General features: G+C 36.8%; 7 protein-coding genes and 1 long non-coding RNA gene across 12 annotated transcripts; 5 read left to right on the forward strand and 3 right to left on the reverse strand.

Annotated features, from left to right (window-relative positions):
- Positions 1-23589: 23589 nt before the first annotated feature.
- On the reverse strand, positions 23590-24573 carry LOC113325095. Its single transcript, XM_026573328.1, has one exon. It carries the CDS (start codon positions 24571-24573, stop codon positions 23590-23592), a length of 984 nt encoding a protein of 327 aa, XP_026429113.1.
- Positions 24574-25230: 657 nt separating this feature from the next.
- On the forward strand, positions 25231-36570 carry LOC113323082. 2 transcript variants are annotated; one of them, XR_003347421.1, is made up of 16 exons: positions 25231-25722; positions 25910-28342; positions 28711-29155; positions 29327-29555; positions 29746-29910; positions 30107-30379; positions 30481-30726; positions 31288-31659; positions 31843-33282; positions 33690-34118; positions 34263-34486; positions 34716-34849; positions 34974-35222; positions 35306-35484; positions 35655-35891; positions 35973-36570. XR_003347421.1 is itself a non-coding variant. In XM_026571328.1 (16 exons), exons 1-15 carry the CDS (start codon positions 25296-25298, stop codon positions 35757-35759), a joined length of 7350 nt encoding a protein of 2449 aa, XP_026427113.1. In that variant the 5' UTR covers positions 25231-25295; the 3' UTR covers positions 35760-35808; positions 35973-36570. The 2 variants fall into 2 exon arrangements, 1 of the variants encoding a protein (XP_026427113.1); XM_026571328.1 differs by having other exon boundaries at positions 35655-35808.
- Positions 36571-36911: 341 nt separating this feature from the next.
- Positions 36912-39394, forward strand: LOC113322256. 3 transcript variants are annotated; one of them, XM_026570314.1, is made up of 5 exons: positions 36913-37055; positions 37172-37212; positions 37942-38097; positions 38224-38654; positions 38759-39394. In XM_026570314.1, exons 3-5 carry the CDS (start codon positions 37969-37971, stop codon positions 39207-39209), a joined length of 1011 nt encoding a protein of 336 aa, XP_026426099.1. In that variant the 5' UTR covers positions 36913-37055; positions 37172-37212; positions 37942-37968; the 3' UTR covers positions 39210-39394. The 3 variants fall into 3 exon arrangements, with proteins under 3 accessions (XP_026426097.1, XP_026426099.1, XP_026426098.1); XM_026570312.1 differs by having other exon boundaries at positions 36912-37055; positions 37942-38654; XM_026570313.1 differs by lacking the exon at positions 36913-37055 and having other exon boundaries at positions 37062-37212; positions 37942-38654.
- Positions 39395-58898: 19504 nt separating this feature from the next.
- LOC113320647 (protein LNK3-like) lies at positions 58899-61688 on the forward strand. Its single transcript, XM_026568545.1, has 6 exons — positions 58899-59017; positions 59546-59820; positions 59912-60173; positions 60604-60696; positions 60790-60935; positions 61142-61688. The coding sequence occupies exons 2-6, from the start codon at positions 59546-59548 to the stop codon at positions 61341-61343; spliced, it is 978 nt and encodes a 325-aa protein (XP_026424330.1). The 5' UTR covers positions 58899-59017; the 3' UTR covers positions 61344-61688.
- A 1931-nt stretch (positions 61689-63619) lies between these two features.
- On the forward strand, positions 63620-67013 carry LOC113322852 (putative aminoacrylate hydrolase RutD). Of its 2 annotated transcripts, none has more exons than XM_026571020.1 (11): positions 63620-63863; positions 63961-64180; positions 64300-64382; positions 64509-64609; positions 65145-65240; positions 65337-65390; positions 65498-65646; positions 65731-65848; positions 66085-66169; positions 66301-66504; positions 66596-67013. In XM_026571020.1, exons 1-10 carry the CDS (start codon positions 63767-63769, stop codon positions 66501-66503), a joined length of 1206 nt encoding a protein of 401 aa, XP_026426805.1. In that variant the 5' UTR covers positions 63620-63766; the 3' UTR covers position 66504; positions 66596-67013. The 2 variants fall into 2 exon arrangements, with proteins under 2 accessions (XP_026426805.1, XP_026426806.1); XM_026571021.1 differs by having other exon boundaries at positions 66421-66504.
- On the reverse strand, positions 64616-67822 carry LOC113322853. The gene is made up of 3 exons (XR_003347310.1): positions 67664-67822; positions 66102-66269; positions 64616-64937 (listed from the first exon to the last, which is right to left on the reverse strand). It is a non-coding gene; the product is annotated as an uncharacterized LOC113322853 (long non-coding RNA).
- Positions 67823-108859: 41037 nt separating this feature from the next.
- On the forward strand, positions 108860-111398 carry LOC113323449. Its single transcript, XM_026571767.1, has 4 exons — positions 108860-109163; positions 110534-110606; positions 110742-110797; positions 111073-111398. Exons 1-4 carry the CDS (start codon positions 109090-109092, stop codon positions 111185-111187), a joined length of 318 nt encoding a protein of 105 aa, XP_026427552.1. The 5' UTR covers positions 108860-109089; the 3' UTR covers positions 111188-111398.
- Positions 111399-111523: 125 nt separating this feature from the next.
- Positions 111524-115161, reverse strand: LOC113323448 (protein ABIL3-like). Its single transcript, XM_026571766.1, has 10 exons — positions 114839-115161; positions 114586-114724; positions 114376-114458; positions 114110-114260; positions 113123-113222; positions 112895-112987; positions 112720-112762; positions 112332-112618; positions 112077-112243; positions 111524-111877 (listed from the first exon to the last, which is right to left on the reverse strand). The coding sequence occupies exons 2-10, from the start codon at positions 114691-114693 to the stop codon at positions 111707-111709; spliced, it is 1203 nt and encodes a 400-aa protein (XP_026427551.1). The 5' UTR covers positions 114694-114724; positions 114839-115161; the 3' UTR covers positions 111524-111706.
- Between the last annotated feature and the right edge of the window lie 7131 nt (positions 115162-122292).

A 122292-nucleotide genomic window follows, 5' to 3' on the forward strand; every position in this document is an offset into this window, starting at 1 on the left:
TTGGGTATACAGATGCTGATTTGAATCAATACAAATGTTGAAAAATATTCACAAAGTATATAATCTTCACTGATTCAATTAGAAGGAAATATATATCTTGACGACGATTGTTTGGAAAGTAAGAGAAGGTGAAAGAAATGGAATAAGGTCAATATTGGATGGTTACTTTGTGAAGATTAGTACAGTGCAAAGAACCTTATAAATTTAAATTACCCAAAGAAACAAATCGAGTTATCTGTGCGTGAAGGGAGATACAGATTGAATATCAAGTAAGTATAGAAGAAAAAAAACAGTTCTCTAATCTCAGTCGTTAATCACTTAGATGAGCGGAGATCTAATGTGGACCGTCTATATATTTGATGGGTTAAGGATATAGCTAGTCATTGTTTGAAAAGACAAATATATTTTAGTAATTGATTATTTACTTGACTGAAAATGTGACATGTCATGATTTAACTGAGTCAACGCGAGTCAACATCTTTTCCAAGTATCAAAAGCTAAACTGGACAAATGTTAGACCATACTCAAAAGTTGGACAAAACTTGAGTACCAAAAACAAAATGGCCCAAAAAATTTAAATCGTGTAAAACAACTAGTTTTTCTCACTCTATCTAGTTCAAAAATTAATTACCTAAAAAATAATGTTCAACCTAATTACTTTCAACATTTTGTTAAACACTAGCCCTACCCTGTTGACCCTTTTAGTCTAACCTCACAGTCTAATATTTTAGTTTTTCTTACTTATTCAAGAGAAGGAAGTGTCCATCGCGATTGTCTACTAGCTTCTCTTTCATGGGGAATTCAATCTCTGCTTCTTTTCCGAATCCCTTTAACGTTTTCCAAAAAAAAAAAAAATATCAGAGTAAACTAAACCCCCACTTCTCCGCCACTAAGATTGAGTTCTTGTTAATATCAGTGTTTAACTTGAGTCTCTTGACTTTATGGGGTTATATTTAGTTATTTTTACTGAAAAGTATGAAAAACATTTTAACCAGATTTTTGGTTGTATTTAATCAAAGTGGGGGTTGTATTTAGTCACTTGACATTTTTTTATTGTTTTCCTTTTGTTCAACCGCGTTTTGTATATTTGCAGGGTTTGAATCTAGATCAGAAACTCAAAATGTTTGAAACTGATTTTGATTTGAGATCAAATTAGATAGATATTTTGTATTATTTATGACTGTTCTTAACCTTAAAATATAGTTTTTTTATTTAATTATTTTGATGTATTTGGATACCGAAGAAAAATGTGAAAAATACAAATTTCATCCTTGTTTTTTTTGTGAAATTCTGTTTTGTATTTGTGTTTTTAGTGAAAAGTTGTTTTTTATCATTATTTCGAGCGAACAATTGTCTTATCATTTGTGTAAGTTTCAAATGAAAATTTTATTTTCACTCTTTATGTTTCTTTTTCATTTCTATTTGTGTTTTTTCCTTTGTTTGGAGAGAGAAATTGGGTTTTCAACTGTGATTGAGATTAAGATTAAAATTAAGATTAAGGAGGAGATATTTTTCCAGTAAAAATAAGTTCTCGGGGAAGAGAAATATCCTTTAAAGAGGGAAGAAGAGCGATTTTAGGGGAACGTTTTGAAAGTCAAGAAATAATTTTGGATAGTAAACTAAAAAACTTTGCAATCACTATGTCCCGTCCAGAGAATTAAGAAAAGGAGATCCTCTATCCCAATATATCTTTATTCTCTGTATAGAAGCATTATCTAGAATCCTGATCCAAGCTGAAACACAAGGAAAATTAGTGGTATTAAAGTAATGCCAAATGCGTCGTTTTTCACTCACTTATTGTTTGCTGACGACTGTTTAGTATTCTGCAAAGCTGTCTGAAAAAGCGGGGGTCTAACAACACCACCCAATATTTCGCTTAGCAATCTGTATGGACTAACTCCGAAATACTTTGCTAGAGAATCAACTAAACAGTCAGACTCAATCTAAATAAAAGTATCTCAAGGAGTTAATATCTCTCTCTTGATTTGATTTTTACTCAAGCTAAATACAATAGTGAGTCTTTATCAAATACAAGGAATACTTGGACGGTACCAAAGACCAATGTCCAAGGATCAATCAATATCAATCAAAAACCAAAGGTTGGTTTTCCAATTGATGATCACGAACGCATAACCTGTATTATTTCAATTATATAAAATATAATGCGGAAAAGAAATAACACAGACACCAGAAATTTGTTAACGAGGAAACCACAAATGCAGAAAAACCCCGGGAGCTAGTCCAGATTGAATGCACATTGTATTATGCCGCTACAGACACTAGCCTACTGCAAACTAACTTCAGACTAGATTATAGTTGAACCTTAATCAGTCTCTGACCGATCCAAGGTATAGTTGTACTCCTACGCCTCTGATTCCAGCAGGATACTGCGCACTTGATTCCCTTAGCTGATCTCACCCACAACCAAGAGTTGTTGCAACCCAAAATCACAGACTTGATAATAAACAGATTTGTCTAACACAGAAAAGTCTATCAAAGAATAAATCTGTCTCCCACAGATAAACCCTAGGTTTTGTTCTGTATTTAGATATAAAATCAAGGTGAACAGGAACCAATTGATAATCCGGTCTTATATTCCCGAAGAACGCCTAGATTAATCAATCACCTCTCTACAATCCTTCCTGACTACACAGGCGGATTGTCGAGGAATCACAAACAGTGAGACGAAGATGTTTGTGACTTCTTTATCTTGCCTATCGGAGAACTCTCACGATATCAAGTCAATCAATCGACTGTACTCGTACGATAGGAGATGCAATATTAGATCACACAACTACGATAAAGTAGTATCGGTCTGGATTCACAATCCCAATGAAGTTTGTAAGTCGTTAACCTGATTTTAGAGAAGAAAATCAAAGGCTAATGGAGATCGACTCTAGCAGGCGCACTAGTAGCACACAGACGTGTGGGGATTAGTTTTGCACAATTCTAGATGTCTCCTTTATATAGTCTTCAAATCAGGGTTTTTCCTTAGTTACAAAGCAATCCTTATTCACCGTCAGATGAAAATCTGATTTAGATTCAAGCTAATATTTTTCAACCGTTATATCAAAAAACCTAGCTTGTCACACACATTTTGGTAAATGTTTACCGGTTTCGTGAAAAACATACCCAAACGTGTACGTGTATGTTGGTTCAACATAGTAACCCAAAAATGTCAACCATATGAGCATTTCATATTAACCTTGTTCTTCTCCACCATAACTAGTTCAATTGACTCAAATGAACTAGTTAAAGAGTTGTTCAATTGCTATGAGATCTTATGTAACTACACAAGACACAATTGAAACAAAGATGATTCGATTCGATTGAATTGACTCATGAACTTTATAGTCACGGTTTGCATAAAGCATTCCTTAGTAATTTAAGTTTCATGTTCAGAGCACATATTTAGATCATAATCTCTTAATGTTCACAAAGAAGTTCGCGGAATTAAGTTAATCAGTTGAGTTTTCCAAACTCAGCAGAAATTCTCGGAAAGAGAACTTCCGCAGTTCGCGGATTGAGTTCGCGGACTTAGCACACAAACGAGTTTTGGAAAATCCAGCAGAAATTCTCGGTCGAGAACTTCTGTCAGTTCGCGGACTGAGTCTACGGACTGGGTTCGCGGACTTGGCAAGACAATTCCACAATCCTCCTGATTTCTCTTGATCAACAAAGTTCGAAAATTTCGATTCAAGGAATACATGGTTATGTAATCTAAACTCTAATTTCAATCATTGAGACATTCTCAGAGGACGCTATGTAGCCGTTATTCACAGACCGATTCACGTCAGAGCAATTCTCAAAGTGATTGAAACTTTTCATGACTTTCGTCACTAGGTGAAGATAAACTTGATCAAAGCGAAACGCTTTACCAACACATGATTTCGAGATATAGATAGGCGAGATATACTCGGCTCGAAATATCAAATGTGTATGATCTAGTCTATGTAGCATACGACTTTTGTCTCATAAGAAGTAGGAGATATAAGAGATAGACTTTTGAGTGATAGATAAGTTCAAGTCTCCACATACCTTTTTGTTGATGAAGTACACGGTTCCTTGTATAGATCTTCGTCGTTGTATGATGAATCGCAATGAAGTCCTTGAGCTCAACTATACTTTTATATCCTAGTCCGAGACTTAGCTATGTAGGATAGAAATCAAGACTTATAGTTTTGATCACTAACATTGACAAACATGCTTGAGATAGCAACGCATGCGATTTCGACCGAGCAGTGCTCTAACAATCTCCCCCTTTGTCAATTTTAGTGAAAAAACTATCAATACATATGGATTACAAAATAGATAAAAGGTGTAGCTTCTCATCCAAATGCTTGATCTCCTTGGCATCTTCAACACGACTCAAAATCTTTGTCACTACCAAGTACTCCATGATCCTAAAGTTTGTAAGTTCAGCATCATAGTTTTTGAAGATCTTTAGCGATAACAATGAGAAAAAAAAATTCTCTCATTCATTGTTATACAGTGTCATAGTATTATTACACAGCATCAAAGTTCAATTGTATCACAAATTTGACAACAACACTATGGTGATATGTATCACTCCCCCTTAGTCAATACTTCATCTCAACATGAAAACCACTCCCCCTTACATAATGATCCGTAAACCATATGTATTTGTAGTATCACACTACACATTAACTCTCTCCCTTTTTGTCAATATAAATTGGCAAAGGTACGAAAACTAGTGGGATCCTCATGAAATTTTCATAGAGATACTTCATGACCAAAATAGAATACCATATCAACTTATTTAGATGCCATCATAAAGCCGAAGCTAAATGCATTCATCAAGGAGTTTATAAAGATACAAGATAACCCCTATAATATTCCACAGCCGCACTCCGCACAAAGATTTGGAAATTAAGCACAAGTTCGAAAAAAACTCTCCCTCATAAAATGTCATTCCTGAAAGAACAACAAACGCGACCTTACTTTCACAAGAAAAGAAGGATTTATAACAAACACTAGGATACTTGACAGAAACACATCTACTAGAAACAAATGCAAACAAGACTCAACACTATTCTGGAATTCCAAACTCAATTGCCCAAAAGATCGAGATAAAAGCAGGGGCAAGAGTTATGAGGATCTAATGAACTAGAACAACACCAATAGACTGCAGTAGATGCTGAAACGTGGCAGTGTCTAATGGTTTGGTGAGAATATCAGCCAACTGTTGTTCGGAAGGTACAAATTCCATAGTGATAATACTATCTTCATAAAGATCTCGAATAAAATGGTACCTGATATCTATGTGCTTAGTTCTTGAGTTCTCAACAGGATTCTCAGTGATGCGAATCGCACTTGAGATATCACAAAAGATCTTAATTATTACAGAATCAACTCCATAATCAGCAAGCATTTGTTTCATCCATAGGAGTTGAGTACATCATGAACCAACATCAATATATTCTGCTTCACATGTTGAAAGAGATTGTGAATTTTGTTTCTTGCTATGCCAAGCTACAAGATTCATCCCTACATGGTAGAATCCCCCTGATGTACTCATTTTGTCTTCCACACACCTGCCCTATCGGCATCTGAATAGGCAGTAAGATCAGTGTTAGTATCAAAAGTGTAAGAAAGACCATACCCGGCACTGTGATTGATATAGCGTATGATCCTCTTTGTGGCGGCAAGATGAGATTCCTTTAGATTTGCCTGAAACCTAGCACATCAACCAACACTAAAAGCCATGTCAAGTCTCGTGGAAGTGAGATACAAAAGACTTCCAATAATAGATCGATAAATTTTTTGATCCACATTTACACCTTTCTCATCTCTATGTAGTTTACCCGTGGTAGGCATAGGAGTAAGTTTTGGAGTTGACTTATCATGACCGAATCTTGAAACAAGATTTTTTACATATTTTTCTTGAGATAAGTAAATTCCATCCTTGTGTTGTTGAATTTGTAAACCCAAAAAGAGTATTAATTCACCAACGTTGCTCATTTCAAACTCCTTACCAAGAGAGACTTGAAAATATTTTGCAAGTTTCTCCGTTGTTGATCCATAGATGATACCATCCACATAAACTTGAGAAATTACATCATCTTTCCCATTTCATTTGGTAAACAATGTTTTATCAGGTCCACCTCTTGAAAAACCTTTCCTGAGAAGAGAAGTAGTTAGTTTTTCAAACCAGGCACGAGGTGCTTGTTTTAACCCGTACAAGAACATGATCGGGAAAATCAGGATTTTCAAAACCCTTAGGTTGAGTGACATAGACTTCTTCCTTTAAGTTTCCATTTAGGAAGGCAGATTTAATGTCCATCTGAAACAGCTTAACCTCAAGAAAACAAGCATGAGCTAATATTAATCGAATGGACTCAAGACGTGCCACAAGAGCAAAGGTTTCGTCAAAGTCGATCCCTTCAATCTGTGAATATCCTTGAGCGACAAGTCTAGCTTTGTTTCTGACAATGGTGCCAAATTCATCAGACTTGTTTTTAAATATCCATTTGGTACCAACAATATTTATATTGGGGGACAAGGTACGAGTTTCCATACATCTTGTCTTTGAAACTAATTTAACTCTTCATGCATTGCATTTACCCAAAAAGGATCACTAAGAGCTTCATCAATATTCCTAGGCTCTACTTGAGATAGATAACAACCAAAATTGCAAATATTTTGAAGTTGACCTCTCGTTTTAGCAGTAGAATCCCTACCCCCAATAATATTATTAGTATCATGATTCCTTTGAACCCAAAGATGTCGTATGGTGACACGTTCTTTCTCAAGAGGAACATCCTGACTAGAGATTTTCTCCTTATCACTAGTGACATCAGGATCAACAACCGTTGGAATAACTTCTTCTGATTCTGACGTTTCTTTGATTTTCTCAATTGTCTCGGTTGGAGGAAATTCAGCAGGAGAGTCATCATGATGAAAATTACTTAGATCATCAATGATAAATTAGATGATTCCATCATGACTTGGGTTCTGAGACTAAATACTCGAAAACTACGACCGTCAGATGCATAGCCGAGAAAAATACCCTCATCGCTTTTTGAATCAAACTTCCCTTTCTTAGCAATTATTGCCGAACACTCTGAGATAGTGTAAGTTGGGTTTCTTACCGTATCACAACTCATAGGGAGTGTTTAAGGTCTTTGACCGTAAGTAAACACGATTGATCAAATAGCAAGCCGTAAAAACAGCCTCACCCCAAAACCTTAACGGTATGTTGTTATTATGGAGCATTACCCTAGCCATTTCCTGAATATTTATATTCTTCTTTTCTGAAACTCTATTTGCTTGCGGAGTGATAGGTGGTGAGTATTGTTGAATAATTACCAGAGAGTCACAGTATTCAAATACCTTGGTGTCTTTGAATTATGTGCCACGTTCGCTTCTAAATTTCTTTAGTTTGCGACCTTGTTCATTCTAGATTCTATTAACAATAATCTTGAACTCACTGAGAGTTTCATTCTTGTGAGCCAAAAATTCCACCCAGGTGAATCTAGTATAATCATCTACCATAACCAAAGAATACTTCTTCCCAACCACTGTATATTGTTGAATTGGGCCGAAAAGATCCATATGAATTAAATCAAGTGGAGATTTGGTGAGAATATTCTGGGATGATTTGTGTGGAACTTTCGTTTGTTTACCCTTTTGACAGGCACCACATACACCTTCAACCTTAGCATTAATTTTGGGAACGCCTCTAACAAGTTCCTTGTTAATGATCTTAATTAGAAGACGATAATTGATGTGACCAAAACGCTCATGCCAAAGGTGTGTAGATTATAACTTAGTCAAATTGCAACAATTACTGAAATGAGTATCTAGAAGATAACAATTATTTTTGCCACGTGATCCTTGAAAAATCACTTTTCCAGACTTGTCGACAATGTCACATCCTTTATCATTGAACACAACCTTATGGCCCTTGTCACATATTTGCCTAATAGAAAGAAGATTAGCAGTCATACCTTTAATGTATACAACATCATGAATTTCAGGAACGCCAGGCAATTTGATCGTCCCTTTCTTGCTTATGTAACATCATCTTCCATCTCCAAAAGTTACAGGTCCACCATCAAAATCGCTTGAGTTGATAAACCATGAGAGATCTCTAGTCATGTGCCTGCTACACCCACTATCAAGGAACCATTGAAAGGGTGATGTTGATTTCAGACAAAAGCTCCCATACTAGCACTACTAACCAATTTAGGCTTTCTTGTTAGTATTGAATGTCTTTTAAGAGATGACAAAAGTTGAATAGCTTTCTTATGAAAATCACTAGCGACCTTTAGTCTTCTCTTGAAGGACAAACACACATGTTGAAAGTTATTGTGAGAACCACAAAACAAACATGTACCAACATCATAAACCTTGTTCGAAGAGTTCAGAGCACTGTCAGGTTTCACAAAGCCTAGACCTTGCTTATCACCTGACATTCGGCAATTCTTCAAAGAAGAATTAAAGTTGTCATTTAAAATCTTTGAAAAAGACTTTACAGACTTCAAATCCTTAAGCTTTGCAATTTCTGCAGCAAGATCAGAATTGATCTGGATTTGTTTGTCTAACTTTTTCTGAAGATTAACAACCTCATCAGAGCAATCTCGAGGATTAGGTTCTTTTATATAACCTTCACTATGAGATCCATCAATTTCCCTTATCCATCAAATTTTTCGAGACACAAGGACTTGATGAGTTTTTTTAAATCAGGATTCTCAACCTTTTCGATGGTTTCTAGAACACACTCGATGTTGAGTTTATCCATTTCTGGTGAAGCGTTTTCAGAGACAATATTGTCCATCATCAGATCCCTACAACACACAGACTTGTAAGGTCTTTAACGTGTTTGCCTGCTCGGATACCAATTGAAAATGCGGGGGTCTAACAACCACACCCAATAATTCGTTTGGAAATCTGAGAGGACTTACTCCAATACACTTTCTAGAGAATCAACTAGACAGTCAGACTCAATCTAGAATAAAGTATATCAAAGAGTTTAATATCTCTAACTCTTAATTCAATCCGGAATCAGCAAATAGAAATCTGCGAGCCCGATTGAATATAAGAGGAATTACTTGAACGGTACAAAAGACCAATATTCAAGTGTCAATCAATGTAAACCAACAACCAAAGGTTGGATATTCTAATTGATTGATCTTAACGCACAACCTATGATATTCAATTATATAACAAAATATAATGCGGAAAAGAAATAACACATACACCAGAATTTTGTTAACGAGGAAACCACAAATGAAGAAAAACCCCCGGACCTAGTCCAGTTTGAACACCACACTGTATTAAGCCGCTACAGACACTAGCCTACTACCAATTAACTTCGGAATAGACTGTAGTGGAACCCTAATCAATCTCATACTGATTCAAGGTACAGTTGCGCTCCTTACGTCTCTGATCCCATCAGGATACTACGCACTTGATTCCCTTAGCTGATCTCACCCACAACTAAGAGTTGCTACGACCCAAAGTCGAAGACTTGATAAACAAATCTGTCTCACACAGAAAATTCTATAAGATTGAATAAACCTTTCTCCCACAGAAATACCCAAGAGTTTTTGTTCTGTCTTTTCATAAATCAAGGTGAACATGAACTAATTGATAAAACAAACTTATATTCCCGAAGAACAGCCTGGTATTATCAATCACCTCACAATAAACTTAATCGACTAGCGAAACAAGTTATTGTGGAACCACAAACGATGAGACGAAGGTGTTTGTGACTACTTTTCTATCTTACCTATCAGAGATATAAATGTCAAGACAATTTTACAATTGCACTCAATCATGATAGAAACAGCAAGATCAGATCACGCAACTAGAAAGATAATACTTGGGTCTGGCTTCACAATCCCAATGAAGTCTTCAAGTCGTTAACCTACAGGGTCTCGAGAAGAAACCTAAGGTTAAAGGAGAATCGACTGTAGTAATGCAACTAGTAACACATACGAGGTGTGGGGATTAGGTTTCCCAGTTACTAGAGTTCTCATTTATATAGTTTTCAAATCAGGGTTTGCAATCCAAGTTACCTTGGTAACAAAGCATTCAATAATAACTGTTAGATGAAAAACCTGATTCAACCAAGCTAATATCTTTCAACCGTTAGATCGAACTTAGCTTGTTACACACAAATGAAATGTACCCTCATTTAGGTTTATGTAACCGTACCCAAACATGTACACCATGTCGGTTCACAAATAGTTAACCGAGGTTAGCCATATGATTACTCTCATATCAACCTTATTCATCTTAACCATAACTAGTTGAAATGACTCAAATGAAACTAGTTAAAGAGTTATTCAATTGTTATATTCTCATGGATTTATACAAGAACACAATTGAAGCAAAATCGGATTGATTCACTCGAATTAATACATGAACATTATAGCCACGGTTTGCAAAGATTGCATTCCTTATTGATAAATGTTTAGGTTCATGTACAACCGATTTTAGAAAGTAACCACTTAAGTATGCGTACGAGTATGTGTACTTAAGTAACCGAATTTGAGTTTGTTTTGGTTTTGAAACTGATTAGAAATTCACGAACGTAAACTTTCCGCCAGTACGCGTACGAGTACGCGCACTTAGGTAACTGAATGAGTTGGTTTTGAAATTCCAACATCAGCAGAAATTCACGGACGTGAACTTCCGCCAGTATGCGTACGGTTACGCATACTTATCTAGTCTCCTTCAACCATTTTGTATACACACAAGTATGCATACTTTAGGCTCCCGGTTTTGGACTTTACAGAAATGTGCGAACACACTCTATGCTTATATCCAAAGAAGGTTACACGATTCTAAACTCTTTATTTCAATCATTGAAACATTCTTCTACAATGACAATAGCCGTTTTCACACACTATTAGCATCAAAGCAATTTTCAAGATATTGAAATAATCATTACCGAAAGATTCCAAGTCTTACACCAAATGATTGTATTACACAAACCATGTAGGATGTTACTCGGCAATTTTCTCTTGATATAAGATGAACTTGGTCGAAGCGAAAGCTTACCATCACATATTTCGAGAAATACGTAAGCGATATATACTCAGCTCGAAATCTCAAATGTGTATATAGAAAACTATATCGTAATATGACTTATGTCTTAATATAGGAGATAGAGTAGAAATAGACTTTCCAAGTGATAGATGAGTTTAAGTCTCCAAATACCTTTTGTCGATGAAGTTACACAAGCTCTCATTAGTAGTTCTTCGACTTCAAGTGATAAACGTCGTGAAGTCTAAGCTCAACTACACAAACTATGTCCTAGTCCGAGACATCTATAAATATGCTAAAAATCAAGACTTATAGTTTTGATCACTAACATTGACAAACATGCTTGAGATAGGAAGCATGCGAGTTCAACCAAGCAGTGCTCTATAAGTACCCTTTTGAGTACTTGAAGGTTAAAGTTCTAAAATCGGTTTTAAACATGAACATAAACATTTATATAATAAGGAATGCAATCTTTGCAAACCGTGGCTATAATGTTCATGATTGATTCGAGTGAATCAAACCAATTTTGCTTCAATTGTGTTTTTGTATAATTCTATGAGAATATAACAATTGAACAACTCTTTAATTAGTTTCATTTGAGTCATTTGAGCTAGTTATGGTTAAGATGACTAAGGTTGATATGAGAGTAATCATATGGCTAACCTCGGTTAACTATTTGTGAACCAACATGGTGTACACGTTTAGGTACGGTTACATAAACCTACATGAGGGTACATTTCATTTGTGTGTAACAAGCTAAGTTCGATCTAACGGTTGAAAGATATTAGCTTGATTGAATCATGTTTTTCATCTAACGGTGAATATTGAATGATTTGTTACCAAGGTAACTTGGATTTCAAACCCTAATTTGAAAAATATATAAAGGAGAACTCTAGCAACTGGGAAAACTAATCCCCATACCTCATGTGGGTTACTAGTTGCATAACTATAGTCGATTCTCCTTTAACCTTAGGTTTCTATCGAGACCCTGTAGGTTAACGACTTCAAAGACTTCATTGGGATTGTGAATCCAGACCCAACTATTTTCTTTGTAGTTGCGTGTTCTGATCTTGCCCGGTTCTATCGTATTGAGTACAATTGAAATAATTGACTCGAGATTAATTTCTCCGATAGGCAAGATAAAAGTAATCACAAACATCTTCGTCTCATCATTTGTGATTCCATAATATCTTGTTTCGCTAGTCGATTAAGATTATTGTGAGGTGATTGATAATACTAGGTTATTCTTCGAGAATATAAGTCCGGTTTATCAATTGGTTCATGTTCACCTTGATTTATCAAAACATGGAACAAAAACTCTTTGGTATTTCTGCGGGAGGCAGATTTATTCAATCCATAGACTTTTCTGTGTGAGACAGATTTATTTATCAAGTCTTCGACTTTGGGTCGTAGCAACTCTTGGTTGTAGGTGAGATCAACTAAGGGAATCAAGTGCATAGTATCCTGCTGGGATCAGAGACGTAAGGAACGCAACTGTACCTTGAATCAGTGTGAGATTGATTAGGGTTCAACTACAGTCCAGTACGAAGTTAATTGGTAGTAGGAAAGAGTCTGTAGCGGCTTAATACAGTGTGGTGTTCAATCTGGACTGGGTCCCGGGGTTTTTCTGCATTTGCGGTTTCCTCGTTAACAAAATTCTGGTGTATGTGTTATTTCTTTTCCGCATTATATTTTGTTATATAATTGAATATCATAGGTTGTGCGTTAAGATCAATCAATTAGAATATCCAACATTTGGTTGTTGATTTACATTGATTGACACTTGAATATTGGTCTTTTGTACCGTTCAAGTAATTCCTCTTATATTCAATCGGGCTCGCAGATTTCTATTTGCTGATTGCGGATTGAATTAAGAGTTAGAGATATTAAACTCTTTGATATACTTTACTCTATATTGAGTCTGACTGTCTAGTTGATTCTCTAGAAAGTGTATTGGAGTAAGTCCTCTCAGATTGCCAAACGAACTGTTGGGTATGGTTGTTAAACCCCTGCATTTTCAATTGGTATCAGATCAGGCAAACACATTAAAGACCTCATAAGTCTATGTTTATAGCGATCTGATATGGACAAGAACATCTCTGATCACGCACCACCAGCTCACGGACATACCAACTTGGTCAATTGTCCTGGTTCCACTGAGAATTCTATTTCGACGTCTTCTTCTAAATTCACACTTAACTGGGAAGCCCGTCTTGATGAACAGTTAAATGAACTTTCTGATGAAAGTGATTTAAAAGAAGGACAAAATATCGAAGAAGAAGTCTCTCAGTACATCATTCTCTTTGATCATCTCCTAAAGAAAAATATGGCAACATCCTGCTTGGCTGAATTTTTTAACTCCCCTCTGCGTTGAAAACAGAAAATTGAGAAAACTCTTTAAGGGGTATGATTCTGGGTGTAGCTTATTAAAGTTACTCTTAAAGATCGTAACGAAGATATATGTTCAAAAAATTCTTCGTCAAAATTTCCTTGTGTTGAAAGAAAGACTTGCAGAAACCAAAGAAAGATATGTCTCTCAACAAGAATGTTTTAATGTCAGAGAAATGGCGTTTCTCACCCGAGAAAAACAATTGGAGACTGATCTTAGTACGGCTCTTGAAAAGGTCAAAGCTTTAGAAGAGAATTTGAAAAAAAATTCAATTCTAGCTCTACAAAACTATCTTCTATGCTTGGATCATGTAAAGAACATCGTGATACACGTGGTCTGGGCTATAAAGGTATAAAAGCTCCAAGTACTGGTAAGATGAATTTTGTTAAGGCAAAGGAAATTCCTCAATATACAGATGTAGATGTATCTGAAATAAAGTACGTGAGCCTACAAGGACGACTCAGTTGAGAATGGATAAAAACCTTCATGTCAACTGCTTTTATTGCGGAAAGAAAGGTCACATTGAAAGAAGATGTCATCTTCGTCTATGGAATGAAAAACTTCACAACATTCTCATGTGGATGTCTAAAGAAGTAATCAAACCTGTTCATCAGTGTTCAGTTAGAAATTCATTCCACAATCAAGAAAAGTGCTCCAATGGGCCATTTCCTGATTATGAACATAACATTTCTTCCACTTACAATGGTAAAAAGAACAATGTTATATGGATGACTGATAACTCCGAAATACCTGTAAGGAGAAAAAGATATCGAAGAAAGAAAAATTCTTCAAAATCCTCTCTTTTCCTCAATGATGATATTGCTTCTAAAATAAGTGTTCCTGATTACATTCATATCAATAATCGTATTTCGGAACTCGAGACTAGTATCAACGGTCTCAAGCGCAAGATCAAGAAGGCGAGGAAGGCAGCTGATTCTGGTAACTCTTGTCTTTCTCCTGATAATTCTTTTGAAAATATGTACAAGAGTTCAGTTATTGGCCAGGAGAGTAAAAAAGAGTGTGTCAATACCACTGATGAACTTCATGTTCATCAACATATAACTTGACTATTTTCTTATGTGTATCCTCTCTATGGACCAATGAGAAGATACACATAACCCTCGAGAAGGTACCTTCTTGACAAATGGTCTGTGTTGTTTGTATTTTTGCTCCAAACAATTTTGTTTTAAAAACACCTTCTTAGTATACATTAGTTTTTCTTCCAAGAATGACAGTCAAGTCACTTTGTATCAAATATTCTTGTCATCATCTCAAAAAACTTATTTTCTCCATCGATTAACCGACCTCGCCTTGGGTCTTAACCATTAATCTCTGCACCCGGTCCGTTACTAAACGCATGCAAGAAACCCTAGGTTTCTCTTGTGGAAATTATCCTTTAAATATGTATCAAGTTTTTTATATATATATATATATGCTGGTACGGTAACACCAAGAACTCTTCTGGGTTTGATTGAGCAAGTGCATGATGGAAGGAAGCAAAAAGGAAGACAACTTTGATGATGTAACTTTTGAACTTGATGATGATCCCATCCCTGTTATTTTCTTTAAAACAATTGATCATGAAAAATATCTTCCAATCCAAATGTCTGTTCAATTGGTTGGAAATCTTCTTCAAGATTCTGAGGTCGTACGTGAACATCTTGAGATTGCATCAAAGAACCTAGTGTTTTTGAAGGAAGAGCTAAAGAAAGCAACTGATGAACTCGCCCTTGTTCGTTCCATGGTTGCTGATCTCGTCTGAGTTGTTTTGATTTATTTATGTCTAGTAATTCTTCTTATGAGAATTTATTTCTTGTGTTTTTAGAAGAATAACTAGGGTTTGGAATAGCCATTATTGTGAGTACACATAGCTATGTCCAAAGTTTTCATCTTCATATCTTTAGATTTATTTATTTATTTAAGTTCTAAGTTTTTGGATGATGATTTTTGCAATTTTAATCTTTATGATTTTATATATTGCAAATTATTATGGGATATGTTGTTTACGTCCGTGAACCTGTGACTGTCCCATACTTGTTCAAAAGTTATCTCTATTATGTCTCTATGAAAGTATTGATAAAAGATAGAATGAACTTTTGACTTACAAAAGTTGAGGCCTTTTATGTCATTATTTGATGGAAGAAAGGATAAAACTTTTGTTTACAAGGATTATGTCTATTATATGTCATTGTGCAAATAGTGATGGAAAATAGAATGAATCCTTGTGTATTCCGCAGTATTAGTCGATCTCCGATCCACATTTTTTTGCACATACTGTGTTGCTCCGTAAGTTATCTTATGTCGAGCACGACCAATTGAATTAATTATTTTTGTAGTTGATCCAATTGAGACTTTTGGATTCAAATTCATGTTTTCATGTGATTTGGTTATGTCCAAAGAAATCCTTCTTTTCTTGTAAAAGCAAGGTCGCCTTTGTTGTTCTTTTGGGAATGACATTTTATGGGGGAGAGTTCTTAATTGAACTTGTGCTTAATTGCCAAATCTTTGTGGGGAGTGCGGCTCTGAAATATTATGGGGTTATCTTGTATCTTTATAAACTTCTTGATGAATACATTTAGCTTCGGCTTTATGATTGCATCTAAATTAGTTGGTATGTTATTCTATTTTGGTAATGAAGTATCTCTATGAAAATTTCATGAGGATCCCACTAGTTTTCGTACCTTTGCCAATTTATATTGACAAAAAGGGGGAGAATTAATGTGTAGTTTCATACTACAAATACATAAGGTTTACGGATCATTATGTAAGGGGGAGTGGTTTTCATGTTGAGATGAAGTACTGACTAAGGGGGAGTGATACACCATAGTATTATTGTCAAAGTTGTGATACAATTGAACTTTGCATAATAATACTATGACAGTGTATAACAATTATTGAGATCATTTGTTTTCTCATTGTTATCGCTACGGATCTTCAACAACTATGATGCTGATTTGAACACGTTTAGAATCATGGAGTACTTGAAAGTGACGAAGTTTTCGAGTCGTGTTGAAGATGCCAAGGAGATCAAGCATTTGGATGAGAAGCTACAAATTTTTATTTATTTTGTAATCCATATGTATTGATAGCTTTGTCACTAAAATTAACAAAGGGGGAGATTGTTAGAGCACTGCTCGGTCGAAATCGCATGTGTTGCTATTTCAAGCATGTTTGTCAATGTTAGTGATCAGAACTATAAGTATTGATTTCTAGCCTATTTATAGATGTCTCGGACTAGGACATTAATTGTGTAGTTGAGCTTAGTTTTCACGACGTTCATCATTTGAAGACGAAGAACTACTAAGGGGAGCTTGTGGAACTTCATCGACAAAAGGTATGTGGAGACTTAAACTCATATATCACTTGGAAAGTCTATTTCTACTCTATCTCCTATATTGATACATAAGTCGTATTATGATATAGTTTTCTATATACACATTTGAGATTTCGAGCTGAGTTTAACTCGCTTACATATTTCTCGATATATATGTTGGAAAGCTTTCGCTTCGACCAAATTCATCTTATATCATGTGAAAATTTCCGAGTAACATCTTACATGGTTTGTGTGATACAATTTGGTGTTGCCTTGGAATGTTTCGTAATGATTATTTCAATAACTTGAAAATTGCTTTGATGCTAATAGTGTGTGAAAACGGCTATTGTCATCCTCTAAGAAAGTTTCAATGATTGAAATAAGAGTTTAGAACACTTAACCATTATTGGATATGTCATGTTGTGCACTCTTGCACATATGTAATCTATGCCCACGAACCATAGTATGTGCACCCGTTTGCATACCTGTTGGTTTGAGAAATCCGGGAACCTAAGTATGCGTACTTGCGTACATGTTCCTGTTTGAGAATTTCTGCTGGGATTTGAAGTTCGCGTACCCGTTTGCGTACTGGCGTAACTCAATCTTAGTCCTGGTATTTCAAGTATGCATACCCGTTTGCATACTTGAAGGTCAAAGTTCTAAAATCGGTTTTAAACATGACAATAGGTAAATATGAACTTAGCATATATGGTAATTGTGAATGATTAACCTATTTTTTCTTATTTAATGCCAACCCGTTTTTAAAAAAAAAAACTGGAAGTATGAACAAGGGTGATCCAGTTTTCGGTGTTGTGGTCTATTACCCGTACCTGTTTTTTCGTAGCAAAATAAAGCCCAAGTCAAAACCCTAAAATGCCTTCTTTACAATTCCCCTTAATAGAGTCTCTCAAACCTCTGTCTGTGTGTATAATCAGAAGATTCCAATGGCCAGTCCCTTACAAGGAGAACAACGTACGCCAATGTAGATTCTTCCAAATTAATGAGATTCAGTTAGATATTTTTATCAGATTACCCGTGAATTCATTCTTGATTTGTAGATGTATATGTAAGATTTGGTGCAATCTAATTTGTAGCCCTAATTTTATCATGAATCACGTTAATCTTACCAGTAATAATAACTCTAGATTCATTTTTGGTCTCTCTTCGTACGATAAAAACTCTATTATTAACTCCATGCATAGATTACAAATGAATTTCATCTTTCTCAATGGTGAAAGTTGTTTCAATGGATTACCCATTTGAAAACAAGACAACTAAGGGCATTGATCGACTCTGGGTTCCTGTGATGGTTTGATTTTCTAAGGTATTTTTAATGGTGGAATAATTTAAAAAATCGAAGATTCTATTTTCTATTAAAGACTATTGGAAATTGTAGCTTCCGTTGTTAATGTTGATCTTTTATGAGTAAAGTTGATAGTCCAGAGAATATGTTGCTAGGATAATGTGCTTGATTCTAAATTCAAGCGTTAGAAATCCTTAACGTGTTATCACGTTCCCAGGAGTAATAAATTTTAAATGCTGGACCGTGATGCCTTTAGTTTGTTACTTTACATTCTATATCCATCCAATGATGGAGTCTTTGACGATAGAATAACCGCAACATGTTAACCGCAACATATTCATCTTTTGATTCTTTGTTTTCGAATAGTGTGACCAAGCAAACCCGGTTTTGGTATGTTGTGCAGCTAAAGATATGATGCATCAAGTTGCAGCCATGCATGGTTCCCATGCACCCAAGAAGAACAAAAAGCAGGCGGCAATGACATCAAATTCAGCATCGATAAGAACTTCTTCCAAAGGAGGAAAGGCTATGAGACGAACCGAATTACCGAAAATATGTTAGAAATTTTTTCTCTATGATCCAAAGTGTGTCTTGTGATTTCAGATATGCACCGTGAGTTAGATTTTTCTTTTGAGCCAAAATATGTTTCATGAAGAAATTCTGCACTGTGAGTATGTGACTAGGAATCTACCACGATGAACCAAAACTACCACATGGCTCAAATTTTTCGCCACGATAGAAAATCTGCATTGATACTTAAAATCTTTCTCTGTGACCCAATATACAATGTATGTCTTGTATATTGGGTCTGGTGATCTAAAATTTGCATCGTGAACCAGATTCTAATACTAGTCTGACAGTAAGTCGGATACTACCTCTCCCGTCTTAAAAAAGGGATATCAGTTATGATTAACGGAGAATCCTATTGCTTGTAAATAATTGATGTGAGCTCTTAGTATATTTTTATTACCTATCCTATCTCAAGCTATATTGATAGTAAGACGGATCGAAAAAGTGAAAATTGTTTTATTTGTGTGACTTATTTAGTTCAAGTCACTAGTCCAAGCATTAGGGTACTAGTAATTCACTATGACAGCTTCCGTGTTGAGATGAGCTAACTAATTAATTAATGCTTATGCTAAACAAATTTACTGTTAACATTAACTAAAGAAATAGAAAGAAGTATGAGTGGAGAATATGGGAATTCAGTTCCCTTGTATTTCTTGTAATAATAACTTCTAGTAGTTCACTTCTTACAATCAATAATATGCGGCTATTTATAGCCGAAGGGAAAGTATCAACCATGTACATGGTGAGACCAAGTGTGTCTTTGACGTGGCAACACATAATTAATGTTTATCTTAAAGATAAACATGTTGATGTTAAATTTCATAAGGTCGGTCGGTGGATTAGCCACCAGACTATTCTTCACGCGACACTCCCCCTTGGATAATCCACTGGCAGAAAACGATGCTTTGTTAACCATGCTGGAAAAATTTCAGATGAAGTGTAAGAATACTACACAATTTGTTGCCTCATCAAAACTTGCTAGGAAAATTCAGTAGGACAAAAACTTGAACGATGGAAGCTTGCTTACGTAACACTCCCCCTTGGACCACCATTTCTAAGAACGTTGCCTCATTAAAACCTTGCCGGTAAAACCCAGTGGGACAAAACCCGGACGAAGGAAAAAGAGTACAAAAAAAATCTTAGAACGGTGTTGGACACGCGTAAGCTGCCTCGTTAAAACCTTGACAAGGAAAAACCTAGTGGGACAAAACCTTGGCGAAGGAAAAAGAGTACAACGCGTCATAGTCCAAAACTCCCCCTGAACAAAACCTCCGTTAATTTGTCTGCTTGCACATGTGGAGCATTCCGATTCCATATACCAACTTCCGAAAAACTTTAGTCGGCAGAGACTTGGTGAATAGATCAGCATAATTTTCACAAGATTGTATCTTCTGGATATCAATCTCCTTATTTTTCTGGAGGTGGTGAGAATAAAATAACTTCGATGAAATGTGATTTACTCTATCACCCTTGATGTAGCCTTCTTTCATTTGTGCTATGCACGCCGAGTTGTCTTCACAAATTGTCGTTGACACAATAGTTATGGAAGTCAGACCGCAAGAGCTTCTGATGTGTTCGATTAATGACCGCAACCATACACATTCTCTACTTGTTTCATGGAGAGCAATTATCTCGGAGTGATTCGAGGAAGTAGCTGGGATGCTCTGCTTACAGGAACGCCATGAGATTGCAGTACCGCCAACGGTAAAAACGTACCCTGTCTGAGAGATTCCTTTGTGAGGATCTGATAGATATCCAGCATCTATATCCTGTTATCTGTGGATAGTCTAAATAATCTTTCGAGTAGAATAAACCCTTGTCAGTAGTACCACGAAGGTAACGGAAAATCTGTTTTACCCCTGTCCAATGTCTTTTTGTTGGCGCAGAACTATACCTGGCTAATAAATTTACTGCAAAAGAAATATCGGGCCTGGTACATTGAGATAAATATAATAAATCCCCAATTGCACTTAAGTATGGTACTTCCGGACCAAGAAGTGCTTCATCCTCCTCTTTAGGACGAAATGTATCTCTTTTGGGATCCAGGTATCTTACAACCATTGGGGTTCTAAGTGGATATGTTTCGTTCATTTTAAAACGTTTCAAGATTTTCTCTGTGTAAGTGGATTGATGAACAAGAATTACGCTTTCATAATTCTCAAGTTGTAGGCCAAGACAAAATTTTGTTTTACCGAGATCTTTCATCTCGAACTCCTTCTTTAAGCATTTAATTGCTTTGGAGAGTTCACCAGGAGTTCCAATTAAATTGATGTCATCTACATATACAGCTATTATTGCAATTCCAGATTCTGTCCTTTTAATAAATACACATGGGAAAATAGGATTGTTTACATATCCCTCTTTTATTAGGTATTCACTGAGGCGATTATACCACATTCGCCCGGAGTGTTTCAATCCATATAGAGCTCTATTAAATTTTAGTGAATACATATGACGTGGTTTCCCTTCAGGTAATTTGAATCCTTCCGGAAGTTTCATATAAATATCTGTATATAGCTTTCCATATAGATACGCAGTGACCACGTCCATTAGATGCATGTCAAACCTTCCATAGACTGCCAGACTAATTAAATATCGAAAGGTAATTTCATCCATAACAGGGGAGTATGTCTCTTCATAGTCAATCCCAGGTTTTTGTAGGAAACCCTTTGCCACTAGTCGTGCTTTATAGCGAACGACTTAATTTCTCTCATTACGCTTTCTTACAAACACCCATTTGTAATCTACAGGATTCACATTTTCTGGTGTCTGTATTGGGCGCCCAAAAACGTTGCGTTTAGAGAGAGACTCCAATTCATCTTGGATTGCCACTTTCCATTTAGGCCAGTCATCTCCTTGTCGACATTCTTCTATAGAGTGTGGTTCAATATCATCATTATCTGTGGAGATTCCAGTAGCTACTGAGAATGAAAATATATCGTCGACAATTATTGTATTACGATCCTACACTTCTCTGTCGCATGCATAATTTATGGAAATTTCCTCATTCACAGGTACCTTTTCTCAGCGGAGACTTTATTCTCTTCAGGAGGTTCATCAGAGAAAGTGGATCGTTCTTTGATTGTCTCTTCAGGAGAAATATCTGTAGCCTCTTCAGGAGCACTACCTTTGATTGAGACAGATTGGCTCTTCCTCTTTCGAGAGACAGAATCTTTTGAACCAATTGGTCGTCCATGCTTCAGGCGTGGCTTTGATGAATCGTTTGCCGCTGGGCTCCCAATTTGTCCCGTCGGTAGCATTTCTAGAAGGAACATAGGATTTTGTAATTCGACCAGTATCAGTAAATGCATCAGGTATTTGGTTTGCAATATTTTGCATATGTATAATCTTTTGCACCTCAGTTTCAGATTGATTAGTGCAAGGGTCAAGATGAGACATACTTGGTGTGTACCAAGATATTTCACGCGCGTTCTTTTGGCGGCTTATCATCTCCCCCTAACGGCGGGAAAAGTGTCTCATCAAAATGACAATCTGCAAATCTGGCTGTAAAGACGTCACCTGTTAAATGCTCTAAATACCTTATAATAGACAGTGAATCAAAACCAACATAAATACCAAGGCGACGTTGTTGACCGAATTTAGTTCGTTGTGGTGGTGCAATAGGCACATAAACAGCACAACGAAAGACACGTAAGTGCGAAATATCTGGTTGCTTCCCCAAGACAAGTTGTAGAAGGGAGTATTGATGGCTAGCAGTTGGTCGAAGTCGTACTAAATCCGCTGCGTGCAAAATAGCATGTCCCCATGCAGAAACTGGTAATTTAGTCCTCATAAGCATGGGTCGAGCAACCAACTGAAGATGCTTTATAAAAGACTCAACTAATCCATTCTGAGTGTGCACATGTGCTACAGAATGCTCGACATCAATACCAACTGAAAGGCAATAAGCATCAAAAGCCTTAGATGTAAATTCACTAGCGCCATCAAGTCGAATGGACTTAATAGGAAAGTCCGGAAAATGGGATCGCAACCGAATAATTTGGGAAACCAGTCTGGAAAATGCAACATTACGTGTTGATAATAAGCAGACATGAGACCATCTAGCAGATGCGTCTATCAATACCATAAAGTATTGAAATGGTCCACAGTGTGGGTGGATAGGCCCACAAATGTCACCATGTATCCTCTGTAGGAATGTTGGTGACTCAGTAATAACTTTGGTTAAGTATGGTTTTATAACCAGTTTTCCGAGGGAACAAGCAACACAATTCATATCCTTACTTAACAAAAGCTTCTGGTTTTGTAACGGATGTCCATGAGCATTTTGTATTATTCTACTCATCATGGTAGAACCTGGGTGTCCAAGCCGGTCATGCCAAAGCTTGAATAATTCAGGGTCATTAAACTTCTGGTTAATGACAATATGAGATTCGACTATTCGAATTCTCGTAAGATATAACCCAGAAGAGATGGCCTTGTCTCTTCACAACGTGCTTCTGTCACGAGGCAGATGAAGTAATATACAGGTACTCCATATTATGCTCATCCGTTATTTTAAGGTGGTAACCATTACACCGAATATCTTTAAAAGTCAACAGATTCCTTTGGGATCTGGTAGGATATAAGGTGTCTTCAATAATTAATTTTGTACCTCCTGGTAGAATCATACACGCTCTTCCGGAGCCGTCTATCATATTACTCGAACCCGAAATGGTACTCACATTACCTTTAAACCTCTTCAAGGTTATAAAATATTTATGGGTTCGAAAATTTGTGTTTGTTGTTCCACTATCAACCAAACAAACATCTCCATCGTCCATTTTGGATAGATTACTTCTGGAATCCATATCCTTCAACACAAATAGACGAGAAAAAATTAAACAACAATACTACCAAAATGTCCACTTATATTACACCAAAAAAAATTGTGGTATACATCACCAAAAAGAACACACCCAAAATTACAACAAGAGAAAAGAAAAAAAACATATAGAAAACACAAGGAAATATACTACAGGGCATAAGGAAGAAACAGTTCTACATCTCATCAAAAGAAAACTGACTAGGCTCGCCACTTTCAAGGTCGACGAGATAGTCAGATACATCCAAGTGGGTATCACTGGTACTGGGGGACGCCTGATAGAGCCTAACAAAATGTTCTGGCGTACGACAGGTACGCTGCCAGTGATCAGTTAAGCCACACCGATAGCAAACACTTTTCTGAGGAGGTTGACTAGAAGAACCCTTTCCCTTTTCTTGCTTCGGTTCCTTTGGTTCCGCAACTTTTAGAGGCCGTTGGTACGGATGGTAACAGACACCCTTTCCTCGTTCATTTTTGTGGCCCCCACGTTGGTTTCCTTTACCATTTCCATGTTTGCCTTTGGTACCATGATTATTTCCTCGTCTAAAATGCGTAGCAGCGTGTGCTTCAGGCACCGCTGCGGAACCAACATGACGAGCTTCATGGTTTCTTAACAAAATCTCATTATTCTGCTCTGCAATCAACAAACACGAAATTAGCTCGGAATATTCTGTAAATTTACGCTCTCGATATTGCTGCTGCAGGAGCACATTCGAGACATGAAAAGTTGTAAATGTTTTCTCTAACATTTGTTCGTCAGTGACATTTTCCCCGCACAATTTTAATGCCGAGGTAATTTTAAATAGAGCAGAATTATAAGCTGCGACTGATCGAAAATATTGCAGCCACAAGTTCAACCAATCATTCCGAGCTTTTGGAAGTATGACCAACTTCAGGTGGTCAGACCGTTTTTTCAGACAGTTCCATAAAGTAAATGGATCTTTAACTGTCAAATATTCCCTTTTTAAATCATCAAGGAGATGATGGCGAAGGAAAATTAGATCCGTAGCGCGGTCCTGGTTGGACGCGTTGTTTCCTTCCGTAATAGTATGCCTGAGGCCTTTAGCTTCCAAATGAAGCTCGGCATCAAGTGCCCAAGAAATATAATTATTTCCTGAGATGTCAAGACCTGCGAATTCGAGTTTCGTTAGATTTTCCATTTAAGAAAAGTATTCAAAGGAACAACAACTACCTATACTCCCTGTATTTTAGTTGTTGAACAGTAGTAGCTTGGCCGTCGAGCGTCAGGAGCGATTCGTGTTGATAACGTGTTTTATTTGTGTGACTTATTTAGTTCAAGTCACTAGTCCAAGCATTAGGGTACTAGTAATTCAGTACGACCGCTTCCGTGTTGAGATGGGCTAACTAATTAATTAATGCTTATGCTAAACAAAGTTACTGTTAACATTAACTAAAGAAATAGAAAGAAGTATGAGTGGAGAATATGGGAATTCAGTTCCCTTGTATTTCTTGTAATAATAACTTCTACTAGTTCACTTCTTACAATCAACAATATGCGACTATTTATAGCCGAAGGGAAAGTATCAACCATGTACATGGTGAGACCAAGTATGTCTTTGACGTGGCAACACATAATTAATGTTTATCTTAAAGATAAACATGTTGATGTTAAATTTTAGAAGGTCGGTGGGTGATTAGCCGCCAGACTATTCTTCACGTGACAAAAATATCGTTTTTCCTCAAATGGAGAGGGTATATGTTGGTGGTGCCCTCATCCAAAAGAGTGGTTTAACTAGTAGAAAACCAGAGTCCGAGTTAAACTTCAACAACAACTCAGTAGAGACAGAGTAAATAACTAAAGTCTAAAACTACTCCACCACCATCTTCCTCTCCTCCTCCCATCACCACCACCGTAAGCGCCATGAGAACAACCGCCAGTTGGAGTAGTAGTAGTAGCAGTCTCAATAATGTCGCTCAATCAAAACCAACGCCAACCATTAAAGATCACAATGAAGAAGTCAAATTCGTTCCAGTTTCACTGATCAAATCAGAAATTATACCACCATCACCAAACAATTCAACCCCATCAACAGTTGATATCTTACTAGATTTCTGTGGGTTTTCATGGGTTTCTTATGGAATTTCAAATCTCCTTATAATTTCTCAATTTCCTTCTCCTTTTCAACAACAAGAAGAAGCCCTAAAAAGTCCAATTTTTCGGCAAGTGGTTGAATTATCTTCTGATGATCAATGTGAGAATGTTGTAGGAGCTCTAGCTTGGTCTCCATTGTCTGATGGCGAGATCTCTGTTGCTTTGGGCAATTCCATCTGTATATTATCTCATCAAGGTATGATTTTTATAATTTTTTGGGGATTTTTCTGGTTTCAATGCAATAAAGGTAGAAATTTTGCAGAGATTGAAGCTCAAATTAGCTTAGGGATCTGAAATTTGTGTATTTTGTTTAGAAATTGGAGCAAATTTTGTGTGTGTAGGTCTTAATTCACAAAATGTGGGTGTTTTTTGTGGTTCTTCAGGTAGTTTTTGTTGGAGGCAGAGTGAGGTTCTTGTACAGTCGTCGAAGGTGGAAGCGATTAAATGGACAGGTTCTGGGGATGGTATAGTTGCGGTCGGGACTGAGGTGGTGTTATGGAAGAGAAAGAGTAGAGCATGGGAGATAGCTTGGAAATTCAGTGTAGAACAACCACAAAATCTGGTTTCAGCGACTTGGACTGCGGAAGGGCACGTCGCGACTGCACATTACACGAATGAATCATCGTCGTCGCCTCTGAGTAGATGTGTATTGGTGAGTCAGAGTGATAGGAGGAATGGGGTGGTGAAAACTGAGTTACGACATCCTCAGCCGGTTTCGATGATTCAGTGGAGGCCATCGAGTGGGATAGATACACATAGGGATGTGCTTCTTACGTGTTGTTTAGATGGAACTGTTAGGTTGTGGAGTGATATTGATAATAGGAGTGCGAAAAAATCTGTAAGAGATTTCAATGATCAGAGAACTGTGAGACCGTCTTTCCATGTAACGGCTGTTATTGAAATAAACCAGTCTTTGAAGGGTAGTCTCGGAGTAGATACGTTTGTTACATGGGCAAGTGACATTGGAGGTATGTTTGATACAGATGGAGGAGTAGACACGAGTTTCTCAAGTGATGCTTCTGAGTTTGACACAACTGTCAAGTGCGAGTGGTTAATTGTGTTCGGAGCTCAGATGTTGCTTACTTACTGGGCTGTGCACTGTCTCGATGACGTTTCTCCTTTGAGATTCCCAAGAGTGACTCTATGGAGGAGACAAGAGTTACTAGGTTCTCAAGCTAGTAGTAGTAGTTTTCAGGGTTCTGGAATATCAAATTATTTGATTAAAGCTTTTATCTCGAGAAGTAAATTATTTGGTCCTCCAACCGTTTGCTCTTTGTTTCAGTTGTCATCTGATAATTCCATGAGATGGTTACAGTTAGATACGTCAGGATCAAATGAAAATGATGGGTCTTTGAGTTTAGATGGTCATGCCGGAAATATTTTACAGGTTGCAGTACATCCTTGTAGTAGTGATGTTGGAATTGCTGCTTCCTTGGATTCCAACGGTGTGCTACTCCTGTGGTCGCTCTCCAGTGTTTCAAGTTCTACTTTGGGCATACCGACTCTGGTTCCTCCCACTTGGAAGATATTAAGTAAAATTCTAGTCCGTAATTTTTCGAGTACATATTCAAGCTTATGGTGGGCTCCATTAGCTCTGGATGAGGCACGTGTTCTTCTTATGAGCCATAATGAGGGAGTTGATTGCTTCATTGTTAATATCTATGAACGTGCAGAACATAATCCGTCATGTCACAAATTGTGCACAATCCCTTTCACTGGTCATAGTCGTGCGGATGGACATGTCAAAATCTTTGCAAATCCGATGAGTTCAACTAGTGAGAAATCTCTACTTTCTGATAGTTTCATGTTGTTTGGGGTGTGGATGAATCCATTTCTAGCTCTTTCATGGAAAATTGTGCTGCACTGTGATAATTCCGCAAGCAATGGTGGTGATTTAAATGAGTTGGGAGAAGATATTTCAGATAGTGGTACATGGAGACGTGCAAGTACATTTGCTGGCAAAAAATATGGCATTGTTGTTGATTCCTGCTCGTCAAACATGCCAGATCCTCATTGCCATGATCGAGTTACCAGCTTTGCCATTGTCAGCACGGTCAATCTTTTGCCATCTGACCAACTAAATTTTAATTTTAGTTGTAGTTCTCCTGCATATCACATGGCTACTGGTTGCGCTGATGGTAATGTTAAACTTTGGAGAAGTATCTCTTCAAAATCATCGACTTTAGTGCCGGAACTTAAAAACTTACCATGGGGGCTTGTAGGTATGTTTTCCACGCATCAAGGCCCAGTTCATTCACTATCTTCGGGTGCTTCTGGTCAGAAGATTGCAAGCATAAGCAGGGTGGATCAATCAGAAAATGTCAGCACACTGTGTATATGGGAACCCGTACGTACTATAGGTGCAGGGCATTTCTTCTTAGAAGATAAAATATCTTTAGATGAGATAGTTGTCGCTTTGAATTGGTTACTGGTTGGTGATGGTCAGTTATTACTTGGGGTGTGCACGAAAAACCAGCTTCGGGTATTTGCTCAGAATAAGTCTCATCGCCAGGCTTTTGGAAAAGCAGGGGAGACATTGGAGAGGAACATCTGGAATTGTATTGCTCGTGCCCGTATTTTCCCAGATGCTAATGACTTTATTTGGGGACCTAAGGCGACTGCTGTGGTTGTTCACGATAAGTACTTTTCACTCTTCAGTAAATGTTTACCTGTGGAGAAAACACTGAAAAATGATCAGCAAAAAATTGATTCAGCTTGCGGAACTAATGGTCGCAATCTGCTAGAAGTGGCTGATAAATTATCTAAATCTTTGCCTATATATCACCCTGAAGCTCTTCTACTGAATCTATATACAGGTACTATATCTGACCTACTCCTTTCTCATAGTGATTTTTTAGACCATGTTTACTCGGAAATGTGTAATGTTGACTGTTTGCTCCACTTACTGTATTTTTTTTTCTCTCCAATTTTGTTCCGGGTAATTTATCTGCAGCTGAGTTAAACCTTTTCATTATTTAGGTACCAAGGCATACGATGAATTTGTTAAAACCACCACTTAAATCAGGCCACTCAATTCATCTTAGTCTTAAGAATGCAGTTTAGTACATGTAACATTGAATATCTTTGCTAAAACTTCTTAAGGTCTTCTGTCAAATGATCTGACCTTATCTGTTCACGATTTGTTTTGTCAAGCTACTTATGATATGAAGTTACATTTTTACAGGGAATTTGAAACGTGCATTTGTAGCTGTGAGTCATCTTGTAGGATATCTTAGTGCTGTTACCAATGAGAGTGGATATAACTCCTCCAGACTTAGCCATGTTGTTCCACAGATCCCACTGTCAGAATATTTCGAAGATTCTGTCTCCACTAGTAATGCAAGTGATAAGGGATTACAATGGGGTATGAATACTTCGTTTCAAAGTAGCTCAACCCAGAGCATTGGAGGCTATAGTTTAGACTCCAATGCATCTAGTAATTTACTGGGTGGTACTTCCAGAAAATCTGAAATTACTGGATTCATTGAAAGTCTAGAGAAGATCCCTGAGATAGCAGCTATCATCAACATGGAGAAAAGTGAGATTTTGGCTATAATTGATCTTCTTGGTGAAGTCAGTGATCCAAGCCGTTCTTCTGCTTATGCAAGTCTTGACGAACCTGCAAGAAGGTAATTCATTGATTGAGTTGATCATGTAGGCCCATGTGATTTTAAACTTCGTAATAAGGTCTTAGTTTCTGTTTTTAAAAGGTTACACCATGATTATCTAGGACTTTTTATGCCAATGATCGATATGTTCTTCCTCTACTACTGATGATTTCTTTTATTGTTCTTACCAAGGTTCTGGGTTCCTGTGAGGTTTCAGCAACTATGTTTCCTCCGGAGATTAGGTAGACTGCCGTCTATGGATGAGTTAGTTATAGACTCTGGGTTGATTGCGTGGGCTTTCCATTCTGATTGTCAAGAAAGTCTATTGAATTCTGTTATATCCAATGAACCATCATGGATGGATTTACGGAAATTAGGTGCTGGCTTTTGGTTTTCTGATGTAGCACAACTGCGATCAAGGGTATTTCCTAATCTGCTGATCACCTTTTCTCCATCTCTGCAGCAATTATTTTGTACTGCGCTGGAATCGTGTTTTATGAAACCGCTATGAGTATTAACTAACTAGCAATTGTATTGCGAAACTACTGTAAGAATTTGCAGTATTACTGGAGCATTCTTTCTTTTCTGACACAGGGTACTTGAACATGTAGATGGAAAAGCTTGCTAGATTGCAATTTCTGAAGAAGAGAGATCCGAAGGATTCTGCACTCCTATACATAGCACTAAATAGAGTGCAAGTTTTGGCCGGACTATTCAAAGTTAGCAAAGATGAAAGGGATAAACCCTTGGTTGCATTTCTTTCACGCAATTTCCAGGTACGTTTTTCTAAATAACTTTGTTTACCAAAAACGGGTCTATTGTGAAGATATTAGAGAAATATAGAACTAGAATGTAAGTACACCACCATTTCACAGATATGTATGTTATTTTGGTATTGTGATCCCATTTGAGTGTTTGGACCATTAGTGTCTATCACATTTCTATTGAGGACTAATCTCCATCCGTTTGCAGGAGGAAAAACACAAGGCAGCTGCATTGAAGAATGCTTATGTTCTGATGGGAAAACATCAGCTGGAGCTTGCAACTGCTTTTTTTCTGCTTGGCGGTGATCCTATTTCTGCCATCTCCATCTGTGCTAAGACCCTTGGGGACGAGCAGCTTGCACTTGTAATATGTCGTCTTCTGGAGGGGTACGGCGGGGCCCTAGAGCAGCATCTTATATCGAAGATTCTGCTTCCAGATGCAACTGAGAAAGGAGACTACTGGTTAGCAAGCATTCTTGAGGTGTGTGTACGATGTGTTAAATTTATAAATGTTTTAAGTGTCACTGTATCATGTCTGCAGCGCCCTTTGTCATTCTAATGGTAGCTGTAATACATTTTCAGTGGACTTCAGGGAATTACTCGCAATGCTTTCTGAAGTTTCTTGACCTCCAAAGTGATTCATTGGCCGACCAGTCAATTCTCCCATCAAACGGAGCTGCTTTCTTAGACCCTAAAGTTGGTCAATACTGCCAAATGCTAACTACGAAAAATAGCATGAAGAATTTTGTTGGGGAATCATCAGCTGCACTACTGTCTCGGTGGGCTACATTAATGACCTCAACTGCCTTAAACAGATGCGGACTTCCTGTAAGTTTCTTTTCTTTTTCATCATCCAAATATATTCTGTAGTGGTAATTTACTTCTTGTTCAACATAGAAAAAGTTATACTACCTCCGTTTCAGGAAAAGTGATATTTTCACTTTTTCATTTTTGCCTAAAATTAGGCCAAATTGAAAAAGTAAAAGTATCACTTTTCCTGAAATGGAGGGAGTAGTTGTTAACTGTTATGGCGTTAAATTAGAATAGCCTGTCCGTATACATGTCATTTTGGCTGTTATCTATTTATGTGAAATCAAGAATTTTTGCATTGGTTCCTAAAAAAATCAAATTACATTGTTACTTACTGGGGTACAAGTTCATGATTGCTAAAGGCGGGTGCCAGTATTGCTAGGAAGTTTACCAATCCAGAAATCCAATGGTCAAAATTATTTTGTTTCATATAGATTGGTACCTGCCCCAAGCAATACTAGTCCGGCCTTTAGCAGTTGTGTACAAGTTATCTTACCTTTATGTTTCCATTATTTTATTTTATTTTTTGAAAAATTTTAGCTCGAAGTTCCTTGTCGGTTACTCTTATATTCTTTTCAGCTTGACGCACTGGAGTGCCTTTCATCGTCTTCATATATTTCCGAGGATGTGTATCAAGGAAGCAACTCAGACATTGAGAAGCCTGGAATTCTTCCTGGAGTATTGAAGACACCCTCAAATGATTCCTCTAACTGGCTGTCAGCAGACGTGGCTTTGAATTTAGAGTCTAACATTAAGTTGGATATGGCTGTGCAATATATCTCAAAATTGATGATGGAGCATCCTAGCTGGCAAAGCACCGTTTTAACGAGCAGTGAGTGTGAGACTTACAAATCTGAGTTGTCAGTTGAGAAATTCCAGCACAACCTGAACCTGATACTCGCAACTTTCGAACGCAAGTTTCTGTTGAATCCCGCCGATCTGATTAACATGGTATTGTGATCCCTTTATCCAGATTCATTTTTCATGTTTACTTCGATTTGATGTGTTTAACCAACTTCGCCTAGTTTTTCTCTTAGTATCCAGATTCATTTTTCATGTTTACTTTGATTTGATGTGTTTAACCAACTTCGCCTAGTTTCTCTCTTAGTAATTAGTTACTTTTTGTTTGAACAGATCTTGATCTATTCGTGCAATGATGGGTTGTCATTTATCGGGCACTGTATGTTACACAACCATATATCTCAACAAGAACCTCAGATCGATAGTGAAGGCCGTTTCCTTCTTCACCCTCCTCTTCCTCAGATGTTTATCAAGGCAACTGAAGATGTATCTCATTTATACACCCTGTATATCATGCGATGCAGTATTACTTCCTTTCCTCTGAATCCAAGTTCCTCACAGCTCGATAGGCTCAGCACTTGTATCTCTAGTGAGTTACATGGTTGGGATACTGATATGCAACGCCTCCTACACCCCCTAAGGAATTTAAGAAAGATTATGAAACTTTATTCTTCTAGTTTCGGTCCAGAAAATCTTAAAACCTTTGCACCCATTGATCTTCTAGAATATTATGTGCTTTTTGCTTCAGCGTGGCTTCAAAGAAATTTGAAATATCTCATTCTGATTGTTTATCCTATACTGGTGGCATATTCTGATGGCCACACTCCAGAAATTGATGTGGCTAGTCTGAGAAAGATCCTCCGACAAAGGGTAGAGATAATGACTCGTGATTCAGAAAAAAGGGTAGAAGATCCTGAGAGACAGATACTGAAACATGAACAAGCGGGACAGGCAATATTTCCTCTACCAGAAGATGAAAGATGGAAGATTATCGGGGCTTGTCTGTGGAGACTTTTGGCCAAGTTCACCAACGATCAGCTAAAATCAATATTCAATGGTGTGGAAGATGGTAATCCTCCCATTGGAGTTTCGTTGTCAACATCTAGCCGTGGAAGTACTGAATCTGATGGGAGAAACACGTCGGAACAGATCAAAAATGTCCCATTATTTTTGTCTAGATTAGTGAAGAGAACGGTTGCACGTGTTTCCTCATCTCATATTAAACAGCTTGCATCACTCTTAAGACAAAAGGTACAAAAAGGTATGCCCATACCAACTGTTTTGTGGTTAGAGCAACCGAATCAATCTGCACCTGGACCCTTGATCAATCATCTCAATCAGGGAAATGATATCTTGCAACTACTTAATAAAGAAGATGGAGCTTCGTTGATTGAAATTTTATGGCAATTCTCTGCTAGCCCTAAAGAGATACGTGAAGGTTTAGAACAAGAGAAAATATGGTGGTTGCAATCTATTAGCCAGAATTCCTCTAAAGGTTGGAGTGATATAGATAAAGGCAGCGGCAGTGAGATCGAAAATAGTGAAACTTCGAAGAACGATCAAGAAGTTAGCAGTAATACTGCGAATGGTACCCATGGGTCACAAGAAAATCTTACTTTACACGATTCCAGACGTAAAGATTCCGCTCCTATTAAGGAGGTCACAAAGTTTCTGAAACCAATGGAGATTTATAAGAAAAATGGGCAGCTTCTAGAGGCAATGTGCATAAACTCTATTGATCGACAGCAAATTGCAGTAGCTAGCAACCGAAAGGTTAGTCCTCACTGCACTCTCAACCTCGTCTCTTAACCATCTGACTCTAATGCTTATTCATTTGAGTTGCTGCTTATCTGCTTATTCACTTGGGAGTTTTCCAGTCATACTACCATAGAATTAGAACTGCATCACCCGCTTATAAGATCTGGAAAGTTGTGTACTTCTAACATATGTTGTTTGTAGAATATATAACATGAAAGATATATTAGTAAAAGGAACTTATATTGATCGAAATTTAGGGACTCTATCATCCTAAGTTTGCTAGAGCGATAAACTACAAACTGCCTATATACACTGCAGTAAGGCGTTCCAGCAAAGAAATAGATAGTTTTGCAGAGGGCAGATATTATGATAATGTATTTTTGCAACTGTATAGTATTTGATGTTAAATTTCTTCTTTCCAGGGAATAATTTTTCTCAACTCGAGAGACGAACAATCCAGAGATCTGGCAGACTATATCTGGTCAGAGTCTGACTGGCCTAAGAATGGGTGGGCTGGGACCGAATGTACACCAGTTCCAACATTTGTTTCTCCCGGCATCGGACTTGGTAGTAGTGAAAAGGGAAAACATCTTGGCTTGGGCGGAGCAACTGTCGGCTTAGGTTCATTGGCAAGACCAGGGAGAGATATGACTGGTGGTGGAGCATTTGGAATTCCAGGTTATGCTGGTATGGGTGCTTCTGGATTAGGTTGGGGTACACAACAAGAGTTTGAGGAGTTTGCCGACCCACCGGCAACAGTTGGAAACATTAGCTCGCGGGCTCTTTCTAGTCACCCTTCAAGACCATTATTCTTGGCCGGATCCAGCAACACACATATCTATCTTTGGGAGGTAAGCAAATTGGAAGTTTTTAATAATGAAATGCAAATAATATTCATGCTTCCGTTCATAAAATACATTTAATTTTGGCCCGTGATGATAGTCACCAATTACATTTACCTGTGGTGCTTTAGCTCTGAGATTTCATTTGTGCAGTTTGGCAAAGAGAGAGCTAGTGCAACCTATGGTGTTCTGCCTGCTGCAAATGTACCACCACCATATGCACTTGCCTCAATATCATCGTTGAAGTTTGACCACTATGGACATAGATTTGTTACTGCTGCTTTTGATGGCACCGTATGCACGTGGCAACTTGAGGTTGGGGGAAGGAGTAATATCTGCCCTACAGAATCATCTATCTGCTTTAACAATTATGCATCGTAAGTATTCTGTGTAGGAAAGCTTGGAAGCTTGATACGAGTCAAATACCTTATGGCCCGTAAATTATTCATTCTGAGCTACAAAGCTGTAACTATTGAGATCTTCTCTTAGAATCTTTGAGTTTCATTCTTCAGTCTTCCCAAATGTTTTCTGCTCCATGATTCCATTTTATAAATTTGCTTTTAGTTTGTAATATGATTTTTTACAAGGATTAAACATTTATTGTAGGGATGTCACGTATGTGGCTGGGAGTGGATCAGTCATTGCTGCAGCAGGGCATAGTTCGACTGGTGCTAACGTAGTTATATGGGACACATTGGCTCCACCTTCCACCTCTCAAGCTTCGCTTGTATGTCATGAAGGTATTCTTTCTCTTCCTTATTACCGGACACTAAATATGTGATTTTTGTTTCATAGTATTACTACTATTATATTCTTTTTCTGTTCTTATAAATGTTCATTATCTAACCATCCTTTTATGTGAAGGTGGTGCATGTTCGATCTCTGTGTTTGACAATGACATCGGAAGTGGTTCTATATCTCCAATTATCGTAACTGGTGGAAAAAATGGTGACATTGGTCTGCATGACTTCCGTTTCATTGCAACTGGAAAGGCGAGGCAGAGAAATTCAAACGTTGCTGAATCCCCGACACACCACACAAGATTAGTGACTTCAAACCAAGTTGGGGAACATAATAATGGAATGCTTTGGTATATACCCAAGGCTCACCTAGGTAAAACCTGCCACCTTAATATGGGAAAGACAGCTAATGTTTTGAATTTGCGTTTAATCGTTTTAATTGACCTGTGTGTGTAGGAACTATTACCAGGGTAGCTACCATCCCGCATACCAGCTTGTTCTTAACAGGAAGCAAAGATGGTGATGTTAAACTCTGGGATGCGAAACGGTCTGAGCTAGTTTTCCACTGGCCAAAATTGCATGAGAAACACACATTTTTACAACCGAGCTCCAGGGGATTTGGTGGAGTTGTTCAGGTATTCCAAAACTTTTGTCAATTCTCAAGTTAAGTTTTAGGGTTGTGTTTCAGTCTAACATAAAAGAGAAAAAATTTATAATGCCAACATAAATAAGCTGATTTTTCAAGGTAGCAAGTTGCTAATAGCTTCAAATGACTTGATCTCATAAGTTATTAAACATTGTGCAGGATGCTGTCACTGATATCCAAGTCCTTCCTCATGGGTTTCTGACATGTGGCGGGGATGGCACCGTAAAGCTTATCCAACTCAAAGACATGCAATACAGAACGTGAAGAAGGATAGATATGAGACGATCTTAATTCATTAGTTACTTTTATGGAGGTACCTAAGAAGCCCACAACTCCAGAGCTGTGTGATTTTGTTATTAGATACAGCTGCAGACTGCTTAATTGGCAAAATTTTTGGTATTTTTTTTTGACTTTGCTGTTTCCATCCATCTATGAGTATCTTATTCACGTTCTTAATAGATAGTTGTCTGATTACAGGATTGTCAGGTACAGGAGATCAGGGTAGGGATGTTCATTCCTGGAATACTTTGTTCTCTGCAAGTTATAGTTGCTTCATCGGCCAACATAATGCGGTGTGCTAGTCTCTGGAGATGCATTCTCCCTAGATCAGCACAATTCTACCTTGTACAGTATATACTTGTGCAATCCCTGGTAAACGAAAACCTAGTCTTCAACACTGTTTGTTTTTGCTGCTCCATCATTGGAAACCACTTTGAGAGAAAAACCTTGAAGGTGGCCAACTCCCTGCTAACATTTTCTTCAACAACCAACTTATACCAGTTTCTTCCTTAAACCTAGTCTAGCATTTCCATTCAGTAGAAAACTCACAGAGATTTAGCTCAGAAGTTGCGCCAACATTTGTCTACTACACCAACCCCTCCTGTTCTGCTGAGATTATTTCATTTTCTGGTTCTGTATCATATTTTGAGATGTAAATTCAATTCTTGCACGTCTCTTATCATACTTGCCAGTTTTTGTAAATTCAATTTATTCGTCGTTTGTATTAATCATCTACTACTATGATTTGTAACAAAGTTCATATAGCTCCATAAATTTTAGGCTCACTCTTCACTGCATCATACTTTTGCCAGTTTCTATTACAACCCTGACAGGTATGGGTGGGGATAGGAATCACATTGCCATCCCCATCCAGACCTTTTAAAAGCTCAAGTTACTGTCAGTATGGGGACCTCTGGATAACGCACCATCCCCTCCGCCGCTCCACGGCTACCAGAGCTTGAAGCCTAACACTCCATAGCTGGAACTGTTAAAAAGCTAAAGCAAAAGCAATGCTTACTTTTTTTTGCACAGTGCTGAAAAGAAACAAAATATTGGTGACACATCAAAAATGAGATCCTCCACCTGGCATGAACACACCCTACCAGACCATAGAAAACTCTAAAGAAAGAGAATCTGGAGTTTAACACTAGATAACCTTCTCCCAAAAAAAGATGCATAGAAAAATCCAAAACAAGAAAAAAGAGAGAAAAATCCAAAGAGTAGTGAATGAGTAATCTAGTCTAACATGCTGTCTAAGTGTCCAGTCTTTCTCAGTTGCAGGTTCCTGTCTCAACTCTAGTAATTTTCCATAGATTTCAAGCCCCAAGTTCTCTATTATTACTATGGACTAGTATTAAAATATATCTGGTTTTATCCATTTGTTGTTTTCTTTTCAGTTTCCATTGAAGAAGTTGCAACTGATCTCCACTTCAATCAGGTATATCTCTTATCTTGCTTGTGATTTTTCCAACTTTTTATATCTTTCAGTTGTTGTTCATTTTGATTTTCATGTTCTTGAGTCATTGGATTGTTACTTCCTATGATTGATTGATTATTTATTGAGTAATCTATGACATGGGTTCTGTTTGTTATATCTTAAATTTTGGTAGTTCGCATAGCATGACTCAGATTGGGTTTTTGAGACATTTAGCTGATTGAATATAGTGGATTTGAAATTGGGTTTGGCGTGTTCTTCTGTGATTGGCAATTCTGAGTATGTGAATCAAGCTGCCAACATGCTAAAAGCCGAAAAATTGTGTTTAATTGAAAACCATTATTTCCACCATAATTAGTTAATTACAATAGCTTAAGGTTCTACATTTGGACTACCTTCTCATTCCATATAGTTAGTGTTGAAATTGAAGAGTGTCATGGTTTTTGGGTATTGCTAATTTCTTTCATCCAAGTGAACAAAAAAATCTATGTAATAGCTTAGATCCAGTGAGCCAAGTGCTAAAAGGGATCCTGGTCATCCAATAGCGGCGGCCGAGACTGCCCATGAAGCCTTTTTCCGCCTGTTTAGCTTTACATTAATGTCTCATGAAGAAATTTTGGAGTAATCTATGTCTTAGAATGTAAAAGGAACAGAATACGGATAATATGTGTCTTAAAACATCTTGTTTAGCTTCAAAAGTGTCTTTCGCTATAAGAATTTCTTTTATTGCAGTGAAATGTTCTGCAGAATGAGAGAATAATGGCGGCAGTAGAAGCAAGGGCAGCTTGGCAACGTGCAGCGAATCGCTATTTTGTACAGGAGGATGCTAAAAGAGCTCCAAAATTGGCTTGTTGCTCCTCATCATCAGCCTCTGCGTCAAAATCACAGGTTAGTGCAGGAACAAGTGATGGACAAAATCTGTTAGATCCTCGTGTTGCAGGATTCACGCCTCTAGGATGGAAATTGTCAAACTCCAATTTATCAACTGACACAAAATGGTGGCTACATCTGCAGCCCAACTCTGCGTACAAAAAGGATTTCAACTTTGAGCAGTTAAATCCATTGGAGACTGAACTTGAACTCTTGAGAGCAAAGGAGGTAAATGAGACCTTAAAATATTTTGAAGACCCGGAGAAGGACAGAATCCAATCTTTCACCAGTAAGAGCAATAGATCATCTTTGGATCCGAAGAATCAATATCAGAAGACCGAGCCTTGGTGGCGCATAACAGATAAAGATGAGTTGGCTTTCTTGGTTGCTCAAAAGTCACTAGAGCATATTGAGAACTGCGATCTACCTCCTGTCCAAAACAATAATGCTAGAAAGTGCTCATTTTCTCCTAATAGCCTTTGCAAGGATGGAATTTTTTCTCCAACACCATATCAGAAAGCTCATGCTGGTATATCTTGTGGAGTTTCTGGTGAAAACACCAACAAACCGTTCAGGTATTACTTGATGTTCATTGACTGCCATCGTTAATTTGGTTAGTTGAAATTTAGATTCATAATGGTGCACTTTAAGTTAACATGCACATATTTCCAATATGCAGCACAATTGACAATTACATGACAAACCACGAATGTGAACAAAGTAAGGAGCAGCTAATGGAAGCACTACGACATTCCCAAACCAGGGCAAGGGAAGCTGAAAAGGCAAGAAAGAAAGCAAGCAGCGAGAAGGATCACATAGTTGAGCTCATTTTCAAACAAGCTTCAGATCTTTTTGCATATAATCAATGGATCCAACTGCTTCAACTGGAGTCGACCATATCCAACAAAAGTCAAGTAGACCAATCAACCTCAAGAACACCCTCTCCAGTGGTTTTACCTTTCAACCGTCAGAAAGGAAGAAATCCCAAGCATAAAGCAACCGAGGAGGATGAGCAGATGATATATGACATTATTACTAAGAATGCAGTTGCTTTCGCAGTTGGGTTAGGCCTCGTCAGTGCAGGATTGCTCCTTGGTTGGACTATTGGATGGTTGTTACCCAGATTGTAAATTGTTTCATGAGAATTCTGTTGTACGGCTAAAATAATCAACAAAAAATGAGTAGTTGCTCTTCCATGTAAAGCTGGCCATTTTTTAGGTGTAGTCTTCTTAATCGGATGTGTAGTGAATTTCTTAATCGGATGGACTACCCTTCTGTGTTTCAAGATTGTAGTAAAGTTGACATCTTGTCTTCATGCAATGGCTTCGCTTTGGTGCGTACTACTAAAAGTAGTTGTGAAGAATTTTGCATCTGGTATCCTAAAACAAATGAGTTCAAGAACATACCCATTGTTTATGCTTTCTTTGCGAGTTTTCGTTTGAATTATGTATCTTATGTTTACTTTTGAGTGTTTTAGGTACTTCGGAGTCATTATGACCAAAAGAAGGAGAAATCATTCGATTGGAGCTAAATGGAGTGAGAAGGTCAATTCACAGGCGTAGATTGTTGCATGCTGGAAATTAAACTGCCAGTCTCCTAGGACTGACAGCTGAACGGAGAATTAGGCCGTTGGTTCTCTGATACCGACAAGCCACACATGAGCTGGTTAGCCCTTATCCATTTTACATGGGTGGCTATATCCACTTCATTTCCCACACGACCTAAGAATCAGGGAAATCATCTCTCTTATTTCTTATCCCACCTTCATTGTCTGAAGAAAGCATGGCGGCAGAGATGTTAAGAACTTCAGGGAGATAGTGAAAAGAATTAGGGCTCGGTGTGATTTGAATTCACAGAAATAAAGGGGATCTGAGATTGCAGTTGTTGCTGCTGCGATTGATTTCATAAAGTTGCAGAAAAGACCGAGGTGGAAAGAAGAAGAAGGGAAGGTGTGGATCTGTTGATGGTGGAATTTGGTGTTTCTGTGAAGCAAAAGCCGAGAGATCGCCGTTGGATGGAATTGAAGTTAGAGTTTCTCTAGAATTGAAACGAATTGAAGAAACTGGTGATTGAGAAGAAATTGGGGTTTGTATGTGTGGACTGTGCTTAAATCGAAGATGGGTGCGACTTATATTGAGCTGATTGGTTTGTGTTGGATCTGGTTTTGAAGATGAATACGGTGGTGTTGAGTTGTGGTTGTTGCTGGTGCTCATTGCAAACTGAGAAGTGCAGGCTGGAAGCTACAGAAGGTAAATGACATTGAGTTGTGGTTGTTGCTGGTGCTCATTGCAAACTGAGAAGTGCTGGGTAGGAGCTGTCGCTGCAATGGAGAAGAGGTGCAACTACAGTGGGGATTTGATGCTGCTGAAGAAGTGGTGATTGAACTATGAGCTGGTGTTTGTGGTGGATGAATTGGTGATGGCAACAGATGGAATGTGCAAGCAGGTATGGAAGGTGTTGCACCTGAGTTGCAGGTGGTGGCAATGGAGTTAGAACAAGAGACTGGGTTATGTAGATGGTGTTGATGCTGTGCTGTTAACAGTGCAGTTCAAGTTGTTGATGGAGCTGATTGCAGTTGCAGCTGGGGATGCTACAATGGACTGGTGGCCTGAGGAGATGTAGGTGCATAGAGGCAGAGTTACAGGGAAGCTCAATTGGTGGTGCAGGTGAAGGAAGTGAAGCTGTAAGAAGCTGCAGGGAAGCACATGAAGAATGGGTACTCGAATCTGGAGAATTTGAGCAGAGATGGAGCTACTTGGTTGCTGCTGTTGCAGGTAAAGCTACAGGTAAAGATGCAGTTCAAGTTGGTGCTTGGTATGAATTGGAGTTGCAGCGGAGTTGGTGATGATGTTGTGGCTGGAGTCAGAAATTGCAATCAGAAGCAGAGACAAGGAATGGAGTATATGAAGATGCTGCTGGTAAATGGTTGTGCTATGAGTTTGGTGGTGCAGTTCAAAGCCGAGAAGGGTGCTGTCGCTGTGACTGATTGAGATGGGAATTAAGACACCACTGGCGATATGGGTTTGTGACAGTGGTGGAATTCATATAAGCTACAGATTTGGAATGTTGATTGTGTTGTTGGCCGAGATGTTGATTATATGTTGTTGCCGCCATGGGATTTGAGATGCTGCTGTTAACGGTTGGAGGTCAGGTGCTGGGTATATCTGGATTGCAGGTTGATTGAGATGCAGATGGTAATGAAGGCTCATTCGTGTTGTATATCCCCAATATCTGGTTGATCACTAGATGTGAGTCACTGGTTATTTTGACGCCATTTAACTCCATTTCCACTGCCAATCGCAACGCATGTGTTACTCCTTCATACGCTGTTTCATTGTTTGTTGATGCGAGCTCCAGCCTGATTGAATATGCCATTCTTTCCCCAGATGGCGATATAATTAATATTCCTATTCCATTTTCTTCTCCGTTTATGGATCCATCAACTAGTATCTCCCACATTTTTGAATTTCATTCTCTTAATAGACTTTGTGGGTTCCCTTATTCTTCGTCTATCTCCATCATGTCTTCTACACTCTCATCTTCCTCCAAGGGGAACTCTGCTAAAAAGTCTGTAATATTTGTGATTTTGGTGATGATAATATCTCATATTTGATTTCGAATTCTCCCACCTGTGCGTTCCATCTTTCTATTCTTCCGGACCGTTTTGAATTCTTCATCACAGATTCAATTGGTACCTTTGTAAGAACTCTGATTTTATGGGCTTAAAAATACGTGCGAAGCTTTTGAGTTGCATATACCAGTGCGAAAATGAGTCTCTCAATCTTCGCATAATTCTTTTCTGCTGCATTGTATGTTTTGCTTATGTAATAAATCGCTTTCTCGACTCCTCCATCTATGCGAAGTAATACAACACTTAATGCATGTGGTGTCGAGGCCAAGTATAATAGTAGCCCCTCTCCTAGTTTAGCTTTCTGTAAAATAGACACGTTCATTAAGTAATTCTTTATGCTTTGTAACGCCTTTTCGCATTCGGTTGTCTACTCGAACTTGGCTCCTTTCTTTAGAATGCTAAAGAATTACTTGTATTTATATGAAGAGTGCGAAATAAACCGTCCCAACGAGGCTAAAAGTCCACTCAATTTTTGCACATCCTTTAATGTCGCTGGTGTTGGCATGTCGCGAACTGCTTGCGCTTTCTCTGGATCTACTTGTATTCCTTTTTCTGATACAATATATCCTAGGAATTTCCCTGATGCCACTCAAAAGATACATTTCGCAGGGTTTATCTTCATTTTGCACTGCCGCATTCGCGCAAATATTTCTTCCAAATGAGTTACATGATTTTCGATTTCCTTGCTTTTCACTGTCATGTCATCAACATACACCTCTAAAGTTTTGTGAATCCATTCTGCGAATACCTTTTCCACCATTCTCTGGTACGTCGCACCTGCATTTTTCAATCCAAAAGACATTCTAGTGTAATAGTATAATCCTCTAGGTGCGAAGAAAGCCGTGTGTTCCTGATCTTCTTCTGCTAATGGAATTTGATTGTATCCTTTATACCCGTCCATAAGTGACAATCTTTTATATCCGGAGGCAACCTCTACCATCTGTGGTATATCTGGTAATGGATAGCTGTCTTTTGGACATGCCTTGTTCAAATCGCTTAAATCGATGCAAATTTTTATCCCTTTGTTCTTTTTTGGCACCACCACCATGTTTGCTATCCACTCCGGGTATTTTGCTGGTCGAATTATTCCTGCGTCTAGCATCTTCTGTAACTCCACTTTTATTTTCGGATGGTATGTGGTTATTATTTTCCTTATTCTTTGCTTGAACGGTCGCACGTCCTTCGTGATGTCTAACCTGTGACATGCGATATCAGGATCCATCCCTGGCATTTCATCCATGTCCCATGCGAAGACATCATTGTATTTTCGCATAAGGTTCATTGTCTGCTCTTCTTCTTCTGCATCCATCCCTTTCCCTATCCTTATCATTCTGGGCTCCTCTTCAGTTCCTATGTTTACTTCCTTGGTTGGCTCCGCTGCAAAAAAGTTTGCTTTAGGTTCGCTTAACGGGGATGGTTCTTTTATTTCTCTTGCTGGTGCGCCTTCCTCGTATGGGATTTCGGTCGGTATGCCTCTTCCTTCTTGCGCTCGTATCATGTACACCCTGAATTCTTCCTCCTATCTTGACTGTTCTCCTTTCTCCAGTTATCTTTTCTCTTCTTAGCTCTGCCTTCATAATTCTTCACATCTAGATGATAGCAGGCACTAGATCTTTCTGAATCTCCTACAATCTCTCCTATTCCGCTCGGCATTGGGAACGTAGACATCGGTGCAAGGCAGATGCCACTCCTTTTATGACGTGTAGCCATGGTCTTCCCAATATCATATTATACAGTGATTCCACATTTATCATGCATAGTTTTACCTTCACCTCTATTTCTCCTAGCAGCATATTTATAATTACCTCCCCTTTCGGTTTTGTTATAGATTTATTGAAACCATGTATGTTGTATGTAGTTGGTAGTAAATCTGTATCGTTGTACCCCATCTCCTTGAACGTGTGATAGAACAAGATGTCGGCTGAGCTCCCGGTATCTATCAAAGTTTTTTCTATCTTCCATTCCTTTCCGCCTTCAGCACCGCCATTCTTTATTATTCTTCACGCAGGTACAGTTATTACCAATGGATCTGTTCGCTCCCAGCTTCTGTATGGTATGTCATCTACTTCAAACATGATCTTCTGCTTTTGCCATTAGTGTAAGGGTGACATCTTTTCGAACGTCAAGATCTTCCTTCCTTCATAATCACGCTTGTGGATATGTCATGTGAGTCCTGCACTGAAATCCATAGTATCGATAACTGACTTTGTTATCATATTGCACCGTAGACGTTTGCTTCCTTTTTCTGCTCCGACATTCTTTATTATTCCTCTGAATCTATTCGCTCCCTGCATTATATACATTCTTGTTCGCTCTTCTTATCACATCAACTGGTTCTTCTTTTTTTTTTTTACGTGTAAGCAATCTCAATTTGAAATATAAAGATAACTCCTCTATGAAAATCTTTTTCAAATCTATAAACTTTGCTTTTTAAAGGGGATTTATAGCCTAAAAGATTATTCTGTAAAACTTATTTCTTAATTTAAAATTGTGCTTTTAATGAGTGACCCCAAATATTTTACTTTCACAAAAACAATTAAACTTCAAAACAAGAACAATAAGAAACTTCACTTTAAAAGAAATTTTTTGAAACATAAACTCAACCTAAAATTTTCACAAACAGGTGGAATCCCAATCCCGAGCTGTATTCTAGCACCAAAATGTAATAGTGGAAAATCCTACTACTACACCCCTTAAACAATCTATCTATCAAACTAAGAAGACATTATGAAGAACACTTAGAAATAATTTTATTACGTATAGAAATCCATACAAAGATGATAGATAAAACCCTAACTTGGGAAACAAATAACTTTCTCTCTCCTAAATTTCTATCTCCACTCTCAAAAAAGATCTCTTTCTACCACAAGGGTGGCTGGTCCTATATATAGGGATTTTACATAGTGGAGGACAGCTAACAAAGCCCCTATTTTCGGATCTAGCATGTGACTTGCTCGCTCCCGTATACTGTGTCTTCTCGCACGTACTCTTAAATCTCGTACAACTCTCACACTTTACTCGTGACTTTGTGACGTCATTGATTCCGTCATTTGGAATACGTTGTGTGCGAGGTAAGTTCGCTCCCTCATAATATCATTATTTCGCATGATACTTACCGGTGCGATATTTAGTCCCTACAAGTTTTATATGATCCAAGCAGCAAAACATATAGAAAGCTAATGTTGGATTCTCATGCTACTGATAGATATACTGTAGCACGGGATTATATGGTTAGTTCAATCTCTCTTTTAACCATGAGGTACTTTTGCATAGAGAAGTTAATGGCAATGTAATACTTGAGAATTACAGTATCGATGCCTTTTACTAATTTTTTTCAAGACTATTATTTGATGAATTACTGAACGGAAAGTCCTCACTGAGGCATCTGTGCAGTTCTGCTTTAATTAAGGTTCTATTTTGTATTGGCTTGATTTGTTTTTCTTTTTTTTTAGTCTGATAGATATTGCCATTTCAATAGAAAGTTGACAGAGTATTTCCATCTCTTTGCAGTATACTTTTCCAAAGATGCATGGTGAGTATATTAACTCGTACGCCTTGCAGTATTAGATACCACTGGTACTCCAAATATACCACCAATTGCCACAAGGGCCAGCATAAACCGTAAACCGTTATCGAAACTCTAGCTATGCTCGTCTGAATCTGTAAAAACCTTCAAAGTTTGGCTGCAGTAACCTGTTATATTCTGCTAGGTGGTGTGTTTGCATGAAATGCCTAGGTGTACATTTTTCATGAAATGTTTGCATGAAATGTTTAGGTGTACCTTTTTCCGTATATTGCATGAATGACGGCTTGAAGCCGTCGTTAATATTTATACAACATTATCGGACATGGACTGTATCAGTTGTATTTTACTAAGCAGATAAACTACACATATTGATTATTCTTCTTGGAACTAAAATCCGAAATACCATATAAGTATAAAATGGACATAATCACATAAAGGTGAGTGTGAGACATCTCTTTTATTAATTTCAATTTTGTGCTTTAAATCACTATTAGAATCATAAAACAAGACTTAGTATACAACCACTTGGTGAGCAAATTGCACAAACATTAGCTCCTATTTTGTCTGCCAAATGAACCATTTTTGGTTCAATTCACAATACCCTACCCGACATATATGAATACCTCTAACACCACAAACATAAACAAAAAGGGTTTTCTTTTAGAACAAACTCCTTTTCTTAGTTGGACCAGTTAGAAATGAGCTATAGATTCATTTTTCATTACAACCACTAGTTTTCATTTCGAAAACTCTGAGAGCCACAAAAAATATGTGTGCATTAGGATTGTTCCTAGGTTTGACCCTTGATAACGATGGTGGCTTCTAAGTTGAAACAATAAATTGGTCATAGTGCATATTGGAATTGAGTTTATCCATCCATATGGTGGTCACAATCCATATTGGATTTAATTAAGATATTCATATAACTTATCGCCATAGTACTCCAAACTATACTTTTATTAAAACCGCGTCTAAACTCCGCATTTAAACAAATCCATGCCGCTGTGTGATCTTTAACGATATCCATAATGGATTTAAGATTTTATATAGAACATACTACGGTCATGGTTCTTCCGGGAACAAAATTTTATATAGTCTTCCACACCCAGAGCCCAGCTCCTTGCTGAAACCTGCGGACTAAGACTAATCACACTGCTTACTCTAAATCTAGCCTGGGCTCACCATAGTATACAAATATTATTGTCATCATAATCCATATTGGATTAACAATTAATCCAGGATTGAATACAAAACTCCCTTGCCAGATGTATGAATTCTAGTAGTACCGACGGTCATTTAGACCCCACACGTAAATCTCACACCACAAACACCTATAAGCAAACCACTGTATTTTCCTTGTTATGGCCTTTTACTAACCTTTGTCAAAATTGTTATGGATTCTACTAGCTAACTGTCAAACGACTCAAACCTATCTATGTAGCTCTGCACTATGGGATATCGGTTCGAATTGGCTTGATGGTATTTTTAATCTATAGATTTCGCCATTTCAATAAAATTTGTACAGTGTTTTAATCTATAGAGCATCTCCAAACACATATGAATGCCATACAAACTTATACACCTTGTAGTGTTAGATACTACTTGTACTCTGAATACCACAAATCTTTACACTGGTGTAAACCGGTAACCGGAAAGGTGTACAATGTGTTTTTGCAGACAGTGAAATCCTTGGGTGTTGTCTTGAAATATTCATTTCCATATCTTTTAGAATTAAAATCATCACTGAACATTATTAACAATACTCAACTAGGTGGAAGGCAAAGCAACCAGTCGTAGATAAGTCTACGGCATCACCGGACATAGATTTTACCAGTTTTACTAACAAGACTATTATTGGAGCGTCACATTTCAATACAGGGGCGTCATTTAATAGGACAAAAACGGGTCACACATAAGTAATTTCAAAAACTCCTTATCTAAAATATTTTCATGATGGCTAAAATACTCCCATGTAGTTAGTGTTAATAATCTAATTCATTAATGATTAAATTAATTTAATAAGTTTTTATATAGTTGGTGATAAAAAATCAGGTTAAGTGTAGTATTTTGGTGAGAAAAAATAGAAGAAAAAAGAAAAAGAGGATTTTTTTTGTAGATTTTTTCCTAGCTAAAACCCTAGATTTCAAATCACCCAACCAATGTTCTTTTATTTCTCAATATTAGTGAAAATACGTAAAAAAAAAGTTGAATTTTTTAGCTTTTCAGAATGATTTACGGTCGGGTTCTTCTTTCATAACCAACCGTACGACTAGTTTACGGTTAGGTGATGATGAACTCCTAACCATAATTGAATAAAATTGGGAAAACCCAATCCTAGGTCTGGTGATTATGTTCCTAACCGTAAATATTTATGTGGGTTTTTAGTTTTTAGTTACGGTCGGATGGGATGGGGATGCTTATTAAACTAGCGTGATGATGAACTCCTAACCATAATTGGATAAAATTGGGAAAACCCAATCCTAGGTCTGGTGATTATGTTCCTAACCGTAAATATTTATGTGGGTTTTTAGTTTTTAGTTACGGTCGGATGGGATGGGGATGCTTATTAAACTAGCGTAATTTAAATTTTTATATAGGAACAGATTTGTTACTATAATTGGGGACAAACTAACACTATCTTCCATGTTAATTCCTGCAAATATTACGCCATTGGGGACTCGAACCTGGAACGCATTAAACTTTGGGGAATGGAGATGACAGCAGAGCTAGGGGTCGTTCTTCACTTTTGGGTAATATAAAATAATATATATATTTTTTATATTATTTTTTCCGGTAACAAAATCTTTGAAGATCTTCACTCGTGGAAATATGTTTTAGGGTGGAGAGTCCATAAACTTTTAAGCAATGACAATTAAGGAATATAAAGGCTGGATTCATGTAGCTCCCATTGAACACGGATTTCATGAAGAAGACGAAAGAGCAAGTAACATTATACTACCCAAGGGTTTTGTTATAGATTAACATCCAGCTCTGAAGACACATCCATACCTTGCTGGGAACGACTTTTGGGTCGTTGGGTAAGCCCCTCTCTCTTTCCGGTTATCATCAACAATACAAAACTAGTCATAAAACACCAAGGTGATCAAATTAGTGATGCAAAAACTCCAGCCATATGTTGAGAGTTATAAGAACTCCATTTCCCCCAAAAGTGATACAAAAACTCCAAATCCAAAATAATAATCTAAATTAGATCTTTTCCTATTTCAGAAATACCAGGCTTACCCTTTTTTATGCTTTTCTTTGTACGAGATATTAATTCCCCAATCTCTCTTAAACTCTCAAACCACCACTGAAACCAGTACCGCGTCTATATCTTTCATTAATACCATCGCCGCCTCCTTCACCAGCAGCAACACCTCAACCTCCTACTCTTGCACCACCACTAAACCCACTGCAATATCCTGATCCTCCACCAAAATCACCTCCACAACTCCTCTTCCTACCATTACACCTCAATCAAACCCATTTCCATGTCCTTATCTACAAGCAAATTCGAAATACAGATCTCGATTCAACGAAGATTGGGTATTAATTTTTTGAGTTAAATCGATTTGTATCAATGATGATGACGGTGGTGGTACTCCAAATCATATAATTTTACCGAACCTCCTACTCCTCCTCTTCCGATCCAACCTTCAATTTCTGACCATCTCCGAGAATCACTAAACAAAAAGTTGAATCACAATGATGATATATCATTATCATCATCATATATTGTTTGATTTGAAGAAATTTCACCTTAACCTCAACTATTACAAGAGGTGCGTATTTCATTTTAGGTTTTTTTTGTATCTAATTTCCAATCAGAATCTGATTTCTAAAGAATTTGGTTTTAATTTTATGAATATCAGCTTTCAAAAGATTAACATCGGTATGAATACCTGATGGTGCTGGAATTCGGTCTTTTGTATGGAAGGTAATCAGTTTTCTTTTGATTTTTTAGGTTAAAAATTGAATGAATTTTGAGTTGGGTTTTTACAACAATTAAGGTAAATAAAAATGAATTTTATCTATTTATACGAGAAGAAATGTTTTGCTGTAAATGTGGTTGGATATGTGTTGAGATCATATGAAACAACAACTGCATCACTAGTGTGGTCTGATGAGGTTTACAAGCGAAGCGAAGTGAAGATTTAGTCATGTATGGGTACACTTTATAGTCCTATGGAGATGTATTTTTCCTATTTGACTGTTCTGAATGGGATTTCTGTATCTAACTCTTCTGCTGTTTAGATTTATGATGTAGTTAAATTCTGTTTTGTTTATATTTGCTCCAAACTTATACAACGGTATATAGAATGTGGAACAGACTTCCACCTAATGTTGCTAGCAACTAGTAACCATAGGTAGGGAGAACATGGATGCACTAATCCACTGGATACGTGTTATTGTTGAGGTGGATGGTATTGTAAAATGGTGAATAGGATGTGGGACGGGCTGGAGCCTAGTAACTATGAGTGTTTTCTAGCAGGTTCAAATGTGTAGAAACTTCTTATTCTCATCGTGGAAATCCAAATTGGTTTTTGCGCAGTTTTTTTCTTCCTGATTAGTGTTTGTTTTTGGTGCAGCATATGCTTAGTTGCAGTCCTCAACGTGTGGATGCTTGTTAGTTATGTGTTTACCAAGTTGAGTGATTCATTAATAGATACTTGTGAAATGATTTGTTTGTTTCAATAGTTGAGACCTCTGTGTGTGTCCATGCCTTACAATATTTGTGCGAGTTTCAAGTTATTTTTTTTATAAACCAACACAGGTTATTGGTATTGGTGTGGTCAAACAGAATGAATCATGGTTTGCAATTTTTCTTGCAGTTGAATTCTAACGAAACCAATTACGGTTTCATCTTATTTATGATGAAACCGAAAATTGGTTCCATCGTATTTATGATGAAACCATAATTGGTTCCATCTAATCTTATCCTTACTTAAATTGAATTTTGTTTATGAGTTTGAATTGTTGTTGTGCTTGATAATGGATTAGATGTATGCTAGGATTTGTTACACGAAATTGAAGAAAAGGCCCGAAAATGGTTAGTTTTTGTATGTGCATATAGGTTCAGGAGTGGGATACTTGCTCTGTTGGATGTCATTTTGGACATAAAAGTGGAGATGATAAGACGTCGGATGCTTCGTTTGGTCAACCTAGTAATGGAGTGCCTGGGATTCTTCGGATAATGGAGTCATCGCATTATTATTCAGAGAATAATGTTGCTCCGGCACGAGAGTGGGTAAGCAAAATCCAAAATTTCTTTTTAGAAATAAGATTGATGCACTAGCTAGTCTTGTTAGTTTGATAGTTCAGACTTTAGATGATGAATTTACAAGATTGTGGATATGTGTGAGGCGCTGAATTAGAAGTAATCCCCTTTGTGACTTGATAACCGTTCCAGTAAGCATTAAATGAACACTGCTAATTGAAAATATCTATTTAGTGTTCACAGGCATCCCTACAAGTCTGAATTTTAGGCTACAAAAGTTAACCTTAGCACATCAGAATGAAGCTACTGGAGAGTAACCATCTTTGACATCAACTATGTCTTATTGTTGTTACCACTCCAGAACTATCAAGAGTTTCTAAAGACTAACGTTTGCTATAATTTCTTTTGTATTAGGAAAGGGTTTAAAGTTGTAATGACAACTAGTCTCTCATCAGATGTTCCTGTTGGTTATTTTTCGTGGACTGAGTATGACATTATTGCACCCTTACAACCACAGACAGAAAAGGCCCTTGCGGCTGCCATCATTTCCGACTGTGGTGCCCGAAACTTCCTTTTGCAGGCCCTTGAGATGCTTGAGAAGTCAAATATTCCAATAGATTCCTATGGTGGTTGCCATCGGAACCATAATGGAGGTAGAAATCATACATATTACTCTGTATATCGTATCCCATTTTGGTGCCTTATTTTGAAACTTTTGTCCAGCACTCCAGCTCCTAGATGGGATTTATAAAATCATGCTAGAATTATATGCTTAGTGTTGTCTGGTTGGCTTGTGAAGAGATTTTTAATTTTATTAGAGACATAGACCACAAAAGTTTAATTTAGCAACTCCGTAAGTGCATGCTACAGTTACAACATTTATATTATTATTCGACATCCTAGCATGTATCTTCTGTTGCCTGTTGTTGCTAATAGATAATAGTTTGTTGAGGTTCTTGACGACTAAAATAGGATACCTGTTTTTAGCAATAAAATTTGCACCTGCAATGTCAAATCTCTTGATATATAGTGGTCATGTTTGCTTAACTATTCACCAATCACGTCAAGCTTTCTAGATGTTCATATGGGTATCTTTTGTTATTCATAGTGTACAATTAAATAATAAACTTTCTAGGACATATAAGTTAGTAGACAAGGAAACTTTTTTTAGGTGATCAACTTGATTATCGATTGGTGATCAACTTGATTTTGGATTGTCTATTGAGAATTTACTTTTTGTTCATTCTTGAGTATTTAAGTTGCATCACTGCTTGCCGACACTAGTTCACTTTGTTGCAGGCTGACACTCGGTTCGCACCAATTATGGTTTCATCTTATTTATGATGAAACTAAAACCGGTTTCATCGTATTTATGATGAAACCAAATTTGGTTCCATCTAATTTTTGGTCGGTGGTTGTGGGCAGTCGTGGTGCTGGTGACGGTGGTGATGGTTTTGGGCGGTGGTGGTCGGCGGTGGTCGCCAGTGGTGGTGGTCGGCGGTGGCTGATAGTGGTGGTGCAATGGCGCAGTGGCGGTGGTGGCAGTGGCGACGCGTTGGTGGTCGACGGTGGTGGCGCGATGATAGTCGTCGCCGACGGTGGTCAGCGGTGGCGGTGGTGGCCGGTGGTCGATGGTGGAGGTGGTGGTTGGCTGCGGCGGTGGTCTGTAGCGGCGACGGTGGTAGTGACAGTGGGCGGTCGTGGTGTTGGTGGCGGTGCGGCATGTGTCGGCGGTGGTGGTGGTTTTGGTCGGTGGCGGGGATGTGTGGTGGTCGGTGGAGACGGCGATGTGTGGTGGTCGGTGGAGGCGGCGGCGGTGGTTGCGGTGGTGGTGGTCAGTGGTATTGGCACGGTGGTGGTGCTGTTGTGAGAATATAATAAAAATTAAAGGTGGGGTTGATTTTTATTTGTTTTGGGTGATTTAAACTAGAAGGGTAATATTGACAGTTTATGTTAAATGGGGTTTTTGTGAACAATTTGTTTTGTTGGAGTTTTTGTACATAGATAGTGACACCTATGGGGTTATAACTCGCGGCCCGTCAACAATAACTGGAATATTTACGTCTGGAGTTTTACGAGGTCGGACCCAACCGAAGAACAATTACGGTTGTTTTCTCAAAAACTAAACTAACCGTAAAGCAAGTTGAAAAAAAGAAAATCCAGGATTATTTACGGTTAGATTCTATCAAAGTCGAACCCCACCGTCAAACAGTTACGACCAGAAAAACTAACTGTAAGAAACATTCTTCGACACAATTACGGTTGGGAGTTCTTCTTTGTCTAACCGTAAAACATATGAAACAGTTGAGACATTGGTTTTCTATACGGCTGTGACTGGTTCTGAAATCATCGACAATTTTCGAATTTGCTTCAAAAAATTTAACAATCGATTAATTTTGGTTATTGTTGATTAAATTTAAAGAATTAGGGTTTTTTTTAAAAAAATATATATTTTAGGTTATAGTTGATGGAAGGGTTGTTGATGATGATCAAATTTGAGTTGTTGTTAATGATGTTTGTTGTTGATTAGAATTTGGAAACCATTTTTTAATTATTTGTTTTGATGGAAGGGTAACTTAGACATCAACTATATCTTTAAGACACCGCCTAACCAAATTTCTAGTTATTAGAAATCCATGTGAAGCTCCTTTATTGAAATGTGACGCCCCAATAATACCCTTGTTTACTAAACAGATAAATTACGCACTCAGGTTTTTTCTGCAGGGAAGAACAAAATCCAAATTACCGTAAATTGGACATAAAGGTGAGTGTGAGACATTTAGCCCACATCTTTTGTCAAGTTCCTTATCTTTTGGATTTTCTGCTTTCAATCACTATTGAGAATCATATGACATCGACTGGTATACAACCACTTGTTGATCAAGTTGGCACAATTAGTCCCTATTTTATATGCCAAGTTGAGGATTAGGAAAAATCCAGTGACATAGACATGGTTATTCTTCCACTATTTCGCAATTGTAACACTACTTTTTCTTTTCTTTTTTCTTTTGTGATTTCCTCTTGCTTTTGTGTCTTGTGCTTTAACACTATTGAGCTATAGATAAGACAGACACTCGAGTCACACTGATTAGTATAAAACCACTTGTTAAGCAAGTCGCACAAATATTACTTCCTATTTTGTTTGCCAAATTTGGAAAAACCATTTTTGATTCACTCCTCCATTTTAATAACAATAGAAAAACGTTTGTCACAATCTTTATTTTCCTGTGTTTGAAGCCACGAGGACAGGACATTATACCCCCACACGACATATATGAATGGCTCTAACACCACTAACAAAAAAAAAGGGAGAGCCTAGGACAAACTTTTTCTTGATAGTTGGACCAATTAGAAACCAGCTATAGATTTGGTTTACAACCACCAGCTTTCATTTGGAAAACTTTGAGAGCCACAGAAAATGTGTGCACCAGGATTGTTTTTAGGTATTGGTTGGACCCTTTGAATGATAACGATGGTTGCTTCTAGCTTCAAACATTAAGGTGCCGTTATGTCATTTACAAGAGTTATCTCTTTGTGTGATGCTAGCTAAATTGGATAATGGTAAAGGGATTAGCATATTCTTTGTATAGATCGAAAAACATTGAGTTTATCCATCCATAATATCCATATGGTGGTGTCACAGTCCTTTATTGTAGTTAAACCGCGTCTAAACTCCGCATTTTTAAACATATTCAATTATCTCCTTCATTCATTTCATAAAGGATACCGTTATGTTATGTGGCGCTAACAAAATCCATGATGGATTTAAAATTTTATATATATAACTTATTATGGTCGTGATCCGCAGACTCGTTCTTTTGGAGACATCCGATATCAGACACCGGCGTTCCACACTATAGTTTATCCAATATACAATCATATCTTCATCTCCGGTTAACAGTTTTCCAAAAAGAATAACGATAACAGTCTTATAGTGGAGAAAAGTGACGGCGTTATGATGCCCGTCTATCTTCTCAGTAGATGTATTTGGGGCCTTGGAATGTTTGTACGGATATATCATATGCAATGACATATACCAGTAGTGGCTCTAACACCACAAACGCAGAAAAGAGGAGATTTGTTTGAACAAACTTCAACTTTTCTCAGACATCAAGTAGGTTTTGTGCTCTCTAGGACCAATTAGAAGGGAGTTTCAGATACAAGAATATATAGGATTGTTGTCCTTGCATGTTGTTAACCACTAGTCTCATTTAAATTTTCAACAACCCTTAGCCACAGAAATGAGTGCAGCTGGCCGCTGGGTTGTTCCTAGTTCAGCCCTTTTGGAATTTAAGATGGTAGCCACTAACCAACTAATGATGATGGTTGCTTCCAGGCTCAAGCAAATTTCATCCATCACAACATGTGTTTTAACGCTAGAGAATTGTTAGCAGGAGAATTAAAGAAGGTACCAAAACCTTCCGAGCAGTGCTATCCCGCACGACCTTGCGGAAAGCTATCCCGCTCAAGCGGTTTTTTTACCGTTAGATCATGGTAAAACACAGATCTAACAGTCTTGAACCCTTTAGGGGAAGTGGTGGGTTCTTTCCTGAAAGTGATGAGTCCTTTCTTGAATGTGAATCTAACCGTTGATTTGATCATCCAACGGTAAAGAAGCCGCTTTTGCGGGAAGTCATCCCGCAAAGTCGTGTGGGATAATATTTGTCAAACCTTGATCCAAATGATGAAATTCTAAATGGATTTTGTTATCTTGTACATCCATGCACAAGATAAGAACCAATCATTGACATGAGGAAATGTAAAAAGATATAAAATATAAGAGAGAGAATGATTCTTAAATATGAAATAGCATCTTAACTACATAGATAATTAGTACATAACTAATCCTAATTACAAGTTATTTTGACATTTGGTTGTTTGTTTTTATCTGACTCATTTTATTTGGATTCATCTGACTCTTTACACTTGACTCAAACATTACTACAAAATAGTAATATTAATAAAGCTAGTTATTGAAAAATTTGAATCCAACCTGGTATACAAACCCAGCAAACAAGTCCTGCACAAAATAACACCTGCACTAAAATACATCTCTCGGTCACTCGACTCAGACATTAGATTAATAAAACAACAAACAATCTGCCTCAACCGAGTCAAACGCTGAGTCAAATTTACAACTAATTGGAAATTATGAACTTCATTTATCAAGTATGTGAACACAGAAGTAACGATGATAACATCGTGTCCACAAACAATGTTCGTATTATAACCAAAGCTTAGTAAATGACAAACTATAAGTGAAACTATGACAAGGGAGACTCAGAGCCTTTGGGCTCGTCCTCGTCTTTCATCACATAGAAATTATGATGAACATAAAGGATGCACCACAGTTAAATACGAAAAGTAAAGTGCATAAAGTAAATGAGATAATGATTTACGTGGTTCAACACTAAGACCTACGTCCATGGGGTTGGTGTTTCACTATGTATTAAAGGTTACAAAAATAGTCGAATGACTTTGGGTGAGGAACGAAGCTAGGAGGGAAACAATACTCATACTTACTCTTACAATTTCTCTCTCCTGCTGTCTCTTTCACTCTTACTCTCAAATGGCCGACCCCTCTTCCTTAGTGGGTTGGGGTATTTATAGACTGCTATCGTGGGTCTTTTTCTTCGAGTACAGCTGCCCTTATCGTCTTGGTTACTGCGTCGTCCCGATGCTATCTTCGTTCTAACCCAGCATCTTCCAACGGTATTATATAGGAACAAAGATGGACCTTCTTCTTCTCCACAAGTCGTTCGACACGTACCATAAGTCTAGGGTATTTAATGCGGGTGGTTGGGTCGCTGGATCGAATACTGGAATGGGACACTTCTGGGGAATGAGTGCTCTGGATAAGTGTGGAGTCAAATGTGTGGTATTGGCTTCTCTCATCACTTCCTATAGTCTTCCTCCTCCTTGTCGGTATTTCAGTTCCTTGATCCCAGCCATCATTTCAGTACGAAGATTCTCCATTGCCAGCTGGTGGTCTTCTCTAACTGTGGATCGTCCTGATCTTCGGTCCTCACTATCGAAATAATATGAGTCTTCGGGAATGTAGTCTGGATCGGATAATCGGTTTCCTCTGGAAGCCCTTTGATTTAATGGTTCAGTATTATTGACATTGGCCACTACCATCCATCGGTCCTGGTTAGGCGGCAGTGTTTTGGAATTAGCTTCGTCGTGCAAGTCCCTTAGTTCAGCACTTTGAGCGATCATATCCTTCAGTTGTTGGTTCTCTTGTGCTAGTAGGGCCACAACATCAACGTACACCTTCTGGTTTTTCTTCAACTCTTCTAGTTCTGCCATCATCTAGATTGAATGATCCGATCCCTGGTTCAGGGTTCCCACTTGCATCTGTCCATCGGCGGCTACAGTGTGATCTTAATCAACAGTCTGTATTAAGGGAACCGGTGGATCAGCAGGCGGAGCCGGGAGTTCTATCGGCTTTTGTGCTGGCTGGTCTGCTATCAGAAGAGGTTGGTTGGCTAGCAACGGTTGATTTAGCTCGTTGGTGAGTGGCATCCCGTATAGGGGTTGTTGTATTACTGATTCTTTCATTCCTTCACGTTGTTCGTTTTCTCAGGTTGTCACTGCCACTTTGGATGCACCTGCTTTGGTTTCTGCTGCTTTGGTTGCTGCTGCTATTGCGTTGGCGCCCATCGGCATCGTGCTTTCCGCTCCATCCTGTTTCTTGTTTGATGCTTTAAGCTTTTCACCCTTCTGCTTACTACGTGTCATGACGGGAGTTGTCCTTGGGGTTTCTTTTGACGATGCCTTGGCTTTTCCCAGATCCTTTGTTTTCTCCATCTTCAATTTTTTCTGCATAAACAAAACATTATCGAAGAAACAACATCCGCGTGGGCTTGGTTAGTAAGGTTAATCCGAAAGAAAATCCAGAAAGCACAACACTCATCTAAAAATTGTTGAGGGATCATTCGAAAGAAAGAAAAGCTTGGAGAGACAGTTCCAATAATCATGAACATAGATCTGCTCATGGATCTAAAACAAAGATCTTCTCGGAAATGCACAGATCCGTGGGTTTGAAATACGAAGACCTGAAAACGTAGATCTGGTACTCGTTCATCAGTAAGCACATGATGTAAATATTTAAAAATTGATTTCAAACATATGTTATCCCAAATCCGCAATATAAGAGGGTTTTGGATCCCTAAGATGAATTCAAAAGCGCTCGTAGATTCGAAGAAAGTTTGAAATGGAAGTCAAGGACATAAAGGTGTTTTCGAAAAGAAGAAAAAGTGACAAGTCGCTTAGAACACTATTATTTAGGGAATAGCGCTGGGAGCCAAAAAATGTGCAAAATCACATGGTAAGATAAATCTTTTACTGGGACAAGGTCCCTGTTTATAGCGCCAGATTGTGAACACAGAAGTAACGATGATAACATCGTGTCCACAAACAATATTCGCATTATAACCAAACCTTAGTTAATGACAGAATATAAATGAAACTATGACAAGGGAGACTCAGAGCCTTTGGGCTCGTCCTCGTCTTTCATCACATAGAAACTATGATGAACATAAAGGATGCACGACAGTTAAATACGAAAAGTAAAGTGTAGAAAGTAAATGAGACAATGAGTTACGTGGTTCAGCACTAAGGCCTGCGTCCGCAGGCGTCAGACAGTTGTCTGGTGTCCCTGTCACATCCCTGTCGACGAGACTCACCCCAATCCTTGATCTTGGATCTTCCTTGGGATGGAGTAAAGTAAATCCCTTGATCTTCTATGATGCTTCGCGACAACTTGCTCTTATCGTGCCCCTTGATTCTTCGTCGTTGGATTGATCTGATGATGGATATATGTAGATGACAGATGCTCTTTGGGTGTTGATACGTGGCATCGTATCTTGATGTATCAAGGTTGTGAGTCTTCCACGTGTGGTTCCCTCAACACGTGACGAATAATGAATTATGTATATACAAAGTATTTACCGAATATCATCGTTTCACAACCATCGTATGCTTAACGAGTGATTGTGATTAGAAAATGTTCGAACAACGGGCGAGCCATATGAATAGATCCCATGAACCATTCACCTAAAGCTTAGGAGTGGGTAGCTACTAGTATAAAAACTAGCCAGCAACACACTATTATTATAAACAACTTTGTCATAATCCATAATGGATTAACAATTTATCCACGTTGGATTGAGAATACAAACACCATTGCCAGATGTATGAATTCTAGTAGTACCGACGTTCACTCAAACCCCACACGTAAATCTCACACCACAAACACAAATGGAAACCACTGTATTTTCCTAAAACAGGTCTACCTGGAACCCTCAACCAATGAAAACAGAGGAATAGATCACACATACCCACTTGACTCACCTCACTCACAACCACTACTTTCAACCCAAGAATTTTGAGCCACAAATATATTATTTCTTTTCTTTTCTTCCTTTTATATACACCTCTTATCTGCCTTTGCTTATTTTTTTTTGTGTCAACTAATTATCATCCCATCTTCTTCTTCTTCAACTTCAACTTTTCTCAGCTCAAGCTCTGTTTCTTCTTCATACAGATTTACACTCAAAAGGTCAGTTTGATTACTATCAGTTTATGGTTCATGGATCTATTGCTTTTTTCTTTGATGTGTGTGTGTTCATGTTTTCTGTTTGTGTTTCTGATGGTTAAATTAAGATGTTGTGAATTTCAATCTGAATCTGTGTATTAGAGCATGCTGGAGAGGTGTTTAGTGAATGGGTTTTGTTTTTTTTGTGTTAGTTTTGATTCTAAGTAGATTTCTATGAGATTTCATATGGTTTGTTCATGAAATTTTTAGGGTTTGGTTTTTCTTTTAGTTTTCATGGTTGGATTTTGCTGAAATTGACTTCATTTCTCATCTTCTGTTGCTTAATATGTCTGTTGGATTCATAAATCTGGTTGATTCTTAGGTTCGATTCATTTCAATTTTGGGTTTAATTGATACATCGAAAAACTGGGGTTTCTTGATTTCGATTGTATGTCTGCTTTGTTTGGTTGAATTAATTTGTCATGATTTGATTATCTTTGATGAATTTGCGGTTTCTTGTACTGAATTTCTTTATGCTGTGAAAATTTTCAGATGTATAACATGGAAAATTACAATTCAAGCAAGGTTAATCAACAACAACAGTATCAAGATGAATGTGACAGACCTCTTACTTCCGATGATTGGTACCAGTGGATGCAGAGTTCTTCTTCTGATGGTATATGTCCCGTAGTTGAGAACGGCAAAAACAATTCAGAAATGAAATCAGAGATTGCTGTTGATGAGAATCAGTATCTTGGTGGCGACTGGCCGGAGTACACGTACGATAGTGGACAGAACAAAATGGCTTGGGAGGATGAATTTTCTATGTACTATTCTAACCTCTTATACTACTACATAAGTCTAGTGCAGTGTCTTCTGGTTTCGGGGTTTAACCCTTATGTGTTCTTTATGTTGCAGGAGTTCAATGCTTAAGGATGACATGGATGTTCCTCAAATGTTATTTGGCGGCCAGGACGATTGCAGTTCGGCGCGGTTGGATAAAATGTTCGATGATATGGTGGCGGATTCTCAAAGTAAGTGCACAGACCAGTCTGATTTAGGAAGATCAAAGTATATGAAACATGATTACCCACAATCAATGTACTGGAACAAATTGGATGAAACTTCTCATTTTATGGTATCCAATACTGACCAAACGGAAGCTACTGTGGACACTAAGGTGAAAAATCTCTCACCGAATAGATTGAAGTAAACAATTTAAACGTATTTTATACATGTTTGGAGTGGAGTTTCGCGTTTGAAAGAACTGATAAAGAATATAATAAATTTTATTACTCCATCGTACCCTACTTTTCAATTTGCAATTCACAATAGGTATAGGCAGCTTTGCGGTATGAAACTGTGCTCACTACAGCTCATTTGCATTGCGAGATAGTAAGCTGTTCTCATTAGAAGTTATATGGTAAGCTGTTTAGATGAATCTGACACCTTACTTTAAACCTCGTTGTCAATAACGATAACATGAAGTATGAGGGGTTCTTAATTTTACGGGTTCAGTGATATTTTTGTAGAACTTGTATTATGCGTCTCGCATGTAAAGATCTGTACCTTGTGAGTTAACTAACCATGCTATTGCTCAAAAATTTCAGGCACCAGTAAAATCATCCGCTGAACAAGAGGAGGATGCCAATGAAGAAGTGTCATGTAAGGCAATGCAAGATCTAGAAGACGTCATGACACAGGTGAATATAAGAAGCCTTGGAAGCTCCCAGAAATGTTATTTCACCCATTGCTACTTCATATTCTAATTGTTTATTCAATTTTTATTTGAGCAGTTGACCTCAGAGACACGTTTATTCTTTCGGGATGCCTTGTACCGCCTTGCAAACAACTCGAAACAACAGCAACAAGCTCAAAACCAGAACAGATGTGGAGAAGATTACAAGCCGCAAGTACCTACCCAGCAACAAGAAAACTCAATGTAAGCAATGAACCTAAACTTTAGTCTGTATTGGTTAATGGGCCTCTGATGTTGTTAACCTATAAAAAGTCCTAGATGTGTAATACTTATAGAGTTAACACCTCCATGCTTTGATCATTCACCGCTCTGTGTCTATGAACCCTTTTAACTTAGTTAAGCAAGAGGTACCAGTATACGCTTTACCTGACATTTTCCTCAACATTCAGGTATGGAAGAAGTGACAACATGGAGTTAGAGACCAACATCATTGACAGGACAGTGGCGAAACTCATGTTCAATGAAATGAACTGTAATGAAACAGATGATTTTTGTGTAGACTCAGTCGACTTCAGTGATGCATCATTTACAGCGGCCAGCTCATTCAACAACAGCTATGATCAGTCAGTTCAATGTCATAACTCGAATTGATCTCCCGTGTTTCGCATTTCATGCTTACCCTTTAGAGTGTTATGTTAGTGATTGTAGGTTATGTAAACTCAATGCTCATAATGAACTCCTCCCCTCTGTAAAAAGAAGAGAATTTTTCTTTTTGTTTTGCTTAGAAGACAATCTCATACTCTTGTGTACCTAGTCAATCGACCCCATTTTTACTGGCACTGTGTCGATTCTCTCGGGACATGAAACTCAGCTATGCCTTTTCATATGTAAATATAAGTGTATCCATCTCCTTTGTAAAGTGTTGTATTCTTTCTTGCAATTTTGATCTTGCCTATGGTTTTTGATATTATAAAATCATGAGAACTTCTGCTGCCACTTCTTTGAACAATTTCTTACCAGTCTTACTAATTACTCACATTCTGACATAGATTCTACGAGTCTTACTATTTTTATATCGTTAGAGGCATTATCACCCAACAACTTTACCACTATATTACAGTAACATCAGTAATTTTACTAGTTACAGAGTTACATGACTCATCCAGGTCAGTGTGGATAACCCATAAAAAATGGAGGATAAGAACAAACACACATTTCTTGGATTCTTTTCTTTCTTTCTTTCTTTTGGATTTTGTGCTTTAAAATCTTGAATAAATGAGTGAATGAGATAGACACCATATGACCACATGTTAGTGTTGAATATGATTGAATTTGATACCCCAAAAATAGAGACTTCCAAGAAGCAGGAATGACAAAAATCTATCTAGAAGTGGCTTGGCTAGCTAACTACTTCCATAGCATCCATGTAATGATAAATGATAATGAATTAGCATCCAAAAACATCACTATGTTAGGGTTTGAAAGGAGGAAAAAGGCTGTGAAAAATTGAACAACAAAATCCACCTAAAATCAAAAAAAAAAAAAAATGTTAATATTTAGGTTCTTGATGCTCTAAGTTTGAACAAATCTAGGATAACTACTTTAGGCAACTACTAATGTTTAAGACTAATCATGTTTAGGAAGACTAAAATGAGATTAATTGAATGTGATATGAAGAAAAGAAACAGTCAATATAGTTGACTATTTTTTTTAAATTACAACTAGTCCACCACCCTTAAAATAAAAAGTCAAAGGTCAAAAAGGGTGGATTTATGTTGGATTAAGCCATTTAACTGCTTAATTTAGTTCTTCCTGGTTGGATTTCAACAATTTTCTTCTATTTTTTACCTAACATAATTTTACTGTTTTTTTATGATTAACTAATCATGCATAGTCCTTCTTGATAAACATCGGAGAAAAAACTCTACCAAAACCGAATTTTTTAAAACCAAGCAAAAATCATCGGCCGTGTGAAAATGAGTCGTACAAAAAATAGAAAAAACAAGTGAAATACGATTCGTTTTTGAATTGTCAGTTAAATCTTTTGGAAAAAAAAAATCATACAAGTCCTTTTTGAATTGTCCGTTAAATCTTAAATCTTAAACTGAATGCCATGGGATTGTGAGAACACAAACTCATTTGATCTTATTCATACTTGTATTTGTCTTACTCCGTTAAAAAAAAATCTTAGCAAGTAGTTAAACCTTAAGTTGGGATATAGTTGAATGGACGTGAAATGGTCGGCTAACCTCTTGACGCCCCCACACACTTAAAAACAAAGGACGGTACCACCATAATCTTCCAAGAATCAGTGTCAAGATTGTATTAACACATAGGTCATTATTCCATGCTGATGATTAATCCATAAAAACACAAGTATCCTTATCATTTTCGGTTTAGAATTCTTTGGATAATAGGAAACAAAAAAGAAAATCCGAATCCAAGCAGAATTGGAACTTCTGCCGTGCACCTATATATAAATGCCCAACCAGCTCAACTATTAGGCACGGATCTGATCATCAAGAACAAGAGATAAGATTCTTAACATACACATTTAAATAACTCAATTACTAAACATTGATCTGATTTTTTTTTTTTTTGAAGAATCACAACAAAAACAAAAGATAAGATTCTAAACGCGCATTTATGAGCGAGATCAATTGTGATTATGAGTTCGGCCAAAACAAGTTTTCCACGTGTAACTCCGATTAAAAATTAAGCACTTTTTGATCAAAATTAAAAGTGAAAAGTACTTGCGAAGAAGGTATGATCGGATGGTCACTAATGGCATCATCATCACACCTTCCTTTTCTTAGCCGACCATCGTCGTCCTGATCTGGCATCACTCCATTCTTTATCCTCCACGTGTCCTCAGTCAACCTCTCTTCATCTTCTTCTTCGCACTATTTATTTTTCTCCCTTTTTTCATTTTTCCAATTCAGACAACAACAATTCAATTCTACTCTGTTTTTTCCTTCAACCAAAAAACTAAAAATCTACTCTGTTTCTTCTTTCTAGAAACCCCCAAATCAATCAATCATTCATTTGATTTTGATTTGATTCAGAAGAAGAAGATGCCGCTGTGCGATGTTAGTAGAGGAATCCAGAATGGGATTAAGATTTTTTACAGAACTTATGGTCATGGTCCTAACAAAGTCCTTCTCATCATTGGTAATTACAAAATCCCTTGAACCCCAAACAAAAAAGTTGATTATTTTTTATCAAATTGTGATTTTTAATGGTGGGTTTTGATTAATTGATTAAACAGGATTAGCAGGAACGCATGATTCATGGGGGCCTCAAATTAAAGGTCTTACAGGGACGGATATACCAAATGATGAGAAGAAGAACATTTTCAGAAACCATTCATTTGTTTTAGAATCTGGCGATGATTTCAATGGAGAACATGGGAATGGAATTGAGGTTTGTGCATTTGATAATCGAGGAATGGGTCAGAGTTCTATACCTACCAAGAAATCTGAATACACGTTAGTAGTCTCTATAATCTTTTCCCCAATTTGATTTTGATTTTGCCAAAAAAGTTTTGATTTTTACACAAAAAAGTGCAATTTTGTTGAAATTTTTTGTAATGGGATTGTTGGTGCAGGACAACGAATATGGCGAAAGATGCATTGGCATTAATGGATCATTTGGGTTGGCGGAAAGCTCATGTTTTTGGTCATTCCATGGGTAAGTACTAACTCAAGTCTTTTTTATTCAATTCCAGCTCGAATTGTCAAACCCTAGCTTGGATTGGGGGTCGGATGCTAGGGATTTCTTTGTTAAGCTTGTTTTGTGTTTGTATGTGGTAATCAGGGTCTATGATAGCGTGCAAGTTGGCTGCGATGGTACCTGAACGGATTCTGTCGTTGGCATTGCTAAATGCGACTGGTGGTGGTTTCGAATGTTTCCCAAAGGTAATGTGTACTTACAATCGAATTGTAATGGAGCCAATGTAGATGGAAACATTGCACCTTTATAGATTTTATTGTGATGCTCGGTTTGTTACATTGGTGAACCAACATTGTCAAAATTTACGGAACTAATATCTAATTACCCCAATGTGACCTTTCTTAAGCTGAATGTAATAGGAAAAACTTGAGGATGTTCCATGGGAACCCGTAGTGTTGTTGATGTTGTTGTTGTTGTATTGCTGCAGTTTCTTCACCCGTGGTCTTGATTAGGTTAGCGTACCTGACCTGAATAAGCTTGTAAGCTGCTGGTCCTTTAACTTGTCAGTCGACTCTGCGCAAAAGAGGCTACACGTTAATACGTGGGATAATTCAACAAATTTTTCTCTGCGGAGAATTGATATGATGCACAACCATCTAGTTTAGTTCGGTTAATCCGCAATATCACCCTGAATGAATTATTAGCTATGTTGTCGTGGCAGAGTATTGTGATATTTTTCCAAAATGAGAAAGGAATGTTGAATTCATTTTGCTTCTGCAGATTGACAGCCAAATGCTATCTATTGCACTACGTTTTTTGAAAGCAAAGACTCCTGAACAAAGGGCAGCCGTTGACTTGGACACTCACTACACAAAGGTCCAAAAACTGGTTCTTTAGGTTTACAGTTTTAACAAGACAGTAAGTTTGTTGCAAAATTTCGAAACAAGTTCTGACATTGAGTTTGATTTGCAGGAATACCTTGCGGAATTAGTTGGACTAAAAACAAGAAGAGAAATTTTGTATCAAGTAAGGAAAACTGCATTTAAGGATCGTTAGGTTATTGATGAATTCTTCTATTAGAAAAATGGATAAAAATTCAACTGCATAAAATTAATAGTTTAGGACTTTTTCAGGAATATGTGAAAGGTATATCATCATCCGGGATGCAGTCTAACTACGGTTTTGAAGGTCAACTGAATGCCTGTTGGACACACCGAGTGACATCAAGAGATATTGAAGCAATAAAATCTGCTGGATTTCTTATTTCAGTAATTCATGGCAGGTTAGTGCTAAAAAATGGCCTCCCCGAACGATTCTGACAACTATGAGATAACGTCAACTTAATGTAGGTTTCCCCATGTTTCAGGTATGACATAATTGCTCAAATTTATCATGGAAGGAAACTTGCAGAAAAAATGCAGCCTTATGCTCGAATGATTGATCTACATGGAGGACATCTAGTGAGCCATGAAAGACCTAAAGAGGTATTATGTTGTTTTTAAAAGATCTCTTCGTTTTCTTCTCTTTTTTTTTGACAGATTCCACTTTGAGGAGGTTAAGAGTGTGACAAAGGAATTGTTCGTATTTAGAAAAACAGTCTGGAATTTTTGTTTGACTTTTCACTTTGCCTCACGCGTTTGTTAGAGGCATTGTCAATGACAACTTGCAGGGAATTGAAAAACGTGATTAACTAATATAAATTGTACATGTTAAACTGCAGGTCAACCAAGCACTCACTGAATTGATACAAGCGTCAGATATGAAGCTGAGTCCCCATGATTGGTCAAATTTGCCAAAGAAAGGCGGTACGTAAACTCTCTAATTCCCTTTTATCCGTCTCTTTCTCTCTTTCCCCGTGTCAGCATCTCCACGCCTTCTATATGTGGCGCATGGATGTTGATAAACCTGTGTTAACATGCACACAATTATCTCTCAGGGTCGGAATTGATGGGCATGAAGATTATGCTAAGCAGAAGAAGAGCCGAGTGTGGAAACTTAATATCATTCTTGTATGAAATGCTAGCAAAGCTAAATTTCATCTTTTTATACTTAATAGGTCTATTTATCATGGCGTTTGAACAAGGACGAAGAATATTTAAAAATCTAAGACCTGCCAGAGTTGGAGCTATCACTTCATAAGGTAAGAAGAAACGAAGTTACACTAACATTTCTCATGGATCACTTGCAACGAAAAATCTCGACCGAATTTTTCCGTTTTGTTTGTAATGCAGGCTTATATTTGAACTTACAGCCTCAAAAGGGGTAGCACTTGCTATCTTCATGTATTATGTTTCATATTCGAATGTAACCACATGAGAAGCCCTAAAGACTTGGCTAAAACAATACACAAAGGAGTCAGTTATCGACCCGTATATAGAGATATTCAAACACAACAGCGGCAAGCAAAAGAAGACGAGCAGAGGTTCAAGACGGCAACCTAATCCATTACTAACTACAGTCGAGGAGGGAAAGGTCTGCCAGCCAGGAGTTTATTTAGCTTTTCGGTCTGTTTTTTGCTTGTAATGGGGTGCAATTTTTTTGTATACCCCATTCATAAACTTCTGTATATGTTGTATAACTGTCTGTACTGTCATCTCCCTGCCTTCGAAATAAGAAGCATCACAAATTTACCTTCTCTTTTGGTCTAAATTTATTCTGTGAAATTTGTTGTGCGCCAGACCAAGAGACAAAACTACGCAATTATGCATCATATTCGTAACCTAGAGACACCAAAAGCTCAATAGAGTCCTGAAAGTGAGTTTGAAACCCAAAACCATGAAAAATTGGAACTCATATGGACTATATGAAACACAACCCAACCATTAAAGGAACAGTGAAGTTATATAAAATGTGAAGGATAACCTCACCGTCCAATCTATGTGATGCAGATTTAATGAACAACAACCATTAAAGGAACAGTGAAGTTATATAAAATGTCATGGTTCTAAGTCTAGTTGGCCTTTCAGAGAAATTCTCTTCTCTTGGTTGTTTGGAATAAACAGGAAGTATGGGATAACATATTGGCATGTGCAACTGCAGCCAGAGGGACTGCTTGATTTAGGAATCATGCGATGAATGGATTCATTCACTACCCAGTGACATATTCTCAAAAGCAGTTGCAGAACAAGCACCATGTATTTCCTTATCAGCTTGCACAATAATAAAGAAAACATGCTATGAATTTCATTCCTCATGTTCTAATATAAGTTTTCGAAAAAGTTCAAAGCAAATGATAAAAATCTAGTACTAGTGATTCCACATAGATAATTCGAGCACTAGTAAAAGAGAAAGAGATGTACCTTGGATGTGTCCTTTGTTCCTGAGTGATTCAGAATTTTGTGAAATGGAGTTGCAGAGAAGAAGAAGAAGATGGAGTGAATAGAGAAGCTAGCTATGAGTGATTCATCCATCCAAAGAAGCTAGCTATGAGTGATTTTGAGATAGAATAGAATTGTTGGATTTGGATTTGTTTGTAGAAAATTAAAGGGAGGGAGGGTCTCCCATAATATGCCACTAGAATATGCTCCTGATTCCTCCTCACTTTAACTAACCATTACGCATATTATGGTGAGGCTGACATCAATTTTTGTTGCGGTTAAGCGCATCTTTTGAAAATTCTGATTCTCTTTTTATAAGGGTATTCCAGTCATTTTCCACTTAAAGGCCCAGACCATTTAAGCCGAGTTTGGCATAGGACTTGCACTGAAGGCCGGGTGATGAACAAAGATTTGCAAAATTTAAAGAACGATTTTTTGGGGACCATGGTTTTTTTGGGGGACAATGGTTTTATGTTGGGTAAAGACATTAGAAGTAATTTTAGGTCACCCCATATCTAGTTATTTATTTAATACCTAATCTACCTTCTTAATTAATTTTAGGTTATGATTAGTGAATGATTTATTTAAAAACAATTAGTGAGATTAAATTAAAAGATGGGTTTATTATTAGTTGAGTAGAATTATTGAGAGAGTAGAGTTAGAGAAGATGAAGGAGAAAAACATGGAAAATAGATTTTTTTTCTCCAATTCACTAAGTTTGAGTATTCAAATGATGAAAACTCATCTGATTCTTCATCTCCATCCTCTCCTAGAATATTTGTTAATCTTCAAAATGATCCGGATTTGAACTGGATTTTGAACAGTTCGGTTACTTTATATGAAGAACAAGTAACCGAACTCATCTGAAGTTGTAATTCGGTTGCCCCGTGAGATGAACAAGTAACCGAACTCATCTGAAAGTGTAGTTCGGTTACTTGTTCCAAACACGCAGGTTACCGAACTCTCTAATAATAGAATTTCTAGGAGTTACAACGTTATGTTCGGTTGGTTCTCAACTAACCGAACTTTGGTGTACAAAGTTCGGTTGGTTCGCAAACTGCCTGCACTTTGATCTAACCGAACTTTACGTAATATAAGAGTATATAAGTTTACAAAGTTCGGTTCTTTCGCAAACTTGAACCTAACAGCTAACCAACTGAACTTTGAGTTCGGTTTCTGCGATAAAATTGTGAAGTTACCGAACTTAACAAACAAAAAAAATGTGAAGTTTCAGCGTCTATTGGCTAAGTTCGGTTACTTTGTAGTTTTAAAATTTTTTGCGAAAAAATCGAACTCTATTGGCTAAGTTCGGTTATTTTGGAACTCAACATAGTGGCCATAACAACACAGTTCGGTTAGACTGGATTTGTTTTTTTTTTTGCGTAACTAAGGGTGGAGTTCGGTTACTTTGTAGTTTTAAATTTTTTTTGCGAAACAACCGAACAGAGAGTTCGGTGACTTAGTTTTAAATCCAATAGAACCGAACTGTTCTTCGTGTTCTTCATTTTCAAGAAGTTCGGTTAGTAAACTAGGGTTTTTTGGAAAATCGGCCTAACCAAACATGGCTCTGTAACTCCTATTAAAACCCTATTTTGATGATTTCTATTCGATTGAAGCAATCAAAATCAAATTAAAGTGGAGGGTTTGTTGGAAAATACCTCCGGAGTGGACCCATGGCAGAATCAGGCTGCGGCTGGCGTCTTTTATACTCGATAAAATTATCATGTTACCGAACTTAATTGTGATTGCATTGATGTTGTTACATTTCTTAAATAGGCGGTGGTGGTGGCGGTGGTAGGAGGTGGTGGTGGTAATCGGAGGTGGTGGTGGTGGTAATCGGCGGTGGTGGGCGGTGGTGGGCGGTGGTGGTGGTGGTGGTGGTAATCGGTGGTTGGTGGTGGTGATAATCGGCGGTGGTGGTGGTGGTGGTAATCGGTGATGGTGGGTGGTGGTGGTGGGAGGAGGTGATAGTTATATATATATGTGTGTGGTTATTAGGTTGATTTTAAATTAAATTAGGTTAAGGGTAGGTTAGTCATTTCAACGTTTTAGGACACCCCTTATCACTATAGGGAAGGTGGCCTAATAAAACCATGGTCCCCTCAAAAAAAACCATGGTCCCTAAAAAATCATTCAATTTAAAAGCCAGAATTCCTCACAATTCTAAGCTACTTGGGTACTAGCTAAGAAGTTATTTTATGGATTATGTCAGAAAAATTCACGGATAGGTTTGATATAGGTTTGATAATATAGGGTGGATATTTTTTTGGAATAACAAACAAACTGATAAAGGTTTTAATCATGACTGGGTTGGGATACAATTCATATGCCTAAAGTCATTGTGGGCATAAAGATTAAGAAAACTGCTGGTGTGAATAACGTTCTTCTTGTAAAATTAGCATGGAGAATGTTGGGTGAACCTGACTGTTTTAGGTATTAGGATTTTGATGCATAGGTATTCATATGGTAATACTGTAGGATCAGAATCTCGCAACAACGACACCCTTGCGAAATTACTAGCAATACATCACGAAGACATCGCAGAATGATTTCAGAAATGACATAACATATGACATCAGCTTAAACATGAGAAAAGTATGATGATCGTGCGAAATTTAGGATGTTTGCGAAATTAACATTTGTAAGCTTGCGAAAATACCGCAAGCCAGATCCGAAATTAAGAGAAATGTTAGTTGTACCCCACCACATATGAGCTGTCATCCACTATGTAATATCCTATATAAAGATAAAGGCAAGAGAGAGAAAGAATAATAATGAGAAAAGGATACAAATTTTAGGATGAGAGAGGGAGACACAATTAGAGAGAGATAAAATAGAATTTGTATTATTATCTTCTTCTTCCTTCTTTAACCAAGAGCTCCAAATACTCATTAATGGAGTCTCAATTGTAATTCATATGTAATTACAAACAATCATAGTGAAGATCCATAACCCCGTGGATGTAGATCACATTGGTCGAACCACGTAAATCTTGTGTCTTATTTTCTATTTTCATTATCTTTATCTTTATCTTTATTTTCATATCAAATAAGTTTAGATCTAGAAATCATAGTCATGATAATACAAGGGGTATGTTGTAGGATTTCCTGCAACTACATTTTTGGCGCTAGAAACAGGGAGCGAGTAAAGGATTTATCCTTCCTGTAACTTGTTGGTTCAAAAAGTTTCCATGAAGATTAGCTATTGTTCATATTTTTCTAGATTTACAAAGTTTAGGTTCAAAAATGGAAATTTCATGGAAGAAATCAGACTTTCAGGGAGTAAACATCATCAACAATTCAAAGACATGAAAAGAGTGAGAGAAAAATTAGTTATTATGGTGAAATTTAAGGAAAAAATGGAAGTTTCAGTGGAAGATTTTCATATTCAGGAGAAGAAACAAGGGAAAGACGAAGATAAGATAAGAGGCAGGCGCTGTAAATTCTGTCACAAACAGAAATTCGCACAGATGGTTTAAGGTTGAGCGAACAACAAATAGGTCGCGGGTTCGAATTCGCAGAGACACATATTTTTCATTTTCTTCTCATTTGCATGGGAGAATAAAAGAATAATGAAAAAAGTTATGAGGAGAGGTTCTTGCACAATTAGTCCAGAGAGCAGTATGTGTGCTCGTGGTCGCAAGTTCGAATTCGCCTGCGAACATAGTTTTCTTCTTTTTTACAGAGAGCGAAAAAATGAATAATTTCGCAATATTGTTTCATTATTTCGCAAATAAGAGGTAGCACAATTGGTCATCTGCGAAGTTAATGAGTTCATGGTCGTGTGATCAAGTCCCAACACATGCGTATTTTTTCGCACAGATATTTCTTTGATTATTTCGCACAAGAGAGAGTTGATGATAATTTCGGAGAGATATTTTGCAAAGAAGAAGCTTGCACAGTTGGTCAGGAGGCATGAATGCAAGCAGCAGGTCGCGGGTTCAATTCTTTCCTCTCGCATCTATTTTTGCTAAGCGACATTTATACTTCATGCAACGTATTTTTCGCGCGAGATTGATAACAACAGCGAATCACATAAAAGCTAAGTACCACTTTCCTTGAACATTTTACTTTTACAAAAAATAAAAGATTTTTGATTTGATTTACAAAAGGTGATATAATCGCAGAATTACAGAAATTTCAGAATTACAAAGATTCCACAATTACAAAAGAAACCGAGAAAAATCTCGCACAGATCAATTTATATATTTCTCTTGAAAATTTGCTTTGTTTCAAATGAGAATGATATCTAACATGGAGAGTAGTAGGAGGCAAAATAAGACCTTTCATCAACAGGCTAGTAAGACCTTCCATCAACAGGCTGCATAAGACCTCATTAGGATCATTTCCATGAAAGATGTTTATCGGATGAGACGAAACAAGTTATACAAAGGAAATCAAAACAAAGAAAAACGATTTGAACTTGCAATTAAATGAAAATTTTTGATAAAAGAAATGTTGAATACTAATCTAAATTCTTATTTGCATTACAGCGTTGCATGAGGCAAAGAACGTGGAGTATAATTTCGCAATACTTCTTATTCGCAATCAAGGACGGATACTTCTTATACTTCTCAAAGGATACTTCATACTTCATACTTCTTATATATTTCGAGGATTAAGTACTTCTTATACTTCAAAGGATACTTCATACTTCTTATATATTTCGAGGATTGAGTACTTCTTATACTTCTTCAAGGATACTTCATACTTCGCATACTTCAAGAGATGATACTTCTTATTTACTTCGCAACATTCCGGAACTTCACAAAAGAATAGAGGCAAGTACGTACTTTTCAAGTTCATTATTCTTTCGCTCGTTCCTTCATCAACAAAGATCAAAGACTACTCCAACAAACACGTATCTCGCTCCAACAATTATAACAACGGATTTTTTTCCTGAAGATCGCTCTTCAAGCAATATTCAAGAAAAAAGAGGCAAGATGTAGGATCAGAATCTCGCAACAACGACACGTTTGCGAAATTACTAGCAATACATCACAAAGACATCGCAAAATGATTTCAGAAATGACATAACAGATGACATCAGCTTAAACATGAGAAAATTATGATGATCGTGCGAAATTTAGGATGTTTGCGAAATTAACATTTATAAGCTTGCGAAAATACCGCAAGCCAGATCCGAAATTAGGGGAAATGTTAGTTGTACCCCACCACATATGAGCTGTCATCCACTATGTAATATCCTATATAAAGATAAAGGCAAGAGAGAGAAAGAATAATAACCATAAAAGGATACACATTTTAGGATGAGAGAGGGAGCCACAATTAGAGAGAGAGAAAATATAATTTTTATTATTATCTTCTTCTTCCTTCTTCAACCAAGAGCTCCAAATACTCATTAATGGAGTCTCAATTATAATCCATATGTAATTACAAACAATCATAGTGAAGATCCCTAACCCCGTGGATGTAGATCACATTGATCGAACCACGTAAATCTTGTGTTTTATTTTCTATTTTCATTATATTTATCTTTATTTTCATATCAAATAAGTTTAGATCTAGAAATCATAGTCATGATAATACAAGGGGTGTGTTGTAGGATTTCCTGCAACTACACCCTACAACAATTACCATACAATCCTGCAAATTATTACTTGTGAACCAGCTTGAAAACCAGTTCTTAAGAGTCTGCCTACCAATAATTCCTGCAAGGTTAGGATTAATTGCATTCCATATCTGTTTACTAATTTAACAATTCAGTAACAAATGATCAACAGATTCAACATCATTATTACAAAGAGGACAAACAAAGTTAATATTGTTTGCATGCGTAGAAAGTCTTTCCCTTATAGGAAGACAATCATGGACATATTTCCACATGAAATATAAAATTTTTAAAGGAAAAGAAGCCTTCCAAAATACGATCCATGGGGAACTTCATCTGTGCATCCACATAATTTGGATTATGTTCATCTTTATTGATGACTCTATAAGCAGTCTTTATAGGAAAACAAAAAGTCCATTACGAGAGGGGGGTCCATCTTAATCTATCTTCTCCCTTTATCGGTATTCTGCTGATTTTGCAGATATCTTCAACAGTTTCAACATCAAACAAAAGATTCAACAAATCCACATTCCAAGTACAAGTTTCATGAATAATTGACCGAGCCACAGTTTGCAAAACCATAGACCTAAATCTAGACGAGACCAACTTAGATGTACCTGGGATCCACCTATCATCCCAGATGGAGATTCTCCTGCCATCTCCAACCTCCCGGCAATAGTGCCCCTTAATAATACCTAAACATGCATACATCCCTTTCCAAACCCACGAGTCATTCTCATTATCATTATGAAGAGGATTTGTAGTTGCAGAAAATCCTACAACACACCCCTTGTATTATCATGACTATGATTTCTCGATCTAAACTTATTTGATATGAAAATAAAGATAAAGATAATGAAAATAGAAAATAAGACACAAGATTTACGTGTTTCGATCAATGTGATCTACATCCACGGGGTTAGGGATCTTCACTATGATTGTTTGTAATTACATATGGATTACAATTGAGACTCCATTAATGAGTATTTGGAGCTCTTGGTTGAAGAAGGAAGAAGAAGATAATAATACAAATTCTGCTATCTCTCTCTCTCTACAAATCATACAACACACCCCTACAACAACGTAAATCTTGTATAGATCACATTGATCTACACAAGATCAATGTGATCAGCAGGTCGCGAGATCAATTCTTGCTTCTCGCATGTTTATTTTTGCTACGCGAAATTTATATAGAAGTGCCTCTCACACAGTTGGAATTTGATTACTTCGCAAGAGAGGCTTAGCACAGTTGGTATGGTGCGAGAAAATCCAAGAAGCAGGTCAAGGGTTCAAGTCTCACTTCTCACACTTCTTTTTGCTGCACGAAATTCATACATTTCAAGGCATTTATTCACTTCTTTGACAACAACAGCGACTCACATGAAAGATAAGTACCACTTCCTTGAAAATTTTACTTTATACTAAGAACGAATAAAAATATTTTTGATTTTATTTACAAAAAGCGATTCAATCACACGATTACAAAGATTTCAAGATTTCAAAGATTATAAAGATTACTAAGATTTCAAGATTACAAAGACTTCAAAATTACAAAGATTCCGAGATTTCAAAATTACAGAAAACTGAGAAAATTCAATTTATATGTTTCTCTAGAATATTTCTTTTGCAGAGTATAAAAAGATTTTTGATTTGATTTACAAAGTGCGAAACAATCGCAGAATTACAAAGATTTCAGAATTATGATGTATTAGAATTTCTCTTGAATATTTACTTTTCTTCAAATGATATGATATTATGAGAATGAAAGAGTGGATGAAAGAAATGACAGAAATGAAAGAATGAATGAAAGAATAAAAGAACAAAGAAACGCGAAAATTTCACAAGAGACAATCTAAGATCCATAAAAATCTAAGATTAAAATGGGGCGAACCTTATGGCGTACACCCTAGTTCGCGAATAAAATTTCGGAAGAGGAAAATGTAAGACCTAAAGTACGTCATAGAAGGGGGTACCTGTAGCATGACTCAGGGAAAAGGTTACACCGTCCCTGGAACCTGAGTCATGGAGATTTGGGTCAATAAAGCCCATCCGGGAGAGGCACCTTAGATTCTCAGCTTAAGCATATGACTTAGGTTGGGCGACTAAGGTAATAAGGACTCTCCCAAGGAGTGCGGAATCTGATCAAGGCGCCGAGGTACACGGTTGATTCAAGAGTGCCAGGGGCGTCTGGAGCGTACCTTGCCATTCTTGACAAGTCTTGGCTTATATTGCACTTGGCTCGAAGAAAACCCCACTTAGGGTGCAGTCTCATAACCATAAGCCCTATAGGTAAAAGGGACAAGAGGATGCGAAAACAACTGGTTTTTGTTAAGACCGGATGGGAGGAGCTAACCTTGTATGGTAGAAGTACGCCTCCTTGGAGGGGCAACCAGGGGGGAGATAAGGGTGGCACCCTCCATTAGGGAGCTGATAAGTGTCTTAAGACGCAAATGTCATGAGGATTTTTACTCGCAAGGGTATTAAGACTTGTCATATTTGTGCGACAATCCTGAAGAGGCAATAATACTAGAGAAAAAGATAAGACGAGATCAATGGGTCATTACATGAAAGTGGGAAGACGTCCTGCGATTTCGTCGCAAGACGGCAATGTCATGGGGTTTCGCAAGAATATTTAGGCCTGTCATATTGTCGCAACAATCCTGAAGAGGAAATAATACAAACGAAAAAGTTAAGGCAAGATCAATGGGTTTTTGCATGAAAGTGCAAAGACGTCCTGCAATTTTGTCGCAATGACAAGAGGTGGAAAAATAAGACCTTTAACTAGGAAGGCAAAATAAGACCACATAAGAAAATGAGTAAGTAAGTAAGCTTGCGAGAGTGATTATATGTAAGCAAACAATCTTGTGAATATGTACATGTAAATGAAAATGAGGCAGTGAAAATGCCGCAAACTTGATATTATGATCATACTTTTATGAGATACTAATAGTGTAGGAAAGAGGGAAGATGAAAAACAAGTAAGAACTTGTGAGGAACAATAACTACACGAAGAGGAATGCATACACTAAAGAAAAATCCAGAGAAATGGAGAATGGAAGCAATTTAAAGCTACATCAATTTTAGACGGCAAAATGAGCTAAGTAACACAAACCTTAACTATACATTGCAATAGATAAGCATTCTCATCATACAAGCATCATACTCGCATCATAAAATCATTTCATGGCATAAATATCGCATACACATTTCATAACATAATCATCACATAAGCATTATGTTCGCATAAGTACTTTACAAAACTCTACGGAATAATATTGCAGAATTTCGCAATAATATCGCAGAATTTAGCAGAATTATTCAGGATTATTCAGAATTTCACAGGATTATTCAAGAATTTCGCAAGATTATTCAGAACTTCACATAATGATTTAGAATTTCGCAGAATGATTCAAAATTTCGTAGAATGTGTCAAAATTTTGCAGAATGTGATTCTTCCGAATGATGTGATTATCTCGCTCAATTATTTCGCACAATTATAAAAAACTTGAAGAGATTATACTATCGCATGAGCACAAAACATGAGACAGAGGCAAGATAAGAATGAAGAAACAATTCGCACATTCAATATTTTCTCAAAGATTCTACCCTCATAGATAAAGAACATAGGAAACTATGGATTACCAAGAAAACATTTTATGTTCTTTATCTTCACGGCAAGAATCACCAAAAATGGAGTAATAATTTCGCATGAATAGAGGCAATACTTATTATTCTCATTCAAGGACGGATACTTCTTATACTTCATCAAGGATACTTCATACTTCTTATACTTCATCAAGAATACTTCATGCTTCTCATACTTCTCAAAGGATACTTCATACTTCTTATATATTTCGAGGATTAAGTACTTCTTATACTTCTCAAAGGATACTTCATACTTCATACTTCGCATACTTCAAAAGATGATACTTCTTATTTACTTCGCAACATTCCGGAACTTCACAAAAGAATAGAGGCAAGTACGTACTTTTCAAGTCCAGTATTCTTTCGCTCGTTCCTTCACCAACAAAGATCAAAGACTAATCCAAAAACACGTATCTCGCTCCAACAATTACAACAACGGATTTTTTTCCTGAACATCGCTCTTCAAGCAATATTCAAGAAAAAAGAGGCAAGATGTAGGATCAGAATCTCGCAACAACGACATGCTTGCGAAATTACTAGCAATATATCACGAAGACATCGCAGTATGATTTCATAAATGACATAACAGATGACATCAGCTTAAACGTGAGAAAAGTATGATGATCGTGCGGAATTTAGGATGTTTGCGAAGTTAACATTTGTAAGTTTGCGAAAATACCGCAAGCCCGATCCGAAATTAGGGGAAATGTTAGTTGTAGCCCACCATATATGAGCTGTCATCCATTATGTAAATACTTATATAAAGAGAAAGGCAAGAGAGAGAAAGGGGGATAATCAAAAAGAAAAAGGAGAGAGACACTTTAGGGAGGACACATTTGTAGAGAGCGAGAGAGAGAGAGAGAGCAGAATTTGTATTATTATCTTCTTCTTCCTTCTTCAACCAAGAGCTCCAAATACTCATTAATGGATTCTCAATTGTAATCCATATGTAATTACAAAAAATCATAGTGAAGATCCCTAATCCCGTGGATGTAGATCACATTGATCGAACCACGTAAATCTTGTGTCTTATTTTCTATTTTCATTATCTTTATCTTTATTTTCATATCAAATAAGTTTAGATCTAGAAATCATAGTCATGATAATACAAGGGGTGTGTTGTAGGATTTCCTGCAACTACATAGGGTATACCTTTAAGGAATATCTGGAATGACAGATGTTCACTGGTATTTGATAACTTGCAAGTGCAGATTTATGGTGTTGCGCGAATTGTGAGGAAAGAAATTTTGGATAGGAATGAACACATAAGTAAACAAAGAACTATTAGCATGAATGTCACAGTAAATAGAGAAGCAGTCAATTGGACTCAACCTAGCTCGGATTTTAAAAATAAATAAATTTTGATGCTGGTTTCTTTAAAGATGATAATACCATGGGTGTTGAACTAATTCAGATTGATGGTGCAGGCAATTTCCTTGGAGCATGATGTATTCCAGGAGTAGTGGAAGATGAGGAACAAACTGAGGCTATAGCAGCATTGGACGCAATCAAGTAGGCGAAAAACAAAAGCATCCCGAAATTGCATCTAAAAGGAGATTGTTTGAATGTAGGCTTGGCTATAAATGGTAGCATAGGCTCTCTTAGATGGACAGGTAATTCCATAATCATGGATTGTAAGGACCTATTAAGTAGTTTTTATACTTGGATGTTTGTTTATGTGCCGAGAGATACGAATGAAGTTGCTCAATACTTAGCTAAAGAAGCTGACTTAGTATTAATTCTATTCTTTAAAGGGTTGATCCCCTGAATGGTTGAAAACTCTTTGCAGAGAGAAATTCTATTTTGGTTCAGCTTGATTTAATAAATTTTGTTTTCCTATTAAAAAAAGTTATTTTACGGCTTCTAGAAATAAATAAGTTAGAAATTAGTTAGGGAACACAATATAAAAATAATTTATTTAAAAAAATCAAAAAAGTTCATTTTATGAAGCAAATTGTTTTTGTTTCTAGCTTCTAATATTGGCTTCTATTTTTGGAGATCCGGATAACTTATACTTCTCGCATCCAGGCAACCTAATAGAAATCAGAAGCAAAAAAATTGCTTCACCAAAAATAAGTATGCATTTTCACTAAACTTAAGTTGCTGGTGTTCTTCTAATTTGTCAGGACAAATAATGGAGCATGATGAGCCTATGCATATGGGGAAGAAATTATATTTGTGAAGCTTTTTAAAGAATATTGGTTTCATAGTCAGTTGATTATTAATGAAGTAACATATCCATCAGTCAAGGTCAGAGAAACTGAATGGCTCATATTTATTTATTTTTGAAGCATGTATTTTATTAATAGAAGATTAGGTTACAATTCTACGTGGTTATGTGGTACCTAAGGAGTCATGGAAAACAATTTGATTAATAAAAATTGGGATTGCCTAGTCCCAAATTTTGGTCAATTTTTTCCATTTGCTCGTGATTGGCCAATCCATCTGTCGTTTGATTGCTTCTCGGTAGTTGTATTGGATATTTGAATGTTTACAAATTCGAATTAGTTCAATTAAATTTGATTTCTGGCACAAAAAGAATCATAGGCATTTTGACACTGTTTCGATGTGCCTATATTGGAAACAAAAACTCATAGAAAATTGTATCTGAAAATCGTGTTGCCTAATTATTTGTTATTTTGTAACTTCGCAGTGTTGATGAATAATACAAATTATGATTAAACAAGAAAAATAAATAAAATGAAACGAAAAATTCTTGTAACCAAATTAATAAATTCACAAGAAATAAATACATTAAAAAAAGATCATAAGATTATAATCTATATTGTGCTCTTAGAAAAGTTTCATTGGCTCGAAAGGTTAACACTTATTTGTATATATCTGTAAGCCAACTTGAAAGATATCTCATTTGTGATCATTATTCCAATCCACCTCCTAACTTGAAATCCATGTGAAGTTAGTAAACCTTTATATAAGTTTTTGATTTGGTCTGACACTTTTTCCATAGTTGCACGTTGAGCAACATACTGAGGATGAAGATGATTTTCGTTAAGTTGATCAAGGTGTGTACAGTCATCATTTTGTAATGAATCATGTAAGGTAGTTGTCCTCCACTTCCTCTTTGCACTATATTAATTCTTAATCCTCCTCCCCCCCCTCATTTTATACAAAATCGTTGTGTAGTTTCCCAGCTGTATACAACAATATGTATTTATCTTCATGTCTCTCTCGAGCCTTTTTATGCCTAAGAAATGTTTTCATCCTTTGATACACTAATATTTGGTAATCACGTACCATTTGCAATGTGATAAAACAGAGTGATTAATTATGAAACTTCTGCCGAAGTAGAGTCATTGGGACTAAATGGCTCATGAGTTTCGAAGATCGTTCTCTATTTGAAGAAATTTTACTATTAAATAAAAAGACTTTTAGAAAGTGGTAAAATATGTTCACTAATGTTATTACTTATGCTTCTTGGTGAGATTCTACTATATTTGTCGCATAAAAAACTCTGTGTAATTAAAACGAGAAAGTTTGGAAGCGGCATGTGAAAAACAAGACGCCTTAAACATGAATATAATATATTTGCTGCAAATCCCTATTTGGTTTAAACCAATCAAAGAAATAACTTGTATAATGTAGCCGGGGGTTGGGCTCCCAACCTATAGGTTGTGAGTTCAATTTTCGTGTTGATCTTGTCAAAAAAAAAAAAAAAAACCCACGAGGCACTGATTTTATTTTTTTATCCTTAACCAATTTCATGATCTTTGTTTTCAAATCAATATTTTATATGTTTATATCGTTTACATGCTTTGGAGTAAAATAAGCTTTGTAAGACTTTGGTTTCTTATAAATCGTACTTTCTTTTAACAAGGTATTTTATATTCCACCTTCTTGTATTCTCCGAATAGAAAAGACAATTTCTAGGTCTTGTGATGTTTATTTAAGATTATATACTTTGTTATCTACCATAAATTATATAAAGCTCCATCTTTTGTTATAGTCATAAGTTTGCCAATAAATATTTTATCATATTTAGTCTCTGGAAACACATTTAATACATTCAAGAGAGGACTCTCTTGTAACAAGTTTTTCGGTCTTTGTTCAAAGCCACATTTCCTTTTAAATCCTTCATGTTTCTCAACAAATGATCATATGAAAAAGCATGAAAGATGCACTTTATCATTCTATTAGCTTTATCCCCACCAAGAACTGGAGTTTGTTTGATTTATTTTTCCGATTAACATGTATTTTATCTTTATTAATATAATTCTATAGTGTCGTTCTTCCATCAAAGACATCGTTCTTTATAGAAAATAATACATGCATCACCATCATTTTAACTCGATAACAAAAAAACTGTGAAACTCTAGGATAGTATAAAATATTTTTCTTTCGAGTTTTTTACTTTTTCTCTAACACAAAAACTAAAATCTTAGTTCGAATTGAGATTCTTATATATTGAGCCGATTAACCACTAAATCTTTGAAGGAGATCACCTGGGATCGAAGAAGATGATAACAACATAAGGTGGGTAAGATAACAAAGGGTGTTGTAGAGGGTTTGGCATCTAATGAAAAGTTAATCAGTAAATTGAAGGAACATGGATTCATGATCGTGAATATTCCTCAGTGTTGGAATTTTGAATATTGGTAAATAAGGTTGTCGTTCTCTCGGAGTTGTTGATATTGATTCTAGGCTTAAATATGAAAATACTAAAAATAAGAAATTATATACAAAATATGTCACGGGATGAAGAATTCACTGGGACTCAGGATTTCACTGCTTTCATATTCAAGTGGTTCAAAAATTAATCCTAGACATTTACCGCTCCAACAAAAGAAATATCAACTCTAATATTTTGCCAAGGATAGATTTCGTAAAACATAAATTGTAAATTACAAGCATAGTGTATCTAAAGCACCTAAGACTAAGCATACACTATCTAACAAGATGACAATTGATTAATAGAAATCATAAATCATTTAAAATCGGTGCAAAAAGTAAATAAAAGAATTTATCAAATTACCACATTGATGAAATCCAGCTTCCTTCGTCGTCCCAATGTTGGGTTTAGCTCATTAGGTTGGAAACACGCTCGAAATATAATTTCATTTCTCAAAGTGTTTACAAATAATGAAAATGGGAGAAAATTATTAACGCAATGATTTTATTTTCTCTCCCCAATTCTCCCCCTCAAATATGCTCTCTAGCTCTCTATTTATACACACAAATACACATTACTCAAATATATTCTTCATAACTCCATAATCTTCTTCTTTTTAATTAAAAATATCTTCAGGAATTTTTCCTTCTCTTTATTCTCCAAATTTCTTTACTAAACTCATATCTTCTTTAATTCACAGAATAAAATCCAAGATAAAATCTTCCAAGGATATCTCTCTTGTTTAATACAAGATAACTTCCTTTTTCTTCAAATTCTTCCTGTTTATAAGGCAATAAGATATTTTTATCTTAAAGATAATAAATTCTTTACCGGTAGAACCAAATTTCCCGCAAATATTCTTTTTGAATGTTGAAGATGAAGGGTGCCTCTTATCCTTCTGTTGGGGTGCTGATAGTAATTTGGGTGCTGAGAACAAATTTGTGTTGCACATAACCACGGGTTCCCCTTAGCCAAATCTGAGGTCCGCTTAGCAAATGTCCTCCGGGGGTGCCTTTAGCAGTTTTTCGAGCCGATTCTTCCAAAAACGTTTATTTTTCAAAAATACCTACAAACACACAAAACACCGAAATAAGTACAAAATCGAGTACCGACATAGAGAAAAATGAGGACAATTTAGACACAAAAATGTGTCTATCAAATACCCCCAAACTTATTATTTGCTAGTCCTCGAGCAAATTTATTCTAGAGAATAAATTCTACACTTAGCATGTGCAGCAAGCCGTTAAACCGCTAGGTGGCCCTAGCGGCGGAGTGTTGTCTCCGGGGGGTTTACCAGAGGTGTACCCACAAAACCTTTACTCCAGACCCTAGCTTTCTACGCAAAACCTTGGAAGGCACTAAAGAATATCCTTGGTTGGCATACTTATTGACTAAAGGAGAAGTACCCTGATACGAAATTCCAATTGATGTACACGAGTTTGCACTCAAGCATACTAAAATTCATATAAAGTGACAGAGCTCTACTCAGATAGTTTTTGGACATCATAAACCGGAGTCAACCAATCACATGATAGATTAAGAAGATGGATGTAGAGAAAAACGTAAATGATGTTGACTAAGGTGTGATAGACACATTTTTTTGGCACTCGATTTTGTACTAATTTTGATATTTTATGTGTTTGTACGCATTTTTGGGAATAAAACATTTTTGGAAAATTCGGCTCGAAAAGGTGGTTAAGGAGCCCGCAAGACACTTGTTATTCGGACTCCCAGTTTTGGATAAGGGGCACCTTCTTCACTATTTGCACCCCAGTGCTATTCGCACCCCACAGATGGATAGGGGGACACCCATCTTCATCACCGTGAGAATTATTTTGGCGGGAACTTTTGCAGCCAGCAGGAGTAACTTTTATTTGAATTTTGGAGTGGTTTGAGTGAGATTGAATCGCGGTTTTTGTCTGGGATAGACTTGGATCGACGAAACAGGGATGGTAACACGTTCGACTTCGTAAAAAATGGGAAGTAATGGTCTCCTCACGATGAAACAGAGTGACAACATTCTCGGGATCTTTTGAGATATTTTTGGTAGATTGTACGAGACCTGAGAGCGTGTTGCTCAGTATTTTTATGTGTTTGAATGATCACTCGACGTGTTTGGAGTGTTCCAACACGAGTACTCGGGATAAGAAGAGATATTCTCGCCGGTCAAAGAAAGCAGGGCAAGCTACGTTTACAAGGGAGTTTTACACGGGATTGCATAGGATTTAGTCATGTAATGCGTATGTTTTGAGTGTGCTAAGATACAACAGGAACGTGTAGAAGATAAATAACGATATTCGGCAGCAACAGGAGCGCGTGAAAGAGCAAGAAAAGGAAAATATTTCCGTTAATGGCAGGGGAATAAAAGAGGATTATTCTTGAGTTAATTACGAGATTCGATGATAGTAGTGGGTATAAAAAGGATCTTGAGGAGTCATAGAGCGGATGGAGAGTTGGGGAAGAGAATAGAGAGCTACAGAGAGGAGATTTGACGAGTTGCAGAGAATATTTTTCTGCTGCTGTAGAACACGAAGAACAGACTGCCAAAGATAGTAGTTTTCCAACAGTGACAACGACGCTTAACGTGGGTCTTAGAGCAACAGTATCAGTGACACATATTGTGGGTCGTAGTTCTCTGGTTTGTAACAAATATAATTGTTACAAACCCGGTTTTGAATTATTTCTCCATTTTCTCCTTGTAAGCACCTTTTTGAGCAATGAAAAATTCCTTTGAGTGTGTTTTCACCATGCGGAGTTAGACCCCATCACTGGGATAACGGAGGAAGCAACTTTTCATGATTGTTGTAAATGAATTAATTCTTTTATTGACTTTTTGCATAGATTTAATTGCTTTATGATTTCTATTAATTATTTGTTATTTTGTTAGATGCCGCATGCTTAGTTCTAAATACTTTAAATGCGTCATGCTTTTAACTTACAAATAATATTTTACGAAATCTATTTTTGGCAAAGAACTAGAGTCACAACTTCTTTTGTTTGAGCTATATTGTCTAGAGTTAATGACTGAACCATAACAATATGAAAAGTAGTGGAATCCCGCGTCTCAGGGTCTCTTCATCTTGTGACATAATTTGTATATTTTTAGTGTTTTTTCCTTTATTAATCCTAAAAACAATTTCAACAAGTCTGAGTGAACGAATCATCTTACTACAACTTAATTGAAAATCACATCAATTTTTGGCGTCGCTGCCGGGGATTTGTTTATAAATTTGTTTTTAGTTTTTTTTTTTTATTTGTTCCTTTTTACGCCTTTTGGTATTTCTTGTTTGCTTTCAGATTTGGAACTGAGCTAAAGAAAAGGGGAGAAAGTGCTGAAAACAAAAGCGAAGCCAAAGAAAAAAAGAAGGAGGAATCCAAAAGGAGTGAAGAAGAAATTTTTTGTATATAGATATTCTATTTTATTTATTTTATTTTTTAGAAACTGTAATTAAGTTTGTTTGTTTTTTGTAAAGTTTTTTTTGGACATTTTTATTTTTGGACATTTTTATTTTTTTATTTTTTTAAAAACCATACGGAAGGGTAATTTTAAATAAACTGTTTGCAGAGAAGGACGACGATTACGATATCGTCTCGGCCCCTCTGGTTCGTACACTGACATTGGAGTCGGTGGCCCGAGTCGACTTCAACGGTTCATCCCCCGTCTGGAACGGGAGGTAAGAATTATAAACACCCGCGAATCCCCTGTCAGCGGGTTTACAGGATGATTTTGGTATGCTTATATTTTGAGGACCTGAAATCGGATTTAATTTTCTAGTAAAGGGCAAGGCCTGGCCAAATCAAGATAAGGACTCGGATTTCATCACTGTTTCCTTCTTGCCCGCCTTAGGAACACGTAACCTACGCGAACCTAAACCTTAAAATTTGGACTAGAACGAGACCGATAGGGTAACGAGCTTAATAGGAAAGTCATTCGAAAAATATCGGTTACTCTTTTAAGCATACTTCGAAGTTCATGATGGTTTCTGTGAGTTGAATGTGTGACTACGCCGCCTTGTAATGCGGTGAGGCCTTGGGTATCAAAGCTCCATGCAGCTTCCCTCGCCTCTATTCAACTTACTTTGACTCGGATTGATTCCAGAGGGGTTTGCTCAAATTGTAACGAATTCCCTTTTGAAGGATTAGAAGCTGGTCTAGAAACAATCTAAGTGGAGACATCATGCTTTTTGTTTACTAGATAAAATAGGCTTGTTGTGGTCGAGTAAGCCTTCTTTGTGTTTGTTTAGAATTCCCTTGCAGTTAGGATGTCGAACTGGTATTATAATAGCCAATAAAATGAGTATCCGACTGAGCAGCTTAGACATTATCCTTTTTATGACCATAGTGTGAATAGTTATTGGGAACGCGAAACCTTTGAAGGTTATGGTCCATACCATTTTGAGCCCAATTACTATCCACATACCCACAGGTCATACGAGCAAAAAAATCCTTCTATTTCTCTAGAATATTCTCTCAAGAGTTTCAATGAGTCAGCACGGAAGTTATTTATGAAAGATACTTATAATATTATTCTCCCAGAAGAATCCGTAGAGCGGTCAACTAAGATATCTCTAGAAGAGACCCTCAAGCAATTTACTGAGAATACAAATAGGATTGTGGAAAAACTTGCTCAGGATAGTCTTAATTTCCAGTGTAGTTTTCTCAATACCACCCTCGAAAATAAGGATAGTTTTTATTCACATAATCAAGATGACGAGGTTAGAATTTGTAACACTACTTGTTTTGATAAGGTTCGATCATTTTCATGTTATTATAGTGATGATTATGATGAGGATAATTTTGATGAAGAACATGAAATATGTAGGCATAGTGATCAGGAATTTGTTACTCCGATTGAGATTTATAATGATAGTGTTGTTTCTAGTATAAATCCAAATAATTTTAATAATTATTCACCTATTCAAAAGGATGTGGATTTGACTAGAGATACCACCGTTTTAGACGATGTAGTTCATGATCCTTTAGCCTGCAGTATGTTGGATAATCAATTATTTGATGTGCCTATCAGTGAATCGGAGGAGGTAACTATGATTAAAACCTTAGTTGATGAGCCTTTATATGAAACTTTCTCTGATAATCCTTTATATGATTGTGATGATGGTTTAGAGGAAAGAGTTTACCCTGAGAATACTGTTTTAGAATCTAGCGATTTAGAAACACTAGTCTTAGAAGATGATAAACTCGTAGAAATGAGTGAGGATGAACCCAACTTAGAAGAATCTATTGACCATTTCCAGAAATCTGATGACCTAGAAATTAGGGAAGTTGTGACTAGTCTTTCTAGAGACACAGAAAACTCTAAGTTTGGGGGTTATTATCATTCTCCGTGTGCTTTAACTCTTAGAAAGTACCCTCCTGTAGGATTTGACATTTGTGCCTCAACCATCTTACAAGATTATCTTCATACACGTTTTCCCGAACCTAATGATGTCCATAGAGAAGCTCAGTTGTTAGAAACCCATCCTCTGGTTGATATGGTTAACCCAGGCTATGATATCAAGATTGACTTTGTTTTCCCACCAAAAACTTTTCAACCAATTGTGGGAACAGATGATTTTCAGATGTGTCGGTTATTTAGTTTTGAGACTAAACCTAATTACTTTAGCATATTAGGATCCACACATTTTCTTAAGGAAGACCACCTCTTTCATTGTGGTCAGCTGTGTGAGTCAAATCTAATTGACTTAGAGGATCCCCAATTATTCAGGTTGTTGTTATGTGCTTCTAAGTTCTTAGTTGAGTTTTTCCAGACTCTAATACCTGAACCGGATCTTAGCTTTGAGGAAATCCAACCGATGAAAACCTGTTATCTAGACTCAGTTATAGAACCTGAACTGAGCCACAACTAGATGTAGTTGTCTTAAACAAGGGTATGTTCGGTATCTTTTTGGTATATTGAAGTTTCCTCTTCTTGTGGGTAATACTTTTTGATCCAGATGACCCACAGTTATTCCGACTACTTCTATATGATTCTATGAGGTGACTAATTCTTCCAATGTCTGGCTGAAGACTTTAAACTTAGCACTTCTTGGGAGGTAACCAAATATTCTTGCGACACGATAATATGTTTCCTTACCTCTTTTGCTTCAAGTGGTAACAGTTTCTCCTTGTTCATGCTTTTAATTTTATCTTTAGAGCATTGAGGACAATGTTAGATTTAAGTTTGGGGGTATTTTAGTCGCATTTTTGAAACTTCTAGCGTCACATGGTATCCGGTTAGATAAGTTTACATATTGTTTCTCACCGAAAAGATAGAAATTGGAATGCTAGAGATAACAATCTATTGAGACATTAGAGAAAAAGACATTGAGATCCTTGAAATTCAGGAGAGAACTTGTTCCTTTTAGAGGGTAACCGTGATGGACCTAACCATCCATGATGGAAAGGCAAGTAGGTCAGGAAATGCCAGAAAGACAAAGCAACCTCACAATTTAGTCTTAGTTACTGGATTACGACTCTCTCTCAGTAGAAACTTATCATCATCAACAAGCAGGGCGACATCAAAATCTATGAAAAATTTGAAGACGTTTAAGGTTTAGAAGCAACAATAGAAGAGAATAATTCAAAAATCAAAGATGAAGACTTAGTTACAAAAAGCTATAAGAGCAAACGATTTAAGTTGTTGAAGTTCATGATACCAAGACATCACAAGTTGCGAAGATCCAAGTTCTAAGTCCTTCTCTCATGGCCATGTAAATTTTTGTCTTGTAATTGTTTTGTTACTGAAAAAAAATCATCATTGCGTTCTTTTTGTTATATAATTAGTTTTTTTTGTTCAATAAGTCCATAGGGAAGTAGAAATTTATAAGTCAAGCAATAAATCGAAGAGAAGAGTTAATTGTCAAGGTTTTATGAGGTTCGATAGTTTATCATCAACAGTTGAAGACCGAAGAAGACGTTGTTTCTACTGAGCACTATGAGAGAGTCGAAGAAAGATACATTTGGTTGCTTTGTTAGTCCGCTTTCAATCAGGCACAAGATCTTTCTAGCACTGGTTTAACTCATCACACATAATTAGTCCAGCTGTGTAGCAGATGTCCCTCTCATCTTTATCTCTCTCCTAATCTTATCCAGCTGTAAATCAGCGGACGCATCTTACAATGTTTATCTAGCTGTGTAGCAGATATCTCTTTATCTAGCAGTGTTGCGGATGTGTCTCCCCTTTTCTTCAGTCAGCTTTAGAGCTGACACCTTTAATTTCTCTGGCATTCTAATTACTTGGAGATAGGTTGAGAATTTGTATGTCCTCATAGCTCTTTGGATACCTGTGACCAATTAGAAGTCATGGTTTTGTGGGTACACCTCTGGTAAACCCTCCCGAGATTAACTCGGTTTTATTTTTTTATTAGTTTTGCTCGAGGACTAGCAAATAATAAGTTTGGGGGTATTTGATAGACACATTTTGTGTCTAATTTGATCTCAATACTATTTATTGTTGGCACTCAATTTTGTACTAATTTTGATATTTTATATGTTTGTAGGCATTTTTGGGAATAAAACATTTTTGGAAAATTCGGCTCGAAAAGGTGGTTAAGGCGCCCGCAAGACACTTGTTATTCGGACTCCCAGTTTTGGATAAGGGGCACTCAGTTACTAAGGGTCACCTTCTTCACTATTTTCACCCCAGTGCTATTCACACCCCACATATGGATAGGGGGACACCCATCTTCATCACCGTGAGAATTATTTTGGCGGGAACTTTTGCAGCTAGCAGGAGTAACTTTTGTTTGAATTTTGGAGTGGTTTGAGTGAGATTTAATCGAGGTTTGTGTATGGGATAGACTTGGATCGACGAAACCGGGATGGTAACACGTTCGACTTCATAAAAAATGGGAAGTAATGGTCTCCTCACGATGAAACAGAGTGACAACATTCTCGGACTCTTTTGAGATATTTTTGGTAGATTTTACGAGACCTGAGAATGTGTTGCTCAGTATTTTTATGTGTTTGAATGATCACTCGACGTGTTTGATAGACACATTTTTATGTCTAATTTGATCTCAATACTATAGATTGTTGGCACTCGATTTTGTACTAATTTTGTTATTTTATGTATTTGTAGGTATTTTTTGGAAATAAATATTTTTGGAAAATTCGGCTCGAAAAGTTGATTTTGGCACCCGGAGGACACGTGTTATTCGGACTCCCAAGTTTGGATAAGAGGTAACCTAATTACTAAGGGGCACCCCCAGGTCACCCCCAAGGCATCTGCTATTCGCACCCCAGAACTGGATAGGGGGACACCCTTCTTCAAAATTCAAATTCTGAAAATTGGCGGGAAAATGTTCACAGTTCAGGAGAGATTTCGATCGAGAAAATGAAGGAGTTGTAGGTCGATTCAATGGATGAAATTTTATATAGAGATGTGATATAGGTTAAGGAACACATTTTGGGCAGTGGGTTTGATCGGAATTGGCTGGAAAATGCGTGATGATTCACACACCCAAAACAGAGCACGTGTACTGTAACACGAGCAAAATTGAAGTTCTTGTGTGCATGGAGGAGTTCTACTAGGATTGGACGAGTGCTGAGGCGTTTATAAGGCAATTGGGAGTGTGCAGGAAGCAAGAGTACGTAAGAAGCTTCTATTTTTGGCAATTATTCCCTATTTTTGGACAGCGGCAATAATGAAGATTATCTCGAGTTATGGCGAGATTAAACGCACCTGTTGGGTATAAAAGGGACCCTTGGGTTTAGTAGAGAGGCTGTCGAGAGTTTGGGGTTGAAAGGAGGTCCAGAGAAGAAGAAATTCGAGTTTTCCCAAACTCGGTTTCTGCTGCTGCTGATGATGATGAACACGAAGAACACGAAGAACGGACTCGCAGAAACAGTCGTTTATCAACAGTGAAAGAGACTCACAGACGTGGGTCGTAGGTGTGGGTCTTAAAGATTCAGTAACAATAGCACCTCTTCTTTGTCGTTATTTTGGACGCCTTTTGTGGGTCGCAGAATCCTGTTTAATACTATTTATTTATCTTTCTCTTCATTGTAAAATACTTTTGAGCATCAATGAAATTCTTTGAGAGGTTTTCCAACATGATGAGCGGCTAAATTCTTGGTGATTGAGGCAATGGAGGATCTATTCACTCATGTTTGATTGGTAATATTTTTATTTATAATTTCTTTAATTATTTACTTTATTTAATTCACTTGGATAAATATAAAAAAGGGGATAAAATGGTTTTCTTAATTAGTTGTGAATCAGTTTGATGTTTTATGCTTAGAATAATTCTTTGATAAATCATGCTTAAGGATTACAACTTAATATTTGGACACCTTTTGAATTAAAAAGTGATTTAATAAGAAAAAGAGCTTAATAATAATTTATGAAATATTATTTATAACCAATCAACTTGGAGTGGTAGTGAATCCTGAGCCTTAATACTTCTAAATCTTGACATTACTATTAATTTACTACATTTCTGAATTTATTTAAATCTAAAAAAAAAAAGAGTTACCTTCACAAGTTCGAAAAGAACCCAGTTTTTACCACTATCTACAACAACATTTGAAAATACAATAAAATGGCGCCGCCGACGCGGACTTGTATATAGATTGATTTATTTTTTTAGGTTTATTATTTTTTTTTAGAATTGTTTGTTCCTTTTTACGTTTCTTTTTGTCTTTATTTTGCAGGTTCAAAGTGAAAACTAAGGACTTGGAGAGGAAAAAGCTTAAAGCGAAAAGCGAAAAGAGAAGAAAAAAAGGACAATTTTAGGATTTAATTTTTAATTTTTAATTTTTTTAGAGTGTGTGAGGAAAACTGTAATTTTTTTTATTATTTATTTTGGACTTTGGACTATAAACAATTGGACTTTATTTTTTTTTAACCCTACGGAAGGGTATTATTATTATTAAAAAAATATATATATTATATAAACTGTGTGCAGGGAAGGACGACGATTACTATATCGTCTCGGCCCCTCGGGTTCGTACATGACATAGGAGTCGTGGCCCGAGTCAACTTCAACGGTTCATCCCCCGTCTGGTACGGGAGGTAAGTCCATCGAAACACTCGCGAATCTCCTGTAAGCGAGTTACTGTATTCCTTAAGGTGATTCATTGATTGAGGACGAATTTGGACTGTTTTAAATTCCTAGTAAAGGGCAAGGCCTGGCCAATACAAGATAAGGGTTCGGATTTCATCACCGTTCCCTTCTTGTCCGCCTTAGGAAAACGAAACCTAACGCGAACCCAAGCTTAAAATTTGAAATAGAACGAGACCGATAGGGTAACGAGCTTAATAGGAAACTCGTTCGAAAAATATTGGTTGCTCTTTAAGCACACTCCAAAGTTCATGATGGTTTCTGTGAGTTGAATGCGTGACTGCGCCTCCTTGTGATAGCGGTGAGGCTTTGGGTATCAAAGCTCCATTGAGCTTCCCTCGCCTCAATTCAACTTACTTTGACTCGGATTGATTCCAGAGGGGTTTGCTCAAATTGCAACGAATTCCCTTTCGAAAGATAGAAGCTGGTCTAGAAACAATCTAAGTGGAGCCATCATGCTTTTTGTTTGCTAGAAATCTTTAGGTTTGCTTTGGTGGAGTCGAGTCGGCCTTGTTTGTGATTGTATAGAATCCCTCTGTAGTTTATATTTCTTCGGTGATGAATCCTTTTGAGGAGACGCCACCTGCGATGACGTTGCGAGAATATATGTCTAGGAATTCTCGTTATCAAGAGACGTCTTCGGAAATGACTCTTGGTGAATATATGCGTGGGCAGCGATATATGGATACTCCAACTTTTATTGAGGAATCACCTCTAACGATCTATGAGAAATATTATAAACATAGACCATGTAGTATGGAACAAAGATTGAGAATTCTTGAATTTCAAAAATTGTATCATGATGATGAGGATAGTGATGATGAAGAATCTGAAATATGTAGGCAGAGTAATCAGGAATTTGTTTCTCCAATTGAGCCTTATAATGATAATGTTATTTCTAGTTCAAATCCAAATAATTTTAATAATTGTTCACCTATTCAAAAGGACGAGGATTTGACTAGAGATACCACGGTTTTAGACGAGGATTACGAAGCCGATAATGGTCTAGAGGAACGAGTTTATTCTGAGAATATTGTTTTAGAGTCTAGCGATTTAGAAACATTAGTCTTAGACGAAGAACATGAACTCGTAGAGATTTTAAATATGAGTAAAGATGCACCACCTGATAATAACTTAGAAGAATCAATTGACCATTTTCAAGAATCTAATGATCCAGAAATTAGGGAGATTGTGACTAGTCTAGCTAGAGACACTGAAAACTCTAAGTTTGGGGGTGATTATCACCTTCCTAGTGCCTTACCTTTAACTCTTAGAAAGGTCCCTCACTTGGGACTTGACATATGTGCCTCAACCATTTTACAAGATTACCTTCATACTCATTTTCCCGAACCTAATGATGTCCAAGAAGAAGTTCAGTCGTTAGAAACCCATCCTCTGGTTGATGTGGTTTGCCCAGGCTATGATCCCCAGATTGACTTTTTTTTCCCACCAAATAGTTTTCTTCCAACTGTGGGAACGTTTATATTCCAAATGTGTCGAATATTAAATTGTGAGACTAAACCTAATTACTTTAGGAGATTAGGGTCGACACATCTGTTTAAGGAAGACCACCACTCTCTTTGTGGTCAGCTGTGTAAGTCAAATATGATTGACTTTAAGGATCCCCATTTATTCAGGTAGTTATTATTTTTAATTGAGTTTTTCCAGACTTTTAAACCTGAACTGTTGGATCTTATCTATGAGGAAGTGCATCCAATGAAAATTTTCTATCAACATCCTTTCATAGAACCTGAACCTGAACCACAATGGGACATAGGTATCTTCATCAGGAAACTAGATAAGGGTATGCAGTACATGTTCATTTCATTGGTTCACTGTAGTTTCCTTTTGTCAGCTCTTTTTGGTTTTAAAGACCCACAGTTATTCCGGCTACTGTTATACGGTTCGAGTTGACTAAACCTTTCCTAAGTCTGGCTGAAGACTTTAAACTTAGCACTTTTTGGGAGGTAACCCAATCTCATGCAACCCGGTAATATCCTTCCTTCACTCTTTTGCTTCAAATAGTAACTGTCTCTCCTTGTTCATGCTTTTAATTTCATCTTTAGAACATTGAGGACAATGTTAGATTTAAGTTTGGGGGTATGGGAGAAACTTTTTAGTTGCAATAAATAAACTCCAGAGCCTAGAAATTTATGCGTATTTAGGATAGCACTAACCAATCTAAGTGGATGGAAACATTTTTGTTTTAGGAGTTGAGGAACCAATCTGACTAGATGGAAACATCTATAGAGTCTATTCATAAAAGCACAGAGCTCAAGTGTTAGAAATAACATGATAGTTTCTCCATATCTCGTCGAGTCCTTTTCACTTTCTATTTTTTTTTTCATGTGATTTGGTGGGGCACACGATTCAAGTTGTTACCTTTGCTAGGGTGAAATAGAGTGACTGAGTTACCCAAAAAAAAAAAAAAAAAAAAAAAAAAAAAAAGACCGGACCAGTTAGACCATTCGGAATAAGTATTAACACTTGGATAGCAATATGCGTGTGTTCTCCCTGTTTCCGTCGCCTAAGCAAGCGTGGAATGCAGGACCCGTGGGAACTATCGTGTAATCTGCTGACAAGAAGCATGCGCTTGGATCCAAAAGATGTATTCATGCCGTTAAGTTAAAAAAAAAAATGGTTATTGTTATGTGTAGTCAATTGCTGGTTCCCTTGTATTTGCCAGTTTGTTGATCTAGATTTAAGTTATTGACCAATGGTTCCCTTGTATATGCCAGTGTGTTAATATTAGTCAGACCGGTATCTCAGTCATTTAGGTTAGGTTCACCTTGGCAGAGGCCTTCAGACAGATATGGGAAACACCGTTCACTTTTCAACCATCTACATTTTTCTTTTTCCATCTTCTTAATCTTTTCATGTGATTAGTCTGACTCCGAGTATGATGTCCATCGTGAAACTATCTTAGTAGAGCTCTGTCACTTATATGAATTTTAGTATGCTTGAGTGCAAACTCGTATACAACAATTGGAATTTCGCGTCAGGGTACTTCCTCCCGTAATTAATAAGTATGCCAAACAAGGAGGTTCTTTAGTACTTTCCAAGATTTTTCGTAGATAGCTAGGGTCTGGAGTATTGGTTTTTGTGGGTACACCTCTGATAAACCCACCCGAGATTAACTCGGTCACTTTTCAAGAATAAATTTTGCTCGAGGACTAGCAAATAATAAGTTTGGGGGTATTTGATAGACACATTTTTGTGTCTAATTTGATCTCAATACTATATATTGTTGGCACTCGATTTTGTACTAATTTTGTTATTTTATGTATTTGTAGGTATTTTTTGGAAATAAATATTTTTGGAAAATTCGGCTCGAAAAGTTGATTTTGGCACCTGGAGGACACGTGTTATTCGGACTCCCAAGTTTGGATAAGGGGTAACCTAATTACTAAGGGGCACCCCCAGGTCACCCCCAAGGCATCTGCTATTCGCACCCCAGAACTGGATAGGGGGACACCCTTCTTCAAAATTCAAATTCTGAAAATTGGCGGGAAAATGTTCACAGTTCAGGAGAGATTTCGATCGAGAAAATGAAGGAGTTGTAGGTCGATTCAATGGATGAAATTTTATATAGAGATGTGATATAGGTTAAGGAACACATTTTGGGCAGTGGGTTTGATCGGAATTGGCTGGAAAACGCGTGATGATTCACACACCCAAAACAGAGCACTGTACTGTAACACGAGCAAAATTGAAGTTCTTGTGTGCATGGAGGAGTTCTACTAGCATTGGACGAGTGCTGAGGCGTTTATAAGGCAATTGGGAGTGTGCAGGAAGCAAGAGTACGTAAGAAGCTTCTATTTTTGGCAATTATTCCCTATTTTTGGACAGCGGCAATCATGAAGATTATCTCGAGTTATGGCGAGATTAAACGCACCTGTTGGGTATAAAAGGGACCCTTGGGTTTAGTAGAGAGGCTGTCGAGAGTTTGGGGTGGAAAGGAGGTCCAGAGAAGAAGAAATTCGAGTTTTCCCAAACTCGGTTTCTGCTGCTGTTGCTGATGAAGAACACGAAGAACGGACTCGCAGAAGCAGTCGTTTATCAACAGTGAAAGAGACTCACAGACGTGGGTCGTAGGTGTGGGTCTTAGAGATTCAGTAACAATAGCACCTCTTCTTTGTCGTTATTTTGGACGCCTTTTGTGGGTCGCAGAATCCTGTTTAATACTATTTATTTATCTTTCTCTTCATTGTAAAACACTTTTGAGCATCAATGAAATTCTTTGAGAGGTTTTCCAACATGATGAGCTAAACCCAACACTGGGACGACGGAGGAGGCCGTGTTTCATCCATGTGGTAATTTAAATTAATTCTTTATTTACTTTTTGCACCAATTTTAATTGAAATAAGATTTTAAATTAATTACTTGTGATTTCATTTGATGGACTATGCTTAGTCCTAGGGATTTTTGATATGCCATGCTTAAGAAATACAAGTAATATTTTATAAAATCTATCTTGGCAATAAACTAGAGTTAATATTTGTTTTGTTTTGAACTATAATCGCCTAGAATTAAATTCTGAACCACTTGAAAATGAAAAATGGCCGAATCTTTAGTCCCAGTACTCTCGCCCATTGTGACAAATATTGTGTATATATTTTTATTTTTAAATCTTTACAAGTCCGAGCAACGAACTTTTACTACCACTTTCAAAATTACAACACAACGGAGGAAGCAACTTTTCAGGATTGTGGTAAATGAATTAATTCTTTTATTGACTTTTTGCATAGATTTAATTGCTTTATGATTTCTATTAATTATTTGTTATTTTGTTAGATGTTGCATGCTTAGTTCTAAATACTTTAGATGCGTCATGCTTTTAACTTACAAATAATATTTTACGAAATCTATTTTTGGCAAAGAACTAGAGTCACAACTTCTTTTGTTTGAGCTATATTGTCTAGAGTTAATGACTGAACCATAACAATATGAAAAGTAGTGGAATCCCGCGTCTCAGGGTCTCTTCATCTTGTGACATAATTTGTATATTTTTAGTTTTTTTTCCTTTATTAATCCTAAAAACAATTTCAACAAGTCTGAGTGAACGAATCATCTTACTACAACTTAATTGAAAATCACATCAAGATGAACCTATCCTAATGGACTGAGATATTGGTTTGGACTAATATCAACACACTGGCAAATACAAGGGAACCAGTGGTCGATAATCCTAACTCTAGGTCAACTCACTGGCAAATACAAGGGTACCAGTGGTCGACTTTATTGTATTTATTCTGGTTGGTCTGGTGGTCAGATCTTAATTTTTTATTTTTTTATTTATTTATTTTTTTTTTTTTTTGTATCTCAGTCACTGTATTTCACCCTAGTATTGGTAAAAAGAAAAAAAGAAGTGATCAGGATTCTTTCGATGTTTCCATCACGAGGATATGGCGAAACTACAATGTTTTCTTTTCTAACACCTGAGCTCTGTGCTTTTATGAATAGACTCTTCTAGATGTTTCCATCTAATCAGATTGGTTCTTCAACTCCTACAACCAAAATGTTCCCATCCACTTAGATTGGTTAGTGAAATCCTTAATAGGAATAAATTTCTAGGATCTGGAGTTTATTTATTGCAACTAAAAAGTTTCTCCCATACCCCCAAACTTAAATATAACATTTTCCTCAATGTTTTAAAGATAAAATTAAAAGCATATGAACAAGGAGAAACTATTACCATTTGAAGCAAAAGAGTTAAGGAAAGATATTACCGTGTTGCATGAGATTGGGTTGCCTCCCAAGAAGTGCTAAGTTTAAAGTCTTCAGCCAGACATCAGAAGGAATTAGTTACCTCATAGAATCATATAGAAGTAGCCAGAATAACTGTGCGTCTTCTGGATCAAAAAGTGCTAACCACAAGAAGAGGAAACTGCAACATACCAAGAAGATACCAAACATACCCTTGTTTAAGACAACTATATCTAGTTCAGGTTCAGGCTCTATAAAAGGGTCTAGATAAAATATTTTCATGGATTGCATTTCCTCGTAGCTAAGATCCGATTCAGGTATTAGAGTCTGGAAAAACTCAACTAAGAACTTAGAAGCACATAACAACAACCTGAATAATTGGGGATCCCCTAAGTCAATCAGATTTGACTTACAAAGTTGACCATAATAATGGTCATTCTTAAGAAAATGTGTCGACCCTAATATCCTAAAGTAATTAGGTTTAGTCTCAAAACTTAATAATTGACACATCTGAAACTTATACGTTCCCACAATTGGTTGAAAAATTTTTGGTGGGAAAACAAAGTCAATATTGGTATCATAACCTGGGTTAACCACATCAACCAAAGGATGGGTTTCTAACAACTGAACTTCTTCTTGGACGTTATTAGGTTCGGGAGAACTAGTATGATGGTAATCTGGCATAATGGTTGAGGCACAAATATCAAGTCCCAAGTGAGGGACCTTTCTAAGAGTTAAAGCACATGGATAATGATAATCACCCCCAAACTTAGAGTTTTCAGTGTCTCTAGAAAGACTAGTCACAACTTCCCTAATTTCAAGGTCATTAGATTCCTGAAAATGGTAAATTGATTTTTCTAAGTCTGGTTCATCCTCACTCATCTCTACGAGTTCATTTTCTTTGTCTAAGACTAATGTTTCTAAATCGCTAGACTCTAAAACAATATTCTCAAAAGAAACTCGTTTCTCTAAACCATTATTAGCATCGTAATCAAAAGGAAATACTACATCGTCTAAAACGGTGGTATCTCTAGTCAAATCCTCGTCCTTTTGAATAGGTGAATAATAATTAAAATTATTTGGATTTTAACTAGAAATAATATTATCATTAAAGAGCTCATTGGGAGTAACAGATTCCTCATCACTATGCCTATATATTTCAGATTCTTCATCAATACTATCCTCATCACAGTCCTCATTATAATAACATGAAAAAGGTCGAACCTCATCAAAACAAGTAATGTTACCAATTCTAACCTCGTCATCTTGATTATGTGAATAAAAACTTTCATTATTTTCAAGGGTCGTATTGGGAACACTATATTGGAATTTAAGACTATCTTGAGAAAATCTTTCCATAAATCCTATTTGTACTTTCAGTAAATTACTTGAGGGAATCCTCTAGAGACATCTTAGTTGTTTTCTCTACGAACTCTTCTGGAAGCGGAATATTATAAGTCCCTTTCATAAATAACTTCTGTGTTGACTCATTAAAACTCTTGAGAGACTCTTCTAAAGAAATAGGAGGATTATTTTGTTCATATGACCTGTGCGCATGTGGATAGTAATTGGGCTCACCATGGTATGACCCGTAACCTTCAAAAGTTTCGCGTTCCCAATCACTATTCACACTATGGTCATAAAAAGGATAATGTCCAAGCTGCTCAGTCGGATAATCATTATATTGGCTATACCAGTTTGACATCCTAACTGCAAGGGAATTCTAAAAAAGCACAAAGAAGGCTGACTCGACCACAACAAGCCTATTTTATCTAGCAAACAAAAAGCATGATGGCTCCACTTAGATTATTTCTAGACCAGCTTTTATTCTTTCGAAAGGGAGTTCGTTACAATTTAAGCAAACCCCTCTGGAATCAATCCGAGTCAAAGTAAGTTGAATAGAGGCGAGGGAAGCTATGTGGAGCTTTGATACCCAAGACCTCACCGCATTACAAGGCGGCGCAGTCACGCATTCAACTCACAGAAACCATCATGAACTTCGAAGTATGCTTAAAAGAGTAACCAATATTTTTCGAATGACTTTCCTATTAAGCTCGTTACCCTATCGGTCTCGTTCTAGTCAAAATTTTAGGCTTAGGTTCGCGTTTGGTTTCGTTTTCCTAAGGCGGGCAAGAAAAGAACGGTGATGAAATCCGAACCCTTATCTTGTATGGCCACGCCTTGCCCTTTACTAGGAAATTAAAACAGCCGTATTCGATTCCTCAACATATATGCATACAAAATCATCCAGTAAACCCGCTGACAGGGGATTCGCGGGTGTTTAGAATTCTTACCTCCCGTTCCAGACGGGGGATGAACCGTTGAAGCCGACTCGGGCCACGACTTTTATGTCATGTACGAACCCGAGGGGCCGAGGCGATATTTTAATCGCCGTCCTTCTCTGCACACAGTTTATTTAAAACTACCCTTCTGTGGGGTTTTTAAAAATAGAATAAAGTCCAATGTCCAAAAATAAAGTTCAAAAAGAAAAAAAAGGTCCAAAAATAAAAGATTACAGAAATAAAAAACTTAATTACAGTTTCTAAAAAAAAAAATTATTTACAAAATCTTCTTCTTCACTCCTTTTGGATTTCTCTTTTCTTTCCTTTTTGGGCTTTGCCTTTCTTTTCAACACTTTCTACCTTTTCTTTAGCTTAGCTCCAAACCTGAAAGCAAATAAGAAATATCAAAACGCATAAAAAAGAACAAAAATAATAAAAAGAAAACCTAAAAACAAATCTATAAACAAATCCGCGTCGGCGGCGCCAAAATTTGTTTGAATTTTGAATAGTGGTAAATAAAGTTGTCGTTCACTCGGACTTGTTGAAATTGATTCTAGGCTTAAATATAAAAATACTAAAAAGAAGAAATTATATATAAAATATGTCACGGGATGAAGAATTCACTGGGACTCAGGATTTCATTGCTTTCATATTCAAGTGGTTCAAAAATTAATCCTAGACATTTATCGCTCCAACAAAAGAAATATCAACTCTAATATTTTGCCAAGGATAGATTTCGTAAAACATAAATTGTAAATTACAAGCATAGTGTATCTAAAGCACCTAAGACTAAGCATACACTATCTAACAAGATGACAATTGATTAATAGAAATCATAAATCATTTAAAATCGGTGTGAAAAGTAAATAAAAGAATTAATCAAATTACCACATTGATGAAATCCAGCTTCCTCCGTCATCCCAATGTTGGGTTTAGCTCATTAGGTTGGAAACACGCTCAAAATATAATTTCATTGCTCAAAGTGTTTACAAATAATGAAAATGGGAGAAAATTATTAACGCAATGATTTTATTTTCTCTCCCCAACTCTCCCCTTCAAATGTGCTCTCTAGCTCTCTATTTATACACACAAATACACATTACTCAAATATATTCTTCCGTAACTCCAAAATCTTCTTCTTTTTAATTAAAAATATCTTCAGGAATATATTTTTCCTTCTCTTTATTCTCCATATTTCTTTACTAAACTCATATCTTCTTTAATTCACAGAATAAAATCCAAGATAAAATCTTCCAAGGATATCTCTCTTGTTTAATACAAGATAACTTCCTTTTTCTTCAAATTCTTCCTGTTTATAAGGCAAGAAGATATTTTTATCTTAAAGATAATAAATCCTTTACCGGTGGAACCAAATTTCCCGCAAATATTCTTTTTGAATGTTGAAGATGAAGGGTGCCTCTTATCCTTCTGTTGGGGTGCCGATAGTAATTTGGGTGCTGAGAACAAATTTGGGTTGCACATAAGCACGTGTTCTCCTTAGCCAAATCTGAGGTCCGCTTAGAGAATGTCCTCCCGGGGTGCCTTTAGCAGTTTTTCGAGCCGATTCTTTCAAAAACGTTTATTTTCCAAAAATACCTACAAACACACAAAACACCAAAATAAGTACAAAACTGAGTACCAACATAGAAAAAAATGAGGACAATTTAGACACAAAAATGTGTCTATCACTCAGCTTTGTTTATTATCAATGATCATAACATTAATTTTGAATACTAAAATCTTATATGCGCCGATGGGACCCAAATATACGACGTTTCCCAAGAAGTTTGGATCCGATTATTAGTAGTAGTTCGTCATACTTAACCAAATAAAATTTAAAAAGATTACTAGTAGTAGTTGTTTTGAATATCAGACATATAGCTTTAACCTAGCTTCCACTACTACTTGAGCAACTAAAGCATCAAAAAAAATATTCTTAATTTCAACACTACTAGATAAAATTTTTGTTCAATCAATTTATATATTAAAATTTTGTTTTCACGTTACTGGATTGGATCATTTATTGCAACAGGGCTATAGCCGGTAAAAAAGGTCGACGACATCAACGACATTGATTTCCGGTCCTAATATCTCCAAACCCACTTATAAACACTCTAACAGAATAATTTTTCTTTAACAAATTTTACCAATAAAATCAGTAGATAAGTTTAGGTTCTCCGGTTTTTTCGATGGCACATAATCGAAAAACCAGTAAGTAGCATCTGTGTAAGTATAACTATAAATTTTAGCGTTTACAGCCATAGTGAGTTTTTCCTCATCAACCTTCCATTCATGGAACCCTGGATTGTGCTTTCTATTCCAGCGTTGAAAGTTCCTGCCAAAAATTAGCTTGCGAAACAGTGCATTAGAATTGGTCTCCCAATTAAGTCAATTAATTGGCACTGAACCACAATTCCTCGATAGCAACTGCAATGATGGATTGTATCACCACCTTGAGATGAAGTATAACTGAAGAAACAAGAAACAAAAAATTGACATTCAAAAATCAATCAAGAAACCATTTTGTAACAACATCCCTACCGTATTTCACTGAAAACAAATTTTCACTCTTCTATCCATCTCCCTCGATTAGTTACATCCAAGACATTTACAGCGACCTCACAATCTTCACGCCATTTTGTACTATAACATCTAATCTTTGTATCAGACCAATTTAACATTGTATTGGACCCTTATGGTCTGAATTAGCTTTCTCTTCCTTCTACAAAGTTGTAGATAATTATAAAACGTTGCTAGTGGACTATGAAATCAACCTAATTGGAATAGTAAACTCTTAGTAGTGTTAAAGATAAAGAATGAGAAGGTGTAAAGTCATAAATGGGCCTAGAACCATTAGATAGAATTGTATGATTCTTGTGTGAGCCAGTTTGGCTAGTTTCTTAGACTTTTTGTGTGATTAACAGTTAGTCTCTATTAACAACGATCGATTCAAGGATGAATTAGTGGATCGTGGATCTCGATGTAGGCGAGGCTTGTCATCAAAAGAGGTGGGAATCGATAACGAACTCTCTTGTATTCATTATTGTTTTACAAATCAATCTTGGTGTGGTGAAATTCCTGCATATCCTTGAGTTCTCTATGTGGTATGAGATGTGTGCCGACACAATATCAGTATTCTATGGATAGGGCGATACACCGCAATATTACACGGCTAGGGCGATACGCCGCAATATTATTCTTCCTTTATAAACCAGTATTCTATGGCTAGGGCGATACACCGCAATATTACACGGCTAGGGCGATACACCGCAATATTATTCTTCCCTTATGGATGTCTTTGAAGAAGTTTATACTTTGTGTTTTACTGTCTTTCCGTGTATTATCAACTTTCGATAAAACCTGCATTGTTTTCGAATCATATTAATGATTACTTGAAAGCTAGTTGTTATTCCTACGGGGCACCCCTTTTAGGGATGATGTGCTCACCCATTCCCACTTTGAGTTTCAGATACAGATCAAGATGTGCATGTGACGATGAAAGCTTCGAAGAATTAGTTACTTTAATTAGTTAGCTTCCGCTATGTTATTTTGTGTTTGTATTCTATTTGTAAATCAACTCATTATTGAATATGTATCATTTGAGAGATTTTCTTGTATATATATTTCAAAGTGGGGATAGTTTTCGGGTTAAGTTTTGTAGCAGATTTCTTAATTGAATGTTTAAGTAAATGATTTAGATTCTTAGTGCCTCTTTATTTAGTTAATCTCTTAGATTAGTCAGCTGCTAGCTTTGGGGGTGCTACACAACCGAAGTAATGGGAAAACAATCTGCAGCACAACCATGCCGACACATTTACCAACCATGCCGGGAGTAACACTGTGTCGGACAGTTCTTCTGTATATATTGGTTCAAAATTGTATTGGCTCACTAGATCATCGACCATGCCGGAAGTTGCACTTTTCCAGGCAGAAATTTGGGTTTTAAGTACCTAAAGTCGGCACAGTTCAATTGACTATATATGTCGACACAAGCAAGTTTTGGGACAATATTTTGACGCGTTTCAACTTATAAATCAAGGAAACTTGGTCTCAGATGGCTTCTAATAACTACATTTTGTGGAAGCTATATAAGAAGACCCTCAAGACTCAAAGAGGATATACTTTTTACACACAGAGAAGGAGAATAAGGAGCTTGGGCTTGGAGTTGCGACCGATCATCACGATTTCTAGGGTTTGCTTTAATTGCTTTCATTTATATTTTTCATGGATTTTGAGACATCCATGATAACTAAACCTTTCTTATTGGTTAGAGATGTAGTCCTAAATATGAAGACGTGTTTATCAATCGAAGTATTCATGTTCATTCATTCATAATCTCTTAATATCGCTCAAGTTATAACTTCTATGATTAATAACATTTGTATGATTGATTGATTGATTAATTGTTTGTTTGTTCAAGTCGCGAATTAGATGAGCATGCTTTGATACCTATAACTAAACTAGGGTTTGAGATTGAAAAAGCGGGGGTCTAACAACCACGCCAAATGTTTCGATTAGCAATCTGTAATGACTAAATCCAATATACTTTTAAGAGAATCAACTAGACAATCAGACTCAATCTTAATAAAAGTATATCAAAGAGATATCTCTCTTTCTCGATTCAATACTTACTCAAGCAAATAGAAATCCGCGAGTCTAATTGAATACAAGATAAATCACTTGGACGGTACCAAAGACCAATGTTCAAGGATCAATCAATTTCAATCAACAACCAAAGGTTGGATTTACCAATTGATCGATACAACGCACAACCTGTGATATTTCAATTATATAACAAAATATAATGCGAAAAATAAATAACACAGACAATAGAAGTTTTGTTAACGAGGAAACCGCAAATGCATAAAAACTCCGGGACCTAGTCCAGATTGAAGACACATTATATTAAGCCGCTACAGACACTAGCCTACTACAAACTAACTTCGGTCTGGACTGTAGTTGAACCCCAATCAATATCACACTGATCCAAGGTACAGTTGCGATCCTTACGTCTTTGATCCCAGTAGGATACTATGCACTTGATTCCCTTAGCTGATCTCACCCACAATTAAGAGTTGCTACTACCCAAAGTCGAAGACTTTAATAAACAAATCTGTATCACACAAAAAAGTCTGCGGTAATAGATAAATTTGTCTCCCATAGAAATACCTACGATTTTTTGTTCCGTCTTTGATAAATCAAGGTGAACAGGAACCAATTGATAATCAGGACTTATATTCCCGAAGAACAACCTAATATTATCAATCACCTCACAATAAACTTAATCGACTAGCGAAACAAGTTATTGTGGAATCACAAACGTTGAGACAAATGTGTTTGTGATTACTTTTGTATCTTTCCTATCGGAGAAATCAATCTCAATCCAATCTTACGATTGTACTTAGTACGATAGAAACAACAAATCAGATCACACAACTACAAGAAAAGTAGTATCAGTCTGGCTTCACAATCCCAATGAAGTCTTCAAGTCGTTAACCTAAAGGGTATCGATAGAAATCTAAGGTTAAAGGAGAATCTACTCTAGCTAATACGACTAGTATCACACAGGAGGTGTGGGGATTAGGTTTCCCAGTTGCTAGAGTTCTCCCTTGTATAGTCTTTCAAATCAGGGTTTGCAATCAATGTTAGCTTAGTAACAAAGTATTCAATATTCACTGTTAGATGAAAACCTGATTAGATTCAAGCTAATATCTTTCAACCGTTAGATCGAAACTTAGCTTGTTACACATAAATGAAATGCACGTTTATCTAGGTTCGTGTAACCGTACCCAAACATGTACATCTAGTTGGTTCAACAGTAGTTAACCAAATGGTTAGCCATATGAGCACTTTCATATCAACCATATTCTTCTTTACCAAAACCAGTTCAAATGACTCAAATGAACTAGTTAGAGAGTTGTTCAATTGCTTATATCTTTATAATAGACACAATTGAAACAAAAACGGTTTGATTCACTCGAATCAATTCATGAACTTTATAGCCACGGTTTGCAAACTTGCATTCCTTAGTTTATATAAGTTTAAGTTCATGAATAACCGTTTTTAGAAAATAACCAACTTAAGTACGAGGACTTAAGTACCCGGAATAAGTTTGTTTTCAATTCACAAACTCCAGCAGAAATTCTTGGGATGAGAACCTCCGACAGTACGCGGACTGGGTACGGGACTCTAGTTCCGATTTTCCTGATCAACAAAGTACGCATACTTTGGTTCAAGGAACAAGGACTTATACATGTATGAGTTACCTCAAAATGTTTATATCCAACTATGGTTATATAATCTAAACTCTCATTTCAGTCATTGAAACATTCTTAGAGGACGTTATATGATTGTTATTCACAAACCATTTTTCGTCAAAGCCATTTTCAAGTGATTGAAACTTAACATGACTTTCGTCACTAGTAAAGATGAACTTGGCCAAATCGAAAGCTTACCAACACATATTTCGAGAATAGATAAGCGAGATAAACTCGGCTCGAAATAGCAAATGTGTATAATCATAGTCTATATAGCAAAACGACTTTTGTCTCAAGATAAGAGATATAGTAGATAGACTTTTGAGTGATATGTAAGTTCAAGTCTCCACATACCTTTTAGTCTATGAAGTTCCACCAGTTCCTTGAGTAGTTCTTCGTCTTGTATGATGATCGTCATGGAGTTCTTGAGCTCAACTACACTTTCTATCCTAGTCCGAGACTTAGTTATAAGTAGACTAGAAATCAAGACTTATAGTTTTGATCACTAACATTGACAAACATGCTTGAGATAGAAATGCATGCGAGTTCGACCGAGCAATGCTCTAACAGAGATCCGGAATTACCGAAATATACTGGTTACAAGTAGTATACATAATTGTTAACGACGGGATGTTGCCATACAACTATGTGTAGAAGCGTGCCTTATGTTATCCGTGTAGCTCTTGCGCCAGATTGCTTAAAATAACCTCAATCACAAAAACCATTGCTTTCATTGGGTTAAAATTGAGTGGCTCTTGTGTCAAATTATTTAGTAAAAAGGATTAAAAGAGCGGCTCTTGCGCCTTTAATGATAATAGGAGTTCTGCCAGAGTGAGCCTGCGAAAGGATGCTTTAGGGTTCATATTGAGAGAGAATGAATGTTGAGTACGATTTAGTTGATAACATGTTGGAAGATGGAAGATGAAACCTCTAACTAGTATTCTTTATCTCTGATATTCATATTATTTTATTTGATTTAGTATAATGTAGTTATAATCACAACCAAAACCCCGTTTTTTACTTAAGTAATCAAAAAAATTTGACAACTCATATCACCCTGAGGAACAAACTTGTTCTTACTATTATACTCTAATCTATATTTGTGAAGTAGAGAAATTGAAAATAGTTTTGCTTGACTGATAACCGACCATTTACCAACCTACTGAAGCTATGAAAAGATTGTCGTTTGGCTTTAGCTAAAGGATAACATATGCCCATCCTTCCTTAATGTAATTGTAATGAATGGTTCGATAGGTATTCGGTACCCCAAAGAAAACCCTTATTAATAAAAGTAACTACTATTTCGAAAAAAAAAAAAAAAAAATCTATCAAAAAGTTAAAAAGTCAAAATCTAAATTTTAAAAGTGAAAAAGATGCTTCAGAATAATAACAAGAGGCCACTTTCCAAATTCCTTTTCTTTATAACAGTGAAAAGTCCTGAAACATAGAAGGATCTTCGATACTCGTGAGTCGTAAAGACATAAGCAACACTAAGTTATATTTATGTGGTACTGGCAGTTGTTGCGAAACTTTTCATTTTCTTTCATTTAGATATCCCACATTCACAGAGAGGGGTTATGTTTCTTGGTTCCGAAACCAGGAAATTCTTTGATGTAAACGATTTTTTAACATGAATATAAAGTCTTATTCGATCCATTAATAAAAAAAATGGAGTTATAGATTAGATGATATAAGTGAACTTTCAGGTAAAAAATAAAATAAAAAAATATTATAAATAATTCAATCGGGCAATCCAAAGGTCAAAAATCTCTACATGTGTTTCAACACACTCTCAAAAGAGAGGATTTTTTTTTTTATGAGAAGTTAGGTTAGCAACGAAATCAGTTTTTTGAGAAGTTAGGTTAGCAACGAAATCAGAGATTGGTATCTAGAAGCAAAAAAGTTCACTTTTTGGGAAGCAAACCTTTTTCTTTGCTTCTGACTTTTATGATTGATTTCTTCTTTCTGCTTCTAGTATCCAAACACCCTGAAAAAGTTAAAAAGTCAAAATCCTTCGAACTTTACTTGGTTGTTTGGATACACAAATAAAAGTTGTTTTTTTTTTACTTCTGTAAACAAAAAAAACCAGAAGTTAGTTTAGGTAAACAATTATTGAATGACTTCAATTAGGGTTGCACAAAACCGACTCAACCCACCAATCCAACCCACATCCGTCTGAAATTACCCGTATCCGACCCAACCCATCTAGGAGCGGGTCGATTATGGGTCACAGCATCAAAACCCATCGTATGGTGGGTCGAATGTGGGTGACAGCTTCCCTCACCCGACCCAGCCCACCCACCCTCCTAAATATGTCTAAATTAATTCTAAAACCCTTAGATTACCTATCCTAGATGAACCATAACCGCTGAAGTAATGATATATAATGCCCTAACCCTAATCATCACTAACTTCTCTTCAGTTCCCTTCACCGGCAGCCTCTTCTCTCCCTCTCAGACTCAGTTTCTTTTTTTTTTTCACTTTCTCTTCGCTTTGTAAATCAAATCACAACATCACCAGCAGCCATCAATCAACATCGTCACAAGTATAGTAGCAAACCAACAACCGAAGGTGAGACTAGGAATCATTGTAATTACTAATTAGGGTTTTGTTTCCTAAGATTGATTTTGGGTTGGATTATTTCGACTGGGTTCTTAATTCTTATTTCAATTTTGTTTCTTCCTCGCAGCAAGCTGTAACACTATATTACCATCAACTGAAGCCGTAGTATATGAAGTAGAAACTGCAAAGAGAATAAGTCTGTAACTGTAATGTAATGTTCATTGTATTTTATGGCGGGTAATCCACCACCCACCCGATCCAATCCACTGTAATGTGGGTCGGGTGAAAACCGACCCATTGTAATGTTGGGTTGGTTGCGGGTGACAATTTTTGTTACCCACCATCAGTGGGTTGGGTGATGGGCGAGGCCAAACCCGATCCAATTCAACCCATGTGCAATCCTAACTTCAATAGGCCAAAAGATTAACTTTTTGTGAAGCAGAATGTTTCTGCTTCTGCTCTTGGTATCCAAACGCTCTATACAAATCCATGGACCAAAGGTGAAGAAAGTCGTTCCGAAAAAAGAAGCCACTCTCCGAAACCTCCTTCTCCAAAATTTCTTCTTTAACAGTGAAAAGTTCTTCCCCTGTATACCAAATCCCTAAAACCCTAGTAAACCCCCTGACAATCTCTGCCAGTTATCCTCACGGTCTCACTCTTCTTCTCCTTCTTCTTTCTGGTTTTGTTTTGAGAGATGTCTGCATCTATCTATGCTGTTGCGGCTACAGCCGATGAACAAACTCTTCCTTCTCCATGGCAGTTCAGCTGGTCAGTCTCTAACTCTCTTCTACTGATTTTGAATGATGGGTTCTTAATTGATTTTGATTTCCATCAAATTTGAGCTTGATTATTATCAATTCGTGATGGGTTTTACCTAATTTAGTAAATTGATTTGAGAAGGTTACTGCTTCATATTCTTTTACAATTGTTGTTGAGTTTAGCTCTGGGGGTTATTGATTTTGAAACCCTTAACAATTCAGTGAATCGGAAAATCTTCCGATTCTCATATTACATGAAAACTAAGCTGAGCTTAATGCAATGGTAACGGCTTCAACCTAAATCTGTTCTTAAGTCGCAATCATTATGTTGTTGATGTTAAGTGCCCGCCAATAATTACTTTGATGCATATGGTTCTGCAAATTCTAGGTTTCTTTAGTGTATTGGCCAACTAACATCAGTAGAACTCCATGTAGATAATGGTGGTAAAATCGATGACCAGTTATCCTATATCCGCTCTTGAAAACACAGCCCAACGATCTGGTTAGTGTTCTTTGCATATGAGCCTTGTGTCCTGTGTCCAAATTGCTTTTAATGTTCAAGGCAATGAGGATCTCTTCTCGAGTCTTGCTTTCAACCAACTTGCAGGCACATCAACTCTCCTGAGATTTAGATAATTTGCTGGGAATAGAATATCTAAGAGTAATGGTTCATTGCCCTTGGCATATTACGCAGGCCGATTTTGTTGTTCATAATACTTTTCACATTATTGAATGACCTTTTTGAAAACCACCCGGCGGACATTTGGCAACGGAATGCCATCTTCTATGCAGGTGTCTTCTATGACATTCCTTATGGTATCGGCAACAGCAATTGTAACTCCATTGGCTGCCTTGCTCTAAGTCAAATAAAGATTACAAACTGATGTGAAGAAACTAGCTAACCTAACATCCTTAAGATCTCCACTTCTCCTAGCTGACTCACCAGAAGGACCTGATGCCTCTGATTCACCAAACCTTAAACCGAATTCTGCTTGGAAGCTCTTTTCTTCTGAACATTTCAATAATACCACCATTTTTTCATTGGATGATGACATTGTGTTGATGAAGATACATGCATAGGTGGTAATTTACATTTATGAAGTGATCTTGATATTTCACCACCCTTCTTTCCCAATATTCTTGCTAATAAATACCTATTTTTTGGTTTATGCAAGAAGATTTGAATTCTTGCTAATAAATAGGTAATTTACAAGAGTTTTCAGGCTTTCAATCCCGTGTTATGTCATCGAGAGATTCGGGAAATTATTGTCATAATACTCAGTGTGTTTGGGCTGTTTCTTATCACTGCTTCTATGCTGAACTGCAATCTCTAGCTTAGGTTAATGCCATCTTATCGTATCCTTTTTATATTGTCTGCAGTGATTTGGAAGTGAATTATGGGTCTGATGAGAATGCTTCCATAGTATGTGCAGCAATAGCTGTTGATGCCGAGGTAATGCTTCACTATACTTGTAATTCCCCAGTTTTTATTACTTATTGAATTGAATATGCTCAACCTGTCTGATCCTTATTATCTCGATTAACAATTTTATACATCAAACTGAATCCCTTGTATGTGATGTCACAGTTGCAACCTGACAAAGTGAGAAGGTTGATGACTGTGAATGATGGAAAACTTTCAGTGTGAGTATTATCTTCTGCATCACATCCATGTCATGCTTTCAGCTGTTAAATTAGACTTGACATTGTTATTGCTATGTTTTTAATGTTATCACCTGGTTTTCATTGTAAGCTGTACTTGGAGTGTAAAATTATGTGGACACATTTCTAACATGCTGAGAACATAGAGAAGATTCGAGAAACTGATTTTGTAGCCTATCTGAAATTATTTACCAACATCGTGGGTGATCTGCTTAGTCTTGTATCTCATTAAGATAAATCCTCTTTCTTTTTTTCAGACATTTTGAGGCAGTCGAAGCAAGGTTTCTGCGAGCATCATACAGTTCATTTGTTGACGTTCTTACACTTGCAACAAAAACTATCGAAGAATTTGGGCCAGGAATGCAGTTGTGATAATAGTGATGTAAAACTGTCGATTTTTCCCTTCAAAGCTGCAAAGCTGATTTTTCAGGACTCATGTTTGTGAACTACGTAATTTTCTAGCAGTAACTTTCTCATATTTGTGCCAGTTAAGAAATTTGTATAAGATTTGCTCAAATTGCTTAACATCATTAGTGCTTCTTGAGTTTCTCAATTGTATTGCATCAGTTTCTCTAGTATGTCAGAACAGTTTTGTCGAGAGTTTCTCCAGAAACTCATCTCTGGAGCATTTTGTGAAACCAATATAAACAATCTTTCCAGAAAACACCAGAGGAGACAATTACATAATCAGGTGTAGAAAAGTAGGGATTAAAGAGAACCACTGCTTCATTGATACTCAACTATAGTCATTTACAGACTTCGATGATATGAACTTCAACAGAAGTATAAACTATAAAGTTATAAACAAACTAAGAAGGAAATCAGGAGATCTAATCATTTCAGAAGGCAAACTGGTTCTGGCAGGCTCGAAGTATTTCATCATTGTTTCTTTTAGTATTCATCTAAGAAAGTATAAAGTGCTTCGTCTTTTGCTGACTTACGTCTGCTAAGCAATGCTTTGAGGAGGCGTTTACTTCTGCTAGGGGCTCGCTCTACCTCTTTTGGAATGTTCCTTTCAGAACTGACACGCATAGAAGCTGATTTCCAAGAATCGAAAGAGCTCTGCAGGAACCAAGAATGGAAGGGTAAGAAATCTGATGGTGAACTTTCACAGTAATTTGTAGCACATATTACAGTAAATCTTTTGCATCAAGTTTAGGACCACAACTAGCGTAATTTGATCCTTACCCAGAATGCAATTACTACTTACTTGCACTAGCAAAATGTATGAACTTTAAAGAATTTCAATTTCTGTACTTACCCGATGTTTTGTAATTGGATCGCTTGGAGTGGTTGGTCTATTAGGGACTGGAGTTGTCGATCTACTTGAGATAGGAGTTGTTGTCCTACTTTGAAGAGATCCAGATCGTGCAAGTGGATACCTTGGACGGCCTGGTGATATGGTTCTTTTCTCTGAGATGGATTGTTCTGTATATAAAATAAGCATCATCAGTACACAATTATGATACCTCTGGAACCAAGAAATGACAACGATTGAAAACAACAAAATTAGCACCTGTGAAGCAAAAGACTCCGATTCCAGGCCGGGCTGAACGTTGAGGAGTACTAGATCGGCTGGAACGCTGTGGAGTCCCTGATCGGCTGGAGCTCTGTTGAGTCCCTGACCGGCTAGAACGCTGTGGAGTCCCTGATCGGCTGGAACGCTGTGGAGTTACGGACCGGCTGGGACGGTGTGGGGATTCAGGTCGACTGGGACGGTGTGGGGATTCATGTCGACTGGGACGCTGTGGGGATTCATGTTGACTGGGACGCTGTGGAGAAGCTGAACGAGAACGCTCTTTTCTGTATATGAGATCAAATTGAGAATATTAAGACTCCCTACAATCATGACCAACAATGATATTTTAATTTTTTAGCAATGACAAGAGAAAATTGATAATTACCTTACTGAAGGTGTTGAGGTGTCAATTATGGTTGACCGAACAGCTTTAAGAGAAAAATCAATTTTATCAAATGATCAGATGAGACTGATATAGTGAACTGACCAATATGTCACATATTAAGAAATGCTACGAAATAGATCAATAAAAAGAGGAAACAAGTAAAAATATTAAGTACCATTCTTGAATTGATGCCATTGGTCTTCATCATCTAGGCTGCACCATTGGTGTGCAGATATAGTAGGGCCACAAGCACGCATTGTCTCCCCAACTGCATAACAGATTCGAAAGCTTTAGGTACACGCCTCAAAAACAGAGTAGAAGTATAAAAGACGTAAAGGTTACAAAGTAGTAATAAAATGGTTCGGGAGAAGGTTAAAAGCAGAACAGGGATAAATATACTTGCCAGGCAAGATGTACCGCTTGTGGTGCTTTGGAGTAGCTATTGACAGAGATTGTTGTGAAAGGCCCTCATGGTCAATATAGCTTTGGCATGTCTTTAATCTCTGAAAACAACCGCCCAAGAACAAAGAAAAGATAAGTCAAGTGACTTGAAATGTTCAACAACTTATCTTAGGGTTAATAACCTTAAACAAGTGCACAAGATTGACAAAAGGAGACTAGCTTCTTCATGTAAAAGGATAAAAGTTTAGCACAGAGCATTTCTCAAGTATGCCAGACTCCAAAACCATAGTTTCCCTCAAAATACCTAGGACCACGGCTTAACATGGAACAAACAACTTAACGCTTCTGTATTTCTAGTTTTATTTTCCATGAGATACCTCTCACTCCATTAATACATCATTGCTTCTTCTAGCTAGGCTGGACAAACGTTATCACACAAGCTTTTCTTAGTTTCAACATCAGCTTATATTGACACAGGACATTTCTCAGGTATGCCAGATTCCAAGATGCCGGTTTCCCTCAATTACCTAGATTACATATTCTATTTCTAGTTTTAGTTTTCAGTTTCCACAAGATACCAGTTACTCCTTTCGTTTTGGGCGCTGAGATACCAGTTACTCCTTTTTTTTGATACTGAGATACCAGTTACTCCATGAACGCATTATGCTTCTTCTAACTAGGCTGGACTAAAGTTGTGTCACAAGCTTTGCTTAATTTTGATATTTGCTTCAATAATTAACATTAGTCACACTTATGGATCAGAACATTGCCAGGTTTTGGTTTTCTACATGTTGAGATTTTAACATATACCTTTGTTCAATAGAAAGCAAGCATATAGACCACACTTGCAAGACCGACATTACCTAGTGCTTCCTATTGTCAATCAATTGCTTGTAAGGGGAATCTCTGTTTTAAATCTATGTTCGATAAACCATAAGCAGGAAGTAAATCCAAAGCTTCTAAAAAGTAAGAGCAACCCAGAAATTACCTGTTCGATGCAAGTGACCCTAAGCTCTGCTCCTGAGACAACATTTACCCTTTCATCCATCATATCAGTAACCTTACAAGTCACAGAACCCAAATGATCCACCGTATTCACCAACGCTCTAACCGCATAATCTCTCAAAGTATCCACCACTCTAAACCAAATCAAAAGGAGAAAACAAAAGAGAAATCATCAGAAAAGAATCTCCATTAAACCCTAGAAACCCCAATTGAAATTGAAAAAGAAGCATAGAAATTAGTGGCACCTACATTTCTTTCTGGTCATCATTGTTATAAGACAACTCAAAATACTCCGCAGCTGAATACAACTGTGATCTCAAATTCTTCAGTTCCTACAAAACCCCAAAATCACACAAACTAATAAAAAAAAAAAAAACAATCCCTAAAAGGCTAAAACCCCATTGAGACAATTCAACAAACACCTCTAGCACTTCAATTTAAAAAAAAAATTCCTCTTACCTTGAGACTATCAGAGAAGATTAAAGACTGTTGCATACAAATCTCATCATAATGAGATGATTTAGGTGGTCCATTTAGACCATAAGATGAGGCAGACATAGTCTCCATGACTGTGAAACCAAAAAAAAAAAAACTCAACCTGGGTTTCAAAAAAAAGAAAAGAAACAAGTTAGATTAAACCCAAAGAAAGATTCAAGGAATATTCCAAATGAAAAGAAAAAAATGATCTAAGAAATGGGTTTGTTTCACTCACCTGGTTCTGCTTCTGCAAGAAAAACAGAAACCCCCATTCAAGATTTAGACCTCCTCTTCTTCAGAAGGAGGAGTAGAAGAGGCCCCAAAAGGAGTGGGAAAGGGATAGTAATGTGAATGGAGTTGATAGGGAGGGAGGGATTTATGTGAAGTGGGAAAGGAAAAGACTAAAAAGAGACAAATTGAAAAGAGGTGGGGAATGGATGGAGGTAGTAGATGAAGAAGAAGACTAGTTTGGTTCAAGTAGAAGGAACTACTGTTACAAAATACAAGAGACCGGACCGGACCGGACCGGACCAGACCAGTGGGGTTCTTTAGTTTTTGTTTACTCAGGAAAGATAACAGAGGGAGAGAGATGAAAGAAGAAACAAAATAATAATGGAAAATATTCAGAAGAACGAACCCCATCTTCATCATCATTGATTGGGTCCCACCACCCCCTTCTGACTCAGCTTTCATTTCCACCCAACGCAATAAACACTTATTTTGTTTTTCGTGGCACGCCTATTCTGTGGATGGTAGGGTGCACAATCAATGTGTGTCTCTGCGTTAAGTTACCGCCCGTGCAAATCCAAATCCAAAACCTTTTCCAGTAGTAAATACCGGGTCGGCTAGAGAATATCTCCTAAAAGTCAAACATTGGATTTACGCCGGCCTGTCCAAATCTTGCATGACTTACACTATGGCAAGCAAACCAGTGTTCTTATATTAAGGTGATAAAATTATAGTGTGATGATATAAGTGATTTGAATTTGAAACTCGTCAACACCGAATTCTTTGTTGATCGGATAATGAAAATTGAATTTCCGAATAGATCGTACGGTACATCTTTTCTCGTTTTGAAATATGTTAGGCAGTAGGTATACCCTTTCACTCAGAATCTCGAGGGGGAAGGATGGAAATTGGATTGAGATTTTTTTACTAATCCACTTTATAACTATATCTACCTTTTCATTTGCAGAATTTTATTTTGATTGGTGAGGTATATCTTGGTTCTTGAACCTCATAGAAACAAGAATAACAAATAATAAATAGTTTGAAATTTGCCTGCACCAACAGAATGTTTAATGTTATTGTTTCTAAGGTCCAGGATTCTCCTGCTCCACCGAGATTCTCTCCGCATTTCGAATACATTATAACTTACACAAAATTGGTCAATTAACCCAATAATGATAATTTTTGGGTGAAAAATACATGTAAAATTTGATACTGTTCAAATGGATGAGAATGTAAAAATAGTCAGGATGTAAACAGTTGCATCCTACCCATTTTCAAATACTTTTTCTTATTTTTAATTTACATGAGGATGCATCCAGTTTCGTCCTCGCTATTTTGTTAAGTTTAAGCCAGGATGAATCTAGATTCATTCTTGCTAATTTTTTGGTGTTTATTTCACCCATACTAATTTTTACTCGTCTATCAGAGCCATGTTTAAAAATATTTGGACAATTGACCAAATTTCCCTATAACTTACTACTATAAGACCAACCACTATGGGAGAGGGCATCGCTTTCCTATCCCTCAAATAAAGGAAAGGGTTAGCACAAGGAAGGCAACCTCACTATGGTGTCCTTTCTTCCCTTCCCTACACGATACGGAAACTCAGTAGCCGTATGAATAGCGATGTACGGCTATTCAGTTGCCGTATATTTTTTTCCCATTTTTTTCTTTCTAAAAGGAAATATTTGTCTAGGTAAAAGAAGATATTTTAGAGTAAAAAACGATATATAATAGGTAAAAAGGAGATATAATAGAAGAATTTTAGTAAAAAAAAAGTAAAAAAAAGAAAGTTTTAAGATAAAACTTTAAAAACCAGATACGGAAACTCAGTAGCCGTATAAAATGCTACAGCTACTGAGTAACTCTAAAATGTAAATTCATACGGCAACAGAGTAGCCGTGTGATTTCACTTCCGTACAAGGCATTTCAGATGTGATCCTCCTTATAGAGAAAAAGAGAAATATTCCTACACACGTAGGGATATGAAAGACCATAATAATTACGTTTTTGGATTTTTCCCAACATAGTGCTTGGCGTAATGAATGATCCATAGAAGAACAAAATTTGTTTTGAAAGCCATCTACATCTGTTTGTGACAAGTATACTATTGTTCAAGCTGAGAACAACATTGGTCCCAATCCACCGTCAAATAATGAATGAAGGGTAAATGTATGTTTTAGAGATGTGGATGAGACTTGGCTTTGGATGCCACAGATAGGTAAGAGCATCCACAGTGGGCGATCAAACCCATTTATTTGGTCGAGGAACGAGACACAGTGGTACGGACTAAAGACTAAAATCTGGACCAAAACCCAAATTTCAGACTATATTTGGTCTGGGACCAAGACCAAAACCAAATTTGGTCGAGCGGAGATTAAAAGTTCATCCGGAGTGGGGCGTAAGTATAAAATGCGCCTGACGAAAGTTTTTGAATTAAAAAAAGAAAAAAAAAATGAGGCGGACATTATATGTCCGCTCTTTGAATTTTTTTTTTTTTATTAAAATAGAGAAAATGGGGCGGACATACTGGAGTCCGCCCCTTGAAAAGTTGTTTTCAAATTTTTTTTGAAAAGAATTGGGCGGACATACTTAGTTCGTCCCATGAAAAAAAATTTTATAAAAAAAAGAGGGACGAACATATAGTGTTCGCCTGATGAAAGTTATGTGGGACGGATATTTGAGTTACGCTCGATCAAATTTTAGTCGGGTACCGTTGCTTGTTGCCACGGACTAAACCTAAAATTTGATCTTTTTTTTGGTATTTGGTCTTTGGTTTTGATCGCACCATTGCAGTTGCCCTAAGGGTCCACCACCACCACTACACAATCTAGTACAAATTGGCATCATATTACCAAACAAATTATTAACAGTCTACGCAAATTCTTCTCATCATCTAATTCAAATTTGTTTGTTGTTTCCTTTTATTAAAAGCAGTTTCATGGATTGATTACCGACAAATTTTCAATGTAGGGTTCCTTTTTAAACTCTCTTCTATCTATTTATTTATTTATTTATTTTTGATAATATAAACAAATTTATTATTAAAAAAAACGGCTTACAAAGTGGTGTCGATATGTAGAATAGAGAGGATACATCTACGTGGAACTTCAAATCACACCACACTTGATTACAGGCATATATTTTTGATTTTTCTTTTTTGACATATTTGGCTTTATCCATCGGCTGTTTCACTACCAGACCTGGGAAAAAAAAACATACTTGATACTACTCTGTAATCCTACTTAATTATATCTGAAAGAAGATTATGATCTTGCCAGAACGAGTTAGCAAAATTTGAGGTCACGGCTCCCTAGTAAGGACAAGGCAAATGCAGGCACTCCTTGTTCATTTATTTTTCTTGTTTTCCTCTTTTGAAAAAAAAAATGATTAAAGAGTTGGATTACCGTGAGTAATCAACGGCGTGACGGGTGGTTGTTTGTTAGGTAGTAAGGTGGACTCTGACTCTTTGAGTCTCTTCTAACTATTAGCAGAAAAGGCAAGTCAAACTTACTTTTTATTTTTAATTCTAATTCTAGTTTTCTATCTCATCAGGTGAACAGTGTAATAAGGCTTCATGCATGAAATAATTTCCACTTCCAATTCTTTTCGTAAAAAAAATAAAAAATAAAAATATACTGCCACTCTATCCGCAAGTACACTGGTACAGCCGCTGCAACCGTGAAAAGGCCGACCGAAGAAGAATTTAAAGATGGTATATTTTGCAATTACTTTCGTCTCATTAAAAAAAAAAAATGATTTTCGCCTTGTTTCAGAAAAAATGATGTTTTCTTCCGTTTAAGAAAAAGTGATACTTTCGAACGTATCACTTTTGCTTAAACGGAAAATTAACGATCCATAAACCAAAATTTGGTTGCATGATGTGTTTTGCATTCTTTGTGGTGGTTTGTATAATGACTATGTATTCAATTTTCGAAAATTGCCTCTAAAGTTAGAGTATCATTTTTCTTGAAACGGAGGGAGCACATAATATTTTTTATAAAGCATATACATACATTTTATTAGTTGCAACGGAAGATTAGTTGATGTATAAACCAAAATATGGCTACATAAAGTATTATGTATCATTTGTGGTGGTTTGCATGATGGATATACATTTAATTTTCTAAAATTGTGCCTAAAATGATAAACACTTCCGAATTTTTCGTAAAAACTCTAAATTTGATATTGTTGTTTGTGCTCATTACGTAGATTTTTTTATAACCTTTCCAACGAGATAAAAGTTGTAAAACTCCAAAGCACGGATTTTTAGATATGTTATATTAAAGTTTGTTTTCCAATTATCCCCTTAAAAGAATAGGATACATAAGGAAAACTAGGATACACGAGGAATTATGTAAAAAAGCTTCACCAAAAAAAGCCTCACCAAATTCAATCTTTTTATCAAATTGAATATTTTCGTTAGGTTTCAATTTACAAAAAATGTGGCATAAAAATAACCAAGAATATATTTAACCTTTTACTAACTTTACTCTCAATTAGTCTTGATCAGAGAATGACTAAGGCTATATTTAAATCAATTACCGAGTACCGACTGCTAAGAGCAACCACAGTGGACGAGTAAAACCATAAATCTGGTCCATAAAGCAGACACAGTGGGACGGAGTAAAACTAAAGTATAACCAAATATCAGATTATATTTGGTCTGAAACCCAGACCAAAACTATATTTGACCGAGCGGAGACTAAAAGTTCGTCTGGAGCAGGGCGTTGGTATAATAACCGTTTGGAGTGGGATGGAGATTAAATGTGCGTGCGATGGTGGAGCGAACATATAAAGTCCGCATATTTAATATAACCCAATATATTAAATCACACACACTTGTGGCACATGTGGTGAATCATCACCAGGCCAACATACAAAGTCCGCCTCACTTGGGTGGACATATAACCTACGTTTGACAAAATTTTTTTGGTCGTTTCCCATTATTCTCCACCACAGGCCAAACCCAAAATTTTTAGTATTTTTTTATTTTTGATTTTTAGTTTTGGTCGCACCATTGCAGTTGCTCTGGCCTTTTAGGTTTTAATAAAATTCATGCTAAAAAAAAATCACCAGATATTTGTTTAGGTTTTCCCTATTTCCTATCCCTGTTTTCCCTACTTCTCTATTATTTAATTGTAATAGGAAAGAAAAGAAAAAAAATAAACAAACACGTGGTCTATCTAAATGACAGAGAGTCGAAATGCAAGAGGGCAGAGTCGGGCCTGAGGGTGTGCAGGAGGTGCGACGCACATGGCCCATCTCAGATCAAGGCCTTTTTTCAAGCACGGAAAATATGCCCAGTCGTGACATATTTATGATTTATCTTTCACCTACGTGTTCACTTAGGTCTTCTTTCTATTCTCATGTCTTCCTTTCGATCTAAAGGGAAAATTTCTTTAAAAATTCCCAAACTTTCTCAAACAAAACTTTTGTTCGATAGCAAATCGACTGATAAGACTAATCAATCACTCTAATTTAGTGATGTATGCTAACAATCAACACCCTCCTCCCTCCTCTTTCAAGGATTTTGGTTAACTAACTCACGGATGGGAGAACTTGAAGTCATTTACAAAGATACGAACAATAAATACTAGAAAAACTAGTCTACAATCTTTCTTTAGACCCTTTTTTTTGTGTTAAACTAGACAATATGTATAAAATCAATGCTTATAATTGTAAAGAATTTATATATATATACGTGTGTGTATATATATATATATATATATATAATAATAATCGTCTTAGTTTCATTTTCTCATTGCTATTCGAAATTGTCGGGAAAAAAAAATTGAACGTAAAAAGGCCCTGCGATTAAGTTCGCACAGGGCCCTAATATGCACAGGTTCGGCTCTGCAAGAGGGGGAAGATATCCACACAATTAGCAAGTTTGGTGACATAAGAGTAGTCGACTTGGTGCGACTCTTCTCCATTTTTCTGATATGCGACACCATATTTTTGAGCCTCCAACAGATTTTTGGGGACTCCTTGCTGAGTGAGATTCTACCGAGAGTTTGGGAATCTATACAATACATTCCGGGGAAATTTAAGCTTTTAAAGACAAAAATGAAAGCAAATAGTGAGATATATTTATAGCATGACAGTATGATTTACATACAATATAATTCATGAATATCGATTAGTAATAACATCGATCACGGAATGATGCAGTTTGTTACCGTTTTTCTTAGTCTCGCAGCGCCGGCACATAACCCATACCAGCAATTCCTCGGGCTATGGATTTTTGATAAAACTCGAAACCCATCTTCTTCATCATTCTTGGATCACCTATTTCACAGTGATTATTCATTGGCTATGTTTACATAAAAGACAAAGTATTAATGAGATACTGAGTATCAAAATCTATATAAGATAATTATAAAATATTTACAGTATATATTAGATAATTGTAAAATATTTACAGTTACGCGAAATTTGACACCTCCCCAGTATACCCTACTCTTATTAGGGGCAATTGGAGTGTAATTGAGAATTTGGATGAATGCAGAATGGTTTTTTAATAATCCACTTCTACCATTTCAACTTCTAAAATTTAATTTTGAATGGCGAGGTATATCTCGGTCCTTCAACCTTTGTGTAGAAAAATGAATCAATATTCCCAATCAATATTCCCTCCGTTTTTCCAGAACAGATACTTCCATATTTGGATATAATAAATTTATTCTAAATAGTTAAACTTTATACAACAGGCAAGCGAGCACTTTTTGAATTGCAAAAAGCTATCCTCTTAAAAACAAATTTTCTCGAATCAGGAGTCCTGACATTACTGTGCATGACTTTCTGGACTTTCTTGAGAAGTCCAACCGCCTCTGGAACCAAAAAAACCGAAAGTATCAAAAGCAAAGGAAATAAAAGCATGTTCATTATCAATACACGCTTTCTCATGCTTTGCTATCTTACCCGAGGCATCTCTAAATGATGCTTGGCCCACAGTAAATGTGCCATGTCGAATGCCTACTAACGGAGAAACACCAGTGAGGTCCATACATGCATGTTTTCCATTAGCCCATCCAAAAATAAGAACGTCTGCTGGCCTAAGTGTTGATCTCCCTTCAAGTGAGTTTGTAAAAAAGTTGACAGCCGCTTCTTTCTTTGCTGAAATACCAGCTCTCCACAGTACATCGTACAACCTATCTCTCACGTGATCATTTTTGTATTTAAAACCAGGATCTACCTTGCAATGGAATGCATGTTTCACGTACATGTCTAAGCATCCCGTGATGCAAGCAGGACAGTGTGTATCCGAAGGGTACAGAGGGATCATTAACCTGTATTTAAGGATGTACCAGGTACTCAACGGGTGACATCTTCTGCCCTTGCAGGCAACCAAAGACCGCTCTTTATCTGTCCGATAGCTCGTAAACTCTATCTATGTCCTTAACTACTTTACCAAAAAGTAGTTACTTTGTGCCTTGGGTGGGTGGTGGTGGGGGG

This window comes from Papaver somniferum, chromosome 11 (assembly GCF_003573695.1).
Source record: "Papaver somniferum cultivar HN1 chromosome 11, ASM357369v1, whole genome shotgun sequence".
Lineage (NCBI taxonomy): Eukaryota > Viridiplantae > Streptophyta > Magnoliopsida > Ranunculales > Papaveraceae > Papaver > Papaver somniferum.

Coding starts and splice junctions, on each gene's coding strand:
- LOC113323082 (XM_026571328.1), top strand. CDS start 25,296: ATGAGAACAACCGCCAGTTGGAGTAGTAGTAGTAGCAGTCTCAATAAT. Junction 29,556..29,745: donor TAGCACAACTGCGATCAAGG/GTATTTCCTAAT, acceptor TTGAACATGTAG/ATGGAAAAGCTTGCTAGATT. Junction 29,911..30,106: donor TTCTTTCACGCAATTTCCAG/GTACGTTTTTCT, acceptor ATCCGTTTGCAG/GAGGAAAAACACAAGGCAGC.
- LOC113323449 (XM_026571767.1), top strand. CDS start 109,090: ATGTCTGCATCTATCTATGCTGTTGCGGCTACAGCCGATGAACAAACT. Junction 110,607..110,741: donor CAATAGCTGTTGATGCCGAG/GTAATGCTTCAC, acceptor GTGATGTCACAG/TTGCAACCTGACAAAGTGAG. Junction 110,798..111,072: donor AATGATGGAAAACTTTCAGT/GTGAGTATTATC, acceptor TCTTTTTTTCAG/ACATTTTGAGGCAGTCGAAG.
- LOC113320647 (XM_026568545.1), top strand. CDS start 59,546: ATGTATAACATGGAAAATTACAATTCAAGCAAGGTTAATCAACAACAA. Junction 59,821..59,911: donor TGGGAGGATGAATTTTCTAT/GTACTATTCTAA, acceptor TTTATGTTGCAG/GAGTTCAATGCTTAAGGATG. Junction 60,174..60,603: donor AAGCTACTGTGGACACTAAG/GTGAAAAATCTC, acceptor CAAAAATTTCAG/GCACCAGTAAAATCATCCGC.
- LOC113323448 (XM_026571766.1), bottom strand. CDS start 114,693: ATGGAGACTATGTCTGCCTCATCTTATGGTCTAAATGGACCACCTAAA. Junction 112,763..112,894: donor ATGGCATCAATTCAAGAATG/GTACTTAATATT, acceptor TTTCTCTTAAAG/CTGTTCGGTCAACCATAATT. Junction 111,878..112,076: donor ATCCAATTACAAAACATCGG/GTAAGTACAGAA, acceptor TGGTTCCTGCAG/AGCTCTTTCGATTCTTGGAA.
- LOC113322852 (XM_026571020.1), top strand. CDS start 63,767: ATGCCGCTGTGCGATGTTAGTAGAGGAATCCAGAATGGGATTAAGATT. Junction 64,610..65,144: donor GTTTCGAATGTTTCCCAAAG/GTAATGTGTACT, acceptor TTGCTTCTGCAG/ATTGACAGCCAAATGCTATC. Junction 66,170..66,300: donor AAATTTGCCAAAGAAAGGCG/GTACGTAAACTC, acceptor ATTATCTCTCAG/GGTCGGAATTGATGGGCATG.
- LOC113325095 (XM_026573328.1), bottom strand. CDS start 24,573: ATGGAAAATCTAACGAAACTCGAATTCGCAGGTCTTGACATCTCAGGA.
- LOC113322256 (XM_026570312.1), top strand. CDS start 37,969: ATGGCGGCAGTAGAAGCAAGGGCAGCTTGGCAACGTGCAGCGAATCGC. Junction 38,655..38,758: donor AACACCAACAAACCGTTCAG/GTATTACTTGAT, acceptor TCCAATATGCAG/CACAATTGACAATTACATGA.